Source organism: Nymphaea colorata, chromosome 8, assembly GCF_008831285.2.
Source record: "Nymphaea colorata isolate Beijing-Zhang1983 chromosome 8, ASM883128v2, whole genome shotgun sequence".
Lineage (NCBI taxonomy): Eukaryota > Viridiplantae > Streptophyta > Magnoliopsida > Nymphaeales > Nymphaeaceae > Nymphaea > Nymphaea colorata.
In genome coordinates, this window is record NC_045145.1 from 14369359 (window position 1) to 14509633 (window position 140275).

Consider the following 140275-nt stretch of genomic DNA (forward strand, 5'->3'; position numbering starts at 1 on the left):
GTCGAATTCAAGCTGGAAATTTAACGTAGAAAACTCGAGCTCGACTCCTTCATACAACAGGTTCGAGCTCGACTCATTTAACTCATTTCTGGTAAGTTTGTTTGGTTTCTTTTAACTCGTTTAGTTGTTCGTTTGTCTATCTTCTCATTATATTTCAACATTCATTATGCAGTTTGAGCTGAGTCAAGTTTAACCAAGTGGAGTCCTTGCAATTCGAACTTAACTCGTTTAACGTTTCAAGTATACATTTAAATTGGAGCTGATTCCATAGTCTCATCCTTTCACGTTTATGTTTGGATGACACTACAGAATTAGGTTTTGGAAGTGAAGCACGGTTTTTGTTCTGTAAAACCATGTTTTCAAAGTGTTTGAGAAACTCAGTTTTGATAAAATTTACTTTTGTTTTAAAAAAAAAAAAGAGTGAAAAACCTTACCTCCCTTCCTCATGTTTATATTCATTAAAAAAAAAAAACCAAGTTTTGGAGTTGCCGTCAAACAAGTAAACCAAATTTGAAAAACTTAGTTTCTAATTTCTTATTCATAAAACTAAAGCTTTGAGTGTCATCCAGACGCCTCCCCAATAACACTCATATATTTGAAATGGAACAAGGAGAGCCGTCATCAACTCTTCATTGAAAGAAAAATAAAAAACAAAAAAAAAATTATATAAGTTAATATTAAAATAATTGAAAAATCAATTACTTTATTTTCTCTCATAATTATGGGCTGTGTGGAGGATTTAGAAACTCGTTTGTCTTTCGCAATCTGCTCTTACGGCCTCGCCCAAACCAATTAACACCAAGCCTACGTGGCAAGTGGGTGCCTCGTGAATGGATAAGTACGGACACGTCACCAGCTCGAAACACGCAGAAGCGCGGCCTGAACGTTTTTGGAGACGCTTTTGGCAAAATGACGAAATTGCACCCGAAGCCGATTCGCTCGTTGACCACATGGATCCCCAAATCACCGAAATGAACGGGCAGTTTGTTTAGACCCAAACGGTGGGAAGCGAGTTTAAAAAAAGTATCTACAGTTGCTCCCAAGAGCGTAAAACTTTTTCATAATAAAGAAAATGTAAATAAACATCTTTGCAGATTTTGGTAGAAAAACCAAAGCATTGAGATCATCCACAGATTACTTTCATAAAAGAATGGCGGCCCAGTTTTCTGAAATAATCAAACCAAGGTAACTTGTTTGTTTGGACTCACTCAGAACCGAGCTAACCCTGGAACTTGGGAAAGCCAAGCTAGCTAAAAAAATCAAGAGAGTGCGATGGTAAATTATTCGAAAAAAGAGGGGTAAAGCTGCTCATGCTTTTACTAAAAAGGACAGTTGCGCGTGGGCCCCGCCTTCCCCCAATGTGGATAAGAAAGACAGTGCCCTCCCACAGAAAGGGCCCCATCCGCAGTCTCCTCGCGCAAACTTAGGTCTTTCGGCCCTGGCATAACCCGGCCGGCCATGTGCCGTCGTCGGCCATGATGAAAACGCCGGAATGGTCTAGAGCTTGAACCCAGTCGTCCTTTGTGATCTAACAAGCACCTCCTAGATCTAAGTGAAACAAGGTTCGAGCCGAGCCCCAATTTGGGTCTTACTCGACTCTCCAAGTCAAAGGGTGAAGTAGGATGGACTCCCCTGGCCTAACGCCCGTGCTTTGATGAATGATAATGCCCACACACACGAGTCTCCCACCGGAATGACACCAGACCTATGTCTCGGCCCACGGGCTAGACCGGCCGGCACGTCTCCAACCCATTCTTCCTCTCTCTTTAATTAGTGCTCTCATGACCATTCTTTAAGCAAGAAAGCCGTATCAAAAGAAACTGGCGGTGCAATGAAATAAATTATTATATTCATGCGCCCCAGAGAGAGAGAGAGAGAGAGGCCCATTGAATGGGGGAAAAGCGAGCCCCCGGGTTTGAAAATTCCGTTGATCCGTTAAAAGCCGGAAACCATCTCTGATCTTCTGCTCTCTCCCGCAAGAAAACGTATACGTGCATTTCTTCTCCCTCAATCTCTCCGTAGTTGAGAAATAGAGTGCGAGCAGATAGTCGTCGTGACTTTGAAGGCGAAGGAGAAGAGAGAGTGACAGCCATGGAGACGACCAAACTACAGCGTCTCTTCGACGCCTGCAACGAGGTTTTCACAGATGAGGAACCTCCTTCTTACAGGCAGATTCAGTGGCTGAGACACCTCCTAGGTGCATGAAAAGAAACTAAAACGCCCCCACGCCCCAAACTCTCTCTCTCTGTCTCTCTCCCTCTAACAGGCTCTTTCTGTATCGTTGTGCTGAGCAGATTCAATGGAAGCATTGGACGTTGGAATCAATGAGTTCGGGGAGGGAACACCAGACCACACTAATCGCTACAGAAAACTGGTAGATGGGCAATCCTTAACGAGCATCACATATATTCACATCTACGAGTCGGAGTATTTTTCGGTGAGTTTTTCATACGACATGCCGCCGCCGGCGACGTCTGTGCTACTCGATCTTTTAATGAGGAAGAAATACTGAAACGGAGAAGGTCTTGATGTTGTTTTTTTTTTTTTCTTTCTTTCAGATGGGGATCTTCTGTTTCCCGGCGGGAGCTAGCATACCTTTCCACGACCATCCAGGGATGACCGTTCTGAGCAAGCTACTCTATGGCTCCATGTATCACAAGGCATACGATTGGGTTCTCCCCACCAAGTTGGCTCATTTGAAGGATCGTCATACTAGAACAGGTCAGCCATTATTGCGCTACATGTGAACTAACTGCCATTGATTCTCTCTTTCTCTCTCTCTCTTTTGTAACTGAGAGAGATGATGAGTCTTTATAATAATTAAGAGAGATTGAGATTTATAATAATTAACAACGTGGATGGGTTGGAACGGATGCAGTAGGGCTGGCTGGGTTGGCCGTGGACGAAGTGCTGGAAGCGCCGTGCCAGCCGAGCGTGCTGTTCCCGAGAAGCGGCGGCAACATCCACTCCTTCACCGCTCTGACGCCCAGCGCCATCTTGGACGTCCTCTCCCCTCCTTACAACGACGAGTTGGGGCGGCCCTCCACCTACTTCTACGAGCTACCAATCCGAGCCTTACCAGGTAGCTATTACACTTGTGATGTTAAAGTTCCAGTCTGATTCTCTCATTTGTAAAAGCTCTAGCAGTTTCTTAGGTTTAATTTCAAAGTTCTCGCTTTGAGCTCTAGAATTGAGAAAAAGGAATTTTTTGGGGCACTTCGAGTCATTTCCGATCTCACATTTTCTCCTTTGCTTTTCATGAATTTCTCACTCAACCATTGTTGTTATGACTTATTTGTGACATGTTTTGCTGATTTGCTTCAAATTTTTTACTTTTATTGATAAACACCGAGCAATTTTTTTTTCGAAGAAGCAATGCAGTTTTCGAGTTACTATAGTTTTTTTTTTAAAAAAAAAAAATCGACATAAAATCAGTTCTTCTTTTGTGGCAATGCTCTCCACATATAAACATATGGGCAGCTGATTCATATAGATTGTGGGGTTTGATATGTTGTTTCAGGCTACGCGGTGTTGGAGGAGAGAGATTTGCCTGAAGATTTGACCGTTGAGGGAGCGCCATACCTTGGGCCTAAGCTCACCCTTGACGCCATCAATAATTAATTAGCACAAAAAACCGCAGAGTTGAGATCATATCTGTATATATCATCTTTTTGTTTCAAATTTTCCCCACGGATCATCGTGTATGTAGCTCATGAATTTTGCACAGAAAAAGCCTCTTGTTCGTCCCTTGCACTTTTCCCTTTTTTATTTACGCCCTCAGAGACAGAGCGAGTTGAATCTGTCCTCCTTCTAAATTAGTATAGTTTATATATATACATAATTGTTAAGTACCAATGTGATAAGATACAAACTTATTATTATGAGTTATGACGCTATTAGGGTTGAAGAATATACAGCAAACCTTCGCCATGACGTGTGGTTGGGGAGAAGTTTGCGTTTTATTTTACGTGATTTTGGTGATCGTGCTTCTTCATCACACCCGAAAAACCTTGTGCTGCGCGATTAATCAGCTGTTTAGGCCCTTCAACCTTTACTTGGAATTTGGATCCGGGTTAACTTGTGATCCAAGATTTTCCTGTCAATTCCTTGTGCTAGAGCCGGGGGAAATGCCAAGGTGCGGGATTTTATTTGAACCTAGCTTGGTCCAAAATTCACTCCGGTTAGTTTGGTTTGAAAAGAACAATCCAACCCGAGTAATTAATTGATTTCATTGCGATCATCTCTACAAGATGCTAGATCAGCACATCCTGTTTTGAATTAAACAAACAGAGGTCATTGCTTCTCCTTGGGTGTAAAGAAGGAAGCATTGTTGGTGAAATTATAATCTTGAAGAAGCAATTTAGAAGGTTTGTTTAAAAATTGGGTTTTCTTCTCCAAGTATGCTAAAAATAAAATAATGGATGAAGACAAAGGGTCAAGTGTTGCAGGGGGGACGGAAAAAGTGTTCATTCCCGACCTGTCAAACTGCATAAAAGTAGTTCTGATAAAGTGCATTAAAGAAAAGAAGTCTGACGGCGGAACCATGGAAGTGACACGAATCTATAGCATGCGTTTGGCAAGGCTTCTAATTGCTCATGAAGTGAACAAAACAAGAGCGGATCCCATCGGAGATATGCTTGCAGTTTCTGCATGTGATTTTGCACATAGATTCTAATTCAGATAAGGGCTGGCTGTAGTTCCAACCCCAGTCATATTTTTTCTGCTGCACCCACAATATGAGAATTTGTTGCACTTCCGGCGGCGTAAAAGCGTGTAATTATCATGCTTGTACAAAAAAAATGTTTTTAGCCGACTTAGAACCCTATCTAGTCGTTTAGTAAAAAGTAACGTTCGCGAGTGTTCTATGATTTGGGTATAGTCGAAAACATCTAAATTCATGATGAATTTATCTCAATTTTTGAAACAAGTTCATGGAAGTATATTACAGATTTGGTGACATCTTTAAATGTAAGGAGTAGAAACTGAATTTATAAAGCACCAAGTGCCACCAAAATGATGTTTTCAAGAGGGCATGAATAATATGGTCAAGGCACGAATCAGGTTTCACAAACTGATCATATTTTCACAAAACTTGCTTTTTAAAATAATGTTGGTTTAGGCAACTTAATTATTTTTGTAACAGTTAAGACAGAAGAATCTATTGCACCAACTTTTTATGATGGCGTTTGACAATAAGCATATGTAAACGCCGGCAGATAGCAATCGGAGTCCATGCATGAACCATAATCGATCGATTTGTTGGTAAAGTCTACAATCCATGTTCATTTCTAAGCACTTCCAGGGAATGGGATGGCTGAAAAGATTCAGCCACTTTTTCGCTGCATTCAGTAGGAGAAATTCAGTAGGAGTACACAGATTTCAAGCGGATGGGAAGTGGAAACATCACGAGAAAAGCAACTTATTCTACGAAGCCCTTTGGCGTAAACCGGTGGGAGATTGATTAAGTCACCTTTTTTTCTTTTCTTTTTTTTCTACCAGGCGTTGGTTTCATACACGATAAAGCACTCGTGTCTCGTAAATACGAAGCATCGGCTTGCAAGACTCGATTCATTCTCCTTTTTGGGTGATTGACACCCATTCCATTCCAGTATATGGTGCCTTAATTGAAGAAAATGAAATCCTCTCATATTCTTACGTATTATTCTATTCGTATTATAAGGCCGCTTGCTATTGCATTTCCGGATTGACATAATGCAATATATCGGCCGATAAGACGCGACTTTTACAATTGGCGTGAACGAAGGAAGGGCGTTCCCTCCAACATACTCGAGAACATGATGGCAAGGCTTCTTGTAAGTAAGTAAGTTGGGGCATTCTGGCACACTCGTTTCCCACGGAATCTGGAGAAACCGTGTCCGTCCTTGAAGAAAAAGATGTGCAGGCGGCCGTGGGAAGCAAAGGATATGAATCTGAGTACAGTACAGCTCACCTCCAAAAGCAATCGGTTTGGATGAATTCTGTGGCTCCGTTGTTGTCCTTGTATCCCGTTCAAACAATGGAAGCCACATGTTTGTGCTTCTGCAATTTCAGAGATCCCAAAACCTATAAAACTATTCCTGAAAAGCAATAACTTGTGGCTCATCTCCCTAGTTGGAAGACCGGCTACTCAGCAGTACGTAGACTCTTCTATTCATTAATGTTGATTCAAAGCCGTGCGTTAAGTTTGTCAAACTGACGTATAATGATATTTAAATAATATGATAAAAAATGTCAAGTATATAATATATACAAAAAAATAATGTCACAAAAAGTCAAGTTTAAAACGTAGTTGTCACTCCCATTTATTAATAGAGCAGAGACATGTATTAGGCGACACAAGTTAAGGGTGTAAACTAACAATGATGCAGCCTCAATTAGGATAGAATCAGAAATATCATTTTTAAAATATCATTTTTCAAAATTTTTATGTAAGACAAATGATTTTTTTTTAAATTTACATGTAAATTTATAAAGAAATTAGGAGGGGCCAGAGCCCTTGCGAGCCCCCCCTCGACTCAGCTCATGCCTTTCTCAGGTGAAGGGGAAGGGTGCGGGCCTCGGTTCTTGCTCAAGAAATATAGTCCTTCCATCTAGAAGACATTTAAAAGACTCTTGCCCTATGCATATGGCTTTTCTAGATGTATAATTACATATAGATCATCAGTTGTTACATCCATTATTATTCAAATATTAACTTCAAAAAATTTAAACTGTTGTTTTACTTAAAGTTTCTTTCACGAAGCCGTTATTTTTTAAGCTCTGCATGTAGGGACTCGGCTCAACCATGCTGGTGCCCATGCATCTGTAGGTTAATTGACTGCACATCACTCACTCACTGTATGATGCGTTCGTGGGTATGATGCTAACATTGCTCTTAATCATAGTTGGCAAATAATGGCTGACCCAACAATCGCTCGAGTCAGCTCGCATTGCTAAAAATGCCTGTCACACAAGTCAAGGTTTGCCCGACTTGCTCCTGATCACCCCTAATTCGAGCCTACTCACCCCTAACTGGCTCGATTCAGCTACAATGATTTACATTACAATTATTTTAAAACTTGACCGAGTCAACAAGTTAACACCTTGACTCAATGACCGGATCATTTGTCGATCCGAGTCCGAGTCACTGGTTTGCACCATGATCTTGCTTGGTTGTTGTATGAATGAGCTCAATTTAAAAAAGAAAAAAAGAAAACGGTTCTCAAATTTGAAAAATACTAATATGACCAGAAGAACTAGAAATGAATTCACATGCATAGAGGTGGGTGTTGGGCCAGGCCGCTGGTGGGGCCCAGTACCCGGCCCCTAAAGGGTCCAGCTCAAAAAACAGGGCCCAGTAATATTAAAAAAAATTATTATTATTTAAATTTAATAATATATATTTTATTATTTAAAATATAATTTATATTTAAAAATATTATTTTATAATTTAAAAATATTTTTGTATTATAATGAGGCCGAACCAACCTGACCCGGCCCGATGCCCACCCCTACAACATGCACGAAAAACACCCATACCAAACTCACGGGATGTATAACATATCCTAGAAATGTTCGGACACTACTTACGTCCCTATCGATGATTAAATGTCCCTACACTTGGTTCACAACTGGGCGCGTTTCCGCCGGTAAAGCTAGATGATCAGCTTCTATAGGAGGGAGCAAGGCTAAGCTGGTCCTTTCCTTGACCATGTAGACTATTATTCAAGGGGCCGGACTAAGTCAGTACTTAAATTGGCAACCATAAAAACTGTGGCTTCCATCGTGAGGTAGTTGTTAAGTAAACCTTTACTCAAGTAGTCATGGAAGGACCTAGAAATTTTCACAAAGGGGCACTAGCTATATGTGAATTCGAAAACAGCTATGAAATTCCTATATAAAAATAACCATCTTTTGTTGCACTCAATTCTCCAAGTAAAAAATTATTATTCGATCCAAAGTGGCATCTATGTATAGCCAGGTCTCTCCAGGTAGATCATCCCAAGTTCAATCCTCAACGTGCACCCTTCAGTCGGCGTGCAAAGCGATGCCCCGTATCAAAGCATATTCATCGGCTGATACTTTATTTTTTGGCTCGTTGTCCATAGGATATGGGACAGACACATGTTTTTTTTTTTTATTTAAAGCAATAAAACTTGTAAGATTGTTGTAAAATTATAAAAGAAGAGATCAATATAGGATATAAGAGTACTTTTGTTGGCTAATCTTATATGAGAGATACCCAAAGAGGTTGAAGGTGAGAAGCGGTACATGATACAATATTTGGAAAAGTAGACTTAGTTTTAAGGCAGGCCCCCACACACATAAAGCTTATTAGCTCAGCTAATGCACAAGCTTGCATGCATATAATACTTGTCGATAATTCAAAGTTGAATTATTCAGTGGACGGTTCAACGATTCAAGACTGCCACCCGTCCACTTCAAATATTTAGTAAGTTTTTTATTTTGATTTTGTTCGTATATTTTTAACTTATACACATCTCACGCATTGCGCACTGTTCGGAAGGGCGGGCGCTTCATGATTGGGTTGGGTCAGAACCTGAATCGGTTCAGGTCTGATACAGTACTTACTAGACAATGAAGAGAAGAACCCCAAAACTTCATCCGCTTAATACCAAAGTCTTTAACTCAAAATTGATGCATTTTAAACAACTTGATCTACGAACCAAAATTGAGAAAAACAATATTATCACAGGGAGTTGGCATGATTTGGGTGGAATATGGGGAACATATAAAGTCAAGATAATGTTTTTTTTTTTGTATTCTTATGAATGAACCATCGAGAGATCCAAAGAGCCCGAAAAGCAATTGGATAAAGTAAGATCTTTACGCGTGTCAGAAACATATTCACTTCAATTGCTTTTGTAAATTACCTGTAAAAATCAGTGAAAAAACTAGAAATTTAAATTTTTTAGAAAAACTCCAATGACCGGTATGGATAAAGCCGATTTTGCATCCGAAGTTAGTTTCGAATCCCTTTTTAACGTTAAAGTACGATTTTTTAAACGTGGTTTTTCTGTAATTTTCGTTAGATAGGAAAGCAGGGTCCTTCTGAGGAAAAACGGAACGGAAAGAAAATGTATGAGCGTCCTTCTCCGTGTCATGCCGCCCTCAAACTACGGGGTTGGCTCGCCCATGCCCCATTCTGTAACGATTCCCTTTCACGGGGAAGCGCGCACCCACAGTGCGTCGGCCCACGTGTAGGGCTGCTGCATAGATGCCCACTTCCCCTGGACCGACCTCATGCACCCCCTGACTCGGTTTGCCGACTAGGTTTAAAGCGGTACAATGTTGTACCGGTTCAATGGATGCCGTCGTATCGTCTCGTTAAGACCAGTGAAGCAGTCATTAGATGGATGGCTTTTTCGTCCTCCTTTTTAACCTTTTTTTTTTTTTTTGGCGGGATTTCTACTGGTACTATATCTTAATATTTTTTTATAAAGTATCTTATTTTAAAAGGATTTTGGTAACAGGGTCTGGGAACCCTGCTTTGAACCTTGAAAGATTAAACTCGTTACGTGGACCAGGTAAAACCGAATGATGTTTGCGATGGTAAAATCTCGGTCAAGAAGGAATAAAAAATCTCAAGTCAGTAAGAATCTCTTTCTCTCTCTCTCTCTCTCTCATCCTAATTCAGTGAGAAATGGTTGGCTCCTAAAATTTTTCACTAGTTTTATTGTTTTTATCACAAACATGAATGGAAGTGCAGAGCATACAAACAGAAAACGTCTTCTCCAGTTCTTTAATGCTGCTTTCTTTTGTTGGTTCAAGATGGACGCGTGTGTCCATCGGTTCACAGAGGACTCGGTTTGTGGGGATGCAAAGCAAACGGTCGGCCAGGTACGGGACGACGCGGTTGGACTCGGTGTCTTCCTTCTTCACGGCTCCATCTCAGAGGGCTTTTTGCGACAGAAATGAACTGTATTTGACGGTGGGACATGAACGGCGTGGCCCCCACCGCCTCATTGTAGAGCTCCCACAGTGGTGGTGAACTGTTGCCGTGTCTTTCATACAAGAGTTTTTGGCAATAATTGTCCCTTTTGTTTGGAACGTTATCGTCTTTCTTCTGCTATATTAAATACACCTCAACAGGGGTTGTGGGTATCATTGAGAATCAACAAGTTGGACCTCTTCCTTTGGTAGATATTCTTCAGAGCAGAGATGGAGCGGTATGAATTGGTGAAGGATATTGGTTCGGGGAATTTTGGGGTCGCCAAGCTGGTCAGAGATAAGAGAACAAGGGAGTTGTTTGCTGTAAAGTATATTGAGAGAGGGCAGAAGGTGAGGAATTATCTTTATTTTTTGTTGGTTTTGATCCGTAAGCAAAAAAACAGAAATTGTTTGTTGGTTACAGTTTAAAGAATTAGGTGTTGTGGGCAGCCTGGTTTCTGACGATTTTTCTTCTCTTATTCGTTTGTCTGTTTGCAGATTGATGAAAATGTTAAGAGAGAAATAATGAACCACAGGTCTTTGAAGCATCCTAATATAGTTCTGTTTAAGGAGGTAATGATGCTTAATGCTCCAGTGAATTTGAGCAAGTCATAGCACGTAGGGGAACAGGGGAAGTAGCCTGTTCACTTTCTGTTGAAGGCATTCTATTATGGTTTAGGACTGAGATATTTAGAGCACTTCTTTGTTTTTAATGGAGTTGCAAAGAGGAAAATTGCCAGTAAGATTGGTCGTTTCAGAATGTATTCCGTTCATTTCTTTCATTTCCTTTTCTATGCCTTTTGATTCTTCTAGAGCACGAATTTTTGGAAGTTCGTAGCCGTCATGTTCTAGGTGATGTATTTTTTCTGAAGAATTTCAGTCCGGCTTTGAGAATTCCGCTGTCTACCCTGCTGTGTCGATAGAAAGGGACAGGATATCTTTTCGTGCGTCAATGGATAGTTAGGCATTGGAGAAAAGATAAAATTGGCAGCGAAATAAGAACTGAAGCCATGGTTATCCTGCTGCACTGAAGCGGCTTATCATGAGTGCGTAACTGAGTTTCGTTTGGATCATTAATGTATTAGGTACTGGATGTGATGATCAAATCAGTAACTCTTTCATCTAAGGTTCTTTGCTTTGTTCAGGTTCTAAGAGTGTATAAGAGTTTGCCTGATTTGATACTTGTTTTTCTTTCAATTGCTTAAGCACATATTATCATCAGCATGCTGATCAGCTGTTGACATTACCGTGTTGATGATCTGAATGTCTTATGCAGGTACTGCTAACCCCGACTCATCTAGCCATAGTGATGGAATATGCTGCAGGCGGAGAGCTTTTCGAGAGAATATGCAATGCTGGGAGATTCAGTGAGGATGAGGTCCACTAGCAACTTCTTTACTAAATAATTAATATGTTCCTGTTCATTTGGTATAATCCGCTTTTGGGAGCTCAATATTTTGTATATTGATGTACTTGGAACAGGCAAGATTCTTTTTCCAACAGTTGATATCTGGTGTCAGCTATTGCCATTCCATGGTTCGCGACCATCTCCATCACAAGCATTGATTTTTGTGCTGTAATTCTTGTTGCCTTCCTTCACTTTTGTCTTTATCCCTTCGTTTCAGGAGGTTTGCCACAGAGATCTCAAACTTGAGAACACTCTCTTGGATGGAAGCACTGCTCCTCGCCTCAAAATTTGTGACTTTGGCTACTCAAAGGTAACCTAAGTGAAAGAAGTTTGTATTGCAGCTCTTATACTCATGTGATCTCTCTATTTGCAGTCATCTGTTTTGCATTCTCAACCAAAGACTGCAGTCGGAACGCCGGCTTACATAGCCCCGGAGGTGTTAGCTAGGCGTGAATATGATGGCAAAGTGAGTCTTACTGTGTTCAGAGGTTTCTGTGAATTATTTTGTTTATCCCGAGAGTTTTCATAGAGAATTTGGCATTCAATTCCTGGAATTTACAGGTTGCAGATGTTTGGTCTTGTGGAGTTACCCTCTATGTCATGCTTGTTGGTGCCTATCCTTTTGAGGATCCAGAAGATCCTAAAAACTTTAGGAAGACAATTACAGTATGTCCTTTAACTGTTTTCTTCTCCAACTATTTTCTTTCTTACCAACACTAGTAAATCTCCATGACCTTTGTACTTTTGACAGCGAATACTTGGTGTCCACTACTCTATTCCCAATTATGTTCGTGTTTCTGCCGAATGCAGGCATCTTCTCTCTCGAATATTCGTTGCTAATCCCGAGAAGGTAAACCATCCAAGCATTGTTTCAGTGGTAGTGATTAACAGCACCAGTTTGAGATTCGAATTATGCACCACCCATTTCCTTCTTGTATACTGTTGACGACAGAGAATTACCATTCCTGAGATAAAAAGCCACCCCTGGTTTCTAAAGAACTTGCCGCTGGAGCTGATGGAAGGAGGAGCAGGAAACTGCATGAACGATGATCCAGAGCATCCTCCTCAAAGCATCGAAGAAATAATGAGGATTGTACAGGAAGCGCAGAAGCCGGCTGAGGTGCCACAGCTTGGTGGGCATCTGCTCGGTGGTAGCATGGATTTTGACGACATGGATGCAGATGCGGATCTAGATATTGATAGCAGTGAAGATTTTGTTTGTTAAGCGTGGGAAGAACCTTTGATGAAATGCACATGGAAAGAAACTGGAAGATCTCACAGTAGCCTGCTCTGTTCACCTCAGGGAGAGAATTTTCCCATTAGTTGCTCATTGTCTGCTTGCGCATTGGTTGCCATGTCGCCCCGACTGTGATTTTCTGCTGTTTGGAGAACAAAATTGTGATTTTTTTACGCTTTTTTCAAGTGATAGGTGATGCAAGTCTGGTTCATACACCATGTAACATGGCCGTTTGTAAAGGGCCCTGCAGCGGCTTGCGACTATTGTGCTATCACCAGTGTCATGTCCGATCAATTTTCGTAATAGATTGCTCGTTTCTTTCTACCGTCAGTTTAACGGCATTAATGCGCATTAATCATATATATATATATATAATCTTTTTCCAGAATTGCTTGGCCACTATTCGTGAAAGGGAAAGAGTTGAACGCAATGTCTGTTTTGAAAGGTTGGGGAATCACTTGGTGTGGTAGCATAAATGTGAACTCGGTTGGTGCGTCTCAAAGGGAACCATTTCATTGAATGAATTGGAAATCGCGGACGGAAAGGGTAGGAAAACTTTTGGGTTGAAAGGGAGAGGGAAAAAAAGGTTCATGAACATGTCTCCCATGTATGTTTTGACAAAACAAACCAACCATATTCAATTACTTATCATGCCAAGCCCTATGATGTGAATATGTGGGTGCGTGTGTGTGTGTATAGGACAAGATTTTGAGTGTGTGTGAGGGAATAACAGGACAAGATTACAAGAGAATGAGAGAAACTTAACTGATTTTTAGAGAGAGCTGAAGTTCCTATCAAACCTAATATATATAATGTATATAAACCTCTTATCCATTAATATATATAATGAAATATACATTGGGGTGCCACCCTCATTGCACTTTCAGTGATTTAAAATTGAAACTAACTGCCTACCAACTTTTACCTAAGAAGGTTGAGATGAGTATAGTATAAGATTCCCCTTTTATCAAACTCTTATTTTTTGCAGAGTGACTTTTTACTCTCAAGAACGTCAATATCCTCACTTCCTTTTGTTCCATCTCTCATCTTGAATAATAGTCAGTATCGTATTATTTCTTCACATAGTTAATTATACATTTTCACGAGATTATTATAATCACAACTAACCATATTTTAGTGAGAAATACCATAACTTACGCATGTTCGAAAATGAGATATCGGTTTAGCCTACCAAGGTTTTGGATTTGCGTCCTTTGGCTCGCGGTTGAATATTGCGCGGACAGGGAGTTTCAAAAACTTAATTAATCTCGAGACATTCTGTCTCATAAATACAAGGTGCCCAACAAACACGAGTTAGCCTGGTCTGCTGCTCCAAGGACTAGTTTACCCTTTTGTTGACACCATTCACATTATCTTTTCATTGTTATCCTAATCAATATCGCATGCAAGATACGGAGAATCGTTTATTAGTTCGTACAGAGCTCGGCCTTTAAGTTGCGAATAACTTTCTAGGCTTAAAAAAGGTTGAAAGATGACGTCTTGTGATTGCTTTATTAAATAAAATCCTGCTCGAGATTGATTCTGCTGATTGCGCGGACTCAAACTGTTGTATTGGATGATATTTGAAGCTCCTACATGTAACGACTTAGAACACAGAAAAAGTTACAAGATAGTGGTATGCCTCCTTATGCATGTAACCAATCCTTTCACAATCTTAAATGTGATAAGTCACCTCCACTTGCACTTACATTATCCCCTTAAAGAACTTGCATTCTGGATGTCATCACGTCATGAAAGATTTTAAAGAATTGTTTAGTGAAATGCCCAGCAACTATAGTTTATATCGTTGTAAAGCCAACCTTGTTATTTCATTTTGGCTTTTTGTTTCGAGTGATATGATCGTTGCAGCACGAATGAGTGCAGAACTGTGGCTTAACATTTAACAAAAAGTAAGTCTTTTCTAATTACTTTTCATGAAAAATTGTTTCTAACATTAAAAAAAGTCATGAAACTCATATTTTCTCTTATAAATCAAACAATTTCTACAGCGCGGCTGTTTGCACCGAAGAAGAAAAAAAAGAAGAAATTTGTAGTCAAACTTGCATCGCCAGTCGTCCCATCCACGTATCCTCGTGACAAAGTTATGAAGCGATTGATTGAGGCCTTTGGGGCTTGTGCACCTTTCTAAATCAGAGCAGCATGGCCGGCCACGTAAATCTACAGTTTTGTTTTGTTGAAGATCAACCAACACTGAACACCGTTACGTCAAAGAAAGAGTTTTGAATGTTACTCGTGAAAAAGAAAGGTTCAATGCTGTGTCTGCCTGAAAGCTCAGTATAGCTGAGCTTAAAAACAAACGGCCTCTTGCTTGTTTGTTATAAATGGAAAAAAAGGTAATTGATGAAACCACTCGCTTTCGATCATTAAACTTTGTGTCTCTCAAATAAATGTCTTTGATTCCATTAACTTCTTCCCTTCTATTATCATCTGCGCTCCCTCCATCTAATTTGGGATCAGGTTGCACCTTGAATTCATTCTCGGTTCTATGTTCACTGAAAAGAAAAAGGAAGAAAAAATAGAGCACATTTACTTGCTAAGAAAACTCAATTGCCAGGTCCAGGGATGTACGCCCTTAAAAGTAACACGAACGTAAAAATGAATTTCAAGAAATAAACCATGCCAAAAGAGGGCATCTGATAAGAACACTGTATTTATGATGTATATTCTTAAAACTCATTATTTAAAAGCACCCATGTTTTTATTACAATCATGAACATTATTTTCATGGCATATTTTCATCCACATGCCCCCAAAACATCCTTTACATTTTTCTTAAGTGGGGTACTCAGGTGGAACAATGGCGAGACAACCGTCAGACCATTTTTTTCCGGCATCGTAAATCCGAATAAACTAACTCGTCTCTGGATTTGCCGGTTGCTGTGGTGGTGTGATACATGATAACAGATGGTACGTGACTTATGGGAACGAGAAGAAAAAGTAACATCTGATTTAGATCTACTATAAAAACATCCACGTCGAACACGACCCATGTGCAACATAGTACTCCATAACCGCGTTGTATCCTCTTTTGGTGAGTGACCTCATTGCTGACGCTTCTTCCTTCCGGCTTAAGAGTCTTTTAGTTTTAGGAAAAAAAAAAACATTTTTCTTAAGTTCGTCTATGATTTATAGACGGTTTACAAATTCACTTCTTCCTTATCCCTTAAGTGCTGCCAATAATAGAAGCAGTCTTAAGACGATATACAAAAGGTTGCATTGGTTATCAAGAAGTTCTCTGAAATCAATTGCTTAAACCCCTTCGTCTAGGCAGATTACCATCTCAAATGGGGTAGCCGCAGGCAATTTGGACTAAATTGTTCTTCAAGCATATTCTACCATGTTGTTTGACACTAGTAACTCTTCTAAAAGTGAAGTAGATTCATGAAACCCTATCAAATAACATGTTTCATAAATTTATTCCAAATTTTAAAGCAATGTTAAACCACTTCTATGGATTCAGTCTTGACCTGGTCAGACCTAAACCATCAAAGCGCCGGTGGGTTTGGACCTCGTCGGGAAACCTGGACAACACTATCAGCACTGGAAGGAACACTTTAAGCCATCGATGAAAGAAAATGGGACGGCCAGGATTGACCCGCATCTCTTCCTCATGGCAAAACTTTTCAAGACGGGCGAATCTCAGCCGTTGATGCTTAAAAGCTAACGTCTAAGATGGCATTTGTTTCGAAAGTCCATGCAGTCGCTTCGCACCTTACCGATACTCACAGGTTCCCGCTCGTCAAAAGCTGGTTCAGGCCCGTTGCTTCCCTCCGGTTTTCTACAACCGAAGACGGGGAAAAATGGCGGATGATCGTGAAGGAGCCTGCCATTGCGACAGCCAACAAGATCGTCTCCCTCCAGACGGAACCCTAGCCCGAGATTCCTGCTACTCGGAAATTCCACCTCCTCGCTCAGCCACCGACACCGGCAGTGACAGCGGCCTCTGTGCCTGCGGACGACCGTTGGCCTGGATGGCCCCTCCCCCGCCCCAGAACCAGTACAGGCCGATTCGAGCTCCGGCCATTCCCTCCACCCCGAATAGTGCTCAATCCATCATACTCGCCCCTGTCCCCCAGGCGCAGAAGGTTCCTGCCCTTTCCGCTCCGTTCCAGTTCCGGCCGCCCGCCAAACGAATCCAGTCTCCGGACGACATCCGCCGCTTCCACGACTCCGATTCCGGTAAGAACTTCCTCGGCTTCGTCGTTGCCTTGAGCGAGTCCATGCGCGGGCACAAGATCTCCGACCCCTGCCGCGACTCGCCCGTTGTCAGGGTGATAGTCGAGATTCTTGACTCCATGATCGGGTGGGTCGATGAGTTCCCTCCGGTGCAGCAGCCATCACGGTACGGGAACCTCGCGTACAGAGACTGGCATCAACGACTTTGCGATAGCGAGGGTTTGATGCTGCGGATCCTCCCCGAGGATCTCCAGTCGGCTGTGGTGGAGATCTTCCCCTATTTCACTGATAGTTTCGGGAACTCGACGAGGATCGATTACGGGACTGGCCACGAGACGAACTTTGCGGCGTGGCTCTACTGCCTGGCGAGGCTGGGCGTCCTCACGGAGGAGGATTATCAGGCCCTCGTCTCTAGGGTTTTCGTGAAGTACATCGAATTGATGAGGAAGCTGCAGACGGTTTACTGGCTAGAGCCTGCGGGTTCCCACGGGGTTTGGGGTCTCGACGACTACCATTTCCTTCCATTCATATTCGGTTCGTCGCAGTTAATCGATCACAAGTACATGAAACCGAAGTCTATCCACAATCAGGATATCTTGGATAATTTCTCCCATGAGTACATGTACCTTGCTTGCGTCGCGTTCGTGAAGAAGGTGAAGAAAGGGGTACTGGCAGAGCATTCGCCAATGCTGGACGATATTAGTGGAGTGCCGACCTGGAATAAGGTGAATAGTGGGATGCTCAAGATGTATAAGGCGGAGGTTCTGGAGAAGGTGCCGATCATGCAGCATTTTCTCTTCGGATGGATCATTAAATGGTAACCTTACCTAAATTGTTATTGTATGAAAGTTAATTGTTTCAGTTCCTTTTGCAACAGTCTCGTTGCTATTTACGAATTTTGAACGATGTGGAAACACCAGAGCTCAATGTTCTTGTTCTGTTTGGCTATGTAGTATATTCTTCGGATACTAAAATTGTTATTTGTGGATGATATACAGTTGGGAGTTAGACGTAAGCCTTTTTTTAACCTACATTCTTGTCTACTATGAGATTTTCTTCGGTTGTTAATGTGTTAATCCTACTTATTTATGGACATATGCTTCTAAGCAACATAGGCGTAGGAAAAGTAATTAATAAGCTATCAAATTCCTTGTCATTAACATTCTCTTTCTACTTATTTTGTATCTAACTTATGTTGTTGATCATTAACTCCTTTTGGTTAAGGGCTATTCTCAATGTTCATACGATGCAAAAGTGACTAGGTATTTGCTAGGATACTTCCTTGAAGACTCCAAATCAATTATTTTTACTTTCTGGGAGAAAGTAGGAAACAATATGCAGACTTGTGTGAGAATAACAAACAGAGTCTTTTGTAGGTAGATACTTTGTGATTTTTTAGTACGAACTCTGTTCCTAAGGGAATAGAAAATTATCAATCTTGTAAAAATTAAAACTTGTGATGGCAAGAACGTGGGAAACACATTTCCTCGGTAAATGAATCAGTATCACATGCTATTGCAGTCATGCGAATGGTTATTTTCATACCATTCTTGGAGAACATGATTTTCTGGTTTCACATCTTGGAAGAACATGACCTATTTCTGGCCCATTTCATTTGAAAGAGTTTATTTATTTCTATTTGTATCTATATCTTGTGTTGCCAGTATTGTATATCCTTCTTCACTCTCTATATTCTCCCTCATCTTTTCAACTTAGTTTGGTCTCTAATATGTGAAGAAACTTGAAACTTCTTTTGAGAGTGTTCAAGAACTTTCTTGTAATTACAGATTCCTGCCATTTTTTTCCCCATAGAAGAGTAAAGCCTGAAAATGCAATTTATTTTAAATCAGTTTTTGTTAGATTCAATAATCAACAAGAGGTTGTTGTCATGCAAATTGGAAAATAACATGAAATATATTCTTGAGCCCAAAATTGAACTAACACTATGGCAAAAGCATTAAGAGGGAAAAATGGTTTCTCAAGCTTACCTACTTGCAACTTCTACTGAAGTATGTCCTTTTGACAAAGATGACAAATATGATCTTTAGACCAATATAAATGAAACGCCAATGATCATCTGGATGGTACTTCTACTAGGTACTCATTCTACTGGGTACTTGCTACTTAGTTATTTGCCATTTCGAGTAGGATTCAACTCTATAGGTGCCATTGAAGGATAGTCTTTTCTTATCAAGTTTACTTTTACCTTTTGGGCTTGAGAAGCGCAGAATCTTTCTTGTGGCAAGTATATATTCATGAAAAGCATGTTTTCCTGCTTGGATTGTCTAGTTTTCTGATGCTCCCTTCACTAGTAACCTTCATGCTTTTCTTTTCTGATTCTGTCGTCTCTGCAATTCATGCCCTAGCTTGGTTATATGATTGTCTGCATAGTTTAAACAGTGACTTTGAATTTTGGATTTAACCCTAAGTAACGTGAACTCTTCCAAAAAAAAGTTGCTGTACCTAGTCAAAGCAACTTGCAGTGCAATGTGGGTGTGGATGCATGCAGGACCTGACGATCGACTTTCTTTCTTATTGAACCATTGGTAGATTCATGTATTTTGCATCCTAGTTCTTTGTTTCTAGTCTATCTATATATTTAGCCCATTTTTCTTTTCTTTTCTTTTTTCTTTTTTTTTTTCAAAAAATGCATTATCCACACTCCAGACCTCTGTGGCTAGAATCAATGCTATCATCTATCACATTAAGTTAGTCATAGATTCACATGGCCTTGGCTCATTGATGTGTTCTCAACTTCTCTTCACATTCTCAAGAGAAAATGTTGACTATTCAGGTGAATGTTGTCTAGGGGTTGTTAAACATTGTCGAGATGTTAATCTGTTAAGATTTGAAACCTTTGTAGGAAGCACTAACATTTCATAAGTCATAGCTTTATTGTTCCTGTGGTAGAGGCAATATTGCACAATGGAGAGGCATCTTTTTTACTCTGAGTAACCTTATACAAAAGCTCGATTTTTATGGTTCCAGACCTGCTATTATTTGCTAAAGCCCTGGGGCCAATAGCTTACATTTGAGCGAATGTTTGATAGAATATTTTCTTTCTGTTGATGGCCGATGAACTTTGTGGGATTTGGATAGGTTGTGGTCTGAATACATCGTGTAATTCTTTCTATTTCCATAGTAAGAGTTGTTTGCTTGCAACTATCATGGAGCTTCATCTTCCGCTGCCTTAGTTGTAAAGTTATTTATTCATCTGCACCTGGGTTTCTCTTGGTACTTGTTAAGGAAAATATTGTGATTGTGTTTTCCCATACCTTCTTTGTCCTAGCCGGGAGTAATCTCTCATTCTGCAGAGTGGCATGGGTTAAAGAAGTTTGGATATGACATGGTGTAGGTTTTCCTGTTGACATTGAGAAAAATTGAGGATATGACATGGTGTAGGTTTTTCTGCAGAGTGACCAATGCTACAGCAGGTAGTGGAAGCAGAAACTGGATGATGATTAACACATGAAAACAAAAGATGAGATGGATTTAAATAAGATGAGTAAGGGAAAAAAGATAAAAATGAAAATAAATGGGATAGGCGAAATACAGATATAAATAAATAGATAGTGGATATAAATTATTAAAGAAAAGTGGAAGCAAAACATGTGGGAGAAAATGTGGTGAAAAATCATGACCGGAGAGGGAGAACAAGAATGTTAAAAGGAAGAGAAGTGGAAACGACTGAACTAAAAAAAAATTAAACCTAACAATAAAAGAAGGATTACAGATTAAAACTGAGTGGTAATGAATGATATTTAACAGAAAAAGATACTGGTCCACAGCAGTCTCTACTCTCTAGCAACCTGGTTAGGCATCTCCGATGCTTCTCTCTGATGAAGAGCTTCACATTGAAACCTTGTAGACATAAATAAGGTTCCCAAATCATGAACATTTCCTTATCTGGAAAGTCTAAATTGAAGGTTGGTCATTCTCCAGGGAAAATTTTTTATACCTTTTGTGGTAAGGATGTCAATCTTGGAAGTGAATGAAGGGAGAGGATGTGGGGAAGAAATGACTGGAATGCAACTCTCTTTGGGTATGTAATAATTTCATTTTCAGGAGAAAGGAAGTAGGGAAGAACATTTTGAGGTGATGAAATATGATGAGAGGTGGTATTCACAATGATGACTGGGATCCCAGAGCTTGTCAGTAGTTCATACTGAGTGACTTGTTATGGGAGCTAGGGGCAGTCTTCTTTGAAGTCTTTTGAAAAAAGGCAGAATATGCAACTGTTCAGGATGTTTCTTAGGATTTAAACACAGCAACTGGACTGTAGTTGGAAGATGTTGGAGCAGTTCTCCTCTGTTGTTAAAACTAGTTGATGTAACTATTTCATCATGTAGGAAAATGCTTTTTTGCAAACGTCGAACAGCAGAGTTGTCTTGATCCTGGCTTCAACATACATAAAATACAAGCTGAACTTTTTGGCTTGAAAACCTTAATTTTCAAAAGCCTCATGGATTAGGGCCTTGGAGGCTTTTGTTAGTATATTATGCAAGTATCTGGCTTTTTGTTAGAAGTCATGGCCTGACAGTTCCTGGGACAAAGTCTCGTGTGCTGCATTTTAGCTCTATGTTGGCTGTTTGTGTTCTATATGTGCAATTTTCTTGGCAGGTTTTCCTGTAGTCTATTTTGCTGTCCTCTTGAAACCATGCTTTTAAAATGACAACCACACGCCATCTCGTGTTTGTTTTCTTTCAGGGACGAATGAACCTGTCTTGTCATTTTATCTCAATGGCAATCTTGGGCGGTGCATCATCCTCCGTTGAGAACTGCGTTAGTTTATCAAAGAATAACATTTTCCTTGCTTTCCACCGTTGGTCTGTCGTCTTGCTTTTTGGTATCACCTTCCTTCTTTTCTTGAGATTTTTGTATAGACTATAGATAGTGGTGCCTTCAAAAGGTGATGCTGCCTTGCTTTAAATTAGAATCTTTAGCCATTGAAGAGCGTTCCATGAAGCTGTGAAAAAAAATGGCGGTTCTGTGTGCCCCTAACTTTCAAGCTTTTATTGGTTTTGTCCTTTATTTGATGATTTGAATTCTATTCCATGCTCTCACGAGTTATAACTTATAATCATGGAATAAGGTGAAGTGAACCTGGCTGCCTCAATCATTTCATAAGGACTTGAACTTGAATTCTAAGGCATGTTAAACAGCTCTCATGAAAGCAATACAGATTACACGGAGACTCTTGATATCTCAGCTGCTCTTTCTTTTTGCAGCCGCTCTATAACAAAGCTACTTTTGAGAGACGGGTTTTGCAACTGTTTGTGATTCACAATTTCTGATATTTGGAGGCAGTGTTAAACAGTGAATTGTATTTTGTTGCTTTTCCAGTATTCAAAATAGAGAGAGAGAGAAAACAAACTCCTGGCCATGACGACTGTAGAGGGTATAATCGGGTAACTGAAAATAGCTCGTGATCTACATTAGTTGCTGATATGATCGGCCCTGTAGCGTGAGACGCTATGGTACTTGCACGTTCTTTGCTGTTTTGCGTTCCTTGCAAGGCTATATATATATATGTATATTAGAGAGTGTGTGTGTGTGTGTGTGTGGTTGGTTCGTGGATTCCCGAGCCACGGGCTTGCTAAGATCGTGGTGAACATTTCGAATGTTAATACGTTTGAACATCTTTAAGGTTTTGCTGTATAATTTTCCAAAAGTTTATGTTGTAATTCGTGACGCTGACACCTATTTTAACATTGGAGATATTGCATGAAGATCAAAAGTTTCTTCGTGAACCTGCATTATATTGAAGTAGATTGTTGGAAATGTGGGATCACGCCCAATCACGAAAGAGGCAAATATCTTCGAGCCCTTCGGTCTTCTTGTCGTTAGCAATTGCTGTTCACTCGTCAGCTATACCTCACGTGGCTGGTCTATTATTTTTCAGTTCAGGGTTATTGCATTTTGGCTTTTCTAGGGGGGGTCCCTCCCACCAAGGCTTATAATGAAGATATTGTGGGGCGAACAGAGCGACATGGACCACGTGTTGAAGCTTGAACCGTAGTCTTCACTTTTGTCACCTTTCGGATTCCCCCCCCCCCCCCACACCAACTCACCACCTGCAGTGGTATTGCAGAATTCTGCATTTTTTTAGCCATGATTAGGTGGTAACATTAGCCTAAGTCCTCGTATACCAGCCAATCCTTTCTCTTCGATTGGGAGGTCGGAGTTGGCCCACTCTCGGCCAGATACGCCGCTGGAGTTAAACCTCTCAACTCCAGAGACATTGCGTAGGGCGTGAGAGTTCTTGTCAGGAGTCCCAGTTCACCTTCCATAAAATTAACCAGCAATTTTAATTGCCTTGGTTAAAGTACACCTTTCATAAAATTAAAGCTAAATTCATAAAATTGAATCTAAAAGAGGAAATTTCCAGGCCAAATTCTTCAATATGGGCACGAGGACCCTTATTTGGTGGTTTCACTAAAAATAAGACCATATCAAAAGGACTAAAAACATGGAAGCCGTAACGACTATGCCCAGAAGGTAAGTCCCAACATTCACTCATATACTTTTTGTACAATAATAGAACGATAATACTAATAAGCTTTTCTTTTCGAGAAGAAAGGTACGCTAAACCGCTCATCATAGGCTTGAATAGATACGAATAATTATCTTAGGCTTGAATAGATGAATAATTAACACCGACACACTCTTCGCGATCCCCGCTGCTGCACGGGTGCTCTGAGTACCGACACGCCTGAAAGTCTTCTACGGAAGGACATGACGAGGAGTAGAGCCCAGAAGTGAAAGGCTTAAATCTCGCAGCGTCGCTTTATTAGAGAGCGAGAGAGAGAGAGGTATTGGTGCCTTCCCTTTTATATATATATATATATATATAATCCATGGATGGACGGTAAGATTGCGCAGACAGTGAGCAAAGAATCTGAAACTGAGATTACATTGTTCGGCCCCATGATTTGTCTTTTCGGGATACATGCACCACAGCCTGTCCAATACACGTTTCTTTCAAATCAATAGCTACCCATCAAAGGCAGCCCCTGCTGCACTACGCTTTTATCACCGTCGTCCCCCACTTCACTCCAATGACCGTCAGTTAATGGCCGGACACACCTACCCTTCCTGTGCCAACAAGTGGTGCCTCCGAATTCTTGGCCGAGTCGATGGAGAAATAAATTATTCAGAACACAACTAGTCATATGATGAATCACCTGAGGAAGTGATTTGGTTGGAAATGTACATCATTTTTGTTCAAAGTACCTATCAGAAACTGAAAAAGATGGGATGCTGGATCGCATTTGCAAGCGTGCTTTGCTAGGTAAAAATATTGTGCTGGTGATTGATAAAGCAGTTGAGCTCTATGATCGCTCATATGTAATATATGTCAAATTACCGAATCATTTGAACTCACTGTAGAAGCTGATGCCAAGAAGGATTCCCACCATATAAATTTGATTATAAACTGTCTCATCAACATGATCATAAGTTCGTAATGGAGCCCTACTTTTGAAAAAATGAATAATAATAACTCGAGATTAGTTTTGAAAAAAATCATTTTGTGGGTGAAACTTGGAGATATATCAATCGAGTCCACTCTCGACCATGTTTGGTTTTTGAAGTTTTTGAAACCAACTGTCAAAAATGACTCAAATCCGAAAGAATGTTTGTGCTACCTGTTCACTCTCTTATGTTCATACCACACCACTGTTCCAGCTCCCCATTGAAACGACGCGTGGACTATGACCAATACATCCTCCTTCAAATAGTGGCGTCATACGGAACTTTTATTATTATAAAAATTATTTGATTGAACCCTTTTCGTAAAGCGATTCACCTTTGGTTCTGATACTGACAATACTGAGCTCACTTATGAAAAAGTGCCATGACAGCACCACTCTGTTTGGAAAAGAAAACTTCGAGGCTTTGGTGTAAATTTAAGATTTCGAAGGTTGTGATAGCTGCTTTTTTTACGAGCCTTTGGTATTTTTTTTTTTTTTTTCTGAGACATGTTCAAAGCCAACCAACCAAACAAGCTCCATCCTCGCAGTATTTTTCTCACTATTGTCATAGTGGCCTAAATAGTAAACAGTCCATTGTTAGTTAGGATTAGTCCCAAATTCGCAACTGAACGATCAATTCATCGGATCCAAGTTTGCTCCTACTCAACAACGACTTTTTCTATTAGGTTCGATCCAGCTCCTCTTATTCGTATAGCTTTCCACAGATTCCATTTCTCAAAAAAAAAAAAAAAAAAAACACTTTCACTGACAAATATTTAAATCTGAAGATGACCAATGCGATAAAACGTTCATCTTTTGACCTCCCCACCGTTACCTTTTTGCAATTGGAAATATTCCCAGCAGAATGGCCACTTAGAGAGAGAGAGAGAGAGAAGAGCAGAAATGATTCTTCAACACCAAAACTAGGGGCTCCAAGGAGAGAAAGGTGTTAATTTGAGTGCGAGAGACGGGGGCTGAGAGTTCACGTGAGCCTGCCACAAATTCAGGGATCTTAATGGTTCGGACCTACCCTTTACTGAGTCCCTACTCACCAGATCCCATCGAGCCAGCATCTGTTTACAATTCACGTTTGGCTTTTCTTTCACAAAATCAAACAGTCTTACTAACATAACATAACTGTGCCGGGCACATGAATGCAAAACCTTAAGCAACGCTTACATCTCCTTAAAAAACTGATCTTACTTTCTGTTTCATATCCAATCCAAACTCAAATTAGTATTTCAGCAAACCCTAACCACCGCCATTACCTCCCACGGCCCAACGACACACTTAAGTTCCGGTACATTTGTCCAACGGAGACATTCCCCACCTCTAGTCAGATTCAAATAATTACGGGCCTGACATAGTCTTGTAGGAGTTCTCAGAGTTTGGAGTTTTCCCAGGCTGCCAGACTTGTCCACCACCACCAGACCGTCTCTGATGGGCCCGGTTAGTTAGCCAGCCATGACATTTATTGGGCGCTATCACTCAGGCTTAGATACAAAGCCTTGAGCTCTCAGGTATTTCTCTGTGGCACAAAATGCTTAACTAATTAATTTAACAACTCGGTCCACTTTCACATCAAACTCGGATCCTGTTCGTCGAATCTCAATATGCCCCTACCCGATTCTCTTTTTTCTTGAATATAATTAGGATTGAATATGATTAGGAATAGGACAACCAATCACTTAACAATTTTTTTTTTTTTTGTAAGTCTCCTAAAATTGTACATAGTTTTCAATAAATATTATACTTTTCAATATTAAATCCACATTCTCTTAAGCACACTTATATGCGTAAAGAACGTTGAATTGACTTTCTTTAATGCTACTGTAACAACTTGACCCACTTCTACACTCGATTCGAACCCTTTGTTCAACGGATACCAATTCACCCTCCTACCAATTTTGGTTCTTTGCATTAAAAAAAAAAAAAAACCAAATAAGTCTTTAAGATTCTTTATAATTTTAGTTATGAGACTAAACATTTCAAAAATACAGTGTTACGATTAATGGTTTTATAAAAACTGAGCAGAGTCTCGGAATGTACGGCTTGTTATCGGAGGCCGTGGCTGATATGGTCGAGACGCTTCTGGCATGTCAACGGAGAAGAGTGGAAACAAAATAGGTGACTACAATCAATCATATTGTCTCTACATGCATCTTTCCAAACTTCTCTTCCACTTCCACTCTCGAGGATGCCACAAAAAGTTTTGGCATATGCTGACGCCTTGTCCCAGACGGGCGTTATCAGATAAGGTGTCGTGGACATCTCGTTCACACCTCCTAAACAAACAAACCCTAGGTAGGTAAACCCCAACCACAATATATGGCTTGTAGAATGAACAGACGAGAAAGCCTTTTAACAGGAAAGACTCTTCATTGCTTCGTTAGTTTTAGAGCCGAGATGAATGCCCAACCATACCTTTTTTTAAACCGGACCACCCAAGAAGAGAACGCCTTGATGAGAAATCATGAGTCCAGAAACGAACATATAACTTCGGTAAGTACGTGAATCATTACTTTACCATCAAGATGAGACTGCAAGAAAGATTGCCTTTTCTTATATTTGTGTAACTTAGCTAAGAAAACCACCATGTTGATTTCTTTTAAAAAAATGCGATTTTCATGGATGGAAGCGAGTGAATCAAAGGGGACTCAAAAGCAGAGGGCCTTTTCTTTGGGATCCTCGATTTGAATGTTGCCGGAAAATTCGATGCTCTGTCACCTGAACGGCGTCAGGACAGAGGATGACAAACAAAAAGTCACATGAGAATCTGAAAAAGCGTTTGAAGTTCAAATGAGTAGCCATACCAAGCAAGTTGCAATAACACCCCTCTCTCTCTCTCTCTCTCTCTCTTTCTCAAAAGAAGGCAGTAAATGGTGGGCATGTGGCCAACGGCGCAGTTGCTATCCCTAGTTCCTCCCATCAGGACAGGTTCCTGCGATCCCGTCCATGTATACCTAAAGATGGACGGCAACCGACCGCCATGCACAGAGAGAGCTCGCTCCTCCTTCGCCGGAGGCCCATTAATTGTATTCCCTCAGTTGTACCATCTGTGGCGGTGAAAACTTTTGTACTGCAAAGATCATCGTGCATGATGCAATGAGCGTAGATGGGCTCGTTGTCAGCTTTAAGCGACCTCGGCAAATTCTATAAAATTTTGGGAGAAGATACTCAACTTTAGAGGAGTACTATCTATGTAAGTGCTTTAATTACTGGTATAAATGAGGTCAAATGAAAAAAAATCAAGTTCAGTGTGTTCTATAGAGTTTATATGAATTTTTCTTAATCCAATCTGGTGGCATTTATATAAAGTCCAGTTCTAAGTTGGAATCGACTTTTTTTGGATTTTGACTCTAACATGTACGAGTAATTGTTTTCCAGACTTGGGTCAGATTATTAAAGTTTTTGTCAATCCCAAGGAAGGTAGATAGATGATTTGAGTAGATAATTTGCTATTAAGACACTTATTCTCATATAACAATAGCGTGAGCAAACATTAGACTAAGTGTTCTTCACACCCAGTCTTAGACAACACTTTTTAGATGGAATGTCGGTGACACCTTATATATAACCTCCAAACAACCCCTTAAGTTTGTACTTGAATGCATAAATGTGATTTTTTTTTTTCATTTTTATTAAGGACTTCAAGACTTTTCTTCCATGCTATAAAGCGCCCCTTTGTTGAAATGAATGCCTTCCTGCAAAAAGTTTCAATTAAATCACTACTTAAGAAAAAGCAATCCCAGGTTAGGTACATAAATAAATTGCCCAATAATAAATCGATCCACATGATCCAATTTAATTAAAACCACACCATTATCATAATGCATCCCTTTCTTACCTCTAGGGTTTAGGGCTGCGTCTATGGGTGGAATAGGGATGGCGAAGTTCACGCCCTCCACATTGGCTCATAATTAAACCTATTGTTCGCTGAAATGAACTGATAATTCGACTCTTAGCCATTTGCTAGCTTGACGAGTTACGGTATATAATATATGGCCTTTGGATCTTTTTTTTTTTTTAATATTTCTTAAGGGGGTGTTTGATGGATGTGGATTCTTCTGGAGACGAGGGATACAGATCATAGTTTTTTCAGTTTTGTTCATGCTCCATTGCATGCTGTAAGAATGTGCAAGCTCTTGAGGGCGAGAGCGGAGAGCGAGAATTCTTGTATACCGAAACCTGTTAGATAAGTTGAGCTCCGACGTTTATATCTGCAGACGAAAATTTTGTCCGACAAGGCTTCATTTTCATTATGCTCTCAAAAGCAACAGCAACAGCAGCAGTAGGGACGACCACTGCCACGGTGCATGCAAGAGCTCCACCACTGCATCTCCAGCAGTGAAAGAGCTCCACCACCGCCATCTCCATCAGCCATGTCCCCTGCAAGGTGGCCTCTCTCTCTTTCTCTCGTTAGTCGATCAATGGCCTCTCAGACAAAGTACCTATGGTTTCTCTCAGTCAATAAAGAGCGGTTCCGGGAAATCTCCGGCCATCGACGGCGGCTGGTTTGTTCAGCCAGCAGCTACCGAAAAAGAGTCCCAAAACCCTCGCACCCCCCACCCATCTCCTCTTCTCCATTTGATTGATGTTTCAGTATATTACCTTTGCTTAACAATATTTTCAGTTTCAAACGTTGTAGGCTGTTTTATATCAATCTCCAGTGACTTGGACATTTGTGTATGCACATTCATCAGCATCCGATATTAATTATTTTTTTAAGTGCATGTTATGGTGTTGTAAATCTTAGCAGCTTTGTGATTTTATGTAATGGTGTAGGCGAACATTATTTGACAGTTTGGAGATTTGGTTTTACTGTAATGGGCTTAACAGTTTTAATGGCAGCCTTCCGATTCTTATTATCAAAAAATCATCATTGACTATTTCTTTGTAGTTTTCATCCATGAACAGAACCACTGTGTGAACATCAAACACCACCTAAACCATCGAACTTCATAACAGTTGGAACATGATGTGAATGTTTATTGAATCTACCTCAAACATTAACTTAACTGAATGTTTCTATACGAAAATAAAGAAATTTTGTGAATGTGGCGCTGCCACTGCATGCGACCATCACGCACGCACAGTGTGTGAATCAAACACGCATTCTTTTATACTGAGTTTAACAATTTTTTTCTTTTTAAATGAACCGCATGTTGAGTGGGCTCCACGTCTCGTGGACCAAGCATCTGGAGTTTTAAAGATAAGAATTTCGTTGCTCTCTCTCAAATTCAGGTAAGTCCAGACAGTGCATTCAATGGCGGTGGGGAGTGGGAAATCGGCACCACACCCTCGCTCAGGGAAGGCGGGTGGGCTCATTGCCACTCCTGCCTGTCAGATTCCTTTCCTTTTGACCGCAAGAGTTAAACCCCACCTTGGCGATTCACTCTACCCTATCAGACTCGGCTGAAGCGAATCGATTCGATTCCGTGGCCGATTCAACTTTTAATTATTAAGCTCTTTTTTAAATTTTAAATACTTCATATATGTTTTTCTATATATTTTTAAAAAACAAATCTTCGAATATTTTTTGCCCGACATCCGTGAACGAACGGACTGATTTACCGAATGAATTGGCAGATCTGCCAATTTGGTTCGCTTTTTCCAATCATGTACAAAAAATGTGATATTTTTTCGGTAACATATATCTATGTAAAGGCACCAAATTCCGTTGGCGCCGTTCACGTGATTTGGTTGTGGCCCGTATCACGTTCTTAAAATACATGTAATTTTTTTAACCTTTTCAAAGCAACCAAGTGGTCGGTTATCTATCTTGCGCAGTATTATTGCTTAATTCAATATTTTTTGAACAGTAAACTGAGAAATTTCTCAATTTGCGCAATGAGCGTCTTTCAGTGAAACTCGGAGTATGACCCGGTTCCCCTGTACCGGTTTCCAGCCTCTTCGGACTCGTGGTGGTTCCTGATAAAAAAAGGTTCCGGGCCCGTCAGGGGATTCGACTGACTCCGATTAATCCGGATCCCACCAAGAGAAGAGATGGAACACCCCACCAATCCATGGATGCCTCTTTGCAAAAGAGGAACATAAATTTCTCAATGAAAGAAGCGCGAAAGTGAAACACGAGACATTAAATAAGCATACCATCATCTTCGGACTAAGACAAAGAGAAAAGCAAAAGCCCTAAAACTCATCAATACGGAAGCTCTCCCTTTCGTTTTTTTGGAATTTCTGTCCGGCTCGTTCAGGCGTGACGAGAGAGAGGCGGTCACGTCACGCTTTGCCCAGCCGAGCCGTCCATCGCGGAAACCGACGGCTGGGATGGAAGGAAAGGGCAGGGCAACCGGTAAGACGCAGTAACAACGTAATAAGGAATCGTGGGAGGGGGAGAAAAAGGACGACCGAATCGGGTTAATGGGCCTGAGGACCGACTGACTCCTCACATGGCCTCCCGTACTGTCCCATGAAGGACACGTGTCGGTTCTCGAAAAGGACCAAAACAGCAAAACAAAATGATTTAACACAAGAAAAAAAAAACTTTGTCCCTGCCCTTGAGATGCTTCTTTTTTTCCCACCTCATTTGCTTTTAACCCACCACGTCTGTATGGGGTGAGCCCCGTGTACGTATTCCATGCGCTCTTCCCTTTTCACTTATACATAATAATATAAAGGTTTGCTTACCCCTGAAAGCATTATTACTTTCCACATTCGCTTTATTCTGCAGATTTGTATGATGCTGCTGTGTTCTATATGTTCATATATTTTGCAACCATTTCGCGTAATCATATGAGAAGTTTGTTGTTAGCGATCCGTTTTGTCCATAAGGCGGAGGGATCAGCAAGTACAAACAAGTCCGATCTCTGTAGATTTATCATCAGCTGGTCAGATGCACGTCGGCACATGCAAAGCTGAACTCGGCTTATCAGACAAAAATTTATTCCTGGCGCCCGAGAAAAAAAGGTGGGAGAAAATAATGTGAAACTGTTTGTTGGCACCTGTGGGGTTAAGATTCTGATAGTTAAGGGACATTATGAGCTGGTATCAGCTTTTTATTGTTTTTAATTTTCTTTTTCAAAACTTTATTCTTCTGGTTTTTTTTTGTATTTTTTAAATGTGTTTTAAAAAATACATATATTTTTAGTCCATTCACAATCCATTTAGCCGAATCACACTTGTTCATTCGTTTGAGAGAGCAATTTTTGCAAAAGCCAACTGCCACTGTATTAACAAAATCGACGGACATCAGGATTGAAACCCCATTCGATTAGCTGATGCAGATGGATTCCGGGTATCGTTTCCTACAATGATTCGCCTTCTATTCATCCATTAATAACATTGATTTGGAGGAGGACTGACTTCCTGCCATTGTTGGAGTTGGAGACTTGGAGGTGAGAAGCAAGGTGCGGATTGTCTTTTAAGGTTCGGTCGTTGAGGAGAGATGGGTAATTTTCTTATTCAGTTGCGAACACATCAAACTAAACTTTTAGTTTTGGGGATTCTGTTCTTCGCATGCTTTTCCCATGATTCTATCCCCCGGTTTTACTTTGAGATTTTCTGTTTCCACACACACGCACACACATGTGTGTCTGCGTGTGTTTGTGTGAACCAGTTTCATTATATATATACACTGGATACCTATTTACGTGTGTGTGTAGAAAAGAAAAATCTCAAAGTAAAACTGCGGATATATATATATATATGTGGCATTTTTTCGTGAAATTTCACCCCTTCTTCCGAGCCAGAGAACCCAGCTGTGTTCGGATTTTGTAATACCACAAAAGTATCTGTTTTTTTGTTGTTCCTTCCTCTCGCCCTATCCCCATTTCCCTTTGAGCAGTAGTTTCTTTTTTATCTCTTCCTCGTCAAATTCTTCGCATCCCTATCTGCTCTCTCTCTCTCTCTCTCTACTGAAGGAGATACACCTACTGATCAAAAGGAAGAAGGGAATAAATATCTTTGAATTTCCCTAGAGTGGAAGAAAATCCACCTTCTTTATCTTGCAATCTTCTTTTGTTTTTGTTGCTCCCTTTTCCTCCACCTTCTCCTTTCTGGGGTTTTTGGGTGTTGATCTGTTTCACATACACACACACACACACACACAGAGAGAGAGAGAGAAGGAAAGAGAGATGGATGGCGGTGGTGAACCAGGGGGGTTAGATGCTGGGAGGAGCTCCTTCCTGACGCGCTTGGGCTGATCTTCAGGAAGCTGCCTCTGCAGGAGACGCTGACGGTGGTGCCGCGGGTATGCAGATCATGGAGGAAGGTCGTTGCTGGTCCCTACTGTTGGCAGGAGATCGACATAGAAGAATGGTGCATGCACTGCAAACAGGACCAAATGCACAGGATGCTTCAATTGCTCCTCGGCCGGAGCTCCGGCTCGCTTCGGAAGCTCGCCGTCTATGCCGTCCCGGATGATGCTATCTTCTCTTTCATTGCAGACCAGTGAGTCCATCTCCGTCATCTTCCTCTCGCTGTTTCTTGTATACCTTTTGATGGGTTTGTGACAGCTTTGGTACGTAATGGCAGTGATTCTTTTGGGGGTTTCTCAAACTTTTGTTCCTTATTTTCCTTCTGATTTTGTAGGGTTAATTTGGTGTGATCCAATTTTTCCTTCTTTCCTCAATTGATCTTCTTCCAGGTTGTGCTTTTGCTCTATTTTTGCTGTGGAGCTTATTCAGATTCACTCCTCTTCTTGTTCTGGGCGATTCATGCCCGGGGTGTGTCCTTTCTCTCTTTTGCTTTCGGCCCTTGTTCAGCTTTGGCCTGTTCACAGTTCTTTTCTCGAACCGCCTTTTTCGTGCATCTTTCCTTTTCTTGCAGCTGGCAACTTTTGCCATGTTTTAGGGAAGCCTTCTTGATCACCGGAGTTTCGTCAAGTTTCTGTCCATCCTCTTGATTTTTGTCCCCTTGTTATCTTTGATCTTCTCTTCTCCAGTAAGACAGACCCCTGTATCTTTGTTGGCACCTCCCCTACATTTTCTATGCTTATGCTAGGTATTATTTATGCTATTCTTCAATTTATATTGTTTCCTTTGATGCTCATTTCTGCCCTCAAAGATTTATTGGTTCTGTTGGGTTTGCTAGCGGTGCTTCCTTGGACAGCCTCCGAGTCCCAAAAAGCCGTCTGAGTGATGCCATTTTTGATCAAGTTGCAGAGAAGTTCCAGAAATTGACCTCCTTGGACATCAGTTACTGCGAGAACATGGGAGCTCGAGCACTAGAGGCCATCGGCAGGCACTGCAAGTCTTTAGTGTCTCTTAAAAGGGCAATGCACCCACTGGGGGTACTCGATAGAAGCTGCCAGGACGATGAAGCCATGGCTATTGCGAAAACCATGCCTCAACTCAAACATTTGGAAATGGCATATGTTCTGCTGACGACTAGTGGAGTTCGAACAATAGTTACAGCTTGCCGGGAACTTGAGTTCCTCGATGTGAGAGGCTGTTGGGATGTGAAATTGGAGGGGGAGGAGTGGCTGGCCAAGAGACAACTGGAGAAGGGCTTGAAGGTTTTGGGTCCAGAGGTGGTTGATCGCTATGATCTCCATTATCTGGAAAGCTGCAGTGATGATGAAGACGATGAGTGGGGCTCGATAGGGGATGAAGATTATCATCTGGATTGGGACCTTTATGATGATGCGGATATAATGCTGGAGAATTTCGATGGAAGCTCGGATGGTATGTGGGATGAGGATCAAGACCTGGACGGTCTGGAATTAAGGCTGTATGTTGCCTCAGACGATTCAGACCATGGAATTGGTTGGGGACCTGGTTCGCCATGAACAGTCTATTTTTCCCTCCCCCTCTTTCTTTTGTGTTCCGTTGTGGAAGCTACTCTTGGCTATAAATATGAGTATGTAGAATATCTGTCTGTTATGATGTTTGTATACATTTGCTGTAATGGAAAAACTGTTTTAACCTTTTGCAATTTTTTCTTTCATTGTAATGGGCAAAGTGCTTCTCTTGCTCTTCCATTTTAGTTCAAACCATGTTGGTTTCGCTAACAAAGAGTCAACTGTCAAAACGGCTTTCTTTGGATCCAACTGCTGCATTTACCCAAATCCTCCATATGTTTATGCAAGATCCTCAGCATAGACAGAATTTCCTCCATACTTGAATGAGCCTTGCTGCCTGCAGTGAATTTGTGTGCTTGACCGCTAATTTCTATCCAACTGCATCCCGGTTCCTTTTTTATGCAGCGATAATCCATCATTTTCCTGACTGTTGTTGAATCGGCAAAGCGACCAGCACTAGACAGAATGTTGGCTAGTGCAATATATGAACCAGAGCTTTGTGATTCGAGCTCAAATAGTTCTTGAGCTGCTATTCCTCCGATCTTTGTGCGACCCCATACGCTACAAGCACCCAGCAGAGCCCCCCAGACTGTAGGCCCTGCCATTAATGGTGTCTCAAGTATGAACTTGTGTGCTTGCTCCACTAATCCTGAACGGCCCAAAAGATCGACCATGCAACTGTAGTGCTCATTCTCAGGTTCCAATGCATAAACCTGAACCATAGATTTGAACAGTTCAAGTCCTTCTCTTATCAAACCGGAGTGGCTACATGCGGAAAGTAAGCAAACAAATGTAACACAATCTGGTTTTATTTGTGCTTTCCTCATAGCATGAAAGAGCTCAAGGGCTTCCTTTCCTTGGCCATGCTTGCCATAGCCATTGATCATAGAATTCCATGTGACTCTACTTTTCTCAGCTGCTTGAGCAAAAACATTACGAGCATCTGACAGACTGCCACATTTTGCATACATGTCGATGATGGCACCATTAATTACTGCATCGTCTCCACGCCCATTAACGAATATATGAGCATGGAGCTGCCTGGCTAAGCAGATTGATCCCAGGTTTGCACATCCACTAAGAATGGCAACATAGGTGGACGCAGTGGGTTTCAATCCAAACGATACCATGTCCAGGAATATGGCAAGAGCTTTTTTGCCATCCCCATGTCTTCCATAACCTGATATCATGGTATTGAAGGAAACAGCATCTTTTTCAGACACTGCATCAAATAGCAATCTTGCACTTTCAGGATCCCAATTTTTCATATACATATCCATAAGACCGCTACCAACATACATTCCCAAGTCTCGTTGTTGTTTAACAGCGATTCCATGTATCTGTTTTCCTGCATCTAGAGAAGCACACTTCAGAACAGCGGTGCAAGTGTGCTGGTTAGGTTGAACGCCACTATCGCACATTTCAATAAAGAGACGTAGTGCTTCTTTCCCATAATTATGTTTCAAATAACCATTAATCATTATGGTCCACGCTACCACATCCCTTCTAGCCATCTTATCAAATATCTCCCTAGCTTCATCTAGAGACCCGCACCTTGCATAGAAATCAACGAGAGCGCTCCCCAAGCAAGCGTCCTCCTCCCCAACATTCCTAATTGCATATGCATGTATTTGTTTTCCATAGCTCACTTCTTCCAAAGCTACAGCCAGATTCAAAACAATAGCCAGCGAATAACAATTGGGTCTCAAACCTGCACGCTGCATCTGTCTGAACAAGTCCAATGACTCCAAGAAACGGCCGCTGCGGGCATAGGCTCCAATCAGGATAGTCCATGCAACTAGCCCCGGGTCAGACATTTCGTCAAACAAGTAGCGCGCGCGAGATAGAAAACCGAATTTTGCATAGAAAAGCACCACCTTGGTACTCATGTACCTGTCTTCCTTGGACATCGATTTGATCGCAAGGGCATGAATTGCCTTGCCCGTCAACCACATGCCTCTATCGATACATGTTTGGAGAGCAGAAGCTAGGCCTCCGGCCGCCTCCTCCCCATGAGAAGGCAAAATTGATGGAATGAACCGTGCGGGTGAAGCTGCAAACATAGTTTCGAGTGGTCGAAGACTAGATGGTATATGATCTAGTCTAGCTATTGGAGATGGCTGTATTGGCTACAGTACCCAAAACAACTAGGTGCTTCTACAGCTCCTGTGAAAAAGATACCAAGAGTCAAGGACTGGTAGAACAATTTTCTTAGCAAAAGTATGACGGGCATGTGGAAGAGAAGTAATGTCTAGGAGCCAAGAATGTCTGAAGGATGAGCATCGATGGTGACTGTGGATATAGGTAGGGCCTACTGGAGGATTCTTTGTTGAAAGTTTGAACCATCTGATCCGGTGCATAATTGATATTCAGCGGCAATCACTGCTTGGGTGGAGTTTAACCATAGAAAAGAACAAAAGAACAGAGAAAATGGACAAAGGGAACCGTGGCAGATGAGGGTGGTGCAACTTGAACCTAAATGTATTTCAATTTTTCTAGTACATCTAAAAATATTTAAATAAAAACAGCGAGTGGAAAAATACTAATAAGGGGCTGATACCACTAGGAGAGTCAGAAATTTTTACCTATAATTTTTTGAGGCACCTTACATGTATAACAATCCAATGTATCAACACATTAACATATACATTAAACTAATTTTACTGCTCACCAGTCACCACTGGCTGATACACACCCATATGTACTTGATTATGCAGAGGAGCTTCGCTTCACTTACTGTGATGGTGGTTTCCTGGACTGGAAAGATCTATGCTAAACCTCCTAGCAGGGTGGACCGTGTGGCCTTTGCTTAGTTCAATTCAAAGGCAAGTTCATAATTTCAAAGGAGAGTTTATCGATTGGTCTTAGAACTACTAAATAGCTGAAAGGACAGACTCTAGAATCGAAGACAGAGCGACGGACTAGAAAGTGATTGGGACCAAGGAGACCGGAAAGGCTATTGTTTCCTTGGAGTTCGTAACACTAAGAAAGGGAGTGAACTACTTAACTAGGCTCTTGTCTCTTCCTAAAGAGCAAAGGTATGTTTGAATTGTGAAATATGTACGAGGAACCGAATCCAAATATGAACGCCGGACATTCTGCTCATATTGACACGTTAAAAAGTAAAATATAGGTCTCATACATACTTTACCTTATTACCTAGCAGAGTATAGTAAGAAATGAGTAAAAAAATATTGGGGCTTGAAAGCATTAATTAGGTGGAGGGTCCGGACTTGCTTTTTGAAACTTGGACACAAATGGACAATCCTTCTAAAGTTCAAACTTCAAGCCCCAGTCTTAGAATCCTTCTTGTTCTAATTGTAGGTTGAAGCTTTACACCTAATTATGAGAAAGTTTAGTCACATGTTAAATAGTCTTGAAAATCTTTTCAAATTTATAAAAGAGTTGGTTAAATAATTTATTTAGCTTGTTGCTAATCTTTTCGGAGTAAAAACCAAACTTAACTAAGAGGCAGGACCAAAATAAGAGCCCGAACTGGTCACATGAGTGGCTCGGTTCGGTTTGTCAAAAACTTGGTCCATCTTTCAAAACTTACGCTTCAAGCTCGCAAGATTTTGTTCAATGGACCCTCCCTTCATGTATGTGAAGTGCATCGCATTGAAAATTTGAGACTATGGGCTTACGTGGTATTGGTCGACCTTGCTGCACACATTTGACCAAGAATGTCTACGTCCATAATTAATCATTAACTAGTTTTGGCTTCCAAAGAAACGCGAATTAAGGTTCTAGCATTGTATTGTTTCTTTAAGAGGAACCCTTCAAAGACCAGATGACTTAATGAAAGTGGTCTTAGCGCTGCTGTTAAAAACGTCGATCCCATTCATGAATTCCTCCTCTATGGGTATACGGCCAACCTGTGCATGCAAAAATCAATAAAGAAAGTCGTAAGAAAAGGTGCTTCAATGGAGATCCGACCAATCTTATTTGGCTGTTCACTTAAACTTTAACCATACGCGCCTCGTCTGACAAAGTCTTGCTACAGTGTCCGGGGCCCTCTGATCAAGGCAGGGAAGCATCTGCTCCTCGCTCGTTCACTGGTCTGGGACGTACACAGCATGAGCCGACCTGATAATATTAAGAAAGCGATTCATACAAGTTCCAATGAAACGTGGTGAGTGATACAAATTAAAATATGGAGATCTTATTATTTTATGTCTTATCACATTAACTTGACTATTCTCTCAGATCCTGTCAGTCTCGATCATTTATGTGAGAGAGAGAAAGAGAGGGGGAGGTGCTTGGTTGTTGGGCAGAGAATTGAGAAATATGTTCTGTTTCAGTAGAAAACGTGGAATCATAACATGGTATGAAAATTTGAAATGCTGACAGGATGAAGACACTGACGTATCAAGCATTTAAAGAAGCCAACCAGCATTTGAAGTGGGTTGAAGGCTTAGTTTGTGGTGGGCTTTAACTCTGAAAGACCAAACCACCTGACGTGCAATTCATTGTACTACTGCTGCACTCTGTCTTGGGATCTTGGGCTGCCAAGAAGAAGATCTTTTAGGATCCACGGCACCAACATGAAACTATTGAGCTTTTAATCAAACATGAAATCTCGACCATGGCTCCTAGTTTTAGAACCACGACGCTGGATCGAGTTTCTAGTTGGTCAAAGCCTTGGTTGGTGTGTCCTGAACACGAAAATGAGAAAAGCCCTGGGCAACTAAAGGAAGACGCTGCGGATTACTTCTTAGTATTAATAGTTTTCTTCCTTCATTCAAGTTTTCCCCAGGATCGTATAAAAACGTCACCGAGCATCAAAATGGTATCAGCTTGTGCAGATTGTATTTGTGCCACCGCTACAGGCTTTTATTTTCTTTTTATCTGTTGAATCCTTTAAAATAATTTATATATCATTTTTAAAATGTTGAATACTGACAAATAAAGGATACGGCCCACGGCAAAGGCGTCGAGGCCAGTGCGGTGCCGTGGCGAAACGATATGGCGCTCATACTGATATTTGTAACACTGGTTTTTCTTCGTCTCAAATGCCTTGGTGCATTGGGCAAATCATGGGTGGCAGATTTCATTCTTGAACGATTGAAAGCTTCAAAATTCGGACCTAAATATACCAGCAAACTTTCTTCCCCTTGGCTCCTAATGAGCTCGTTTCAAGTAATAAAATATCAACAGATCGAAAACTGAAAACTTGTTCAGTTCATACACGTTCAGCTAAATATATGTTTTAAGTGTAAGTTTAAGCATTTGGCTTGTGCTGAAATGTATTCTGTTCGTCTTTTTCGCAAGAGTAAACTGTTCGCAGCGTATAGTAAATCCTAAGGCCCACTATTGCAAGACTTTCCTTTATTAAGTTAACACCCAAAATGAAAAAAAAAATTGGCGTGGAGTAGGTATGGCCACATGCAACCAAGGATCTTGAGCAGGACCAAACGAAGACCTAACCGATCTCTAGTCACAAGTAGGCATAGCTTCTTATTGCTAAAAAAATGCATTTTCAGCCAACATTTTATTACTTTTGGTTGTCAAGACCTATATTTTTTAGTAAATAAGCCAGGTGAAAACTTGGATCATTTGTTTTATGCTTATCGTCAGCTTGATCTCTCCTACAAAATGAGCCAATATTTCTCATTGGTTAAAACCAATGCATTCGATACATATTTACCACCTCTGGTTCTGATCGTTTTACTTCCATGTAAAACTTTCATCATATCTTGTCCACCAAGAAAATCTTATTGGTACAGCAAAGAACATAAACAACAAATGAAGAAAAGGATACTTCAACCTCGCGTAAAGTTTACAAGATAAAGAGCTAAGCCTAAACCTCAGAGGGTCGGCTGCTTTCCGAGGCATTTTCAAAGGCGGGTAAGAAAGGTTTCGAACACTAGTATGTCTAAAAGAACTCGATCAGGTTTTTTTCTTTTCCAAAGAACCAAGAACTTTAACAAGAATGAGCACTGCGCGTCCTCCAATAACCACCAAGTATGAACATTGATGAAGAATTTAAGTTACGTCACAAGAGAATATAATTATTTGCCTTTAGTCGTCTACAATCATGTCACTATCCCAAACAAATCTTACAGCTATAGTACGACCCACCCGCATCTCGTGAGTTTGACACCTAGCTTGTAGTCCTTCCATATGCTAGATGCTTATCAACCCTAGTACATTCTGGAGCTCCAGTGAAACGAAAGTCGCTGTTGCCAGACCCATGACTAATTCTGTCTCAGAAAGTCCTCTACAGTTGCCCATCAGAAGGGTACACTGGTTCACGATTCCTTATCTTTTAGACTGAATTCAGTTGTTTTCTTACGTGAAGATTGAATCTGCTAACCTGAACATCGTGGTTGTGAGCATCATCTGATCAATGTAATGGTTTTGAACACATTTCACTTTTATGAAATACATATTAAATCAAGTATTTTGTCACAAAAAAATGTGAATTCCCCACTCCAATAGTTTGGTGGACCGCTTTAAATAACTTTTTTTTATTCTCAAAATTTCGCAAACATAAACAACTCAAACGACCCCATCGTATTTGCAACTAATCCTTTTTAAAAGATCAGTACCCATAACATTTGCATGACCAAAAGGTTCAAATGATGAAGTCGATTTCAACTACAGTACTGTGCAGCCACAAGCACACGCATTCTGTAGTCTGGTCGCGCAGTCTCAGGCAATGCTTCATTGGGAATAGAGGTTCTTTAATGCATGGAGCAGCTTCTGACACGTCACAATACTAACGTCATAAATTCAAGATGAATTGACCGCCTCTTTCGTCTTTAAAATATTTCTGCGAAATGATTCTTCATCTGAAATCACCCTTGGTATGTTCCATGTTCCTAAACTAGGTCCAAAAGTCCTTCCACCTGCAAAAAGAGAGCCTTTCATTAACATGAAAGCTCCATACACATCAAAGGTTCCAAGTGCAGGAGAAGAATCACACTTCAATATTTATGGCTGCAGAAAGCAACCTTCTTTCGTAGCATCCTCGCATCGTTTCTGGTAATTTGTGGCCAGATCAGGATCTAATTTCTTCAACAGGGTCTCATAACGTTCTTCAGCATCTGCTATGCATTTTGCCTGGTCAACTGTTGACATATTAATCAACTATTCTAGAAAAACATAAAGAGATAAAAAAAAATAAGAGTCTATGCAGAAGCTGTTATGTTGATATTAGTAAGGCTGGTGAAACTGTCTAAGCCAAAGCATGGTTAAGTTAGCTCAAAAAAGGTTGAGCCCCCCAAGTGGACAGCACTTCTTAGGTCCCAAAAGAATGTTAATGACAGTATCCTGGCTGTTGATGGTAACTTTTTCATAGTAGGTATGGACATCAGCAGATATTCTAAGACTCTTCACTTCTTTGAAGTAGCCCTCAAGGTTACTGCAATAGTGTGCCCTACATGGTATTGTGGCAGGTCTCCACAAGCTTCCTGAGCATCCCCATGACTGGACCCACTTTCCAGAATCTAAAGAACTTGAAAAGGCTGCAGAACCCATCCTCCTTGTCATTCAGAAATTCAGGATCAGTGATTTAAGGTCTAATGTTGAGCACTTACCAGCAACCTCGACTTTGACTCTAGCTATGATTGTCTAGAAACCAATCACACTTCATACCCAACATTATCTGCTCATCTAAAGCACTTACAGGGATCAGTATGCACCAGCAAAGTGCAACCTCAAAATAACCTGGTAAAAGGCAGCCCGTCAACAACAAGCAGGACCCCTCATGTCCAAAATCAAATAAATATATATATATGTGTGTGTTATAAACTCAAGGCCACACCGGGCCAAAAGCAAGTGAATCATAAGATTCAACTATATTTTGCATCTACAATGAATACTTCTTCAGCTTTTGCTCCACGTTGACCTTCAACAGTAATTTTCTTTGAACACCTTGAAATATGATTCATTCTCTGTTTGCTTCCTTTAAAGCTTGCAACATTGTATAGACCATCCTGCTTCTGTTTACATTTCTGTGCCGTTCTGAGAAAATTACATTTGTTCTACTGTTTATTATTCTATAGACGATTTGGAATGATATGACCATATCAGCCATCACATAGGTGGAGATATAGTGCACACATCGATGCAGTTTAGCACATACGTGCATGGCTGCATTCTTTTGAATGTCCATGACACACAGAAAATAAATCGAAAACACAGTTCCAATGCCATTCGATGACATTTTTTAGAAGGTTCTTGAAACTTGGTGTCCAGATTTATAATAATGAATTCCACACAAGTGGTTGTTTGATAGGTTTACTTAAACTCACCAATATGCTTGGGGCAACTGCAGCTCCATACACTCTGGTCAACATACGCAATATATTGAAGTTATTCCCCACTATATCATCCTGTAGGAGCATGAAGACCAACACCAAAAGATTATCTAGAAAATTATATGCAAAAATAAATATGGAACATGCAGTCAAACAGACTAGGCCATTTGTAGTACGGAGGTGCTTATGAAAGACATTGGACTTACCTCATAATCAAACCTGAACAATCAACTAGCCGTTAAATGATGATTGATTTACTTGCCAAGAAAACAGTACAAGTGAATCACTAATAAGTACAGATCAATAAAGGGAAAGAACAAGAAAACTACAAACTGCTGTCTCTTTAAGAAAGCCTGCTTATCTTCATGCTCCAAATGAATTTAGGAAAACAGATCATATTAACATAAAAAAAAAATTGCAGAATGAACAATTTAGAAATGGAGATCATCTCAACATACAAAAATTTTTACAGTTATGATATAGAAATCCAGGACAAGAACCACTTGGTTACCAGTGCCTATCTTCAAGTTAGAAGCAGTTTTATCTGATTAACATGGACCATATTAGCCAACAGAAATACAACCAAATATTAAGAAAACCAACAAGATACCCACAGGGCCATAACCTCTTAGAACAGAAGCACATCTACCCCAACCTATTGTCCAGTGCAAATATTTTTTGCAAGCCAAACTTGTATGATGCATATGTTCGACAGTTATAAGTTATCATTAAGAGAAGAAAAAGGTTAATTTGGCATCAAATAGCAAAACTCTTACAAGTCATCTGCCACTTCAACCAAAAATTCTGAAACTGAGAGGAACTCCATATGGCTTTCATTGACCTTAAAAGAAAGACAACAAGGTAACAGTATTAAATGCAAAAAAAAATAGGAAGAGAATGCTCAAGCATGTATGTCTTGCAACTTGTTGGCCTTGCATTGTAAAATGACTACCTCAGGTTGTATGTTTTTCCACCCTGCTGGTTAAATCCAGCTCAACAGCAAAAGTTATTTTTCACCTTAAACCAATTTATCAGGAAGGCCTAAATCTTGTGAACAAAGACACCATTATGATTGCTGAATTGTGGTGCAAATATGCAGTCTCTATATGTAGATGAGGAAGTAGACTGGTAGCCTAAAGAAGCTAAAAAAATGTCCAAGAATTTCAAGTGTCACTATTATAACTTCAATTGGACAATAGGGGAAGGGGAAGTACAACCTGTAGTAAGTAAAAAAAACATGCTTAAATTAAGAACATGGAAGCCAGAATGAACTATTCAACACCTTTCCATGAGTTGAAAATACTGATAAAGAGAAATAGAGGGGAAAAAGAAAAACTTATGAAGTTACACACCTCTTGTCCCCGTAATTTATATAAAAGAAAGCTTAATATCCTGTAGTCAAATGATTTCAGATGAATGGCTCTCATCACGTCTTGACATAGTATCTAAGTAACAAGACCATGAGATAAATTAATGAAAGAATCAAAGAAGAAGAAAAAAATCACAAAAAACAGGGCATGCAACACCTAAATCAAAACCGAACTTGGAGGCTAGATAGGAACTATTACAGTATCATCTTCTCCTACATGGTTGGAGTCTTGTAAATACTAAATATAGTCACTAACAGGTGAATAACATCGCTGAGTCTTGTAAATATAGTGACTAACAGGTGAATAATATCGCTTAGTCATCTATATGAATTGAAGACACTGACGACTAAATGAAATGAAACTAGAAACCTTATACAAACTTAACTCACGAGATAGACTGATAGAGACCTTCATCTTACATTCTTTTTCAATGTGAGGGAGTTGCAGAGATGCCTCTCCAGAGCCCAATATTCAACACCAAATCCAAGCTCCTTGCTTATTCTGATCCAAACAAGAAACACCAAAACAAATTTGAACTTTTTCCTTCACCAAGAACATCCTATTTGAAATACAGCATGCCTGACCTCTCTGTCATTAATCCGTGTTGCTCCAAAACACGACAAAGTGGCCTAAATGGATCCGTCTCAAACAACTCCATAAGTCGACTTACTTTCCATTGAGAACTTAATTTCACCTTGTTCAAAATAAATCAGATTGATGACCAACAAAATTACATGATGTCTAGTCATAATTGACAAGATGGATGAACCTACTTCTTTAGAAGAAACTCGGCTTGATTGGTTTGAGATGATCTCGTTGATGTTATCTAGCTGCAGTCCAAAAGTGGTTCATAATTACGAATCACTTACGACAGGGAAAAACAAGTGAACCAGAGCTGGCATATTTGCATAATACCTGGTAAATGTAGCTCTCAGTGAAGTATAAGATGGGGAGGAACCTAAATACGGTCCCAGGATTATTTGCATCCATCCCATGGAACATGAAGTAAGACCTGACCTGATCATTAGAAGAGCATAGATGCATATGAGTCAAAAACTTCTACAAGCAGGAGAACCCCCACGTAGCCGCGTTCATGAAGTTTTCAGGAGAATCGTTTCACATATTCTCAAGAGAACTTCCACCACAATCACCTGAGATACATCATATTTCACCAGGTTCTTTATGCATATTCAACTATTTTCCATATCAATACATCACATATAATTCAGGTTTTAGTTTCTCTACCTATTAGACTTCTTTTAAAATACTTTATTCCCACTGCTCTCACCAAGATTAACAAAGTCTATATTTGTTATGATAACGCCAAGCCCAAAAAAATAAAGACGAATATATATTCCAAAATCAAGCACTTAACTTATGAACAGCTTCTGCACATCAAAACACATAAATAGAATTTGATGTCTCTTCGGAGACATCCGATAAAATTGGAACGATAACAGCAGTAGTCCTACTCGACTAATTTCAACTACTAAATACAATTTCATGTCCTAAATGGATACATGATCGCTTGACTGTTCGAATGCTGACTGAGAATTGAAAAACAGCAATTGCTAAAAACTCACAAAATCCTCCACTGTGGAATTCGCTCGCCGCATCGCGTCCAGCCCTATCACCGCGAATTCCTCCTCGACGTTTTCCACCGAACTCAAAGCAGCAGATCGGATACCTTCGGCATCCTTATCTCCGCCAGATTCTGAAAGAAACGCATGCAAATCACATCCATAAAAAGCCGAACACCTGAAGAGAGAGACTCACCCTCACCAGCAAAGCGCGTCTGGGCTTCCTGAAGAATCCCTGCAGACAACTGCAAAACCGAAGAAGAAGCTACCAAACTCAATCATTTCGATCCCCACAAGTTGAAGAAGCACGAAAAAGCTCTCTCTCAGCGTACCTTCGGAAGACACTCGGCAATCAAATCCATTCTTTTTGCCGGACCCATCTCCGTGCTCCTAGATCGAGCCTACGGCAACGAGGGACGGGTCAGTGGATAAACAAGTGAGGAATCGCTAGGGCGCGGGATTCGCTTCCTTCTTTTTCCTGTCTTAACTCACCATGAAAAGGAGGAAGGAAGCGAGGAATCGGTCTGAGGAAGCATCGCCGGAGGAGATCCCCCGGTCACCGATGAAGGAGAGCATCGCCTGGACATCCTGAAGCTCTCGGAGTGCCTCCATCAGAAGAGACCGAGAATCGCACCTGCCGCCTTGTGAAGCAGCCCGCGCGCTGCCCAGACAAGGGCTATGTATGGTAGAATGACATAATTGCCCTCCATGGTCCTCGATTTGGTTGGTGACATAGACATCTTATGGGTATTTTCGGAACATTGTAATAAGAAAAGCGGGAGACGTTGCCGACTTGCCTCTGTTTAAAAGCGCCTGTTACTTATCGGGAAGCAAAAGGATTGGGTTTGGATTTGGCAAGCAAATGAAGCTCCAGATCCAGATTATCGAGATCCGAATCAGCTACAAATTGCAAAGCCCCAACAGGATCCAGATGATCGAGAGAACACGTACCAACCAGGCTTGTTTAAATCGGCTAAAACTGTCTACAACTTCCTCCCTCTTAGAAATGTCCTGGGACAGCTGAGTACAGATCTATAAAAAATGAAACAACTTTCAGACCAGATCGAACCATTTGCGACATAAGAGAGAGAGAGAGTAGCCGGAGTTTTCGGCAATCACATTATCTATTTTTTATCCTAAAAATAACTACAACACAAATTGATTTTCATGTTTAAAAAAAAAATTACGAAAAGCTGCCCCACTTTTGAGCGATTTACTATTAGCCTGTTAATTTTTAAAAGGTCACAAATCAGTGCTTAACTCCAGTTAGCAGTTAGCATACTTGCAGCGGTCACAAGGCAGTGGACTGTTCAAGAGAGAACTTCACCTTCCTCTTTTAGCTTGTTAACCAGGAGGTGGTGCATTTAGGTACCCCTAACATTCGTGTTTCGTATTTTGATTTCACACCAAAAATGATAAGAGAGAGAAGCATGCAGAAAATCTGGTGATGCCGACTAGTAACATGCCATCTATTCTAGTGCAGAAGGGATTTACAAGAGAGCTAGTTGTATATTTTTCGTTTTTAATTTGTCAAATGCCTGATTCTCGCCAGTAGGAATCGTTGGACAACCTCTACATTGGAAAGGAGACCGCATAAAGAAAGGGGAAAATATTTTGGTTCCTCCAAAATGGGAAAAAAAAAACTTGCCATTGTTCATCCCCTGCTATTGTTCGAGGCGATTGTTTTAGAATTATCTTGCGTCTAAACACAATTTTTCAAAAGTTAAGCAGTCTTTTGTAAATTGTCCATTGGAGGAGCAGCTACTTGTAATTTGTTAGAAAACAAAAATTAACAACTCTGAATCAGGTATGCATTTGGAGTGCAAATTGGAACTCACATGAACTTAAAAGTCAACTAGATTATTTCTTTTTGGCGTACATATTTTCATCCATGCAGTACAAGCAAAAGATTTATAACTGATCTAGGTTTTACAAATATGGAAATTACATCCATGCAGTTGGTTTCTTGATCATTGTGAATGTACAGCTTCGGACAGACATGTTGCACACACTTCAGAGAAAAAGTTCGTGTCGAGGATCAAAATACTAGGAGGCCTTTAATGACTGCTAATCTTATATCATTTCCTCACAAATAACAACATTTTCTATTCTACACAGCCAAAAAATAAAACAGCACATTCATATGGGTCCCCTCCTTCTAAGGTCATCAAAGTGACGATAAGTCACGAGATCTTGCACAGTGATCAGAAGATCATTTTCTCGTTTGGCTTGTGAATGACAGTCAATCACAATTACAAATATTCTGTGACCATATTTTGTAGCTGTTCCTGTTATAAACTCTAACTCCAATCCAATAATATCAAGTAGTCAGGAGCAAAATTCTTATTTGGTTGATATTTTATAAGGATTAGTCAGATGTAAGCTACCGCAGACAGATGTTAGTGCAATCTTACCAGGTTTACTTGAAGCCAATCCCAAATTAACCCCGCATCACTAATAGGGCTCAAAATAGTCCATGTCAGACCGAAGCTGACAACCCAAGGTCACCACTGCAGAGAGGTGACCCAATAATCATAAAGGGTGATCACAGGAGAAAAGCACATGGACGCACAGATTGTAAGCAGAAGTACAGGCTTTGGGCTGGGGCAAATAATTCACTATACCTTATGAAATTCAAAGACTGGAATAAATTCAAACACTAATCCCTTGTCAAAACTACTTATTGCTCAAAATTCCCAGTCAAAATTATAGTTGAGTCTCCATTTCTTCAATCGCCGTACTCTCCTGAACAGACTTTGATGTGGCTATGGTTCGGCCTTTTGAAACAGTATCTTGGTTGTTCTCTTTTAATCTACCAGCTTTTGCAATTGCAAGGATGAGCTCAAGTTGCTTCTGCTGCTGTTCCTGGTAAGCACTCAGTTGGAGCAGTCAAACAAAAATTCAGGGAACAGTAAAATCGGAGCAGCAGCGAGCATGTTACATCAGATTGAAACACTGAACAACGGAAGACCTACTATATGTTGCAACAAATTAACAAATAATACAAGTTGAACTATCTTGCTGCAAGTACGAAAAGCTTGGACTTTGATTCAGAAGGTTGTACAAGCCACGCTACATGCAATAAACAGTTCAATCTCTCTCTCACACACACAGATATGCGGGCCCTTACAATGTAGAAATGGCGCACCCTTTTCCTTAATAATTGTAAGCATTAAGCATGAACATGCATGCAATCAGAAATAGATTAGTTTACAGAACAAAAAAAAAAGGAAAGACAAGTATTTTCTTACTGATAGTCCGTGTTGTCATTATGACCGTAAATGTACAGAACTTGTTATTAAAATGCAGATACCCCATGTTTTCAGGAACTACTCGGAACATAAGGTCTTCATGAAAATGAACGTGAACTGATCCTGCAGAACACTAAAAAAAAACATACTACTTTCCGTAGTCCTAACCTCAAAAATTTCAAGAACATCGCCTTCATAATCATTTCCACCTTCGTTTACATTTAAAAAAAAATAAATCGTTAAATTAGTAATTAAAAGCATCCAGGTTGTGCCATCGAGGAGGCTGGGACTTCCAATTATATTTCCACAGCTTCCAAAGCCGGCCACATCATATCATCTTGAAGTGAGGAATTGTCTATGTTATTTCTTGCTGATACAAATACCTCGAGTCCTGAAATGGAAGGATTTATTGATTTCTTTTAATAACAGTCAGCTTTTCATCCAGCACGGTAGGGGATGTTCCTTCACCTTAGAACCTTCATTCGGCAGCAGAAATCCCCACTCAGAATCCAAGCAGTTCAATCAATGACCCGAGTTTGAAAGCCACTTGTAATTAAACAATGTGACTATGGACAATTTAGAGCCAACTGTCTGGCATCATACAAGTGGGAAACGTATTTGTGCACTTTTTGGGATCACGTTTCGAAAATGCCATGGAATTATGGAGGGTAAAATATGGGAACTGAGAAAATAATCAAGCAGAGGATGGCCAACATCCCCTTCAGATGTTTGCACATGAAGGGAATGAGTGAAATAGTCTCACAACAAACTATTCAAACTTACTGAACTTTGGCTTCAGAATGAGTTTACTGAACGTTCTCAGCACAACTCAAAAAAAAACAGAAAGCTAAGAGAACGCAAGAAGAAAAGTAGAAAGGCAGGAGAAGGTTTTTTTGACATGGTTCAGCCTTGGCCTACGTCCACGATGCTTTCATACTCTCTTGCTTAGAGATGCATGGAGCTTTTCTTTATATTGATGAGCCTATTGAGATAAGCTTTATTGGCAAAGATAGGATTTGTTATTTTCTTCTGCCTTAGCCATTATCAATAATTACAACTTCTTCCTAAGCTGGATTGATACTTTTGCTATCAATATCCTCCTTGATATAGTCTCCTTTAATAAAAACAACCACCAGGCAAGTATTACCTCAATTTAGACATTACCAAATGTCCAAATCTAAAGTGATACTTTGGTCAAAAGCTCCAGGTCAGAAAGAGAAGTTCAATTTCTATGATGCTTCCTTAAGGCCAGGATGTAACATGCTTCCTCAAAATTGGGAAGCAGGAGGGAGGTTATACATTTGAAAAGGATTATAACAAACCAAAGATGAGTTTTTTCCTTCCTTTTCTTCATGAAGGAAGGACCACTTATTAATAAGAAATTAAAAAAGAAGCTTACAAGTTATCAGCTAATGTTGGTGTTTCGGTGGATGATAGATCTAACAGCATTTTCAATCAGTCTCCCTCAATGTGACCATTATTTCCCACTACAATGGGACATGCTTTTCACTCTCAAGTTTGACAATTCCACCAGTAATGATCTCCTAGCAATTTACAAGAATGTTTCAGAAAGAAAATTACATGGGACTTCCAACATAGCACGATTAAGAGAGCGCATTCCAGTTGTACCTCAAAAAATATATATATGTTGCTACATGCAGTGTAGGCTGCATAAATGAAAACATGTGAAAAAGAGAGATTTGAAAATAAAATAAAAGCCAAAGAACATTAAGCCAACCTGCATCGCTAGCAGAACCTTTTGAACCTCACCCAGCTCCTTCTCAAGAATATCTTCTTGAATTGTAAGTGCACGTGTAACTTCCGAATTTTTCTGGGCCAGTGCTGCTGTCTGCATCATAAGCAAATTTCCAAGAGTAATCCATTACTTTTTATTATAAAAGAATATGATAATAAACAGATGAAACAAATTTTCACTAAAAAATAACATTAACTCATTTTGGATCTTCAAACCAGCAACTAGAAGATTGCACAACTCTATAAACAGTTTCAGAGAGATTGCCAATATTTGTTGTAACCAGAGTGCCGTTTATTTGTTCTGCAGCTTGGCAAACTCAAGCAAAAGTACTACCACTCTACCACATTGAAATGAAATCAACTATCCGGTGTCTCTTGATGGCAATGGATTGTCCTGCCCAGTTTTATCACTATCAGTTTCCACATCGTGCTGGTTCGCTGACCGATATGGCTTTCCGAGCAACAATATTGGCCTGCATCCAGCTGTTCCCCATTTTTTCCATTTAAACAAAATAATAGATATTTTCAAATATTTAATAGAACAGAAAATACTTTAATATTCCAAATCCTACATCAGCCAGCAACGTTTCATTTTGTAGCCGATACAATGGACATTGGCTGATATGCAAGACCAATATTGACAACATTGTTGTGTCCTTCAACGGGCAAGAAATTATAAACTTTTGGCAACAACCTGCTTTTCTAATAGGGAAAAGGAAATTTTGGTTTTTCAAAACTCTTGGTGTTGTCAGAACAACCTTGTCTGGAAGTGTCAATATCCATTTACCTACCATGACGAGTTCAAGCACGGTATTTTCTCTAAATTTTCTTGTAATGTCTGAGATGCTCGGAACATAAACCAAGTTAAAAAGAAATGTAGGATAAGCTTAAACTATAGCAAAAGTGTTTTTCTGCAAAACTGCAAGCATCACATAGCAAATGTAAATGAAGGCAACAAACAAAAACTAGAGCACATAAGCTTACGGAGAACTCCATAAGAGAAAGGTTTTTACGCGTAAAACAGCAAAGATCATCTGTTTAAAATCAAAACCTCAACAAAGAAAGGCACATGAAGTCGTGGTTAAGCATAAGATGAATGATCTTAGATTCCAGAAGAAGATGAAACACCATTCCAAGCGTTTGATCAACGGGGTCATTCTTTGTCTGATGACACTTGACATGCTAAACTTTGCAATGATTATTTACTTTCAACTCTTCGGAGAAGAAAATTCAAAGAACAAGAAGAAGCAGAGACCACTTAAACCATGTACCTCAGCAATGGGCCCTTTCAAAGACTTTCTTGTTACTCTAAATCGAATCCCTAACTTCTCAAGCTGCCTTGATAAAACACGTATAATGGTCACGGAGCTCCGCACTTCTTCCTCCAACTTCTCAATTCTCTCAATAACCGTGGAGTCCTGACGATCAGCATTTCTCCTGCTGATCCTACTCCACCGCCTAGTTCGAATCAAACTTCCGATTCCTAGTGCACCCACCAACAGAACCAACTGCCACGCAACAAGTCGACCAGCCAAACAACTCCAATTCATCCCAGGAGAACCCGAAATGGAAACCTACACAAACTCCCGATTAAACTTCCAAAACAGAAGTTCCGCACCAATAAAAGCCAGCAACGTCTCATCAAAAAAAGAGCAGCAAAAGAAGAAAAAAGATAATCTGGAACTCACTGTATGAGCATTTGATATAGTCGAATACACTGCAACCCCGACTGTGAAGATCGCAGAAGAGGCGATGCACAAAACCTCCGCTATCTCTAGAAACGAATCGATTCGCTCTTTTCTGTCATCTCCCGCACTGCCATCAATATCAGCACCTAAAAACTCGAAAAATAAAAGATGGGTAAATGGGAAAACTAGCAGAAACCTAGTGAATGAGATGTGGAAGCGCAACGGAGCTCACTTATTTGGTAAACTCGCGCAGAATAGAGACATCTTTTCGAAACGAGAATCAACTTGAAATGGGGAGTCGAGATTTCGCGCGAAATTACTCCGAGCAAGGGTTGCTTTTGCAGTCGTTGTCTCGTTGAGATGGCGAAATGCCGGCAATTGAGTACACAGTGAGAAGGTTGCTGGGTAGTGAGAAAACTCAGAGAAAAGGACATCTTTACCGTCTCTCTCTTTTCTCTCTCGGTTTCAACTACAAGAAGCTTTTCAAGCGATTGAATTCTCCGGAAAGAGGTGATGAATCCGCATCGTCGGGAACGCCAAGAAATTGGATGAGCTTTGGCGGTTCGCTGGCTGGTGCCTGGCCGGTGGATTTCTCTCAGGACCTCAAGTGGCCCTGTGGCGACATTTGGTTTTGGTTCTCTTGATTTCCTGGGGAGCAACTGGGTCGAATTTGGGTTTAGGTTTGGGGGAACCCGAGTGCGGACCAGGGGCCAACTGAACCTGAATCACATGACTTGGACACGAGATCAGGTCAATATGCAGTCTACCATCCAAATTCGGGTAGGAATAAATCGGGGCCGGCCATATGGCTCTCGGAACTTTGGTTTGCCATTTATCTAATTCACTAGGTCACAATTTACGCTACATGAATTGTAAGAAACCTAATTTCAAAATCCAAAATGTTAGTTGGAGAAACTAAAGTCATTGGGATCCAATAACCCTTGTTATGAGAGTTATATATTGTTGGACATGTGACCATAGTCTGGGTTTAAACCAATGCAGCCGAGTCTCTCACACTGTCTTTTAAAAAAATGCCACTCAAAGGCTACTAAGCTAGAGATATAAACGCATAAAGTATATCTACTTACAGATTCGATTTCAAAATTTTTCAGCTAAAAATTTGGTAAACAATTTTGGTGCAATTTGATATCTGCATCTAAGTTCGAGTCTGAAATCAACGGGATTACATATATTTTGTCAAGGATGGTGTTAGACGGGTTTAGATTCAATTTTTTTTAAAGAAAATGAAATCCAGCAAGAAACCGACTAAGTTGAATTTCATAAGTGCTGGACCCGACCCAAATAAGAACCGTTTACATCCCTGTAAAACTAAAACCAAGTCTCTTGGATTCGAACCGCACCAACCTCCTCAAATCTCTAAATTCATTTGGAAACTAGGTCAGCCAAGGAAGGATCAGCCGTAGCTGCTTATGCATACATGCTTAGGAGACAAGCCAAGGCATCTTTTTCCAGTGACTCATGATCATGAACTAAGCCATTGAGGTTTTTTCTCTTTCATTGCTCTATCTCAGACTTTTAACATTGAATCTATTGACGAAAAAGAAAACGTTGAAGATTAGAAGTAATGATCATCTTAAGTGTCGCATGAGCCTATCGTATCATAAATATATATATGTTTGTCACCTGCTCCAGGTATCGCCAAGGTGGGGCTGCAGATTGGTCGACCAGACCAAGAACGGCTAGGGTCAGAGGTCCTGACTTGAGGCCAGCATGAAGGGTCAGAGCAGCATGCTTCCTGCAGCAACCCAGGCCCTATTACAATAACATCAAAGACCAACTATAGCTGAGCTTTGTGGCAATGGCACTCTTTATCTTCATGGTAATAGCATTGGAGACAGGATGCCAGCCATTTAACGAGTGAAGCAACGTCAAGAAGAGTGTGTGAGGCAGTGGCAGGTCTTGTGACATCAATTTCTGCACACCATACAGCCCACCAGCTTGAGAATAGCCATATCATCCATAGCATGTGGCATGCAGCCACCCTTAGAAGACCAGCGAAAAATGGACCCAATGTAAAGTCCCGGACAACTGACTTACTTGTAACAAACAGTTTCCCCGAAGCAAGGGACTGTTATATTTGTGCATAACTGAACAATACCAAAATAGATTATCAATGGTTTCTTCAGCACCACCACGCGGGTCGCAACGGCTAGGAAATTAGAAGCTCCACCTTTGCAAAACATCATTTGTATGTACCTAACCCTGCATGATCAGCCAAGCTAAGAACTTATCTCTAAACAACCTTTGTTGTGGGTTAGAGAGAAAGAGAGAACTATTTTTGTATGCATTAACATTACTTACTTTATAATCAAGTTATATAAGCACAATTTTATTCCTTTGAGCCAAAGACGAGGACAAGGGAAGCCACCCAGAAACGCCCTGATACTAAATCCTATCGAGCAAAAACACAGATTGACAGATACCAACCAAACTCCAAAGCAAAAGGTGAATTAGTGGGACAATTCGGTCAAACCCTTACATCTGCGGGTTAACAAGGCCACAAATCTGACACACCAAAATTTCAAAACCTACTACTGAAAAGGAAGCACACGTAATCATGAATTCATCAGACCAAGAATCACATTCTCATAGTTTCTGTGCCTCCATAATATTGCATCGCCAGTCGGTTTTGAATTAGAAGTGGAATGGGCATGAGAAGCGAGAAGTTAATTGTTTAGTGAATTGCCATCACATATACTACATAAAAGGAATAGACTTCATGCTCAAGGATGCTTGCGAAAGCACATCTGATGCTGACGGCTAGCTAATGGAAAACAATTACCAGTGTTAGATCACCCCAAAATTCACTCACTCCTCTTGAGAAGGGATTAAAGATCTGGAATTTGGAGTTTCAGCAAACAGAAAAGAATAGCATCCTCTTCCACAAACAGAGGCCGGACGCAGGCAACAGCATGTTGAACTCATCCGCCTGAGTACCAAGAATCACATCACCGACCAGGTCATGAACTTGGAAAATGGCATGAGACAGGTCATGACCAACCAAATAAACTTGGAAAATAGCGAACTCATGAAGATAGATGAAAATGATGAAATCCAGCTTCAGAGTAACTTCTGTGTGCACTTCCAGAAACAATCCATCAACGAAGGATTCAATAGTGAAAGCAGCAAGGAACATCCACAGACAGAGACACGATGACCCATGTTTGTTGCAATCTGACTTTTATCAATGACAATTACAAGCCAATTGTAAAGCCCAAACCCAATTCGAAAGCATTAGGTAGTACCTACATAGAGCATTCATCATTACAGATAACAATTTTGGCACCATATTTCACTGTAGACTTTGAAAATAAAACTCAAACGAAAAATTGCACTTTAAAAACTAGGCAGGAACCCTCCATGAGTCATTTGTATTCTCGAAAAGGAGAAAAAATTGAAGATTCATATTCAGAGAATAGTGAGTGCGAAAGAAAGAAAGAGAGCTCCGCATATAACATTTCGTCCTGACAGCCCACAGAGCAGAAAATGATAATGAAATAAGAAAGGATTAAAAATCAGCATTCATTTGAAGAAGACCGAAATTCAACTTACATCGACCCTGATCACCACAACGATCATTCAGAACTTGACAAATTCGAAACGGTTCCAATCAGAACTAAGAGGAGAGGAGAAACATATTCTCGAGTGAAGGTAACAAAGGAAAAAGAAAGACACAAAGCGAGGGAACTCCATCGAAAGTTCAATAGTTCAGTACCAAAAAAAAAAGATGCTTAGATCCCTCACGAGTCCGGCGAGCTCAGCCTCTTGTACTTCTTCTTGGAGCAGTAAGCCTTGGCGATAACCTCCGCGATCTCCCGCTGCGATTCAAGGATCATTTCTGTTCGCTTCATCTCCATATCCATCCTTGACCGCTCCATGTCCCGCATCATCTCCATCTTCAGATTCTCGACGCGCATCAACCCGTCGCCGATCGACCTAACCGCCGAGGCGAGCTCCAGGAGCGCCTCCTGCTCCTCCAACGCCGGGGCGGCGGCCGGACTCGCCGTCCGTTTCCGTTTCGGGAAACTAGGGTTAGGATTAGGGTTCAGGCTAGGGCCGGGGCTGCAAGGGCCACGTGCGCCAGCAACGCCACCGGCGGCGCTAGGCTTCCGACCAACGGAACCGAACCTCGGAACGGCCTCCGCTTCAGCGTGACGATACGAGATCGGCGAGGGGGACTCCAAGGGCGGAAGGGAGCGCGGAGGGTGGACAGCCCGGAGGATGGAAGACGGCCCTTTCTCGAGAAGATCCATCCGAGGGTAGAGGATCCAACGAGACTCGCAGGAGCCGGAGGCCTCCTTCTGTAACTCGGCGCGGTAGCGCTTGCGAAGCTTCTCGATCTTGTGGCGGCACTGCGTGGAGGTTTTGGCCGGACGGTGGAGGCCGCATCGGGCGGCAAGGGAGGAGGCGACCTCCTCCCAGTGGCGGGCGCGGAGCTGGCCGCGGCCGAGGGCGTACCATCGCTCCTGGTAGGCGTCGATCAGGTGGATGGACTCCTGGTGAGACCAGGGGCCAGGAGGGGGTTTCTTCGGGGTGGGGGAAGAGGAGGGAGGGTCGCCCGTGGGAGGAGGAGAAGAGGAACGAGAGGGGGAAGGAGAAGGGGAAGGGGAGGAGGCGTCGGCAGCCATCTTTGGGATGGAGGAGGAGGCGGTGGTGGGTGGGTGATTTTGGGCAGTGGGGGGTTAGGGTGGCGGTTGACGCGGCTGGCAGGGGCGGACACGAGGGCGGTCCGCCGCCCGGCGCTCGTCGTCATCCTTCGGGTTTGGGAAGGGAGGAGGGGGGCGGGGGCGGGGACGGGTGGCGGGTGGTGGGGTCCGAGAGCGGGGTGGTGGGCGGGGGAGTTGGGATGGTCTCTTCTCTCTTGACCCGTCCGGGTTCGGTCGGAGGTCCGCCTCCCTTCGGCCCCTCCGTCTCCTTCGCTAACACCACCCCGCACGCCAGCGGCCCGTCCACCATCATCACCGCATTTCATTTCACCCCCACGCCTCTCTCTCTCTCTTGGTTCCTTTTAAAAAAGCCGCTCATCATGTTGACTAAAGTACCCTCGACATTGGTTTGTTGGACGGACGGTCAATTTATCATCAGGGTCGAACTCGTCCGACTCTCGACCGAACGCGGAACCCACTGATCGGAACCTGGTTTCAAATCCAGCTTTGGTTTGGTAGCGCCACCGCCACTTGACCCGAGAGAGATCACGGATGCATTGGTTGGTGGTCCAAACCCCAATTCGTGAACATTGTGTCCACATACATACATCGCATGGATCGTGGTGATACTAAGGGGAGGCTTGGCCGTTTATCTAAATATCAAGGCAATTTTATGGAACGCAGTTGTAAGAAAAGCATGTAATTATTTTCATTGCTAAATCAGTGCAGTGCAGAGCTAAATTGCTACTTGCAAGAGACTGACGCCTATCCCAATCCCATCTGGATCGAGAGACATTGATGGAAAACAAAAGAAAGAAAAGAGTTTACTGTGTTTTCATGTTAAATTTTATAAATGAAGGAAACTGAGATTATTAAAGGGATGTGTTTCAAAAAAAAAAAAAAGTTTATGTAAAGCCCTCTATTTTATAAAGCGACCTATGTTATGCATGGTAGCTAAGAGTGGCGTTGGCAATACAACATCTCAGTCCTTTTCCTACATCCATGTAGAGGAACTTAGAAGCCCCTCACTAGTTTGAATAGCATCTAATGAAATTATAACAATGTTCTAGCTGGCATACATTTCAAGAATTCCACGATAGTGTTTGGCTACAAACTGGATATGGATGTACAAGGCTGGTTATAATACATCGATTAACTGTAGAAATTCACTTCCCTGCTTTACATGGCAAAATATCTATATGTAGGGGACACGTGATTTGTGCGGTGGGGAAAATTAGCATATGACCTTCAACTGCTTAAACCTACATGGAGTGAATCCGTAGGACTGCATGTGTACAAATTAATTTTCGAAACACGTAACAATAAGATATTATGTTATGGTCCCCAATATTATATATATATATATATAAGAAATGAGTAAACGAAATTATTGGTAGCTGGGTCCCCCTCTTGTGCAGATGGTCCCTGGCTGATTCAGTGGGGTGGGTTCACGTGTTGCAGGCCGTCTGGGAAACCTACCATTAACTGCACTAGCAAAATGGTCGTTGCTCAAGAACCGAGGCCCGAGCCAGCTTGAACTCAGATAGACATACCAGGCCCAGCTCAATCTCTCTGTGGCTAACCTCGTGTTGGCTAGAAAACTCACTCTCAAACGTACAAAAATGTTCGTGCATCCATGACCTTTGAATCTGAAACTTTTTTTTTTCTTTTTTGAAAAACAAAAAATCAACCTAACATTTAACGAGCTTAATTGAACTCAAATGATAGTTGTGCCTATCTAACTCGAGCTTGACTCGATTAACTAGATGAGTTTAGTTTTCTGCTCAAACTCGGGCTTATATTATATGAAGGGAATATTCCAGATAAGGGAGAGGGACATGAAGGAAAAAACAATATAACTCTTTCTTCCAATTTCCATGACAAATTAGGTGGTAGTTTGTGGCTCCATGTGAGGTTTCATATCCGAAAGTCTCTTGCCAAATATTTGTATGTTAATAAGCTTCAGACATGGTTTTTATGAAAGAAACAAAAAAAATCACAAACCCCCATTTTTCAAAAGTTTATATATTGGTTCTTGAGCATAATTTATTTTGTTATGTATTTGTATCCTTGAAGCCCTAACATTTCTTATACGGGTGAGCCCTTAACCACAAGTTTTCTTGAGGCCTCACAATTTGTTTATGTCCATAACGTCATAATCGATAACCGAAAGGTCCAACCCGTTTGGCATCCTTATTTTAATTTTGGAAGTTTGGCCACCACAATCACGTGACGTAAAGTCTTTAGTTGGACTTTTTGCTAGGAAAATCAATATTGATCGGATTTGAATTGGATAGAGTTTTAAATAAAAATCTCGTAGTCTTTAGCTGGGCTTGCTCATGAATTCTAAGAACCGGGCCCAGCTCGAGCTCAGCCTAAGCCTTGACTGAACAGGCTTGACCCAGCATGCCTTTTGTTAAGCGTTGACTTGTAGGAGCCTTGTCTTGGCCCAGCTAAAAATCCAGTCCAATCCAATGAAATGAAATGGTCAGGAACGCTACGTGGGCCACCCCACCCGGCCGTGGCAAGATAAAACACCATCTTTCCCACCAAAAGTCCACCTAAAACGAAAGATATTGTTGAAATTAAATAAAGTAGGAAGGTTCTTACCCGAAACCCTTCAGTAACCAACGTGCCCTAACCGCCAGTGAAATTTTACCTAGGTAAGTTTTAGCCAGGATGACCTCAAGAAAAAAAAAAAAAAAAAGGGAAAACTTTTGACGGGTTTGATAGAGGAGAGGAAATCCATACCATTTAATTGCACCGGTGCAATCAAACGCTACCTAAAAGTAAAAGAGACAGAAAGGACCTAAAAGTAAAAGAGACAGGAAGTTGGTGGGTGAGGAAAGGGAGACCGGAAGAGGGGGGAGGACCGTGGTTCGAACCCTACTGTCTGACCCTGACTTTGAAAGTGAGGTAGGTACTGACTCCTGTCGACCCTTTACACGCGGCGCTGCCTGGTTGGACCCAACCCACCTGCCATCGTGTCTTCTTCATTATTCCACCTTCCCATGAGAGAAGACCGAAAGGTCCATTGTATCCATTTTTCAAGCAAATACGACGTCCACGCAAATTGTTAAAACTTAAATCTGGGAGAAGGGACGGCCGACGGGAGAGCATCTCTCTAAAGATATTTTCCTGCTTCATAATGCATTTTTGTTTTTTATTTTTCCTCCGACTTCTTCTTTTTTGTTTTGTAGTGAGATCATCGCCATATCGCACATGCAGGGGCTGAGATGCATGCGGGCATGTGTGGGCAGTTGCCCACACAGTTCAATAAAATTCTCTTGTTTACCTTAAGTTGTTGCATGTTCATATATATATAATACTTCTTAAATATATGGTGAATGCTCCTCAACTAAAGCGCCATAAGGAGAAATTCGGTCCTTAGACAGCAACTGACTCGCCTGATCTGGTGATGGAACTATGCTGGACTTATGGCATCCACACCTTGCGTTAGCTATAACTGAAGCTGGATTTTACTTAACCCTGTCTAGGCTCTAGTTCATGTCATTCACAACTTGCAGTACTGAACAAACGAGCATGACAATTGCAATGCTTTGCCAACATGATTAGAGCTGCAACCAGATCAGCTAAATGCATCAGAAGCCAGCCAAATCAAATACAAAACAACCAAAGAATTTTAATCTGTCGTTCTAGATCTGTTCCTTTCAGTCCTGAATCCATGCAGCCAAGTTAGATCTTGGAACCTAATATCACCTACAGGTCATCACCACCCATCGCATTGAACGGATGGTAAACTGTATTCGATCAACGGGCAGCACCTTATCTCAGTTCTCCGATGGTTGAAGGAAAAATTTTACCTTGTTTGATCAATGGGCAGCATACGATCTTATAGAACGTGTCGGCCCAATATGAGTAGAAATTTGCACCTTGAAATCATGTCTCTTTTAGCACAATTCGGTTCAGGGTAAGCAATTATGAAGAGGATTAGCGAGTGACGATGGGGTAATCCTTCTCAATTAACCCCAAAAGCGACCAAAGTCACCTCGACAAAAAGGAATTGCTAGAATATGCCCAGAATCAACAGCCAGATGATCACAAGAAGAAGGCGTATCCGGGTGCACCAGTTGGTCATAGAGGTGGGGCGGGAGTAGGTGGGGTTTGCATCTCTCACTCTCTTGATTCTCTAAAATGTTGCAAGTTACTGTACCCTGAAACCAATATTTGTCCCTTCTACCTCGCTGATCTTTCCTCCTCAACAACCACCATCCCGTCTTTGAGTCCAAGACCACAAACACCTCCTCTCCTGTCTTTATAAGCAAACGCCGTCCCATTCTGTGCTCGGGAAGCCGAGAAACTACCCAGCCACCATTGCAGCAATGGCCGCTCTCTCTGGTTCTTCTCTCCCCACTAGCCCCATCCTCCAGAAGCAGGCCGATCATCAGTCCCCTTCCTCCCAATTTTTCGCCACCATCAAGAGCATACCCACCACCACCACCAGCAGGAGGAGCATCAAGGTCTCGGCGGTACACGCAGCCGAGCCTCTGAAAGCCCCAGAGAAGGAAAAGAAGACCTCCCCACCATCCTCTGGCAAATGGACGCTCGATGGATGGAAGAGCAAGAAGGCGCTCCAGCTCCCTGAGTACCCCAACCAGGAGGCCCTCCAGACCGTGCTTAAAACCCTGGAGTCGTTTCCTCCCCTTGTGTTTGCAGGAGAGGCCAGGCACCTGGAGGAGAAGCTTGCTGACGCTGCCATGGGAAAGGCTTTCCTTCTCCAAGGTGGGGATTGTGCAGAGAGCTTCAAGGAGTTCAATGCCAACAATATAAGGGATACCTTCAGGATCCTTCTTCAGATGGGAGCTGTCCTCATGTTTGGAGGCCAGATGCCTGTCGTCAAGGTATAATCTCTTACTATGTAAATTTTCACATTGTGTTATTTGCTAATCTGTTGGCTAGAATCGCTGTGAAGATGTTAAATTCATTCATGAAGTAGCACCGGTTACCATGTCAAAGCATTTATCCCACCTTCGATGTGGATTACTGGATGGTGAATGAATCCCAATGATATTGTAGATTTGGCTAGATTTTCTATTGCAGAATGTTTTATTTCTACTCTATCATGTTTCTGAGTCGACTACGCATTTTGCGTTCTGCATTTACTATACCAATTGTCTTCAGACAGATGGGTATGATGGTGTAGCTTTTTGGTATAGAATTGATAGTATAACTGATCGTCTTGCAAGCTCTAACTCTTTCTAGTTGAAGTTCCATGCGGTTCGGACTTTGGGAAAAATAATATGCAAATAATGAGATCTGTCATCATTTTTCTTCGACAGATGAATCAAGAGGCTGAATAGTTCCACCAAAACTCACCAGCTCCTTATCCTCCAAAACCCGCTAATCAAAAACAAAAATCGATCAGCTGGCATCTTTGTTTTAGTTCCATACGTGTCTACCATGTGGTTGATGTGGTTTTTGTGGATGAGAAGCAAGACGGTAGCCACTGCTGTTTAAAGTTGGAAATAGAACAATTGGTAGGTTTAATTTCCTATGTGACAGTTTCTTTTACCCATGACCGTGGAGACTGGCGGTAAAGCTGGGCACTTGATAGCATAGATGCCTTTACTTTGTTCTTGGTAATTAAGCAATTACACATTATTTTGACAAGTTCCTTCTGTTATCTGCAACCATACTCAGAGGAGGCTCTGGATGCACAAAAGGAACTCGGATTTTTTCAGAATTGTGGGTTATATTTCTAATGAGTGCAAAATTTTTCAAATTTTGTAATCTCTATAGCGTCAAGGGGTCTTGCTGTAGGTTTTATGTTCCTAAACTAAGCAAATGGAAAAGGGTAAAAATAGAAAGCATGTTTCTAGGCTGCACCTAACTGTAATAGTGAATGCCACTATGGATTACTCTTCCTATACTCAGAAGTTCAAAAACAATACAGTTCTACAATTTGAAAGTATTGATATAAGATGCACTGTCGATGAACCTTTAAATTAATAGACGATTCATTTCCATCGGGTGAGCAGTAAAGGTGATTGTTAGTTTTTTACTGTCAACCTCATACATGGTTCATACACGTATTTAGGTGGGAAGAATGGCTGGTCAATTTGCAAAACCAAGATCTGACCCATTCGAGGAGAAGAACGGAGTGAAGCTTCCAAGCTACAGAGGCGACAATGTGAATGGAGATGCATTTGATGAGAAATCACGGGTCCCAGATCCTGAGAGGATGATTAGAGCTTACTGCCAATCTGCCGCAACTCTCAACCTTCTAAGGGCATTTGCTACTGGTGGTTATGCTGCAATGCAGAGGGTGACTCAATGGAACCTTGACTTCACTGAGCACAGTGAGCAAGGCGACAGGTAAATAGTAGCTTGAGCTTGTTCTACACTTTTTACAATTGCTTGATTGACATCTATTTCAAAAGCAAAGACAACGTTAAAGAAGATGGTCAAAGTTAAAAATAGCTAAGGATAAAGTAGCTTAGCTCTTTAAGTTTCCTTTTGTGAAAGAAAAGTAGTGGTTGGGTTGATGGGGTTGTTGAGCCTTGAGAGAAGAAGACACTTTTGGATGTGTGTGGGCGTGTTTTTATGCACATACATTTTTGAAGCTGCAAGAGTACCTTGCGATAAAATTTTGTGCCTGGGCAGACGTTGATGCCCAAGAGCTCGATTTTGTTATAAATATCGGAACCCAGTTAGAGAACATTAATCTTGAATAAGTCTTTCGTTTTTGGAGGAATATAAAGGTTTTCTCTCCGCACTAAGTGATGGCATCGACTAGTTTTATGAAAATTTGACACGGGGCCAATTCTTTGGAATGTCTTGGCATATTTTGGAAAATTTGTCTAAAAATTATCATAAGTATCTAAATATTTTCAAAACTCCACCCATTTATGTATTTTGCAGTTTGGTCACTTGGTTGAGTTTTAATTACAGTCAATGAGTTGAGCTTTGTTAGGTAGATGTCGCGGTCACATGTGGTTAAGCATTGTATTTACAACTATTACCACAGTCAAGTAGCTAAGCATGCCAGAACTCCTTGATTTTTAGTACTTGCTTGTAGGTATCTGACTTACAGTTAAGAAAAAAGTTTGTTGTAAGAAGTATTCATTCATAATGATTGGCTAGTGCTAATCTAGTTGTAAGAAGTATTCATTCATTATGATTGGCCAGTGCTAATCTTTAGTCGAACATTACAGGTACATTGAGCTAGCCCACAGGGTCGATGAGGCATTGGGTTTCATGTCAGCGGCAGGATTGACAGTTGACCATCCGATCATGACTACCACTGAATTCTGGACCTCACATGAGTGCCTGTTATTGCCTTACGAGCAAGCCCTGACAAGGGAGGACTCGACTTCTGGCCTCTACTATGACTGCTCGGCTCACATGCTCTGGGTTGGTGAACGGACACGCCAACTCGATGGTGCCCATGTTGAATTTTTGCGTGGGGTTGCTAATCCTCTTGGAATCAAGGTAAGCACATGAACAAGTAGAAGTAACTGCTTCATGGTTATGTTAATTAGTGAAGTCGTAATCACTTAAGACCTTTGATTTTGTATTGATTTTCTAGGTGAGCGATAAGATGGATCCCAACGACCTTGTTAAGCTCATTGAGATTTTGAACCCACAAAACAAACCTGGAAGAATCACTATAATCTGTAGAATGGGTGCTGAGAACATGAGGGTGAAGCTTCCACATCTCGTAAGGGCAGTTCGCAGAGCAGGTCAAATCGTCACATGGGTGAGCGACCCCATGCATGGGAATACCATCAAAGCTCCATGCGGTCTGAAAACGAGGCCTTTTGATGCAATTTTGGTGAGAAGCTTGGCTGAAAAATGATCTCTTCATCACTCTAATGGCAGCAATTCTTTGAGATTCTAAATTTTGAACCTCTTTTGCAGGCCGAGGTACGTGCATTCTTTGATGTTCATGAGCAAGAAGGAAGCCACCCGGGAGGTATTCATCTTGAGATGACCGGACAGAATGTCACTGAGTGCATTGGTGGATCGAGGACTGTGACATACGATGACTTGAGCTCCCGATACCACACACACTGTGATCCTAGGCTCAACGCTTCGCAGTCTCTTGAGCTTGCATTCATCATTGCTGAGCGCCTTCGGAAAAGGAGGATTGCATCAAACCCACTAAGCCCTCCTATTCCTGCTGCAATTTGAGTTATTTTATTGCTTGTACTGCTGTTGTCCTTTAAGTTTGGCTAGTAAGTAGTAACCGTTCCTTGAGTTAAATCATGAGAGTTCTCTTTCGTAATTTATAAGAGAATAAATAACGAAGCAGGAGATGTTGAGTTATTGTGTCTGTCAATGTCAATCTGATTAAGTCTTTTAAGTCTCTATTTGTAAGTAGTGCCATGCATGAAACTGAAAAGAAAATGTGGCAGTCTCTTTTGCTGCGTAAGTATGCCCATCCACCAAACACCGGCCACACACCAGCTCCCATCAGCCAACCCCACCTCCCATCAACCTAAGAAACGAGCTAACCAACTAAAAGAGTTTCTGTACTTACTCGACGGCGTACATTGTTGACATCTTTGAGAGCATATTCTTTTTCGAATGATTGAGGGCATATTCTTTTTGTTTTCTCGACTGGTGGATTTGAAAGGATTGGATCTTGGCACAGGTCTGGCCTGGGATTGCTGGCTTGGTGGTGCGAACCAGGAACTGCACCAGAAAGTTTATTCCTTGAGGGTCGGCTTTATAGAAAGTCCAGCCCTCAGGAGGAGGTCGTCATGCCTTCATCGCTCACAAATGGTGCCTTACAGAGGGAATCCAGATCATCAAATTTTTTAAACATTTTGAAAGGGGCGAGGCTTTGGGAACCTCAAAAACGGTCAAAGAAATGAAGTTTTGCAATTTATTTTCATGGGACAGATCTATTAGGACATGTTTAATCAATGCGTCGAACTTCCTAAAACAAGCTTTGAGATAGAGTAGAACGCCTTTTCAAACACGAGACTGAACAATTCGCTTGATTTGGCATTGATTTCTTCTGGCCAGTCCCTCGAACACAATCTTAATCTAACAAATGTTTTAGGAGGACCATGTTTCTAAACATTTTGAAGGGGACCATTGCGTTGCACAAAAACGTTAACACTTTAAAAGGATCCATTGCAACAAAGAAGTCTGCACCTAAACCGATCCATGGAACTGTATGATTCCTTCTTTTCGTGTGCACGTATCTGCCAGCTGAGCTACCTGAACCACTTCGGAGTCACTTTTCAGAACTAAATATATGGATATGATATGTGCCTCAATCTATAATAGATAATATGAAATCACGTTTTGTGGCATAGGCCAGATCTTTTAATCATAAAAACGCTTATTATTCATTTAAAACCTTCATATAACGTGATTTTTAAGTAACGACTTTGTTTTAAGATTGGTTCTCAAATTTTTTGACCGTAGATTTAGTTCACACCGATATAATTTATTTTTGGACGATGATGCGCATTTACACATCTGTTGATCTGCCATGAAATGTTTGATTGAGCCGTGTAGACATGTAATTACCCTCGACCGTATAAAATTCTGTAAATGTTGAAAAATGTCTGGTGGGAGTTTAGTTTGGTGACACTTCTCCTTTCCAGATGTCCTATAGCCAATTTGTCCTCAGAGTATATCTCTGTGAGACGCACCCATTTTATATTATTGAATATCATAAAAGGTGCTTCAGGTGAATGAACTCGTGTTTCGTCCAACTAAACAAAGAGTTTCTGAGCCCTGTTCCTCATGCTGTAGCTTGCACAGAGTTAATGCCCCATAAAGTTCTAATCATGATGACAACTATGGAACGACGTCTCTAGGCCAAACCCCCTTGTGGCAACTTCAAACCATTAAAATGCGAATCCCCTGTATAGCAACCTTCTCTGCAAGCAAGGAACCAATTTTAAGCAGCTGAGAATACTCAAAAGGGTGAAATTGTTAGAAATGAATCAGAGAGATATCCATATTTATTCACTGGAAAAAAAAGGCAACCCATATTCATTTCCTAGGAAATGGGAGGAAAACTTGTTGGATATGCCTCTTTCAGACCAAGCTGTAGAGTGCTTCTACTCTCAGGAAATGAATCCCATGGACAGCCCTTTCTTTATCTGCTACAATCACCATCTTCGTATAGCCAATTTTCCATGTCAAGCTCCCTCTGACCGTTTCACCAAGCAGTCGGGACCCAACTCAGATGCAAACCTGGCATTTAAGCCAGTCCGACAATAGACCATCCCCCTTCCTGAAGAAAATAATTAAACGGAAAACCTCTTTCAAAAAGAACTCAGACGTTTTTCTTACATTATCTTTTTTCATATGATTTTTGCCAAGACAAGTCTAAAAAACAAAATAAGACTGGAAAAATCCCACGAGTAACTGAAGATCTAAATCGTTTAAACCAATGCTTCATAGCTGGAACAAATTTGCCAAAAATGTGAAAATGCCGGTTTGCAACCCTAGAAGTGAAAATACGGAACATTTTAGACACGTGTCAAAATTGAAAAAAGAAGAGCATGAGCACGAGAAGACATGCACACACATACATCTCTGTTAAACCCCACCAAAATCTTCATAATAAACATTCAACAAAATAAACATATGTGGCAACCACGTCGATGACAAGGACGGGACCAGATTCCCGATTTTGCGGTACCGGATCTCTACCCACGTTTCATCATTCAAAGAGCGGACACATTCAAGTCTCTATTATAAACGTTATATATCCAATTCGTACATGACCGTCCATAGGCGGACCTCGCTCGGCAGCTATGAACCGAACTGTCCTTAAGCGTGACCACAAAACAAGTTATTCCTTGAACTCGAGGTTTGCTAAATCAGGCCCAAATATGTCTTTAGCAGGCAGTAGAAGCCATAAAAACTAGTAAAAAAGCAAGCCCTAAGAAATTGCCATTACATATCCCGCCTCCCTCGTATCTCGGCTTCAGTAGTACGGCCTGTAACGCATCGGCCTCCTGTATCTGGGAAACTTTCTGTAAGGAAAAAAAAAAACCCTTAGATACAAAACAGCAGAAGCACATAGACGCATATAAGTATATTTACACATCAAAGAGTGCTTATGCACACACATATACACATAAAGATCATAACTTTCACTAGCGTGAGATACCACTGCATGAACTTACCCATATCCATAAGGTGAATAGAAATATGGGGGTGGCATGAAGGGCCGCCTGTATCGAGTAAGATAAGGGTTGAACCGACGACCACGATATGCCTTCATCCCAGGAACGTTGGTTCTTTTAGCCAAGACCTGCATGTTTAAGCTTCTGGTGTGAGGGGAATTAACGTCCATAAGTTTGTAGGTCAGGAAACTCAAAAAAGTTATGCACCTTTAGTTGACGGCCATGTAGCTCTGATTCATTGAGGAGAAGGGCATTCTGAACAGCTTCTATTTCCAGAAATTCCACATATGCAAACCCTTTTGGCTGGCCAAACTTGTCAGTTAAAATTGTAACCCTGTTAACAGTTCCACAAGATTGGAAATGCTGTTGAACTTCCTCAGGGGTGCACGAGTAATCCACCTGAAAACCATCAAATTTGCATGACGTGGTAACAGCAAAACTGATTAGGCAGTCACTGCAAAATGGCAGTCAAATTATCCCTTGCTCAAGAATAAATTTAACTATTGAAAACACAAAACATCTTTTGGAAGCCCGTCATTGAGAAGCAAAACAATTTAAGGTCGCGATCAGGGCTAAAAAAGGGTTAACGAGCACTGATAATCACAATATGCTCATAATTTTAACATACAATGTGAGAACCCTATGTAATGATAATAGTACACTAATGCATTACCATATCAAACACGATGAGCATGATCAGCAACCATAAAAACAACCAATAATATAACTTTTTCATTCTTCAAAAATTTGCTATTAATAAGCAATTCATAAATCAAAGTGCATAGATTAACATCTTACAAAATTAAAGATGGACAAGCACACAAAACAGGTTCAAAATAGAAACTTTTGCTAAAAGCATAAAACTGAAATGACTTAAGCAGTTCAAAAGATTTTTAGCTTATTCAAGTTCCTGATGCATCGCAGGCACAAAGAGATGGATGACCAATTTGCGCTTCATATATCGCAGTATGCCAGGAAGGGCATCCACAGAATGCCATGGTTACAGGAATTGGTCCTTATGGGGGAGGGGCTACAGCAGCTTCACACTTGACTTGATTCAGTCCAAGACATATAAGTTTGAGAAAACCTTCTTGATTTAGGTCAGGAAAACTGTATGTGAGAGAGTACTAGTCATTTTCATCTGAGAAACAATACTCTCCAACAGAATCAGGCAGACAGGCTATGTATTCTAGATCTGACTCATCCATGAATTTTATTTGTGTAAATTTAATTGAAGTCAAGAATTTCATATTGCCGAACTTCCTTTCAGCTAGGAATGCAAATGGGCCTGCCAGGGACCTGATTTATAGCTCAGCCAGATCTAGATCTAGTATAAAATAGGGAAACTTTAACACCTGATCCACCACCACATTTGCACCCTTCTTGTAACCATACATCAATCACTCTGGACATGAAAAAACAATCAATTTCTCAACTCATTTAGCCGCATTTACATCATTTCTTATTCAGAATTCGTCCACTTTGACAATCCTTCAAGCCTCATTTACACTGCTTCACAAAAACTTAACTTGTTAATCACCTCAGAGAAAAATAAGACCATTTTCTTCTTGAGGAATGACCCTTACAAACCTCTACCATACCACTCAAATATGCTCGCCCAGAACCAGATAGCAAACTGTCATTCTTGCAACAATGGCTAGTGCTATGCAGGACTAGGCAGCAGACTCCAAAAGCTCAGGCAGGGGCTTTAGCAATGACCGCTTAGACTTATTTGACAGAGAATATGGGGAAAAAGAGAAATAAGTAAGAAGAAAAGGAAAGAAAAACGAAAAAAGTGAGGGTCTTGAAATTCCAAAACCTCAAAAAATATACTAGTAGATAGAACAAATGAAAAGAACTAGATTTTTCGTGTTAAGATTTAGAAATTTTTTTTCTTCTTGTCGGTTAAAGGTGACTAGGTGCCTCAGCCTAGGCATTCAGAGAGTGCTGCCCATGGTTTATGTGGTGCCTAGGTGAGATTTTGGCTATAAAAAGAGAAAAAAAAAGTAAGTTGGAAAAGCATGTACAAGCAACAGACTATGAGAAGTAACGCGCAAGATGAAATATATATATATATAGCGTGACAATCTTAATGAAAACATCTACTCCAGTAAAGTTTGTAATGTCAATCATACATCAATCACTCTGGACATGAAAAAACAATCAATTTCTCAACTCATTTAGCCGCATTTACATCATTTCTTATTCAGAATTCGTCCACTTTGACAATCCTTCAAGCCTCATTTACACTGCTTCACAAAAACTTAACTTGTTAATCACCTCAGAGAAAAATAAGACCATTTTCTTCTTGAGGAATGACCCTTACAAACCTCTACCATACCACTCAAATATGCTCGCCCAGAACCAGATAGCAAACTGTCATTCTTGCAACAATGGCTAGTGCTATGCAGGACTAGGCAGCAGACTCCAAAAGCTCAGGCAGGGGCTTTAGCAATGACCGCTTAGACTTATTTGACAGAGAATATGGGGAAAAGAGAAATAAGTAAGAAGAAAAGGAAAGAAAAACGAAAAAAGTGAGGGTCTTGAAATTCCAAAACCTCAAAAAATATACTAGTAGATAGAACAAATGAAAAGAACTAGATTTTTCGTGTTAAGATTTAGAAATTTTTTTTCTTCTTGTCGGTTAAAGGTGACTAGGTGCCTCAGCCTAGGCATTCAGAGAGTGCTGCCCATGGTTTATGTGGTGCCTAGGTGAGATTTTGGCTATAAAAAGAGAAAAAAAAAGTAAGTTGGAAAAGCATGTACAAGCAACAGACTATGAGAAGTAACGCGCAAGATGAAATATATATATATATAGCGTGACAATCTTAATGAAAACATCTACTCCAGTAAAGTTTGTAATGTCAATCACCACCAATGATCCCTATGAAGCAGCAAACATTTCTCTATGCAAGTGTTGATGCGTGAAAGAAACCTGAAGACATTCTCATCTGAAAGTAAAAAATTATTTAGGAGTTGACTCGACGCCAATTACATTTGATAGACTTCTCACATGAAGCAGTTTACTGACACAAAATCCATAAAGGTTTGTTACTCCCCTGGGCACCAACTAAAACTCCATGATTTGAAAGTTGAAACAACAATTCCTCTTCTTGTTAAAAATTTACCCTAAGAATGATTTATGTTCCAAGAAACTCTTTCTTCATGCACCAAGAACAAAAATATTTGTCTGTCAAGAACATAAAAGATACAGGGACGTAAGAAAGTCAGACCACCCAGTCTGGCATCCATTACATGATATAATATATTTCCAAACTGACAGGTAAGATGTTGCCCAGTATGCTCTAGGGAACACCTGACGAAGATTCAAAAAACAAGAGATCAAGGAATTCACATGGGACAAATTAGGATGAAATTCATTTTAGCATTTTTGGCTAGTCGAAATTTTCAAAAATTATTTTAAAATTCTGCAGAAGGAATCTGGTATTTCTAATTGGCCTAAAAATTAAAAATATGCACATAAAAATATATATCTTTAATATATATAAATGAACAAAAATATTCATCTGAGAAGAATATAGAACATAAGTGGAACCTAAGAAAGTGAGAACAATATCCAATACATGGAGTAACATATTTTGAAACTGAGTTAAAAGTCATCCAGTACACTCTAGAGTCTAGAGAATATCTCAGAAAAATTCAATAACAAGAGATGAAGGATCCCTATATATGTCAATCAGGGACTGTACCTTTGATGAAGACCAATGGATTTTGATAATTGCTGCATGCAATTGATCAAAGACAACAAGCTTCCGCTTATAGCTATCACATGCATAATCCACTTCATAGAGAGCCAGGTACGTACTCCATGCTCTGTCTTCTCACTACCATCAACTTGCTGAACTCTTACATGTTTCCTTTTCAACCCAACCCCCTTTTCTTTCAGTTCTCTTGGATCTTTTTGCTCTTTCTTTTTTGGCCACCACATATATCATTTTCCCATAGTACACAATTTATTTCAAATTCATGACTCTTTCTGTTTCTTTTGGGGCCATCTCAAATGTGTTTTTCTCTTTTAATATTTTTTTTCTTTCATTTACCCTTTTTCTCGCCCAACAACTCTTGGAAATAGTTTTCTTTTTTTTTCAAACTAATTTCAATAATATGCCATAATTTCATCCTCAACACATGGTAAAAAAAGTGATTTCTCAACAACCATGGAGTATCAAAATTGAAGATTGAGCCTGCTGCATTATTTCAACATGGCTGCAAAACCTGGAAAGTGTGCATATTCCAAAGAAAATAAGTTCTACAAACAACTAATAGACAATATTCCTTCAAATAAACTATAAACGGATGTGTCCACATGGAAACATGCTTTTCCGAAACGACTGCATATATTAATACTCATATACGGAAGTGAAACAATAATCAACATATCATGAAAGCCAACATGGATCCTCCAGATGCCCATGTTAATCATGTTCAAGCAGACAAATAAAACACACTCAGGGCAATGCCTAGGAGATCAAGCAATCCAGACAGGCAAGCAGTGGACATTTCTTTGCACTTCCAAGTTCTATTAGCAGAAAGCAGAGCTCCTCAGCAGCAAGATCTTCACAGTTATGTCACACGGACTCTTCAAAAAAGGGCAGTACCGCATCGGGGGAGCAGGAGCAGGTGCGGACGCAGCTCTGACACGCACCCCAAACCACTTTCAAAAATTTTCCCCTTTTTCTTTTTCTTCTCTCTCTCTCTCTCTCCCTCTCTTATTATATTTACAGTAATAGAAACTTTTAAAAAAACGGACAGATTAAGCTAAGAAACAACCATATAATTGTATATATATTATGAATACATATATTTATATATATATATATGCTCGCAGCACCCCCGCACCCAAGTTTTTTGAGATATGCTGCACTGGCACGTGCATCCACACCCACACCCCGCACCCATGTGACATAGCTCCACATCTCTCAAAATCAATTTTAGTCATCAACTGCCTCCAAAAGGTAAGACAGACCATGACATTTCTTGCAATGAACTTTTAATAAATGTCACAAAAGAAGTGTTTTGGCAACAGAAGGCAAAAACACATAAATGTGCATAGAATAGATGCAATACTGCAAGGAAAAGAACGAGGAGGCAATAGTTCCACAAAAACAAATAAATGAAATAACATATAGGAAACACATATGAAACCAACTGATCAAGTCAACGCAAGTAGAATCAGTTCAAAACTTGCATGCACAGTGATACTGTAGAAAGAGAATATGACAATTGACAAGGTGATTGTTTACATTTTTAAATAAACTAAAAAATAGCATGTGCTAGTGAAACCTTACATTGCCAACAAACACTGAACGAGAATCAGCTTCTTCCTTGCCTGCCTGTGCGGCAGCAGCACTGGCTGGGTCTGAATTTTATACCCACACCGAAAGAGAAGAATGTCATTACAAATAAAAAAGTAACTATTGAAAGCAAAAGTGCAACACAAAGCCGTCCTGAGACAGACAACATAATGTGCAATGATTATGATTCCTTTCCCTTTTAGATGTGCAAATTCTAACTTCTCTATATAGCTACAAATTCTAGGCAGCCATCAAGCACCGTCTCTCTCTCTCTCTACAAATCAATATGATGTAAATCATGATAACAGATGTCCATAGTTCAAAATGTTTCGTATCACATTAAGTAAACTAATAAAAACTAAATATATTACCAACCCCACATACATGCTTTGCATCCACTAAGAGATCGATAATATTTGCAGTAGAATCTGACAGTTTCATCGAACATGATGCAATTCTTACCAAAGTTTTCTTAGTTTGTAGGCGTGATTAAAGAACTAAGGATAGGTCATAGCTGGTAGACTATGATATTTAGTGGAATCTAACAGCGTTAGAGAATATGAAGTGATCTTATGAAGCGATCTTCTAATGGACTTCAAGTTCAGGGTCATTCTCAGATTGTGTACTGAAGACATCCATGAACAGCAAAAAGGAAAAACAAACAGCGGAATGAGTTTACCTAAAAAGGAATTAAAAAGACAGCAAATTAAAAAAAGGGAGGCGGCGAAGTTTGTACAGTTTATTCATTCATTAGGATCGGACCAGCACAAATCGAACAAGAAACTCTCAAAAGTCAAACGTAACGAAATTCCAAGACCGTAAAGGGACGGTTTTCCAATCGCATGTACATCATGGTGGTGCATCCTTGAAAAGACAAGAACAGGAATACCAGAAGACGAAACAGGATGTAATCCAATCCTACGTACAATATTAAAACAAAAGAAGGAATGTTGGGCCACAAGGACGGGACGGAACAGAAAAATAAGAGGGAACGGAAACAAATTCCGAACCTTGAACAGCACCCATTTCCTTCTCAACCTTTGCCTGCATCTCCCGGAGAGCCGCGGCCTCCTCCTCCATCTCCTTCAGTCTCTTCTTCATCTCGTCAAGCTCCTTTTGTTTCAAATAAAAAACGAAAAAGAAGCTATCAAACAGGAGAAGAAAGTAGGGGCAAAAGAAACCCTAAAAATCGAAGCTCGCCTCTCCAGAAGAAGAAACAAAGAAAAGTGATGAGGAAGCGGAAACCCTAAGCTTCATTTTGATAGGGCCAAGATCGAATGGAGAAACAGTGGATTGATACTACCTTAGCCGCGGCGTCGTCGTCATCGGGACGGGCCATGTCGACGTCGGGCTGGTGAACCTCCATGTCTCCCTCCATGTCGGGGATGTCTCCCCCGTACACCTCGTGCTCGTCTTCATCCATGCCTTCTTTCTCTCCAACGCTCTCCCTCACTCTCTGTCTCTCTCTCCCTCTCTGTGGCGTTACTCGCCCATCACAGGGCGCGAGCGGCAGAAAAAATGGCGTCCCCGCCCCTTTCCATCCAACGAGGGCAAGAAGTGATCACAAGTGAAGCGAAGGTTTAAATGGATCGGGTCCGCCTCGCAGTTAATCCGAAATGCGACTCGGGGGGAAAGGTTTTGCCTTTTCAATCGGGCATTTCGACGGAATCGCGAAAACGACTTCACATTTTCAAATTTCTCCATAACGAGCTCCGCCGTTTTCCAGCAACCATGAAATATAAAACCTCTCGTTGTGAAATTTTGCATTTTTCTGTGTTATCCTTCTATACTATAAAGCATACGTCCCTCGAATAAAAATAAACGGTATTAATATTGTTTTCTTACTCTGACCGACTGAATTTTGAATTTGAACTGGTTGGCAATTGTAGAAGTAAGCTCTTTATTTCACATATCAAATTTTCGTACTTTCTAACTTCATTCAATTCCCTTCACCCAAACGCATTACTAATATAAAAATAAAATTGGTCAAGACCTCCCCATTTGTAGCTCTTACCGCGCTGTGATTGATTTAGCTCTTGGACATGTGCTGCTATATATGCATGTCTTTTTCTAAAGATAACTTCTTAGAGATGTAACATGATCAATTAGCTTCTTTACTTTGGTAAATGGCTAAAACTTCATTTGGTTGTGATTCGAGAATAATACTGAAAGGCTCACTAGAGAAGAGATCGCAGACTTGAAAAAAACAATAAACCCTTTCCCGTAAATACAAGTGACTGAAAGAAAAGGAACGAGGCTCTTTCACTGCCTTCAGAGTTGAGACAGAAAACAGTCTACTTGCCTTGAATTCCGATCCAAAACGTGATATACTTCACGAAGTTAAGTCCTGTCCCTGATCTGAATCCAGTGACAGGAGAATGGGCCCTAGATAGACTAGAATCATGGCTCTGTGGATCTACCATTACCTCACCGCCACAAGTGAGTACATGGGCACGTACCCTCTTTGCCATTCAAATGCTGGGTCCAGTGGCGGAGTCAAATATAGGCTGGTGTGGTCAGTTGCCCACACCTTCTTAATTTTCTTTCATTTTTACATTATGATTGTTTGATATTTACTTTTTTACATAGGTAATTGCCTCTTTAGATATGAAAACCTGCTCCAGCTCGGCCACTAGCTGGGTCCTTTGGAGGCCTGCAGTGCATTAGCTAGACAATGTATTGCTCATCGAATCGGCCAGTGCTTCCAGTTGATAGCATTTGATGTTCATCTGAAAACAGTGATATTCATCTAGATTTTGAGCACTTGGGTATCGAGACATCACCCAAAGTTCAAGTTCCAAAAGGAGTTCATGGTGCTCGAACATACACAAACATTAGACACGTACGACAGGGCGGTTGGACGCAAGGCAAATGATTTTTAAGAAGAAAACTTGAAGAAACTAAGTTTTTAAAAATGGTTGTATTTCTTGATTTTTTTAATCACGAATGATATATCTTTTATATATTACTATACATAATTGGAAACTTCCAAAACCACCTTCAACTGTTAGATAGCTATATATATAACAAGGACATGTTTTACTTTTTCTTTTTTCATTTAGTAGCACATTTATGTTCTACGTTTTCTTACTGCTGACTCTATTACAAATCTGAACTCTTGTCCGAGGTTTCTAATAGTGTCATTCTACGTGAGTCGTCGCCCATTGGACTCGAAAAGAGCTTGCTCAATCTGTTAAAGTGTGCCGATCTCACCAGCACACTTTTAACAGCCCGAAGAATCGAATGAACCATCTTAGTTTACCAGCTTACGAGAGAAAAGGATAGAAGAAAGGCGAAGCAAAGCCAGCCATAGATTATCATCGACGCAGAGAGACACGTGGGTGTTTCCCCTTTTCCTTGACATGCTTCGGGGCTAGCCCACAAGAATTCATGAAGTCGGCAGAAGAGAGAGGTGGAGGGAGAGGCACATGAGATGCCAGATCAGAATCAACCAATCTGTATGGTGTAACCTTCGCCCCTGCTACCCCATTCTCACATCTTCTTCTTCGTCTTCTTCTCTGCCACTCTGTTCCTCAAAACCGCAAGAAGCCAGAAGCCAGGGGTACCAACTTCATGTACTTTTGCAGCTTCTTATCTCTGAAAGACATCACCTGCCGATTTCATACTGCAGGCCATCAGAAGGATGGCCTGCGTGTGCAGGAGGAGGAGTAGTGCCACGGCGTCATGCTTGGCGTGCAAGACAGTGCAGAGGAGCGAACGGAGTGATGGTGGCGTGTGCAGGAAGCAGTGCGTTCAGGTAGTGGGGTGCTGCTGGAGGAAGAGAAGGACCAGACACAGGCAAGAGGATGAGGAACCAAGTGAACAGCCGCAAGAGGACGAGAAGAGACCGACGGCCGGTGGAGGGATCGTGCTTGAGGAAGCGCAGCCACCACCCATGGAACCTCGTTTGATGCGGTGCAGGGCGGTTCGCCGGAATTGGAACTTTGACGACCTCTTGGCGCCGGCTAGTGTCTGATGGAAAGGAAAATCCGAGTAGTTGGAAAAATATGACTTGCACTAAGTCTCTCCTTCCCCCTCTCGTGTTATGGCCTACTTGTCATTGTGTAGATATTTGTTTTATTTCATATTTTTTCGAAATCTGTATATTGGAAAATTCACCGACCGACCCTATGACTTGCATCGGAATAAAAAAGTCGTTCCTTCTTCCTTTTCGTCTCTCTCTTTTCTTTTGTTTTCTGGTTTGCTTGATATGGAAGAATAACGATCATAGAATCCTAGAAGAGCTTAAATAGCTCATTTTTTGTTTTTTGCGTTGTTTTCCGTTCGCTTCACCCCAAATTTGATGTCAAGAAGATTCGTGGGGGAAAAAGAAATTAAATTTGAAGCCAAACGGCAACGCTATGGGAAAACGGGATTAAATTTTGATAGCAAAGAGCAATCCTGTCGGTGGACTTGGGATTGGATTTGCCATGAACTGGTAAGATACCATTTGAATAATAGGGGATCCACTTAATTTTTTTCACTCATTTGTTACACTCAGGCCAAGAGAATTGCTATTTTTCTAGCAGATTCGCGTATTTTTCCGTCTCTTAGTCGACGAATTATTCCTCTCTCTCTAGTTACATGATTAAGGGGAATGAGAACTTGTATATCTGTAGATCGAGTGAATAATTCTTCAACTAAGGAACGCAATTTTAAGGTGAAAATTCATGCTTACGCTCGAATTAAATAGAAAATACTTTTCAAAAAGGTCACTAAAATTTTATCGTCTTCCTTTTTAACATTCGATGTGCCTGCAAATAAATTGGATTCATGGCAAGGCTATTACAACTTCTGGCTGTTGGGAACCCAAACGACATTCAGTTTCTCAGTACTTAGATCATCAGATCCAACCCGATCCTTTAGCAACCATAAGATTAAGGGCAATACTGAATCAAAATTTCAACTATCATGAACAGAAAGTTCTAACGAAATCTTGCTGGGAGAAGGCATCCCGCCCTCTATTGTCTTCAGAAGGCAACCAATATTATTTTAGCTTCTTTCAATTACTTCATATACGCATGTATACGTTTATTTATTTTTCACAAGAGGCTACGCTTTCAAAAATCTTGAAAAAAAAAAAACCTTGCGCAGTGTGGATTTTTTGTACTTTTTTCACTGGTCATCTTTATGAAAAGAAATCTATCAACAATTTTAGAAAGAGTCATGATATTATTATACAAAATTTTGGATGGGGGACGCTATTATGTCGTGCAAAAAAGGTTTGTGGAGATCCTAAGATTCCTTTTTCCCCGAAGGCCAGAGGGCCTCTCTCTCTCTCTCTCTCTCTGTTTTTTTTTTCTCAGGAGTCGTGCAGTTGCGCTGCATCATACGAACAGTGAAATTAGTTGCTTGTGATTTGTGAACTAGTATCCCAGCATATGCGACAGAACTTATCATGCTTCAAAAGAAGGAAAGAGGAAAAATAAAGCAGTACACGCATCGTGGCAAGCATGGCGCGAGCTAAATTTCTCTGGTTCTGCAATGGAAATATAATAATGAAAAGCCAGGAAACTTGTGCCTAGGTAATCGATTTTGATTCTTCCATTTGGTCCGTCCAACCTGGTTACCGTGTATTGCTTCTTTCTTTCTTTCTGACCAAGTCAAGATGATTCTGTTCTCCCTGACAGTGGAAATCTTAGTAGCAAAATTCTCAGAAGTTCATTAGCCAACTCCCCAACAGGCTTTGTCATGATACCAGTTCTAGTGAAAGAGAAAAGCAAAATATTCCTAGTTCACACTCTTAAGCAACAGAATAAAAAAGATTCAGAGCACCATTGTACATAAATCTGAAACATCACTTCTGCTGCTTCTGTCATCGTAAATCACTCACCATTTTCGGTCCTCTTCAGATTCAAAACAATGCCTGTAAAAGATGGGCCTGGTCTCGGCATCGAAGTCGAACATGTGGCAAATGCGGCACACGTGTTTGGTGTTATAGCAGCAATCCTAATGCTTGTTTGGTGTCTCCACTATCGTGGGGGCCTTAACCTGAATTCATCAGATGCCGACCACATTTTCAATGTAAGCTTCCAACTTCGGCCAAATCGGTGTTGATTCAGACAAGCTGCTCTAAGATCTTGGTCAAATTTCACAGCTGGCTTGACGCACAAGTGCACGATCACGGTCTTTCTTCAGATGAACTACCAAGCCTCCTAATTAATCTCCTTGACCCAAAAGAAAAAAAAAATCTCAGCATGTTTTTGGCTTAAGTTACATGAATCGCTGTTGTCTGTCTTTATTATGCATAATTGCTCACTGTGAGTTTATTTTTGTGAGCCCATCAGGTACACCCGGTTCTAATGTTCGTTGGTTTCATTCTGTTTTCTGGAGAAGGTGAAGTATCTCTCTTTCTCTCTCTCTTTCTCTCTGTGCAAAAATATTTGCATCATAAAACTTTAATTTTTGCTGATCATCAGTTTTTAACTCATTATAAACCACCGAGTTTTGAAGTCTCTAAAAGATGTGGTCCTACAGCTCAACGCCATAACAAAGTTTTTGGCCAGAAGCCATGGATGATTATATCCATAGAGCTTCTCCTGATGAAAACCCAGAGAATCAAAACGAATGTGTGATCTCTACTACAGGGTTTTACACAAATAAACCGTGCATTTGAGTATGTGCTCGCTATAATGATGCTGGTATCATGTCCACAGCAATAATGGCCTACAAAACAGTGAGGGAAGAGAGGCGCAAAAGGAAGCTTGTCCATTTAGCCCTGCATCTGATTGCTGGCCTGATGGGCTTAATTGGTGTTATTGCGGCATTCAAGTATCACGGAGAGTCTGAGCTCCCTAACATGTACAGTTTGCATTCATGGCTAGGCATGGCCACCATTTGCCTCTTTGGTCTGCAGGTATGCTACCCATGCTCCATGTCAACAGTTGCTGCCATTGCTTTCGATTTTCAGACCAATGGAAGGTACAAAATTTTAATATAGAACACCAAGAGCTGTGCAACTGATTTTGGTTCTTAATTGCAGTGGTTGATCGGCTTTATAACCTTCTGGTATCCTGGTGCTGCGATTTTGACAAGGACTAGATTTCGTCCTTGGCATATTTTTTCGGGCTTAACAATCTTCATCATGGCAATCTGCACTGCAGAGACTGGACTGGTGTCAAAAGCACAGTTTCTGAGCCTTACACTTGGGGATGAAGCTCTCATGATAAAGATGATAGGACTCACCGTTCTCTTGTTCGGAATTTCTGTGGGCCTTTGTGTGTCTTCGAATGATAACGATGGACCACTGTAGTCCTTTCGTGTGCCAGTACAGCCCAGCTTTGATGGGGAGTTTTTTTTTTTCACTGTCTTTTTTTTCAATTTTTCTGCCAGCAAAATATGTAAAGCAATACTTCGAGATGGAAAAAGTTGAAAGGATCTAGTTCTCCAAACTGATGAAAATGAATAAAAATAAAAAAAGGCACAAAATAACCTTCATCACCAGTTATCGGAGATTGGTGAAGTGGCCTAGCAAGTAGGGACCATAGACAAATGGAGCAGCTTAAGCTTTTCTGGTTTTGAGCCGTAAGATAAAGTTGATAATAAGAACAAATCTCGCCTATGAGGTGCTTGGTAGTTGGCCTTGCTACTGCTTCGTAGACAGATTTCAGGCATCCGTAGGATCTGTTATGGAGGCATTGTTTGCCTCAGAACTAAATCTGCTCATTAGAAAACCTCCAAGAGACTAACGTTCTAGCCATCAATCTTTTTGGTTCGGCAGTAGCATTAGCAAACTGACAGGTGGATCGACGGTGTTTTCATAAGAACACTAAATCTATCACAAATTTTGGTGTATCAAGCCCCAAGCGTGCGATAATGCAATGTATCCGCTACTTTTTGGGTACAGTCTTCGATTTAGATATTGCAAGCTAGAGTTCTAATGATATGAACTGTTCTTGGTAGTAGGCAGGTGATACTTTGGACTTACCACAACAGAGAAGTAATCTCAATGTTGTCCAAGGATGCAAGGTATCAAACAGCATTCACACATACAAGCAAAAACAGACGCGGTTCCGCAAGACCAGGCTACATGCACAGCCACCTCTTCCTTTCTTTTCTCCACAATCTTCATTTATAGCATTGGTTGCTCTTCTGGAGATTTATTAGATCTCCCAAAATCTTGCAGCATTTCGTTTTGATGAGGAACATGCCTGTTGCAACTTTGATCGGCATTATTTTGTTGAGTGAGATCCTCCTTTGATGTTGCAATCTGAGCTCATCTTCTCCTTTTGATTTGGACCGACACCATTTGCCGCTGCCTTCAGCAAAACTCACATTAAGGGCCAGGCAAACCCGATACTTTCAAACGATAAGGCTCTTCTGCATGCGTTATTTGTCAATTTCCTTATGCTCTGCCCTTTGATTCTCTTCAATTGTCAGTCTCGTCTTTTTAAGAACACGACGATGGTGGCTGCCGCCATAAATATGGCTCTCTCATTTCGGATGCCATGGCCATAACCATGATCATTAGAAAATGCAAGCTTTTCAAAAATCTTACGGGTTTTTAATGGTTCTGTGGGTGCAGTTAGTTACTCAGATGTTCTGATCTACCATAGTTGACTACCCTTGCACCATCCACCTTCCCGCACTGTGGTTGTGGTACCAAGGCTTACGCCTATGGCAAGGATGACTCTAGATGTAATTTAAAGAATAAATTAATGAAAACAAATTGCTCACATCAGCATCAACTTCAGCAGGAACATATCTGAAAGAGGAGTGGGATCTGTTGTTCTGATGCATGGTTTGTCCTGCTAAACGCTGTAAAATAGACAATCCAATAATCTCTTCTGTTCACAAACACCATTCCAGGCCATAGTGCTACGTACCGATCTTTAAACAGTTATGACAAACTTGAAATGCATTCAATAAATCAGGCTGTTAAATGTAAAACTGGATGTTAGCCATTAGCTGGCTATAGAAGATCATCCGATGCTGAAAATATAAGATTTATTTGAGAACTTGGTTGGGCAAGTGACGGGGTCAGGTTACTGCTGAAGGATAGATCAGTCATTTTGCACAGGTCTCTTTGTATTTCGTAAGCAACCAAATGTTGTAATGTTAAAACGTAATTGGAAAAATAGCAGGGGAAAACTATAAGGCGTTTCTTAAACAAGGGAAACTCTTGACCGTTAACTGATTAATTAATATTTGGACCACTTTACAAGAAATCTTCTGAAAGGGAAGGGCCTGAGTGAAATTTACCAAGAACAAGCGCTATGGCTTCACCGCACCGGTCTCGTGTGCGAGGAACGATGCTTATATAAGGGGAGAAACGGGCCTTCCAAACACCGTTGACGAGATCCAGACGCTTCGCCATGGAGGCGTTCAGGGAGCCCTCGCCAGGAGGCACCGACAGAGAGCCCGCTGCCTCTTCTTCTCCGATCGACCTCGTTCTCAATTTCTGGAGAGGTACGCCCCTGATCTCCGATTGCTTTTTCCTTTTCTCTAAACCGATCCATCGGCTGAAATTTTCCTGTGCCTCACCGTATTTGCGTATAATCTAAGCGTTTTCGTTGGACGAACAATGCGTACGATTGGTTAATTTAGGCATAGGAGATCGAGCTTGCTTTCTGCTGCTCTGTCTGGGTTGCAGGGACAAAGTTATGAAAGACATGGAATTCATTCGAAAGCTTTTGCAAAATCAGCATAATCGGCAGGGCCGATCAATGCGTGATATCCTTCTGCATTTTAGAGTTTTAATTATGTAGTAAGGCAATGGAGTTGGGACCGCTCGTTCATGTGCTAATTTGTCGTGAACTTTAACTTGTTTACCGAGCGTCTTCTTGATTTGATTTGATCAGATCACCTGATTGATTAGTATACTCAATGTTTTCGGTGAATTCATTTGGTTGACTGTCACCTCGTTCGTCCCGATACACTGAATAATGTAGTTGATACCTGAGCCTTGGAAGAACGTATCTCAGACGTACAGAGTTTTAAGTGGCTATAATTAGTTAGAATGCATGGAAGTTCATGATTTGAGCGCTTTATGAACACTCGGTTCATGTGACTAGTCTGCCACTATGATTATGCATAAAGTCCACAGAAAATCTTTGAATCGAACCACCAATTAGTAAGAGAAGTTGACTGTCAGATTGGACTTTGAAGATGCAGGCGTGTAAATTTGGAAAACTTTAGATATGTCGTTATCTTTGTTGGAAGTCAATGATCAACAGTCTGCACGTTGTAATTGAGTATGCCATTCGATTAGGTGATATGTAAAAGCAGCTTACATAGATAATATATCTCTTCTCGATTCATGGGTGATGCCTGAATACGGTTGATTTCTTTGTGAATAGTTGCAACATGTTTGAGGCAATGCTCTTGAATATGTGCATTATTAACAGCTTATGAGCCTTTTTTTATCGGGAAGATCATGGAAATCCATGAAATCAACTGACAAGACCATATTCTCTGTTCCTTCTGTTACTTGACATGCTTGTTTTTGGGTCAGATTAGAAGTAAATGCAAAAGCTGAAGCTTTTCTTATTTTTTGTTTTGTCACATATTTCCTCCCTTTGATGGCAGATTTTGACTTGGAGAAGGAGAGGAGTGGTCTTGATGAACAAGGAATGAAGATAGCTGAGAATCAGGAAACCAGCCAGAAAAATCGGCGGAAACTTGCTGAGAGCACTCGTGGTATTTCTTATGTTCCTTCACTTTGTTTGCTTTAGCTTTCCACCAAAAAATGCATTAAGGTGAACAATGAATATGACATAGAATTGAAACTTTGGGTATTAGACATTTAGCTTCTGTCTATAAATGTTGCTTTCAAGCTTTGAAAGTTCTTATAGTTACTTGTGATGATTTTTCATTGTCTGCATGCTACAACACCACTGGATCTCGTGTTTATCTAATGTAGCATTTCAGGCATTCCCAAACCTTTAGTTCAATAGATGCCTGTCAAACACTGGACTGAATTTAAACAGCAACTTCTTGCATATTCTCCTGATTCTTGACTTCAAGCAACTTCTTGCATATTCTCCTGATTCTTGACTTCGAGCAACTTCTTGCATATTCTCCTTAATTCAAGTACTAAATGAATTTTTGTTTTACTGACAGACTTCAGGAAAGCTTCTCCAGATGAAAAGTTGAATTTATTCAATTCATTGCTCAAGGGGTATCAAGAAGAAGTTGATAATCTCACAAAACGTGCAAAATTTGGGGAAAATGCTTTTCTCAACATTTACCAGAAACTCTATGAAGCACCTGATCCCTATCCATCTCTTGCTTCAATATCTGTGAGTATCTGGTGGCTTTGTTAAACGATGTCATGCCTCATTACCACTTTATGTTTGACTTTGAATCTTGCTTGTCTCTTTTGTTTGTATTTTGATCATTGTTTTTCCTGCATGAATCATCCTCTATGCGATTCTGGGTCCAACTTGGCATCTCCTTTTTAGCATTTCTCCTTGTTAGAAAACCATACTGTTTTTAACAATTTAGGAATAACTATGGTGACACCAAAAGGTTTGTCACCATTTCAACTTTTTGTGGTACTCTGCACTGCATGATTTTGTGTTTGTGAGCTATGACTAGCAGCATTATCAAAGTGTTGAAGCTTTTTCTAGTCACCATGTAGGACCTTGAAGCAAAGTTGGTTGAGTTTGAAGCTGAGAACCGTAAGATGAGTCATGAGCTTGAGGAGTTCAGAACCGAAGCTGCTCATCTAAGAAACCAGCAGGCTACAGTAAGAAGGCTTGAAGAGCGCAATCGTCAACTAGAATTGCAGGTTGGCATTGTTAGTTAATGTTTTAAACTTTTGTTATTCCATGCATGTACCTTATATGTTATACATGTTTGCACATTAAGTTTTAATTAATGCTTCTTCCTCAAACACAATTCACAGCCTCATGAGTGAGAATGCTAAATTTTCATCTTTTTTGCTATCCATCTTCACAATATGCATATGTAAGAGTAAGATTGTTAAACAGTAAGTACTGAAAATTGATGCTACTGTGTTGTTCAGAGACGGACTTTTCATTGGAATTTAATCACAGACTTAGAATGCAATACCTTGGATAGATAGCTGCATTACAAAATGTTAAATTTTTGGAAAGCTTCCCTGTTTCTAATCATCCAAGATAATATACTTTCCTACAGTGAGAGAGTTTCTGTTGTCTTTCTTTCTTTCTTTCTTTCTTTCTTTCTTCTTCTTCTTCTTCTTTTTTTTTTTTTAAAGCAAGGATGGTTTCTCACCAAGATCAAGTTGAAGCTGGAAAGGTGTTTTTCCTTCATTGACAGGATTCAGATCTAGCTTAACTTGATGGATGATTTGCTCTTCTGAAAAGGTTTTCTTTCTAAATATGAAAAGTGTAACAATCTTGAATCTGAAGAAAAATAAGCAGCAAAAAACATATGAAGAAAGCTGGACAGTATATCCACTTATGGTATTTGAAGCTAAAATTGCACAAGAATGCACCAATTCATTTCTTGTGCAATCATCAAAGAGGAAAGAAAACAATCTTTTGGATAGTATCTGGGTCATTTCAAAGGGCTGAAAAGCAGGTGGGTCATCCTGGCATGTTCTGGTTTATTTTTGACTGATTACCCATCCTGTTGACATGGTCAATTTGCTCAAAGTGTCGTGTCTGATGGCCTAACCCTTTCTCATTTTCATTTGGATATTATCTTTTAGGTATGAAACATAATCATCACATCTAAATGGAATATGTGAAATGTTCCTTTCGTGTTCATTTTGGCCTTCCTTTAATTAATCCAGATGGAGGAGAAAATTAAGGAGCTTGTAGAAATTAAACAACGAAGCTTGGCAGAAGAAAACCAGAAGACACTGGAGGTCTTAAAAGACCGGTAATTTCACTTAATGTAATTTTTGTTGTCAGAAAGTTATCATTTTGTGGGACAGGTTATATATGATGAAAACTTTCAACTTTATTGAGCTCAACAAGGTGACATTTACTTCATTGTGCTATTTTTTTGGATGGAGGGCAGGGAAATATTATTGCAGGAGCAGTTACGTCAGGCTAGAGAAAGTGTGTCAAATATGCAGAAATTGCATGAATATGGACAAAGCCAACTCTTTGAGTTTCGTGCCAGATCAGGTATGCGTATCGGAACTCATGACATCATCCTCCTTTGCATTTTTCCAATTTTTGCTGCAGTCTGTCAATGTGTTACTAGATGAAGATGATCCTCTGATTTGGTTTTGATTTACAGAGACAAGTAGTTACTAACTGGTTTTCCTTCTAGTGCAGATGAAGAAAGGGCAGCTAAACAGTCTGAAGTAAATCTTCTAATGGATGAGGTTGAGCGTGCTCAGACAAGGCTGCTTAGCCTTGAAAGAGAAAAGGTGCTTCTTGTTGCTATTGGAGTCTTTCAAATGTGTAGAACCTGAATCATATATCTATCTATGACTTTCTAACTCTAGTGACTGATAAATGAATAGTTTCTCCATGTGGACAATTTCTTGTGAAGTGAAGTAATTCGTGTTGGTTCTTGAGACTTTTCCACTTTTGACATAATGGTTGTCAAACTGGTTTGCTTCTCCTTAATGAAGTTAATTTCCGAGTTACACACTTTCTGACATAGAGGGGATGTGATGAAATTTGTTGTTTCAACTTTCTCTCTGGTATAGAAGCCTGATTAATATTTTGGCCTTGTCATAGCACACATTATAGTTTTAGCATGCAGAAGTGCTCTAACATGTTGGGTTTTTAATTCAGTAGACACAATACTAATTTTGTCTTTATCAAGAAATTCCATGTTGGATGAGGTGAACAATAACTTTTATGAGTCATGACCCTCTTCACTTGCAAGCTACATAATTTGATCACAAATTGAATCCCTATAATTGTAACTGTGGCAACTTACACCTTGTTTGCTCTCAAATAAGTTTCAGTTGGTTGACCTCTTATGTTGTCATATCATATCAGTTGACTTGCTTGACTGTGATAGTTTTTCTTTGTATCATGCCATTCCTATGAAAAGATGACCTTCTGAGAAATTTGTGCTATTGGTACAAGATTCAAAGGAAATATAGGTCTTCACATGGTTATCTTATACAGATTGGTGACTATTCAAGTCAATCTTTTCTCTCTAAAGATTTTCATATGAAATCTTCAATAAAATTTATATATGTTTCAGTCATTGAAGCTGATATGTGAATGGCATGACTGCTACGACAACAAAATAATTCAATCATTTGCTAGATGCACATATTGACTTCTTGATATTATTTGCAGGAAGCTTTGAGAACTCAATTGCATGCAACAAGTGTAGAAAATGTGAATAAAACAAGGTACATGATTTCCTGTTTCATTTTCTGCCAATCTTGTTCCTTGATTAATGAAGAGAAGGTGGAGATCCAAATAGATATATAAACCCATGAAAGGATAATATTAGTAATCTTCTCCTTCCAAATAAACGTTCCCCTCCTCAAAACATGCAACTAAATAATTTGTGTTCATGTTCAATCTCGAATGGCTTATCAACCCCTAAAATTTGAAGCTGAAAGTGCCTAATTTCTTGAGTGCAAATCCACCCTAGAATCACCTGTTTGCCTAGGTCATCACTTAGCTTCCCTTTTTTCATGATCCCTAGAATCACCTCCTTGCCTAGGTCACCTCTTAGCTTCCCCTTTTTTCATTGTTTAATGGTCTAACACTTATATAACATGCAAGCATTGAGCCTTTTGGAGGCCTGGTGGTGGGATCAACTAGTGCCTTTTTATCTTTCTTGGGGTTCAAACTTCAAAGAGCCTTTACCTCAGACTTTTACAATATTGGACTTAGTTTTCAAACTAGTGACTAGCTATAGATACGGGTATGGGTGCAGTGCACTTTCAAGAAATTCAAGTAGAGAGACACGGCCATATATATATATATATATATATATATATATATATATATAAATAACAAAAAAAGTTAAACAAACAAAACAATATAGAAAGTTTAGTTAAAGAATAAGAAAACTAAGTCACTGAAAAAATTGCCGGTTGCTGACAAATTGTGTGAGAAAGTCCTGCTGAACAGGTGCAGTCAGAGCATAGAGAACATGAAAAGCCCTTTAGTTTCTGTCGTGGTCTCTTCATTTCCATTGTATATAGACAATGATTTAAAAAAAAAAAAAAACCTAATTAGTGGACAAAAATGGACTTAGTCAACTTTGAGCAAGTCTAAAGAAGAATGTAGTCATGGGTGCGTTGAGTCGTTGACTGCACCTAACACAGGTCTGACCATGTCCAGGGCCTACGTCACACGGATACGGCAGATTGGGTTGAGTACCGGTGTCGACACGCCGACACGGGAATCCCGACACGGCGATACGGCCGGATACGTTTTGGATCGGGTCTGGGTCAGACCCGATCCGAACCACTTTTATAATCCGTTTTATAGCTTTCATTTGAACAAATTTCAAAATGGCCCTAAATTTTGTGTTATTTAAACAAAAACGGTTATAATTTTAAATTGTTTGCAAACTCACCGTAACCTCATTTTCTATCAACATTATTTTATATATATATTTAAAATTTAAATTGTTTTAATATTTTAAAATAAAAGTGGGTTTTTCTTTGGCTGTGTCTATGAGGACAGACAAAGTATGGACAAAGAAAGAGGGACGTTAGTCTTTTTATTATAAATTTCATGTTTTTTTATTTCATTATCATTTTTAATTTTTTTAAAATATAATATTCGCCGTGTCCGTGTATCCTAAAATTTTGAAATTACCGTGTCCGCGTACCCGTACCCGTATCCGTAGGATACCCGTACCCGTATCCGTGTGACATAGTCCAGGGCATATCTATACCTATATTACATGGGTGTGGGTACGGTTGCGGACCAAATTCAAAATCATGGGTACGCGGGTACGGCTAGTCGTGTATATATATATATATGAAATAATATAGAAAAGCACATTCATTAAGATTTTAAACAAACTAAAAGTGTATCATTCACCATTTCAATCATGATTCATCAATTCAAGTCAAGTTTGATCTCAAAATTGGATACAAGTAGGTATGGGCACCGGCGCTGGGATGGAGGATGATGGTTGGGTGTAGTCAGCTGAATGAAACCGAGCACAGGGAACTGAAGGCGGAAAGGAGGAGTGTAAGGAGTAGGTATGGGCGAAAGCTGGGAAGAGGTTTGGCAGGTTACCTCACGCCGAAAGTGTGTCATGCTGCTGGCGAGGGGGAGCACAGCAGGGAACAAGAGGCCGGTTGAGGACGCTGGAAGGGGAAGCGCAGCAGGGAAACAGGAAGTCGGAAGGAAGGGAAGGCGATGGTAGGACGCGGGTAAGAAAAACAAAAGGAAGGAAAAAAAAAAATCCTAGAAAGTGGATGGAAATGGAGTCCGTCAGCGCTGACCGTGTCATAAAACAGACGGATACGCCCTTGGACTCGGTCAAAGAATTGGATGTGGCAGACCAACGTGTCCATCGCATGTCCATACCCAAACCCGGTCAGGCTGAGTCGAGACCGACACACTAGTCTCTGAGCCGCACCCGTGTTTCATAGATCTGTACCCATGCCGCACCTGTGTCAACATAGGTACCTCACCCAAATAGAGGTACCCCTGTGACATAGTCCACTATTAGGTCCGACTGGCCACCAATCGGCCAAATATTCTCCACCTCCAAGTCAACTGGGCCTGTTTGAGGGACTATTCAAATTTCAAACTAGTCAATGTCTTTCGTTCAAGTTGGCCCTTCTAAAATATTTGTGTTTATGTACTGTATTTCTATATATTGTCTGTCCTATATGTTCTTTCCCTCTCTCTCTCTCTCTATAAAATGTGAAGCTCTTTTATAGTGTATTTATATTTTCCGTTCTCTTAAACATCAGGCTCTAAATCTGTATATATTTAGGTTTATGTTGCTCCTGATTAATTTTTTTAGTCAACTGAGTTGAACTAACCCTGCATCTCAGACTCTCAACGTCTTCTTAGGGCCTTGACTGACTTGAGCCTGACTTTAAAGTTTGACTACTAAGCTGTTGGAGAGGTGACTATATGGCAGGTTAAGCCAGCACTGCCAGGTTCTTCACCCCAAGAGTGGTTTCCCCACTTGAAAAGAAAAACTTAATACTCAGTAATTGCACTATCTTAATCAAAGCTTAAGTTAAACTTACCTTGTTGAATATATTTATAGCTCCAGAAAGTGAAAAGATAAGGTAACAAAAAACATTGTAACAGGCTATTGTATGTTATTTTTTTAAGGAATCAAAACTCTATGCATCTTGGAAAGGCTGAATATGTCAAATGGACTCTCAGTCTTATGACCAGGCGCCATGAAGTAATCTTGATTGAGCTTGCAAGAATTGCTTGAGAGATTATTTTCTTGAATTCAGAAAATTGAACCTGTTATTTCTACTTTCTGAATGTGCTTCTACTAGTTATTTGTGAATCCCCAGATTATGTTATGAAAATTGTTTACCTTTTCAACCGTTTCCAATGAATTTAAAGTATTTCATAGCTAATTTTTCTTCCAACAGTGAGAATGCAGAAACAAGCATTAGCCTTGAGAATTCGTTGAACGCAAAGGAGAAAATAATTTCTGAGTTGCACATGGAACTTCATAATCTGGAGGCTACATTATCGAATGAAAGGGAGCAACACATGAATGAGATGAAGGCGCTTAAGGCGATTGTGAATGATAAGGTTTCATGCCAAATTGTCTTTTCTGGTTATGTACTGACATGTTTTTACAACCAACCTTCTAAAAAACTTCAGTGGACTGCAAATCATATGCTTATTGATAGTTAAATTTGCACTTGTAAGTTTCAAACATAAATTGGCCATACCATGAGTAGTTTCTAACCTTTCCTTCATCTTAGTCAAGATCAGAACTTATGATGCACATGGGACCTAGCAGCCCAATGTGTGTCTTGTATCAGTCAGTGTCTTGTATCTTGTCAATACCAATATGCACGCCAAATTTGAGTGCTGAATTAGCTAGGTTATGACCTAGCTTATATTGGTTTTAACCTAGGTCAAAACATAGGATACTGGAAGCCCTGAGTTTCACCAAATAGCTCTGTATATATGCATGCATAGGATAGACTATTAACGGATGTGAACCTCATTAATGCTGGAATGGTTTGTTATGTTGTTGTTATTAACCTTCTGTATGTATGTAATTAAGATCCAGCAACAAGTATCTTTAGAAATGCTGATTATGGTATAGGTCTTTCAAATATTTTTTCTTCCTCAAAGATTAGAATAACATAGATATATTTTTGTTTGAAGTGATCCTTAAGATCCATGTGCAAGCCAATGGCAACTTAAACTTGATATAAGGGGACAATCCGAACCGAGTAAACTACTTATCAAATTTTTCTCCTTGTTGTACTCTGGCTTATAGTACACAGAAAAAAAACATCAAGAAGGTAAGAATGATGATGCCTACAATGGCAGTGATCAAAATAATATGCAAATATGATAAGACAAATTACTAGGACTGGTAAATGAGAAAAATCCTATAAACATATTCTTTTATCTTCTCATCTAGGTGTTAAATAAATTATAAATTTTGTTGTAAGTGGGCAAGAATTTTATTAGTCTTCTGAACTGTTGAAAATATCAAATTCTTTTGTGCATGTCCAAAAAGTTGGCCAGCTATGCTAGAGAGAAGCACTATGTTTTAATCTTTTCTTAAATCATTCATAAAATGGCAACAATGAGTTTGCAAATGCACACGAACTAAGATAGCAACAGCAGTAATTAGGTACCTCTTATTATATTTGCTAGATCAAATGGCATTTAGTTATCCTTCTGCATAACCAAAGTCTCATTGGGTACAGTGCTAATCTGATCACAACAAGGCAGTGGGGCTAACTAGAGGTGGGCATCGGGCCTGGGTACCCGGTATGCGGCCCGATAGATTTTAAATATTATTTTTAATTAATAATATATATTTTAATTATTAAAAATGTATTTTATATTCAAAAAAATTATTTTATATATATATATATATATTTTATTGTAACTGGTCTGGGCCGGGGCTCAGGTTTCAGGCATTGGGCCATGGCCTGGGCTTGGGTTTTGGACATCGGGCCGGCCTTGACACGGCTCTTATCGGGCTGTCCGGGCCGGCCCAATGTCCAGGCATAGGGCTAATAGTATTTAAGGTTGCTTAAATGTAAAATCATGAATACTGATGCGAAGATTTGCTTGGATGTGTGGATAGTAGGAACAAGACAAAAAAAAATGCTTGACATACAAAGGATGTGTCTGCAATTAATTGGACTGGACAGGCCATCAGTCTAAGAAGTCTTTTTTTTTTGTTTTTTAGGTGGAGGGAAGAGGTTGGGGTCTTAGACTCTTGGGTACCAGATCCTCTATTCACGTCTCTTTCATTTTGCTATAAGATTTGTCCATACTACTCATGGTTGTTCCAATAGGAGCAGGTGTTTTTGCGCTTCCAAGTTACAATTTCATCCAGGTTGGCCTTGTTTAGATCTTTGTTTCATGTAGACTATAAATATCTGTTCATCCATTTTGTGATTTTTCCAAACATGATTATCATTAAGAGAAAGTAGTATGTCCGTAAAAAGGGGGGAAGCAACCACCTGATACATCTCTCACCATTATGACACAGTCCTTTTGGTTCTCACCTCAGATTGAAATGATCTTTAGAACCAAAACTAAGGCATTGCTGCCACTTGGCATTCTGAAACAAGACCCTGCACCTTTTTTTTTTCAGGTAGTTCTGAAAATTATATCTTAACTTCTTCTGTTAAACTGTGTATTTGTGTGTTCAGTGATTGAGTATTTCTTCTGCTTTGGTGATTGGGTTCTTTACATTTATTCAATTGATCTTCATGTAGTCATCTAGTGTTTCCATGTTGTTTCATTAATAGGAAAATGCTATTGAGGAGATAAAAAAGGAGCTTCAGGCAAGGCCAACTGTCAAGCAAATTGATGATCTCCGGAAAAAAGTTAAAATTTTGCAGGTATTTAAATTTTTTATTGGTGATTTTTGAGGTTGATTTCTTTAATTTTCTGCTGATTTTTCCAATATTTTTGAGTCAATTGAAAGCTAAATCCTAATTAATTTTGTCAATCCTTTTAACATTTTGTTTTCTTTGACAAAGTACCTTATTGCAGTTATTTTTCTTATCATTTTGTTGAGGACTATTGTTCTTTCATTTGTCATATCTCAGTAATTTTCCAAGAAAATTTTCTTCTGACTGAAAGATTGATGATTAACATACTAGAGTTCCTCCATGTTACTTTTTCTCATTTGTCATGAATTGTAATGTATATTGGTCAGTTCGCTTGCTTAGATGCACTGTATAGGTCCTATATGGTAAACCAAAATCAGCTTTAAACCTAGTTTCCTGTGTAAAACATGCTTCGAAGTGGTTCTTGCACACATTTTAGGTATCAAAAAATGGCATGGAAACTACTTGCTTCAGATGCATTGTGCAGGTCCTCCATGGGAAACTAAAGCCAGCTTTTGACCTAGTTTCCAGTGAAAACATGCTTGGAAGAAAATACATGGTTCTTGCTCACAGTCTGGGTAGCACCAAATGGGCACAGAATGCACTTAACGCGAATTTTGTTTTTATTGAAAACATGAACTGTTGAGGCACAACACGACCAAAATGTTTTCGTTTCTTCTTTTTAGAATCATTTTCAGCTCATATATGCATTTCAAAGATTCTTGGTCTTAGATCATGAAACTGTGTTTCTACTTTCAATTACCAAATAGTTTCTTGGTCGAGTTAAAGCTTTTGAGTGCTGTCTACGTAGGCTGTAGGTTATAATTCAATCGAAGCTGAAGATTGGGAAATAGCGACCAGTGGTGAGGAGATGAGCAAGTTAGAATCCCTGTTGCTTGACAAGAACAAGAAGATGGAGCACGAGCTCACACAGTTGAAGGTAAAATTATTTGGTTGCTGTTTCAGCATGATATTTGTTTTATTGCTTGAACCTACTTGGGCGTGCTCACACACACATCTGCTCACATATTTTTCTCAGTTCAGTTTGGTTGATAAGTTCTTTGTTTTCTTGGCAAGGTAAAACTTTCTGAGAAGGAAAAAGCATTAAATGCTGCTGAAGCTAAAGCAGCAGAGCTGACAATTACGTTGAATGAACAGCAGAAGTTAATCACTAAGTTGGAGGATGACATTTTAAAGGTATGTAGTTACATCAATTCTTGTTGATCGTACAACTATTCTTGCAGAGAATGGTCACTGTAAAATTCAGTTGCATTCTTCGTTAATGTTCCCTGCTTTGGGGCAAAATTATTAAAGGAAACATGGCACCAAGTGAAAACATTTCTATCATTGATTATAAATGTTATTTTCAGGTATATTTGTTTTGCCTGCTTCCGTTATGCATTTGGCTGTTTGAAATATTATAATTTCTTTATTCATATTAAATATTGAAAATAAGTTAGTTACGTAATAATCTGGTCCTGACCTAATACAATGGCATGATTTATTGTCAAATGACTCAGTTAGTAACATGGATATGAAGAATATTTCAGGCATGGCCTATAGAAAATTATCTTCTGTTGTTCCTTTGGACGTTGGGGCTTTGAACTGTCGTTTTTTTGTTTTTGTATTATTTTGTTGCTAAAGAGTCAGTTACATGATAATGCAGGGATATAATTCTGTAGAAAGAAGAACTAACCGATTTGACGATTGGGAGTTGCCAGAAATGGGGGTCCATGATATTCTTGAGGTACTTTATTTGCATCTGTCAAAAACCACAAGTTGTCTGATCAATGCATGAGGTGTGAATGTTTTCTTAAGTTAAAAGTATGTACTTAATCAATTACCAATATACAAGACTTACCACCACCTTTGTTCTCTAATCCTTGGAGATGCTCGAGTTGTTGAGGTACACTATCACACACTATGATTATCACATCTATGACAAGATGCTAAGAGTGACATATGTTAGTTGCTGAACTTTTAGCTAGTTTCAAATCCATCAGTATCCACCAAATAACATTGACTCCATGTAATTAATATGAAAAAAAATTGAGAATATGTCACCACATGAAAATAGTGAATGATATGTTACTAGTGTTCAAGCTTTTTTTGAAATTCAATTATGCCTTATTTAGTAGATCATGTTCAAAGCCCATTGAATTAGTTTCCCATTCAGCAGATGGAGGCATGCCATAGTGTTGTCATTACCTTCACTTAACAAATGTTAGCTTAACACATCTGGATAAGCATTTTCCACTGAGTAATATCTGTGCTATCTACCTTTCGTTTTCCATAAAATTAGTTTTGCCGGTGATGAAGGGTTCTTGACTAATTTTTGTTGCTAAATAAAGAATTCAGGTTCAAGATCTGCTTTGCCAGATCAGGATCAAAATTCAATGCTTCAGGTGATCTGTAGTCAAAGAGATCGATTCAGAAAAAGATTACAAGAGTCTGAAGAGGTAAGTTGTGGACCCTGAGTGAGCAGCGTTTGATTTTTTTCTTTTTTTTCAGTTGTGTGGTTTCTCAGTTCTTTTGCATTTACTTTTTCATGACTATATCTGTTGCCTATTTCCGCTTCCCTTTCCTTTTGACTGAATATTTTCATGGGTCTGTTTATTCAGATGAGAATTTCCAGAAATTCTAGTGACATGGTTTTCTAAATTATGACAGGAAGTGAGACAGTTGAAGGAGAAAATAAGATCCTTGAATGCAGAGCTTGAGAAGACTAAATCTGATAATGTAAAGCTCTATGGGAAGATTCGTTATGTTCAAGATTACACTCAGGAAAAACCGGTATCTAGGGGTTCCAAGAAGGTGATTGTTATGAGCTTGACATTCAAAGTTCTACTTCTATCTCATATTTTATGCTGACATTGTGCTATTTTTTTCAGCGTGGAGAGGATATAGAAAGTGGGTTCAGTTCTGATGTAGAAGTGAAATACAAGAAAATGTATGAGGAGGATATAAATCCTTTTGTAGCTTTCTCAAAGAAGGTATTCTACTTTTTCCTATTGTCAGTATAATACCTGATAACAATTTATCTTAATGGCTCTTTGAGAGATGCTAAAGGGTGTCTTATAAATGAGGTTAGTAAAAAAAATATGTGTATTTTTACTAGCTCATCTACTGTAGCTCAATTGGGAATAGATATTAACCTTTGAAAGGAAGAAAGAAGACAAAATTCTTATGTGAGTGGTTGAAGCAACAGCAAAAATCTTCATTGTGCATATAGAGATTGGCAATGAAATTGTTACGCGCAGCTTGGTAGTATGATATTGAAGGGAGATTAGTGGGCCATGTGACACATAGTTCCCTTTGCATGGGTTGTGAACTGGTGATAGTTGATTAAAATGGTTCGTCTCTGAACCAGTTTGTTAAAACCTTAATACGCTTGGTCCAACATTTGCAGCTCCTTTACTTGAAAGGCTATTTTTTTAAAAGGGTAAAAATTTTTGGGGTGAGTTTTCCAATTTGAGTAATTGATAATTTATATAACTGAACACTAGAGGATAGCATTACTTAGCCATATGGTCATGCTTCAGATAAATGCTTGCAACATGAGTTTCAGCCATACATGTGAATTGTTTGCATCTTCTCATAGCACAAATCTTAAGAAGTTTCTATTACTGCTGCAACCTTTTGTCTTTCCTGATTTTATAGATGAACTTAATTAATAAATATTCCCATTGTCATAGTTTCAGTCAATCTATACTCAGAATATTTCAGGGAGACAAAACTTTTATATAGGCATGTTAATTATGTTTTATAAGCTATCTCTAACAGAATGTTCACAAATCGCCGTGGTATAAAAGCTAATGTGATGATTCTGGATTCAAGTTCCTTTTTTTTTTGTTAATGTAATGCTTTAAATTCTCTTATTTGAATAATGAAATACTGTACTTTTTTTATGTGCTTTAGATGCTTGAGAAAGAATTTCAAGCATATTTTTCTTTGGCACTTTTTGGACTTGAGTGATTTTGAGAGCTAATACATTGTTATTAGGCACGTTGGTATGTTTCACAATACTTCATCAGATTCAACTCTACTTTTCTTAGTCCTTGTTTTGACTGCATCTTTGCTGGATTAGACTGTAGGACTATCTCATATGAAATGTGTTGTCATCTACCCTCTTGGTTGACTGATTTATCCTCTGAATTTTCTTTGCCATGCATTCTGCCTTTGTACGGGCATTGTAACATTTTTCTTATAAAATGATTTGAATCAGGAAAAGGAGCAAAGGTACAGGGAGCTTGGAATAAGAGATAAGATCACCCTTAGCAGTGGACGCTTTCTTCTGGGCAACAAGTATTCCTTTCCTTTCCTTATATTCCATAAAACGATGTTCTGTAGCCTCTCTAGATTTGTAGTTGAATTCTGTTGTTTACATTGCTGCCGTCTCCTATGTTTTGAGTTGCCTACACCGAACAAGTTCTTCCAATATTAGTACAATATCTTTTATGTGCAAACTCTTTGAACCATCTAGCTATATGATCAGGACACAAAAGCTTTGCTGGTATGCTTGTATTGTCCAATACCGTTTGTGGCATTCAACTAATTTCCTTGGTGAAAAGTATCCATCAGTTCATGGAAAAGGAAAAAGTGCTCATGCTAGTCTGGAGGCTTGATGTTTTCATTAGCCCACTGTTCGCCCATATCTCTTCTCGGGCCGTTTTATTCTGTGAAAATGTTTATGTTTCTTTCTTTGAAGATTTGTTTTTCCCATACCCTGGTGAGATGGTAGAATTGAAGAGTCTAATAATAAATCCAAACAATTGCTTTTGGCAACTGAAATGCTTGCCAAGCGTTTCAGCTCATGATGAATAAGTCTAAAAAATGGATACACGGTCATTTATCAGAGGATCTCGAACTGAGCAGTACACTTAACAAAATTGTTAAACTGTTCATTCTCATTTATTGTCTGTCCTGCTTAGATTTTTATATATATGGATTAAGTTACATTCTCATTTTTATATATTCACTTGTCTAATAGTGATATGATTCACTTTTCTAATAATGATATGATAAAATAGTCAACTGATTAGCCTACGAGACTCAGCACAAGTAATATGTACGGTTGTTGTTCAATAATGGCATCGTGCCTTACTGAGCATTTGACCAAGAGTTTGAATCTTGCATTCAAGTCAGCTCCCCCTCTACTCAGCTTCAACTCTATCTTCAGTGAGGCTTTAGTCAGCAACATATTTTTTGTCCCGATTCCTCATGAGGTAATGAACAGGATCTTGTGTACAAAATGCCAGCTTGTCCACTCAGAAACTCCAGTAGACTTTTATTTTTACTTGTGATGTCGCCATTTTCAGTGGATTGATAGATGCTCCGTCAATGTTTATATGAAAGGAAGGCAGCTATGTAGATCGTATGAACATCTGCATGCTCCCTGTTGTGCTTATGCACGTGCCTTCTAGTTAAATAACTAGTACCATTTGGTAACAATTCTTCATTTGCAGATATGCTCGAACTTTCATATTTTTCTACTCCATTGGGCTTCATCTGCTTGTGTTCACCAGCCTATATAGGATGTCAGCGCTAAGCTATCTCGGGTAACTGAAATATATAATTCTTTGGGATGATTTCTCTGTTTCTTATGTTGAAGCTGACTGATACCTTCTTTTGCAGAACCACTCCTGCAGCAAAGGATGTTACAGTTCTGGGAACTGCCAAGAGCCTCACAATGCATTGATTTTATATGCCAATTTTGTATACATCTGGGACCTTTTTAGTTGCTTCTGTATCATAAATTTTCTTCTTAAGGATCTAAAGTTATGATGTCTATAAAATCACCCTAGATGTGTTCAACTTCCAAGTAACTATACCTCTGATAAGTTCCTATCCAGTACGAAAAATACGAGTTATTGAGTGGCTGATCCATTTCTACAGCGGGGGGATCGCCTGAGGCTAGACTGCACGCATCAAACGATTGAATATTCAGCAACAAAGGTTTTTGCTGTTGCATTTTGTGACCTAACAGCAAAGAAAAGAAATTGCACAAAGTTGACACTTCTAAGTGTCCCATGTGCTGCTGTTAGGAATCCCATTAACCATTAAATTCTAAGGGTACTCTTATGAGCGTCATTCTCTGCAGTTCCAGCAAGCTTATTTGCGTTTTGCACATACAGTCGCTAGACGGTTAGATTGTGATTTTCAAGTGGGAGGCCAAGAGTTCAATACCATGGGATACGTTTTTCCACATAATTTAACAATGGCTTGTCAGGATCTTAGCTTGGAGACAAAATTAGATAGCTATCAATCTGTACAAATAAGATTAAGCAAAGAAAGCGATTATTCTTTTACGTTGTGTATTCTTTTACTTTTCACACGGAACAGGAATGCAAGCGGCAATGCAAATATGACATCATGAGTTCGACTTTTTGGTGGTCTGTCCCTTACAGAATCCAAAACTGAAAGCTGAGGATAAAACAAGATTAAGCATGAAAAGGCAACACAACCCATACCTCTCATGGGATTTAGACTCAGTTTTGAACATTCACTTTTTTTTTTTTTTTGAATCTAGATCTAAACGTTTACATTTAATTTTCTTCAGATACCCATTCCTGCACTTCATTTTAGTTCGGTTGGATAGCCTGTATAGGTTAGTATCAGATATCCAATAACATTTGAATAAATGATGTATCTACTTCATGACGCCGCACCTTCGCGAGCAAGCCACTTACACCCACCATTCCCCTGACCGTTCTTTTCTCCCTTGGTGGTGGCTTTTCCTATTTCTAGCAGAGCCAATACAAATCCGAGGGCTAGGGTGTCAAGCCCTCGGGCCAAATACATAAATCATCAACCAAATAATGACATCTGAAATACTTAAGAGTGGAGCCCGCATTTTGTGACTGAGACTACGTCATTTGTACATTGACACCTGTTCCCGCTGCTCGCCTGTTTAGCAACTCCTTCACACCTTGATCAAGATGCGTAAGCATCCCTTCTTACGTTTATACAAATGGATATACCAAGGCCAGGAACTTGCTTACTTGCTCCATCTGTTGAGATCTCTGATTACACCAGCCAGACACATCACGGCCTCACGTTACAAAACCATGAAGCAAAATCAGTTAACGCATCAAGTTGGATCAACCTTCACAATGGATTTCGGGTCTCTTTTCTTGTAGCAGGCATGCTGATCTAACATAAGGACATCTTCGGCAGACATTGAAAAGGGACCTGTCCTCAAGTAATGACGGGAACCTCTAAACCTGCAAACAACACGGTATCAAATCAAAGCATTGTGTATTTTATCATGTCTGTCACGTATTGGCTCGGGAAGGCACGTAGTACCTGCCACATTTTCGGGACTTGCCTTCTTGGGCAAGACGAGTAGATTCTCCTTTGGATATTTGGCTCAAAAATGACAAGTATTCGTGGAAGGCAGCACCCCTCGACGCCAAATATGACCGTATAGGGACGACCGTCAACAGTGCATCGGAAAGCATCGAATCATCCTCAAGTCTGAAGAGCAAAGCAGGAACAGTTACAAGAAACTCAAAATTGCACAACGCCTTCAAATGATGACCTAGCTTAATGAACAATGTCGTATGACATGATTAAAACAAAGCTGCTTATGAATATGATAACGTTGTACCTAGAGGGTACAAATAGCGCAAGTGGAAAGTTATGAAAGCTTGATGCCGATGCTCGTATCATGAACATGAGAAAAGAATAACCTTATCATCATAGACAACCTTTCATCAGGTATCAAACGTAAAATCTCTCCGAGCCAGAGCTATCAATTCCAGAAAAATATTGGATCGCTTTAAGTGTATGAAGAATTCTCGTTTAATTTTGGGTTTGAAATATGGACACGACGAAATCAAGATTGATCAAGAAAATAAAATTATTAATCCTTCAAAATGATCGTGTTCTCAGAAAATATTGAATTCCTTTTAAAAATTAGACAACCGGGAGACAAAAAATCAAGACATCAGTGAGAGGAAAGGCTTATAACAGTAGGGCGTGTTCGATAGCATAAAAATTGTCAAGTAAAATTTTTCAGAAAATATTGGATCGCTTTAAGCGTATCGAGAATTTTCGTTTGATTTTGTATTTGGTATATGGACACGACCAAATCAAGGTTGATGAAGAAAACAAAATTATTAATCCTTCAAACGATCGTGTTCTCAGAAAATATTGATTTTTTTTTTTCAAATTAAACCCGGAGACAACAAATCAAGACGGCAAAGGGAGGAAAGGCTATAACAGTAAGGCGTGTTCGATAAGAATTTCAACAAGTAAAATTTTCAGAAAATATTGGATCGCTTTAAGCGTATGAAGAATTATCATTTGATTTTTGGTTTGACATACCGACACGACCAAATCAAGGTTAATCAAGAAAACAAAAATTATTAGTCATTCAAAATGATCCTGTTCTCAGAAAAAATTAAATTTCTTTTAAAAATGAGACAACTCGGAGACAACAAATCAAAAACATCAGTGAGAGGAAAGGCTATAACAGTAGGGCGTGATTCGATAGCATAAAACTTTTCAACAAGTAAAATTTTCAGAAAATATTGGATCGCATTAAGCATACTAAGTATTCTCGTTTAATTTTGTGTTTGATATATATGGACACGACCAAATCAAGATTGATCAAGAAAGCAAAATTATTAATCCTTCAAAATGATCATGTTCGTAGAAAAAAATTGAATTTCTTTTAAAAATTAAACCCGGAGACAACAAATCAATACATCAGTGGGAGGAAGCGGTATAACAGTAGGGCGTGTTCGGTAGCATAAAAATTTTCAGAAAATATTGGATCGCTTTAAGCGTATCAAGAATTCTCGTTTAATTTTGTGTTTGATATATGGACAGGACCAAATCAAGGTTGATCAAGAAAACAAGATTATTAATCCTTCAAAATGATCGTGTTCTCAGAAAATATTGAATTTCTTTTAAAAATTACACAACCCGGAGACAACAAATCAAGACATCCCTGCGAGGAAAGGCTATAACAGTAGGGCATGTTCGGTAGCATAAAATTTTCAACAAGTAAAATTTTCAGAAAATATTGGATCGCATTAACCGTAGCAAGAACTCTCGTTTATTTTATGTTTGATATATATAGACACGACCAATTTAAGATTTATCAAGGAAACATAATTATTAGCCTTCAAAATGATCGTGTTCTCAGAAAATATCGAATTTCTTGGAAAAATTAGACACCCCCCCCCAGACAACGAGAGAAGACATCAGTGGGAGGAAAGGCTATAACAGTAGGGCGTGTTCGATAGCATAAAAATTTTCAACAAGTAAATTTTTCTGGCTGTACCACGTGGAAATTGTTTAGCAAACAGTTGGACCCCTGTAAGGCTGATTTTTTTCTTTCCCTAAAATTTTTTCATTTCGAATGTCAGACGAGAGATTTTTCTGAAAAATTTACCCGTGTGTATGGACAGGTGGATTTTCATCCGTCCATTACACAAATTCGTTTAGGCTAATTAAACGTTCCTTATGAAAATAAAACTAACCTGTCAGGCAGCATGCCTTCTTCCATCAATTCCTCAAAAATCTTTAGTTGGATTGAGGAGCCATGACCACTCTCCTGAGCAACCAGCGTCCCTATTGTTAGACCATCCATGCTGGAGACCAGAATCTCCGACGCCAAGTCCAACTCGATGGCGGGGTCCAGGTGTCTCCTTATTGGAGCACTCTTCTTTGCGTAGAAGCAAAGGCCATGCTCAGCAAATGTGGACATTAAGTCAACATGTCGATCGCCCTCATCAAATATTGATGCCTGCGCAGGATACTGCAGATATACTTGATAAGATTCGCGAGCTCAAAGGGAAGCTCTGCTGGTGTTTTCCGCTCACCGAAAGCAACTTAGTTATAAACACTCACCTTGAAAAGCACACAGCCAGCGGTACGCATCACATCGGCATCAGAAATAAGTTGAGTCAGCCCACTGGCTATCTTTAACGAAGAAGATGCGCTTTGTTCTGTTTCAATACAAAACCTGATTTCCGAGCCCTGGCTTCGCAGCTTCTTCCACGTCTCTTGAACTAAATCAGCTACAACTAGTCGTTTCGGTTTCGTTTTATTCATGAAACTGCTACTGAAATCCGCACGGCTGCATTCATCAATCAAAGGACACGTTCTAAAAATAGCCAGGGGGGGCTCAAAATGACAATCATTACAGCCAGGAACTGATTCTGCAGCCGTGTCACAGGCATCCCAGCATAGAGTTTCAGAAACCCTGTCCGGTTCTCCATCGGTTTGTGCTAAGTTAATTATCTCCATTCCAAGTTCTTTAAGCATATCTGAACTGCCCAAGCAAGTGTTTTGCGCAAGATCAGGAAAACAAGCCACTGATGATATTTGCTCCAAATATCCGTTGTCTATTTCTGTTTCAGGAACAAAAGATAGTCCTGGGATGCAAGAAATTTCAGGAGATCCATTCAAGTAATGAGTGCAACCGACTCCATTTGTTTTGGGACCTCCCAGAAGATTCTCGTGTAACGTCGCATCTAGATGGTTCGCCTCAGGATGTTCTTGCATGGAAAAAGAATTATTTGGCACATCTAGCAAGGACTCTTCACCAAGATGCTGAGGCAGCCGCTCTGACAGATATACTTTGTCAATGTAAGGCTCATCTTCGGAATCTGAAACTACGACACGTCTTTTTTGCCTCGACTGCTTGGTGGTTTCCACAGTCTTGCAAGGACTAATATCGGATAGAATCGATGACTCTAAAGCAAAATCATGCATAGCCAACTTCCATTTTGATAAGCCATCCTCGTTGTTACTCATGTCTTCATTCTTATGACCTAACCGATCCTCCAAATTTTCCGCAGTACTCAGCTCTTCTGTTATTGTCTCATCCAGAGCAATGGCTTTCGTCTTGGCCAACGATTTAGAGACCTCCTGTTCTATATACTCCGACAGCTGGGATGGAAGGCCCCATGGAATCACCTTCTTTATCACATAGTGTCCAGCATCAATGTTGAAAGGTACTGGCCCATAAGCACATAATGACTTATTGCCTGAAAGCCATCGGAAACCATCATAGTTCACCCACAAAGAAAAAGAAGGGAAGGGAGAAGGCATAAATGATTAGCTATGACAAGGAGAAACAACTTGTTATATAAGTTCGTTCGTGTCATGCACTTGAAATTAGAGAGAACTTAAGCACCTTCAGCAGGCAACTTACATTATCTACACATGGAAGAATATTCAGTCCTACAATTCAAAAAAAAAATACAACGGATATAAAAACGTAGAAGGGACATACAAACTGCATTTATCCATCATGCAGAGAACAGACTCTGCTTTATAATCTTCAGCAGATAATTTGACGACTTGCAACTCACCATTTTGGGTAAGACAACACATACACATATAAGGAAAACATGCACAAACCTGCAAAAGATACAAAAAATGCAGCCAAGGGCATGCCCGTGCGTGCTGTAGACAATCAAAGCGAATACTGCAAATCAAGTACCGATGACGAGCATACCATCTATGATATACCACAGTTCCATTAGCTCTGTTTAAAAAGCCAAACCCACCATGGTATCATTGAAGGTCATGATTTCCAGCTTCATTGTCGCTTAGGAGTAAACATTGCAGAATAATGAACCATATAGAATAACTATCTGATAAAGTTGCTTCCTATTTCTTGACAATGGTACATGTTCATCATTCTTGAAGTTTTTCCAAGGTGATCCAACACATGAAGCCATGCAATACTAGCACAATGTAATAAAATTTCTCATCCATAATTTTTCCAGAGGCTTACCTCCTTGATCTGTTCGACCCTGACACCAGAACTGAAGGAACATGAGGGTCTTTCGTATATCACGTTGACAAAATCTAACCACAAGCTCTATTAACTGCAGTGAAATGTTGATAGCTTCGGAAACACAAACCTACAAAAAGATATTCAGTTAATTGTAACTTTTTTGGACATCCAAAAGAAATTTTAATAGATAGATGAAACAATATACCATATACACATGGGAAACCAACTCATCTACTGAAGGAAGAGTGAAATTGATCGTGACCCTATCCACAAGCGGAGGCAGAATAGGGTCCTCACCTGTAAAGTTGCAGATGTTCAACTTTAAGAATGGAAACAAGATAAATGCATAAGAACCATAAAGTTATATTTCATTGCAAGCCGGACAACGCCCTTACTATTGCTTGTCAGAATAATAGGCCGCTTGGTTGTTTCAGCAAGTTCAACTATAGTTGCAATCAACCCACGATCTTCATCAAGTGTTGCATCGAAATCCTCAAACAGGATCAAAGTCTTACTAGCAACTTGATTACCTAAACCCCTACACTCCATAAAATTGCAAGAAACTTCCATTTCCAAAGCATTCTCTTGTTCTAGGCAAGAAACAGATTCAAAATTCACTTTTCTGAGGTCTCCTGAATTTCCACACTCCAGGCTTTTATTTTCAATTGGGAAGGTTCCTATACCATGTTGATTCTGTGAACCAACAGGGTCTTCATGAGACCTGCAATGGTAATGAAATTAAAGTATTAGAACTTGTCAACAGCTCAAAGGTATCAAAGACTGTTAAAGAGTTCATCGTCTATGCGCTTGTAGTGCTTCCCTGCTAGTGATGCACATGAGGGAGAAAACAAGAAATTTACATGTGCTTTCCTGTTTTCTGAAAGATACCTTTGCAGCATTCTAGTTGTTATTTGAAAAGCTACAGGTTCATCAACATAGGTTCGTTCTAATCAATAACTTGGTGGTGCTGCTTGAAGCTTCCCATGCATTTTTGCCTTTCTCTCTCCCTCTCAGGTGCTAGAGATTTGTTCAAAATGCAACTATGGTTATTGAACCATCCAAAAAGTTCCTTGTACAAGGTTGGCATTATTAGTCAATGACATAGTTGATTACCAAGAAACTCTATCATCAAAAGTCAGTAGGATGATCAAGGAAGTACTTGTATGTGTGGTGCAAGGTTAGAATTATAATATGATAACAGAATTGGGACTTCTTTCACCATTGCCACTTCTGCTAGCTCAGGTGGCCATCATGATTTTGTTATGCACCAGGACCACAAAAGTAACAGAAGCAATACCTCCATCCAGAAATCCACAAGGTGTAGAAAAGAAACATTAAACAAAGAGACATTACAAACCACTTTTTCAGGCATTGTGATTCCATAGCTTCCCGAAACTTTTGCTTCACAACTGTTCCACTCCGCCAATCAGATGCACTGACCTACAAAACAAAAATAGAGGATAAACTTCTTAAACAATTGATTCGCTAGATTGATAGTTTCACTAAAAGAATGCACATATGCTCCTTTAAAATTTTCAGATAACAGTCAATGCACAACTGACTGTTAGGCACCCTTGTTTGGTTGGTTGCATTCCAAGGAACTGCTAAAATATAATAGGAAGCTAGCTTCAGTCACAATTTGAAAAAGAAAGAAAAGAGCATTGATAGCTTGGACAGTCAGACTACGGTTACCACATGCAGAAAACAGAAGAAGCGTGTTGAGATAAAGCTATTGGATCAGGTACCCTACCTGCCATTCTGCATCCTGAGCTTTCCCATGGTGATCAGTGCTCACCACAGGTTTCCTTGCATGATCAAATTAAAGAAGAAAAAACATCAGAATCATAGATACCTCAATTATTTGAAAACCTTGCTCTTTGGCACACGCATAAATTGCTGCAGATTTCCCACTCTACATAAAAACAAAAAGAGAGTGAAAGATGAAATGGTTGCCTCATCATTTACTGTTGCAGTACATGAAAAGAACATCCAGTTACATGAACATAGTTACATACCCCGATAGGTCCAGTTAGCAATAGAATATTTTTTAGTGCAATCCCATACATGTCATTTACAGCATCATCATCTTCAATCCATTCATGGTCGTCATTATGAGAAGAAATTTTATCATTCGCAGGGTTCTGAATATACCAGGAATGCATCCACTCATTTATAAACTTAACTGAGTCAAGGTTGCCACATACCTGCAAAAAAGGTCCGGTAAATGGCTACTTCAAGTGAAGATTTATGAATCCAAATGATCACGAGTTATGTACATCATAAAATTTAAGTTTCTGTGAACAATGCATGCAAGAGCATAACCTCTGACGCCCTGTCTGGTTGGTATTTGTCAACCCACAAGTTGGCAACAGGTTGAAGGCTGCTACACCGAAGATAGTATGGCTTCATCCTGGAGATGCAGACATATGATGTGAAAGCTACGCAAATCAAGCTCAAAGCTAACCAATATTATCTTCTGAAGGAAATGGAGACATCATCAAAATACACAGGCAACCAACAGTTTGATATCCAGACAACAGCATGGTGTCTTATGATACAACTTCTTAGCTGTTCCCAACTTGTCTCTGTGTTGACATAATCTATGTTCCACTGCAGACAAGCTAGTATGATCCTATCAAAGACGAATAATTTAGCATGGCAGCAGTAGATTGACAAGTTTAAAATTGCACTTATGAGTGGCAGATTTAGTTAAAAAAAAAAAAGTTCTTGAAAACACCTCCAAAAAATGTCCTGTGTTCTCCCCTTAAATGTCACATATTTTCATTCAGTACCAGACATAGTCAAGAATCAAATGAAAGTGCACCGACAGCAACAGAACTCTTCAGAAATTTAGGCAAGAAAAGAGAACACCCTCATACAACAAATGCAGATTTTGTGGATGTCAAATTCCATACAATGAGTCAACAAGGATTGCCAAGCCAGAAACAGTTTTGCTGAATTCTCTTACTTCACCTTCTTACTTCACCCATATGGGAGGTTACAACTTACAAGTATCATAAAGGTCAGGATTCATGGCAATTTCTTGAAAGGAAAGGTGATGGACAGGACTAATTTCTTGAAAGGTGCCCACGAGCGGATTTGATTTGATGTAGACACCAGGGCGTCGGCTTTCATCCTATTCGCTATGGGCACTGTACTCTTTCCTTCTATCAGCGGGGACAAGATGAATGTGGTCTTGGCGGAGTTCGTCCAGAATGACAACAGGAACCAGAATTGCAATTGTATGCCATTAGTGCTGACCATACCAAAAAGCTCATACTTTGAAGAAGCACTCGCAAAGCGTAGGGCTTTGCTCGTGACGCTGGGGGCTTTGCTAATTTCCGTCACTCAGGTTACCTTTTGAATCAAAGTAGCGACGAAAGAAAGGATTGGGATAGATTTGTCCAGCCGTCCGATCCTCCCATGTCCGAAGCGGAAATAAGAATCATGGTTGATTTTAGTGAAGGCCATCAAGATTTGGCTGATTCAGAGGCATTGAAAAGCTGGCTCGCTTCTCACGACTGGTAAAATGAATGAGTCTTGTCTTGAGTTCATACCAAGTACCAACAAGCTGAGATTGACCTTGCTCGACAGTTGTTCCACTAACGGGCCATTTGGTAACAGTAACATGTTCCATTTACCCTAAAAATTAGGGCAGGTTCATGGAACACTTTAAAACCTGTTCCATGAACCTACTTCAACTTTTTAGGATAAATACACAGAACAGTAACATACTGTTACTGTTGCCATACCCCTAAACGACTCTGGAGTTGACAGATATTAAAAAAATTATCTAAGTTTCACCTGTCTTTGACAAGATTGAAATTAATAGATAAGAAAACTACAGAATTAACCAAAAGGATCTCCTCAATCAACTACGAAGTTAACAATCTCTGAAGTTTAATCAAAATGATGTACCCAAGAAGACAACGCAAGTAAGGCACCCAAAATGGCATGCCCATGTAAAATATCCAAAACATGGTGCTTGCCTCATGAACCTTGTTTTGAATAATCTATAGCAAGCAACAATATTTGGCTTTATTATTATGTACTTTCTCATAAGGATTAGTTTGCCAGTTATTGATATCTAGTACATTGAATTGTTCTCGCAAATGAGATTTGTCCATGAACCAAAATATGGACAAGCGACAGAATACAAAAATATTTTCAGTTGCTAAACATATCAATGGCTAAAACTCATTTACTAATTGTTCATGCACCTCAAACAAAATTTGAGAATCACTAAAGAATTATAGACAAGCCATTCAAAGAAAGCCAAATACAAAGAAGATAAGATAGAAAATTTTCCAACCTTTCGTCATGTAGTTCTCCACATACATGATTCCTTGTTATGTCAACAGGGGCACGGTCCTGCTAATATACATGTTCATATGGTGAGTACCCATACATATCATTGAATATCCAGCTTCATAAAAGGATATGAATAACCATGGCATCTGTCTATATTTGTCTAACTAAAAGAAATAAACAAAATCCTATTGTAACAGAAAAAGTTATACATACGTATGCTTAAAAGAACAGATATGTATGTAACTATGTATATATATATACATGTGTGTGTGTGTGTGTGTGTGTGAAATTACAACTGAAAACCAGTCATTTTTTGTCAAACACAAGATGTTGAGATAGAAAGTTTTCACATTGAATGCAGAATTCCATGCTTCTCATGCATTTTTAGTAAAAATTGTACATTGAATTGTAAAAACATATGAAATTATAGTTAATATGTTGCTTATACAACAGTTATATTGAAGCAGAAATTGAACAACAGCATTTGAAATAGTATCTGGTGTAGAAATAGTTATATTACATGTTAACATGATATAAATGCAGTCAAATACAGGCCGCTATGCTGCTCATACATCTACAGGGGCCTCCTGTCAAATTGTATCTGGCCTTTAAACATGAGAGTGCATGGTTTTCATACACAAAAACACACACATATACTTTTAAAATTAGTAGTATTATCCTATAATAAATAGTCAGGTATGAAATGTACAGCATGACTGATGACCCACATAAATTGGCAAAAGTAGAACTGAGCTTCCAATAAAGAGTATCTTTTACAGGAACTAAAGAAAAGTGGCTCCAAATGCGGCTTTAACCATGGTCCCATCAGAAAATCGCTATACCACCTTCAAATTCTAGTCACTGAATATTAGATATTTTTATACGTCTATAGCAACTAAATATAAAGCCATTTTGTGCTAATGAAAGCACATGCATAATAAGCTATTGCACTTCCACCAAAGCAACCCCCACCAGCACACATTCACACACACACAGACAGGAAGAAACAGAGAGAGAGAGAGACTTTCTTACACGTGCTTCCATCTCAACTTCACAATTCTGCTCACCAATCAACAAAGAAGAACATGAGGTCGAGGCTGTCGACCCACTTTCTCTTCTCTCAAGCTGCTGTTCCAGAAATGTTGATTCTGCCAAATTTGGAATATTCACAAAGCTATCAATTTTTAGAGGCTTGGATCCATGAAGCCATGCCAAAGTCATATCCTCTACAATAATAGGATCAGCACGTTTAAGTACGTTTCCCTCAAAAACCACCCAATCTTGCCAATTCAATAATACCTCATCCTCCTGAAAGAGGAAAAAAATAAATAAACAAATACTTTAATGACTGCCAAGACTTTCTGAGGAACACTAAGGAAAATTAACTAATGGTCATGAAATGGGAATGAAGAAGAAATATACCTGACTTGTCTGCAGCACATGTAATGGAGCATATGGCATGGTCATATCCTCTTGCAAGACAGAGTCACAACGATTTCCCCAGTGACATACCTCTGACAATCTTTTTGATGTTTGACATGAAACAAAAAATGGATGTATTTGTTTTCCAGCAAAGAGGCGAGCATTTTCCTAAAAGATTAAATGATTGTGATCATAGGCAACAAAATTCATAGTAGCAGAAACTGGTTTCTGTAATTCAGCATTCATGACAATACCAATACGTTAATTATAGTTGCATAGTTTCCTATGCTAAACCCACAACGTGGCATTTGGTGAGGGGGATTCCAACAGTGCAAATGAAATAAGCATCACATTTTTCAAAAAAAGCCCTCTTGAATCAAATGCAGGAAAAAACATAAAGGGAAATAATCAAACGCAGGAAATGCATAAAGTGGAGCTGTTTGTATGGTAATATAGTTTCCAATGTTGCTGGTAACAAAAAGCGGGCTAATCGAACAGCGATAAAACAAAGTATCTCACAAAATCAGCAGTATGCACTCCAAATGACAAACTATATTATTTTTATGTTAGCCAAGCTTCACAAAAGGATAATGTTGCTGATCACTACGGGAGTTACTAAAGATCTGCTCACCAGCCATTTATGAACAAAGAACAATGAGAATTCATTCTCTCCTCAAAGCAGAAAGAAACACATATTCAAGCACTATTACATTAAGCAGACAATATAGCTGGTTGTGGTGTTGCAGACAAGGACATAAGAGGAATAAATATGCAGTAAAAAATTATTTTAAGAAATTGATCAGAATTCCTTGTAAACTTAGGAGCAAAAATCTCTTTGCCTAAGATGTACAAGATCCATCTAGAACTTCAAAATTCTCAATTGAAATATTCAAATGAAACTCATGCTCATTCTCCCTATGCAATTGACAGAATATACACCATAAAACGTGTAGGAGATTTAGAAGAATGGCCCTACAACACAAGAGCACGTTCTTGCAAAAAATTTCCTTCCCAACCAATGATAGTCCAGATCAAGCAACAGTTAATCCACCCAGAACTGTTACAAACAGGAAGCATTTGTATGTGCAAGATAAAATTGCATGCATATCAAGCTATCAACACAAACAAGACTTGGAGAGTAGAGGCAAGAAGCTTGCACATGCGCATCATACCAATATGCAAAACTGCACACATGTCAGTTAAGGGCTCAAGCATTTTGAGATAAAACAACAAAATAGGCCTGTGCTTTTTCATTTCATTGGTTGTTTGAATGGAAAACAATTTGTTGCCTATCGGGAGAACATTTATCTGTGAAATACACACATTCATTCTGGATTTGTCTCTTTCGACCATAACCCTTCTTTGTGCAATTTTAGTGCTTCACTTGATACAGTAACATTTAAGGGATCAAGAGCTGCACTCTTTCTAGCAATTTCATTTTGCATGCACGGATTGGGTGCCTAGTTCATACTTCATAGACATCTGCTACCCTTATCTGTACCAAACCAAAATGCAGTAAAGGCATCACATTGAGAATCCATCGACAAGTGTCCAATTATCAGATGCTGCAAATGTACAATCAGTATTAAACCGTCATCTTCAGCAACTTTCTTTGTCTATTTCAAATACCAGCTTATGCATGCCACTTCCATTTCTGGTTTAAGTGTTTAACCCGTTTGGTTCATCATGTCATTGAAAGATAAAAAACTGGTTTCAATGACCAACAGACACGTTGCTATGAGTTGTTTAATCTTTATTTCAAGAACGGATCTAAAACCTGATCTAAGGTTGCAATTGCAACCAAAAGCATCTTAGTACATCTTGTATGGAACCTACGGACTTTCAGGACAAGTAAAAACTTGTGAAGACCCTAGAAAAAAGCACAATGTCATCAAACTGAAAATCATGGCTCCAGATGTGAATCCTATTTCTCAAATCCCAGGTAGAATGACTTCATAATATTTCCAAGGAGTCTTCTTATTATAAAAAGAGAATCTAACCATCAGATGCAAGAACTTTATGACTAGCATATACCAGAAAAATTAACTATAAATCCATAACCCATTGCCATCCCTTTTGCACCAATGACAAAAGGAAACAAACGTTCACTTACTTCTGCCGCCCTTTTTGCTTCCAATCTGAGATCGATAGCTTTAGCGGGTGAACCATTGTTACTACGGTCAGATCGGTTACTAGCAGCAAAGTGGTTGCCTTCAAGCATTCGAATCTGGCCTCGCAATCCATTCTCCTCGCCAGAGGATAAATTGTCTTTCAACATCCTCAACTGTTGATGCATTTCATCTGCATCAGTACAGACAACAGTAAAACGTTATGCATTCTTCATTTGGCAGTCTTATTGGATATAAATTCACTCTGATTATTAGTATTACTAAATGTGCTAAACTGAACATAAGTTATATGGCATAAATCTGAATTTGAAATCAGACAGCGATGTCTTTTAATTTGTTTAGCTGTCCAGTGTTTGTTAACCACAAAGTTTGAAATTCATATGCTATCGAATTCATACTTCTACTTTGGACTTGAATCCAATCATCCTAGTTTACGTGGATTCCATACTGATAAATGGCTCAGTTGATCCAATGTCGTGGACACATGGTCAGCCCTAATCATGTGGAAACTATGCTAACACTGCTCCAAGAAATTGTTATGTAGAAAAAAAGGCATGTTTAGAGCTTTGAAACCTGCAATTGTGGTGTCTCCGGGAACGTGCTCTCCTTTCTCCTGCTGGAGACTTTTACGCCGCTTTCTCCTTTCAGATAATTTTACAAAGAAATCTGATCCTGAAACATACAAGTTGAGGGTATTAAAATACATGTCGAGAATTTTCCACATGGATTTATCGCCAAACGATCCAATGCCGGTCGGAATTATAAAAGGAAATCGAAATTGCCTTTCTTACCCGAGCTCAGCGCAGAACATTCCTCGTTTTGGGAACCGATTGGCCCCTTAGAATTATCGATTTCGTTATTCGACGCATTGTTCCGCTTAGCCTGTGGTTTTAACCAACAACGAAGTCAGAAACAAGTTCGTAAACACAATTTACGAAAGCGAAGGGACGAACAAAAAAGAGACGCGGATAGAGAAAAGTTCAGGTTCTGCAGAAAAAGCAGCCGAGTACCCTTATCAAAGACCTCGGCGTGGTCTTCCCCTTAGTTTTCGTTAGCTTCCGTCCACCCGAACCACCTTCTCCATCAGCCACACCTTCATACTCCCCTTCGCCCTCGATTCCATCCCTCTCGAGATCAAGCGGAAGCTTTCGGACACACTGCCTAGCCGGCCGGCGATGCTTGCTTCCAGACCCCTGCGATCCATAAGCGCCAGACGTGCCGGTTTCTTCACCCTTCTCGTCGGGCTGATCCGGCATCGGTTGGCTCGGGGTCTTCGGCGACCTTCTGCCGAAGAATTCCATCAGGTTCTTGCGAGGTGCCATGGATCGGGCCAACCAGCCCTGAATTGGGACGGAGAATAACCCTTCCGGAGCGATCGCCGGCACGCGGAGGCGATTTCGCCGGAGTTAGGGCATGTAGTGACCGAGACGACTGGTATGGTATGAGGAGAAGGGGAGAGCGTCGTTAGGGCGGGGTATGTAAATTGGAGGGAAAATTGTCCCCTTTTCCGAATGCGTGGAAGCATCTTTCCCGCCATTCTTACCTCTGTTGACCATAATTTGACCTCCGGAATGGGCTCAGCGGGTTGAACCTTCTTGACCCGACTACTCCCCGACCGGATCCCGTAGTCGTCGTTCGCCTCTCTTGGAGCTTGTTTGGTTGCCCAACAAGAAATGCCCAAGTTCATGACTTTAAATACCTTATCCAGATTTGACGTGAATTAGACTTCGTATGTCTTGTCATTTATATAATAGTAAGTCACATATATTATCACCCACATGTAACTTTCTAGATGCTATAAAATCACTTATGCATATCAAATTTATGAATATCACAATTGTACCTTTTCAATAACAATATATCATTACCATTTAAACCAAAATATCATTACCATTTCCTCTATCGCAACATAACCGATGTTTTAATTGGAGTGAAGTGGTTCGCACTTGTAAAATTAGAAATGCGTATCTTGAATTGAGACAAAAACATGCATCTCAGTGGGTTTTTTGCATGCTGTAGAGGCAAAAGCTCGATTAATTCTAACAGTCTCCAACGACTGTGCACAACCTCTAGCAAACCACAGGCAGTTTGACTCATGATTAATCATATTTGAGTTAAGGCCTGCCGTGGTTATGTTTGCTATTGGGTCAAGCAACTGTTCCACATGGTTTAGACATCCAAAATTGAAAAGGGACCAGCTTTAATGATCAAACTTGGGTTCAATATGAGTTTGTTTATAGAACTGGTTATAATAATTTAAATCCCCAAAATCTCAATAATTAGAAACTGCTTAAAGTCAGGTTCAATCCATCATTAATGAGGTTGGCAACTAGCCCTTTTTATAGAGTTTAGAGCTACGTTGGAACCAGATGAACTTATAGTTACTCCATTCAGCTTGGAAGAAGCGTTTGTCACCATCAATCATCCAGCTAATGCCTATAAGAATCGAGCCGACGACCAGACTCTCACTCACCTGCCAGCTTTACCAGCTATGCTATTTAATTTAATATGCGACTAAAAGCAACCCAAAACAACATTTCACATAATTCCGTTTATTTGGATTCTTATGCTTCAGCAGCCGGCATGAACGCATACACAAATTACAACATACCAAACGAAACATATATCTTATTTAGCCTATGACTAAACCAATCACCGTAGTATTTATTGCCTTTTCGTTCCTTTTGAATCGACGAATTAAAACCGCTACGACGTATGCCCTAAAGATAGATGAAAAGTAATTCTGCTCCATAGAATCATAATTCTAAAATTCTGGTTCAAGAATGATGCTACAATTTTGAAATCAATTTTTTTTTTGTTTGATATACCAATCATCATTTCATTGAAAACTGAGATTTTTAGTGATAAAATTTCACAATTCAGGCCTCATCAAACACCCGCTAACGGACTTGATGAACATTGAAGCCGGACCAGGTCCAAAGATTTGGAACTGTTTTCATCCTAAGTTGTATCGTGCTGCATCAACAGTTTCAAATAAAACTACTTGTAGTATTAATTGAGTTCCGGGATGGGACCCGAACACAGGCTACCATGTTGGGGGTTTGAAGAAAAAGATATAGGGACAGGTCCGTTGTAAAAGGGTAGCCCCTAATTTCCAATAAGAACAGGAGATCCAATTGAGGATATCGTAGTATCAAGAACCCTGGAAGAAGACTTTGGACTCCATCTTTTCTGATAGCGCGGTGAAGGACAAAGGACAAGTGGGTCTGGTGGTGTTGACGCATAAGAGACGGGGAATCCACGAAAAAAAAAGGCATCACCCCACAAGCGAGAGAAGCGTGGGGCCGGGAGCCAGGCAGGCCACCGAAGGGCAGAGGATGCTCGCGCCGGCCAGTGTGGGCCTTTCTCCGGTCGGCCCAACGTGCATGGCCCCCGCGGCAGAACAGTGCTCACCTGTGGCGCCCCGCATTCCTCGCTTCGCCGCCTGCCTCCTGTGCCGTGCCGTTCCTGCAGCTGCCGGTGGTTCCTCTCTTTCTGTGGGTGCTGATTTACTCATCTGGATCGGCCGGTGCCCGGCGGTAGGCGCAGAAATGATGAGTTCTTCAATACGGTACCGGTGCCATGCCGTGCTAAATGGCAGTGACATGATGTATATCGTTAGCAAGATACATATATAGTACGTGCGTCTGAGTACGTAGTGAAAATACATATATTCTGATCATACAAGTTGGCAATCATGAAGGGTTTCACTGGATGTTACCTTGGTGTCAAGGATCCAGCGCTCTATAGAGTTCCGGTCTCCAAAAAGAGAGTGGGGGAGAAAGATTTCATGGAAGACTTGTGGGCAGAGGATGTATAATCATAATTTGCACATCTCTTCGCTGGTTGCTGTACAAACAGTAATTGCCAAACGTACAAATAAATGCTCGGCGATCTTCACAAGTTGGTTAACTATTTTAACGCATTTAAATGCTCGGATCCAATCATATGTTTAAATATAAAACAGATTTCTATAAGCTCAGCATGCTAAAAGGCCTCAAAACATTGAAACCACATTTGCATAGTTTCCCTCACGAAGAATACCGGCTAAGATATTTAGGAAAAGTGTGCTGAGTCCGCACACATAAGCGCGTGCCGACACACACATAATTTGTTTCTTATCTGTGTGTCTGTTTGCAAGTACATTGGATTAAATCGAAATTTATATGACTTAGGCTAAGTACAACGTGACAATATATATGCAGGAATAACACTAAAATCTTTGAGATTCACACTACATCCTTGATAATTCAATTTTTTATTATCAATTTTTTATTTTTAACGCTCACAGTAGAATATAACGCATGATAGACGATTTAGGGGTTGTTTGGAAGCAGTGACACTATGTGAGTACTCCATGAATATGGCCGAAAGAGATAAATCTATCATAAACTTTGAGCAGTTTCATGTGACACTCACATAAAATCCTTACAACCAGATAACCTTTTAAGGAGTATTTTGTACTTGCCGACTGTACTCCTACTTTGGGCAATTGAAGATACAATATGGAAGCAAATTGATATGCAATAAAGGTCACAATATTAATTAGATACATATAATTGTATGATCCTTCTTCTATGGCTTTTTGAATGAAAGAATATTCTTATTGTCATCTCGTTGATCAGTTTTTAGAGATTTATTTCATTGTTGGGATAAACAATTTTTCAATATTCTGCCTGTATAAAAACTTAAAGGAGGTCGAAAACTTAGTACGGGATTAACTTGTTTATCTCACATTTGAAGTGGTCAAAGCTTTAAAAAGTGTGTTTTTCTTTGTTTTTTTTTCGCAGTGAAGTTTTTTGAGAAAGTGCAAACCGCAAAGCTTATTTCCACTCGATCGCCAAGGTTGGCATGTAGCAAATAAAGAGATAACAAACGTGTTGGATATATAAACGCATTGGGAATTAATGTTAAAGACTATTAGGGTTATTTAAATATGAGATCACAACTCTTGCAGAATATCATTTAGTCCATTTGCTGTGTCGAGTGGGATTCCGTTCCTATATTCCCGCTTTTCACTCCTAGCTCTTTTGTTGAGGAAGGGCTTGCCTTTTCGTGTCATTTTGTCCTTCTTATTAGCGATCAGTTTGTGATATTAAATGGCATGAATGGAAAGACGGATGCGCCGATGAACTTCAAATTGGAAAACGAAGCATAAAACGGAGACTGTTGAGAAGAAACTCAAAGAGAAACGTCAGAATTCTTTCCTTTACACGATCAGGAAGACAGTTGATTACATAGTTTAATTTCACTTAATACTCCTCACAATAAGGCCACCAATTAACAGGTGCACCACACAACCTTCTCCATTCTCCCCGTATTAAGCTACTATAGCAAACTTTAGTTGTACGACGTCCAAGTAATACATAAAGAAGTTAGTAGAATCCGCTACTTGATTAATTAACCACAAAGAGGTCAGAAGCAAAAAGTTCAGCTACTAAACTCACGATCCTCGTTGTGGTAAAAACTCAAGAGCTCCTCCACCATCTCCTGATTCTGGACCATGGGGTCCTTCTTCTTGAGCAGCCAAAGGATGTGCTCGAAGAGAAAGGATTCGCATGGAAGCCTGATTCCTCCGTTGCTGGAGAAGCCGAATTCTTCCTCTGCCTCCTTCAGCAGGGCCTTGAAGATGGCTTGGCTCAGGTAACTGAGGGGGATCACGAATCTCCTCATTGTCCCTTCCTTGCCAACGTAGACCGCAAAGCAGCCCTTGGGCACGTGCGAGCAGCAGCGGCCATCGTTGGCTTCATCAGGGGAGCTGACGGCGCCGTCCTTGAAGGAGAAGACGCATCTGGGGGAGAGAGGCGCGGACTCGAACTTTGGCAGTCGGAAGACACTGCCTGATGGCTTCAAGCAGTACTTGCTCAGACTCTCAGGCAACCGGGCTCTCTGCAACAGCATGTTTGCTTTCCACCTTCTTACTTAGCGAGCGAGAGAAACAAAGCGAGAGGGAGAGAAAGAGATGATGTTACGATAGGAACAGTTGAGGTGGCAATTTATAGAGAAACGAACTTACTCTTATGCCACATAATATAGTATTCAGTATATAGTAGATTTCATCTGCAGAAGCTTTTGAACCCAAGGTTGAATTTGAAGCTCTAACTTCACAGATTTTAATTTGCACTACCATGATCCATATAAAATGGAAAGACGCTGAAATGGATCGACCAAATTCAGTTCGATCTTTTGCCAATATCATGGCACCTTTGGAATATTATTGGGCATCCTTGGAAGTGTAAGCATTTTGCTTCTTTTGGACTCCAGGTTCCCTATTTTATTAACCTCCAATTGAAATCCTCAACATACATAATCCTCAAATTCGGTGAGAAGTTGGTTTGTTAATATCGTGTATCATTTCACCTTTAGTTTAGATCTGCAGTTGCTTTGCCTTTTCAAATGTGGAGTTTTGGATGGAAGCAATGACACTGGCCTGTCTCTTTCTTTGTGCACATCTTCATGGCGACAACTTTTGTCGTCATATTTATGAAGCTCTCTCTCTCTCTCTCACTCAAGAGTTATTTGCCGACTATTTCTGTATATCTGGTGACGGCTTGTCACCATGCTGTTTAATGAGTCTTCCCTCTTGATCGGCTTTTTCTCTCCCAACAACTTTTTCTCAAAGGGGAAACCCTTAATTCAGATAGCCTGTTGGCAGCTCTTGTTTGGGTTGGTTTCAGATGCGGAGTGGCTGAGCTACTCACTCACTGTATATTTGAAGGGCATTTGATATATAAATATTCATAGCCAATATGTAAATCATAAGCTAATCTAGCCTTGAGCTCTCCAGGTTCGGTTTGCCGGGCTGTTATAAACAAAGCGGATCAATACAACGGCGACCAAACCAACCCCACAGAGTGATCATTTTAATGTGACATTAATAAAATGACGCATTTTGGAAAAGTGTTGTTGGATTGACGAATTTAATTTAGACTATGGATCAGAGTATCAACACGGTTCGAATTTAATGAACAGTAAAAAATTTGATTTCGTTCGCCAACTGGAATATCTTGGCTGTTCTCTCTTCATACTACAGCATGCTGCATCTAGATATTAAGTCTCGAGACGTCGCCGAGCAATCTGGGCCACTCAAATATTTCGGATGCGAACTAGATATTTCTTTGTTAATGCTGTGACTTAATATTATTTTCAAGCACAAATCACATGCTTTAATTTTTATCCTCTTTATCCGCATCCACATCCAGAATCTCTCCAACGCATTAAGTTTGTTCCTAATTTTGTCATTTTCAACTACTCCAAATATCCATGTTATTATGTCTGGTTCTAATTCTGTCATTTTCGATAAATACTCCAAGTTGATGCTATTATGGTTCGTGTAGGAAATTAAACAAGCAAAAACCCCTTGATCATTTATTTTAAAAATTTATGTTCAATACTTTTTTTTTTGCTCTTGCATTAATCATCTCTATTAGGGGTGAACAATGAGTCGAGCTACTCGAGCTCGACTTGTTAAAGCTCGGCTCGTGAACGAGTTCGAGCCGCGAGTCATTTGCTTAACAAGTCGAGATCGAGTTTATGAGTCGCGGGTTTTAGCTCAACACGTAACTGTCGGGTCGAGCTCGAGCCGTACTCAAGTCAATATATTCAAACGAGTTTACGAGTTTGTCGAGCCTTAATTGAGTCGAGCTCGAACTCAACACATAACGATGAACATCAATTCTATTCAAACGAGTTTGTCGAGCTTTAATTGAGTTGAGCTCGAGCTCAACACGTAACGATGAATATCAATTCTACTCAAACGAGTTTGTCCAGCCTTAATTGAGTTGAACTCGAGCTCAACACGTAACTGCCGAGTCGAGCTCGAGCTACTTCTGTCGAGCTATTCTCGAGCTCGAAGTTTCAATAGTCAAGCCGAGTTCGAGCTACTTCTCATCCAGACACGCTCATGGTTGGTCCAATATGGAGCGGGGCCTAAGATCAGATCCCCAAACGAATTGGATTGTCAAGTAAATGAGTTTTTGGATTGTTATGGTATTTACAGAATTGGCCCACAGCATGAAGCAAGCTGACGTGGGAGCATGTGACTAGTGCTGACTAGGCTATAAAAATCTTTATCTTGGAGGAGAGGATATGGCGATTGCAAGTTGCAACCGAGGTGGAGCCCACGCAAGTCCAACGCAAATGAGTATGATAAATTTCTCGTCATGCTGTCCAGAATCCATAGAGACCAGGGCGAGCTGTAAAATGGAAAGCGGGCCCAATAATTGGCTTTAGAAGAAGTGGGTCCGGACCCAGTTGTCCGACTGCGACCAGACCGGCTCGGGCTAATATGTGGCGCTCGTTTTTTGAGTCATAAATCCGCCGAGGCAACATGACCTTTTCACAAATGCACATCGACTAGTTTGGCTCAGACGTGCTTTGAAAATGTTGTCTATGTAATCCGAAACTAAAAGAAAAAAGAGGAGCACCGGTAGGCCCTATTGGCGACGAGTATCACCATCTTAGAAGAAAAAATCATGCCAAATTTAAGTTCTCCTATGATGATATTGATCACTTATCTATGAAAGTTCCTTCATATATTGATTACGCTTTTTGTATAAAAAATCAAAGGAGGCCCTCGTCTCTTATAGTCATGAGTTTATGGGTATTCGTATTCGTGTTCACGAGAATATAAAGGGGAGGAGGCCTGAGTTGGAGGGAAGGCCCACACAGGATGTAGCTGTAGTGGGCGGGGAAGGTGCAGGCCATATGGGCTTGCTCGCCGTCATCCCAACAGCCACGGCTCCACCCCTAGCAGGATGCAGCCACATGTGCTTGTGTGGCGCTCCGCATTTCGCGCTTTTCCGCTGCCTTTGACGCCGTTGCGGCCAAACACGTCATGCATGCTTAACTACACACAATCTTTTCCTTTCACCACCAGAGTCGATCGATTAAATGATGTGCCATATCACACTACCAACGAAATGACCCATCAACCCCTCACTCTCTATTCCTCTTTTATCCAACAATCACCATCTAAGCAATGGTTGGGCTCAAAAGAAAAAAGTTAATAATAATAACACTAGAAAACCTTCCTAAATTCAAGCTCAGAATGAATGAAATGCACATGCATTATCATGCAGGTTTGATTATGCAAGAATACCAAATAAAGATGCTAAGTGATATGCATTATAAAAGAAATCACAGAAGGAGGCGGCAATGGCATGGCATTAGCTCCTTTTATTGTAACCATGTTTCTTGAGAAAACACCGAAAACGATAGGGGACGTTTGAAATGTGGTTTATAAAATTGTATATAAACCCTTTGCCAAACCCGATTCGGCGATCGCCCATTTCATTTTCCGTCGACTTCCCTCTTTCTCTGTCCCTCTCGTGCCTTCTCCAACCGAAGCTGTATGGCTGACTCCGGCCCTCTCCAGCCTCCGGCAGTCCTCCCGGCCACCAGCGACGCAACAGTACTCGACAACCAGGGTAAAGATAGTATTTTTTATTTGATCTATTGGTAGGACGCAAGCTGCGGGCACTGAAGCTGTCCAGAAAACCCAGATTGCGCTGCCGTCCTGACCTCCCAAGATCTCTTCGGGAATGCTTTCGGTTCCGGAGATACCAAGATTACAATTCAGTTTCTACCCCCACTGGGGACAAACCCAGTGAATCCCCCAGGGTAAGGTACAAGAAGGGCTTTTCCCGCCTATTCTAGGTCTGAACCTACTACACAGATGGGTTCAAGGCCTTACAACCGTTGCGTACAAGAATGCCCTCAGCCTCACTCAACAAACCATACAATCATGCCTACGCGGACAAACCATTCCCCAACCCATAGGTAGGTTCACAGTTATGGCTGAAAGCGAGTAACCCACCCCGTTCTATAGGGAGAAAGTGAGGATATACAAATTTTTCCATTTCATTTCTCTCGGTGGACCCCGACGGCTGCAGCAGCCCGCTCTGACGAGAACCGGCTCCAACCCGCACATAGTGTAAATCTACTGCAACAAGACGCCATCTTAAGCCAACCTTGGGTTCAGTCTTCCATTGACCTAAGAAGTCTCGTATCTAAAAACCCCTTTTTCTTAAACAAAAAAGTCTTTTCAATATCTTTTAAAAACGAAAAAACTGCATGAAGCGCATGGTTAATTAGGGTGCCATTGTTTCATTCAACCACTTTTTTAAAAAGACATACTTTACTTTTTTAATAATCATGTATATTTCATATTTTTAGTCAATTTACAGCCGCGTTACCCGATCGACGATTCTCGCTGCTGAATAAATGACATTTAAAATCAGTTTAGACTGATGCGTGATGTCAAATTGTTATCCGGTCCGGTGCAGTGCTCTAATAAATAACTTGTTTTGAGAAGAGGGCAGGTGCGAATAGAAATAGTGGGAAAAGTGAAGAAAAAGAGAGCTCACCTTAAACCCACATAACAAGGAAAACTTAGAAAATGAGGGGAGAATGCTCTCTCAGCAGCGCAGCATAGCTGGTTGGTTTCAGAGACGCATGTCTCTCACCTTGATTTTTATAGGTGCTATTCAATTGTAATATAAATAGTGACATAGATGACATTCGAGTTGAACAGTGTCTGTGTCTTGTAAAACCACTCATGTCCCACGTTGATTAACAATGCATCCTCAATTCTATTTTCACATGTGTTACTGTACACATGGTGACATACATGATATTCGAGTTGAACAGTGTCTCATAAAACCTCTATGACTTCACCCTCACCCTTCAACCTTTAAGGTGGACCGACAGATCCACCTACCATAATCAAACTTGAGATGCACAGTTCACGTGCCATAAGTTCGACCAGCTATACTACTCAACCGTTGGATATTGAGAGACAGACAGACAAACATCAAGAAGCAAGGCTGCTAGGGGGGAAAGAACAATGAAAAACTTTAAAGAAATTCTTCTTTAGGAAGCCTATCTATCCTCGAGTGGACCGGTTTCGAAAATTTCTAAAGAGATTACTTTTGGAGGAGATTTTTCAAAACTTGGTTTCATTTGATTTGATCGAGTGAACCACCAAATTGAATTGGGAATGATGTGAACGGAGCTTTTCTAAGCATTGGATTATGGTTAATCTCAAATGCAAATGAATGATCAGGCCGTTATTGCAACATATATGAATGATTAATTTTGTTTCTCCAACACCATACCATCCACCTCATGCATTATGATCAACAGTCACAAATCATAACGTAACAAAATTGGAGATTCGGTCAGGTGGACAATTATATCCAACCATTTTAATAAAAAGATTTGCCTAAAAGGCTTATGTATCGCTGTGGTTTAAGCTGCTGAAAGCAAATTATTTGAACGCGAACCTGCTCTAAATTTTGTCATTTCCTTCACCACGTGTTTATGTAAAACATTTTATTTAATGTCTATCTCCGGAAGCAGTGGATACTTCTCAGAAATGCATGATGAGAAAAGAAAGATTGACAAGTGACCAGAAAGAACAAAAAACAAATGATGCTGAGAGATCTGGCTCGTCTCGTATAGCCCAACTTGGAGCCTGAAGTACCCTACTAAAGCTAATAAAATATTAATTTAGTTCTTGCGTTTCTTACGGAGAATGTGACCTGCTACCTCCACCTGTCTGCAACAATGGGAATAACAAATTAATAAATCTCATTTTTTTGTTTTTTTCTGTCCTTAATTTCAGCTCCAAACTTAATTATAATCTCGTGAGTCGTTGTCACAGATATTTTATACGTTATCTTGCACAAGCAATGGATGCCTCGCTCAAATTTTTGAAAAAAATTAATGAGTAAATTTTAATTTTTCAAAATGTGACGAGGGGCCATGGGCCGATGAGGGAAGCGAAGTTGGATCGGTAAGAGAAGATGTTGCTAGCTGGAGAACCAATAAAAAAAAATATATATTTTTTTGGTCTGTCCAAATCAACAAAGTATTAACCCTAAAGAGTGTTATTGCTTACAATAAATATAAATAATCAATGAAGGCATTACCTATAGGAGTGAAGTTGTACGCATGTATTAATTATGGGTCGCTGCCCAGTAGCAAGAAATGCAAGTGGGGCTGATATTTTTCCGATGGTAAAAACAAGTGAGGCCTGCAATTTTCTCCTTCTAAGTAGACGGATATTTGATGTCTAGTGGACGAAGTCTCAATTGCTCAACCATGTCTTTTGGGGCAAGCATGAAGATATTTAAATCCCATGAAAAATTTGAGAAATTGTTGTGCTTTTTGCTTTCGTTATGAGCAGACATACAAATTAGATTATTTTTTTTTAAAATTAGTTTGTCCATAAGGTAAAAATAACCTCCTACCATGAACGTTACTGTGTTCAAATTGATTTTGTTCTTCGGCTACTCTATCTCATTATATAAGTTAGTTCACAAAAAACAAGCTGTCACATAATATACCCCATTAACTTTTAATATGGTGAAATCAGTTCTTAGAGAGTTTATGGTGAGAAGAGAAGAAAGGAAAAGATATTTTAATATCTCTACTGCCAAACTTAGAAAGATTATCCTCCGGCGAATCCTGCCTAAACATGAGCAATCAATTACACTGGACGTTGATAGCTAAGAAAATAAAATTGGCAAGTAAACTAAAACGAGAAACAACGAAATAATAAATATGATGATTCACATGGTTCAAACAGTGTTGTAGTGACATACTGACATTGGATGCATTCTCAATAGTAAAGAAGGCATCAAATAGTAAAGTTGGCTGCAAAATTTATAACGAAAGTTAGCACCCGACCCAAAAATTAGCGACTTAATCTTTTTAATAAACCAAGACAAGGAAAAATATATATGTCACCAATCCCTACTGCTACTTTAAAAATTTAACTCTAACACAACATAAATAGTAGAACAGCTTGCGATCAGTTAGATCAATCTCACTCAAAGAAAGAGAAATCACAGCAAACTCAATATAAACCACACTTAAGAAGTAGAATCAACACATAGCAATGAAAACCAAATTCTAGGACTTGTCACAATCAAGGTACAGGATAATCAGCTCCAAAAACCATTTGTACATTGATATAGTAAAAAAACATGCATAGGAGGAACATGCTACTAAAATATCTCACAACCAATCTATCAATCAATCGGACAATTATGATATGGCATTTAGTATCTTCAGCAACAAGGAAGCTCAAAATAGAAGAAATTATTCATGTTTAAAATTACTGCAAATTATAGATTTTTAAAGAGAGAGATAGAAAGAGAGGTAGACTAATGACAATGAATTATTTAGACATCTTGTAAAACTTTGCGGCGGCCTCCTTCTGGACTCACGTGAAGCAGTCGTTCGGAGTCGAATTGAGGGTCGCAGGAGACTGTGTCTTGAGAAACATCCGATAAAATTGGAACGATACAGAGGGTCGGAGAGCACAGCCTTTGCTATTCGAGTGACAATCTTGAGCCTTCATCAATTTCCAGTTAAATTCTCTGTCTCAACAGTTGAGTCCATTGATTTATCTGTCTCATTCTAACCACGTCAGTTACAGGGGAATGCCAATTAAGTAATTCCCTAGCTTGCAGTAACTATTCTTTTGAATCAAAATTTTTCAAGAGGGCGCGCCATTATTGGATTTTTGTCCATTCACTTACAGGTGAACCAGACGAGTCTGTTTTGGAGAGGAGCAAAGGAGGATAAGACAGGCAGAAAAAGGAGCCCGCGGAGGACAAGAAGGTACGTCCATGCAGGAGACCAAGAAGGAAAAGAGGGGTCGTCTCGTCGTTGATATGCGACGGCAAATGGGAGAAAGGAAAATGATATCGCATGAGAGGTGCGTGTAGTAATCTGCGACATCCATGGCCCCAATACTCCTCTCCCTTTCAACACAGCCACATGCATTTGTGGTCTCCCGCATTTCTCGCTTCTGCTCTCTGATCTTTCTCCTTCTCTCTCTATTGACTGATCAGTTAGGGCTGCGATGCAGGCGGCCTCAACTACTATATTACTTAATTCTAAAACGGCAACAGATAAATCTATAAACTAGAGTTTGTAGGTGTTCTTCCCTCTTTGAGTCTAGGAGGTCTTCCTTTTGCAGGTTTGTCTTTCCTGCAAAAGTTCCTGAGATCTTATTTTCAGGAAGCTGAATGCAATTAAGGGTGTTGAAGTTATACTGTTGTGATAAATGTCTCTGATTCTTACTCTGGAATTAATATATACTTTTCGATTATATGCATCAAATTTTCAGTACTTTTTGTTATTGAAACTTACAAGGTGTTGATGACACATTTGCTTGTATCGTGTTTGTATGCTCCCCTACTCCACAATGCGAAAACAAAGATGATCCCAACCTGAGGTAAACAAAATCTCGCAGTTCTTGTTGGTATTTGATAGAGCTGCATGCAGACTCTTGAGAGTCCACGCCAGCTAAATACATTTATATCCATGTCGGTAAGAATCGGATCCATGCATTAAATGGAAAATGGCAATAACCCTCAAATGGGATCCAATCAATTCGCAACTCTGATTCAGAAGCCGCAGAAGCACTTCGGATACTTTTCACCATAATTCTCATTCCAAATTAACTGTGCAAACAAGAAACCGATATATCTCCATGAACCTTCAGCTACACATACTTATATATAATTAGCCGCATTAATTCGCCGTCGTGGCTAAATGTCTCAACAAATGCGTGTAAAGAAACCGTCGGCGTAAATCTTTTTTAGCGCCTTATGAACGAACAAAAAAAAAAAAAGTAAATCAAAGAGCTGATCCAGGCAAAAAAGAAAAGGGATATTCTAAAAATCTCTTGGTCGGGATGGGCCCAACTTCTCAAACTGGACTCACTCAACAGTGGGCCTGGGCTTGCTGCATTGTTCCCAAGCAGATCATTCTATAAGAGATGCGTCTGTCTGTTTCATGGGTGAGACAAGGCGCATAAACGAGGTCAAGGGCTTGAACTGATTAAATGGCCTTACTACTAACGCCAGTTCCATGACCTTTCGAGCTTGGGTTTCTCTTTCAATTAATTAATTAATTAATTTCACGCAAGCACAAAAATCAATTCTACCATTCTCGAGTTGAATCTTCCACTTTTTTATTTCAGGGTCTAGAGACAATAAGATCCGCTTTTTTATTTCAGGGTCTAGAGCTACGTTAGTATCATACAATAAGATCTCCATGTGCTTCAATTTACACGTAAGACTCACCTCCTTTTCTAACACATGAGTATAACATCCTAACTGAAAACACTCCAAACAATGCATCTCAACCCACATATTTTAGCTATGGCCCTCAAGGCCTCTAATTAATTAATTTGAAAAAAAAAACAAGCTTGCATTAGCTTTAGAAGTTATAATTAGCCACTTTGCTCGTGAAAAGATACAACCAAACCAAGGTCATGAAATGAACTTCAACAGTCATATTATACAAAACTCGTTTCTCCCTAAATTCTTGCCATAGACGGAAAAATAAACCAATATACAAAAGGAAAAACGGAAAAAAATCAAATCAAAGAAACCGACTCATGGGCTGATGGGCCGCAATCTTCGTCGCCGTAAAAGTTCATGAGGTCGTCCAGCTTGAGATTCTTGATCATGGGGTCGTCATTCTCGAGCATCCACAGGATGTGCTCGAAGAGAAGGGATCCACAGGGAAGTCTGATCCCTCCGCTGCTGGAGAAACCGAATTCTTCCTCTGCTTTCTTCAGCAAGTCCTGGAAGATGGCGTGGTTCAGGTAGCTGAGGGGGATCACGAATCTCCTCATCCCGCCCTCCTTGCCAACGTACACGGCGAAGCAACCCTTGGGCACAACGTGGAATAAGTCACGGTCGCCAGCTTCATCGCCGGAGTCCATGTCTTCGCCCAAGAGGACGGACTTCGGCGAACAAAAGGACGATTCAAGATTGGCAACTCGGAAGAGAGCAGGCTTCAATTTCAACTTGCTCAAGCTCATCTTAGCCAGTCTCCCTCTTTGCAGCAGCATGGCTGTAATTTTTTTCCTTCCCTTGTCGCTAGAGAGAGAGAGAGAGAACGGCAGATGAGTTTGAAACGTGAGAGAGAGGACGACGCTGAGTTTGAACCAGTGGAACAGTCTATATATAGAGACAGGCCGGAAGAAGGCAATAATGGAAATGAATGCTACAGATCCCCTCTTCTTCCTTTGCTTTCATTCACTTTTTTGGTGTTTAACAATTTTTTTATGGAAACCAAAGCATGCAAACTGAGGATACAACATCATATCAAGAAGTCGATGGAAGGAGTCTGGAAAAGCTCACGCGGTCAGTTTCTCTATAAGTAAATCACGAAGTCGATGGAAGGAGTCTGGAAAATCTCACGCGGTGAGTTTCTCTATTAGTAAGTCACGAAGTCGATGGAAGGAGTCTGGAAAAGCTCACGCGGTGAGTTTCTCTATTAGTAATTCAGTATAATGATCTGCATGGGACCAAGGTCGGTCTAACTCCAATTTACGTATCAAAAACAAGAAACAGAAAAATGGTTTTTTCCCTATGCGTTTATAATTAATTGCATATATAATCATGTTTATGAGTCAATAGATGGTTTTCCCTTTTTCAATGCGAAAGATGTGGCCTTCACGATGCATGCATAAAATTAAAGTTGTCACCGTATCGGAGTGAAACATCAATTTGGATTTCAGATCATTATCAAACATTGCCAAACATTTTTTTTTTAGCTGTTATCCTCATGATAGGTGGACCAAAGGATATTTTTACAAGTGGATTACTTCAAGCTAAAAAATAATGGTAGTACATTGTCTGAATCCTTGTGTGCCGTATCATATTTCAATCCAATAACTTCTTTTGTGCATGGCTCGTGGGAAGTGCCATTTCATCATAGACACGTACTCCCTCTCCTTCTCATGGCTACACATAACAATAAGAGTTCAGGCACATTGCCAAAGGATCTCTCTCTCTCTCTCTCCCTCTCTCTCTCTCTCTCTCTATATATATATATATATATATAATATTCCACTTAATTTCTTTTTATCCGTACATCTTCAGATATCTTACCAATTCAGTGTGGTTGGAATTTCCTAGAAAAGCCAAAGAGATGAATGACCATGGTTGTTACTAAAAAAAATTTAAAGAATAAGCAGGCAAACGGCACTTAAAGGACCAGTGTTTAATTTGTACTTCTATGTGCTTATATTTGGCGACTCTCTCATTATAGTAAACGTTTAGTACATAAGCTAATTCGTTGGATCCACGCTGTTCACTTTGGTGAAGAATGAGTTTAATGCATGACCAGCAATAATGATGTTACCGAAGCAGGGCCGACAGTTTCTAGTGAAGTTGGAAACCGCGGGCCGTGAAGACGTAAGAAAACCTTGGGCGCTACAGTGCTGGCTTGGTTGATAATGGGCCTTGTCAAAAATGCATGTTGCAATATATATGTATATACACATGTATATCGGTGGATATGCATCTCTCTTGAGTCCATGCACTACAATCTGATCATTCTTTTTAGTGTGAATTTCAAATTTTTGGTTCATTACTCCTTATGTTCTTGGTACCAGTCACTGCACTATGCATTTTATTCTCAAGATTCCGGGTACCAGTCGCTGCATTACGCCTTTTATTCTTAACATTCTTTGTATCACTCACTGCACCTAACCAGCTTGTATAAAATACACGTATGTATGTGTGCGTGGGCACATGTGGTAAACTAATATGGTAACTTCAGTGGCTTTGCTAGGTCGTGAAGTCGATGAAATAAGTTATAGAACAGACACACACACATGTCCTGCCCAGGCACACACACATATATATATCTTGCCTATATGTGGACAAGCAATGTAGTAGTTTCCGTGGCTTTGGTAGCATGTGAAGTTGATAAGAAAAGTGAGAGGCAGAGAAAGAGAGAGAGAGAGGTTCTGATTACTAGACTAAAATACATAAAAAAGTGAAACACATGACAGACGATCACGCGGATTCATGGCAGACGATCACGCAGATTAATCGATCCTATGCTTATACGGTCTCCTACTCCTAGCAAGATCCTATATACAATTCACAAATGAAAAAAGAAATGAAATCATTGACTAAGTTGTTGCAACTGTGGGGGCAAAACATTCTGGAATTACGATAAAGTTCGTAAGACCACGGGTGCATGCCCTTCGGTCCAGTTTTACTTCCAACTCCAATGACAGCTTAGATTTTGTGACAATCATAGATAGACGACAAACCAGGATCACCATAGTAACTGTATACCCGCAAGATAAGAAGATGTCATTCAATAATTTGGAGGATGCAGCTTTCATGGCACGCAGCAAAGGCAGCTGAATCTTCTCTTGATGAACAGTGCACGGTGGCATGGACCCCTTAAATGACAGATATCAGAGAACTCAACTTAAGCAAAAGCTAAGGACACTCAACCATGGGAAACGGACTGCTCATTCTGACATTTAAGGAAAATCAGAAGGCCCAGGGCCTGGGCCCGGTTACTTGATGTTGGCCCCTCCGACTAAACCTAATTCCTCTCAAATTGGCCTTTTCTGAGGGGTGCTTTCTTTTATATAGGGAAAAAAAAGAGAACTTATTGCATGGATAATTTAACAATGTTGAAACAATTAAAAGGTTGGCAGTCCTTAGCACGAAAGCAACATGACATAAGGGGTGAGGGCCACCTTAGCTCTGAATGGTAGCCGTGATATTGAGCATCGCCATGATATAACAGAAGGACTAGCTTTTGTACCATAATCTTTAGGGAAGGACCAGCTCATATAAGTACTAATTCGATTGCCCACTTCCGCCGGCCGATTAAGTAACTAGTCGGACATTTTGTAGGGTTTCCCGACTGATTATGCACATTTACAAACAAAATAATAATGAACAAAAAAACAAATTCAAGCCCACTAATTTATATTTAGAGAGAGACAGTAACAATTACTTTGTGCAACTAGCTAGATAGAATGTGAGAGCATGTTGTTGGTTTCTCCTACCTACAATGCAAGCAACAGGATTACTATGACCTCCATATATATATACATATATATATATATTTATAACCATGTGCCCATACTGTAATGTATACGTTGTTTGGCGTTGATCGGTCCCGCGGAGGAGGAAGGAACGACCGCAGCCCACCAGTGGTGCCCCGCGTTTCTCGCCTCCTTTCTTTCTCCGGTCGGTACGTCTTGTCTGTCCGTTAGTTTTACGACTCTAGCCCTTCCCATGATAATGTAATCTGTAGGTGGACGGGATCATGTAATTCAAATTTATTATGAATTCGGATACGTCATAGATATTTTTTTTTTCATTCACTTCCAAATCCAAATTCCAACAAACCTGAAAATATCCAAGGTATACCCCTAATCTAATATTGGTGTTTCTTTTGCCACAGTTTGAAGGGGTGAATGATTCGTGAGACCCATCAAACAAAATTTCTTAAATGTTTTTACTGAGGTCAACTTGTATCTTTTAAAAATCCTAGCAGGGACTAAACTGATTTAAAAAAAAAATTTTAAATTTTTTAGTAAATGTATTGGATTTTGGTCCGCACAGCCAGCAAGAAATAGGATGTCCAAATAATACATGTAGGTCTAATAATTAGTTACGCAAAATCTAGGAAAACGCACCAAGAATAAAGATATAACATGTAAACGTACGATAATTTAATTATTGCATTTAGCCGGCTAACTTTATAAGGATTTGTTCCAACGCCCCGCTTTCCGTCTCGAACTTCAACTGTGGTTTGACATGAGCTAGAGAAAACCAAAGAAACTAAGTCTAGTGAGAACAATTGGACAATCCCAATTTCTAGAACCAAACTTCCCAGGAAAATATGAAGACAGTGCAGAATGAGCAAAGGTAAATAAAATTAGGATTCGATTGAAGTGAATGCGATGGAATTCCACCAGAAAATGAAGACAAGATGCTAAGCTCCAAACAAAAAAAAGGTAAAGAAGGAGAAGAGGAAATTTAGGTTGCAATTTCTTATAGATACCAAATATTGTCAACATAGCTAGGAGAGAGAGAGAGAGAGAGAGAGAGGTTTCACCAGGACAATGCATGCCATTCTGATGCCACTACCGTCATAGCGACAAGGAACATGAAAATGATCAATCATGTGTTAATTAATGAATCCAATTCAAATCGGGCATACTCTTAACTATATCTGTTTTTTTTTTTTTTCATGTTACATATATGGATTTAAATTAGACTTCATGTACAAATGAAGAAAAAACTAAATTATATTTGAATCTGAATCCGAAACCACAATTTGACCGTAATCTGAATCCGATTTTTAAATTGACATCCAATTAATTCACCACGGATATTTACATAAAACTAGATGTTAAGAACTGATTTTCAAGATGTATGAATATTGATGAAGCTGGATATTTGTGAATATAATTCTAATCGGTATTTATTTAAATTCAAATCTGAAACTAAATCCATTCAGATGTCACTTATTAAATCTGTAATCGAGCCAATTTCGTCATCGAATGTTAAAATTTTCCATTTCTAATTTCCCGGAATCATTTTGGTGGGATATCAGATCCAAATCGGATTGACTGAAATCCTTAAAAACGATCAGGGTAAGACAGTAATTTCTCGTAAAACTTAATGACGACCCTCGAAGACTCAAAAAGCCGATTTTCGCAAATTGTTTTTTAACCCAGGCAGTTAAATGAAATGTGGTACATGTCGATTCAAATTCTTGCTTTTAACTATATATACCTCATGAATATGAAACTAATCAGCCTTAACTTTTTATTTTCAATCTACAAACTTAACAAATTTACAATAGTTTTAAATCTTTATGTTGAAATAGGTTAGCTAGAAGATTCACGTCTGAAATTAGGTAAATCTTAAACCCGCAATCTCCTTGTTGATTATAAAACACAATGTATATCACCATATATATTGCATTGACTAAAACAAGTTTCAAACCAAGTCAACCAATTTTGGGCGAGCCAAATCAAGTAGAACGAATCTCCCACAGGGTCGCGCACTTAGCAGCAGTAGCGGGGCTACGTTAAAGCTCCCATTGCACATGCAACTCAAACTCCATGCTGACCCGGAAGAAGGCTTTTTGTGAGATTATTTTCTTTATTATTAGATATGAAGGCCCCTGCCAGCCTCCCTTGCACTATCCCCTAATCGTTAAGTTGGTATATATATATATATATATATATGATTGGACTTCCCTGCATAAATATTACAATCTAGCAATAATAATATCATCAACATGTGAAAATCACACTATTCGGATGCCGTGGCAATCAGACATGTTAATTAATTAGCACAAGGCTACCTGAACCAATATTGGTGCATCAAATCTCTCAAATCAAGCTCCTGGTGCTTGCTTTGGTTCATAAATGGCTTGTTTACACTCAACTCATAATGTGGTAAATCTTGGGGAGTTGAGTGTCGAAAACTTCTTCTTTCAAGCAGCCATGAAGAAATTGTTAGTATTGTCTAACCAATGCCATGCCTGCAGTTTAGGAAGAGATGAATTTTTGGTACCAAGTGTTCAGTGCCTTCATAGGTGTTACCATTCTGGTTCTCAGATCTCCTCTCCCTAGAAGTGACATTTTAATCGAATGGTCGTCCGGCCAAGGAGTTGGAGTTGCAGGAATTGGGTTATAAGATTCATTCCCTCCTTCCGTGAAAATATAGGTCGGATTCCGTATGGAAATTAAACATGAAGCAGGACATCCGTTTCTTTTGTTATTGCACGATTTATAGAATGTCGAATCAGATATACTTTTATTGTTTTATCGGATTCAAATACGAACTAGGGAAAATCATATCCAAACCTAAAATTCAATTTCACAGTCCGAATCCAATACAAAACCAAATTTTCCACTCATCTCTGAATTCGAATTTTGAACTATAGGATATTTATTTTAAACCAAGTCTGATCTAAATCTGCATCCGAATCTGATCAGATAATCTGAATCCGATTCTGATGGATACCATTTTTTAAAAATCTGAATCCAATCCAATTTCTTAATCACATATTAAATTTTCTTAGTTCTGATTTTTTCAAAATGATTGAGTCAAATATCTGATCCAAATTCGGATGTATTGCGTATTCCTGAAACCCGGTTCATTGAACGGAATTAGTAAGAAAATTAAACGATGCGCGCATCAATTGTATTTGTCCCGACCAAGAAGTTGATATCCCTACACTGGAACTTGGTTTTTGTGTCAGGATTAAATGCAAAATTTTCCCACAAGTGCACCTTGACGTGAAGAAGGCTTTGTGTAGTCCCGAGGGCATGAAATGGTTGGGTAGGTGGTCACATGAAGGTTTCATCATCGATTTGATTCCTGTGTATGCTATTCTCCTTCCCTATAAGTAATGGGATTACAACACTGTAGGTGACTGGTGTATTGTCCTTTACTTAGGTTTCAATGCAGCTCTCAACCTCTTAGTTTTTTCTTCCATGCAGCGATAATTTAGAGGATGAAGCTTCCATGGCAGCATGTGACAGCCGAATCTTCATCTTGATGAACATTCATGAACAGTGCATGGTTTGCAAATCGCATGGAACCCTAAAATGACAGATATCAAGAGCTCGACTTAGGCAAAGTTGAGGGAAAGGGACTAGGCTCATCGTGTCATCAAGGAAAATCAGGAGGAATAATGAGCCCAGGTCTTGGGCCTTTCCAATCAAATTTAGTAGGTCCTCTCAAAGTGGCCTTTTTGCGCGGCAGTCTTTTATAAGGAAAAAAAGAAAAACTTATTATTGCATGGATAATTTAATAATATAGAAACAATTAAAAGGTTGGCAATTCTTAGTGCCAAAGGAACAAGACATAAGAGGTGAGCGTAGGGATGCCAATAATATTCCCTTAATCATATCCATTTTCTCAGATATTCACATATTCAAATTCGATACCAATAAGAAAAAGTCATATTTGAATCTGAACTCGAAATTTAATTAGAATCCAATTTTTATATTCATATCTGAATCCAAATCCAAAATTTTGCACCATATTTTGCCAATTTTCAAAATGTAATAGCATTAGATACAAGATCTTTGCCTAAAAAAGAATCCAATCCAAATTCAATCGGATATTTATGTATATTTGAATCTAAATCAATTCCAATTGGATGTCATTTATTAAATACTAATCTGATCCAATTTCTTAATTATATATTAATTTTTTTTCCATATTTGATTTTTTGAGATTGGTCGATAGATATATGATATATTGACATTCTTAGGCGAGGGTCACCAGAGCTCTAAATGGTAGCCAGCTCTTGTACCATAACCTTTAGGGAAGGACCAACTCATGTAATTAGTCCTCAATATATCCGATTTGAAACGGATATCCGACCGATCCGATCCGAAAAAATCGGATATGGATAAAAAATTAATATTCGATTAAGAAATCGGATCGGATTCAGATTTAATAAATGACATCCGATCGGATTCGGATTCGGATATACATAAATATCGAATCGGATTCGGATCAGATTCATTTTTAGACAAATATCCTCTATCTAATACTTGAAAAATGGCAAAATCCAGTTCAAAATTCGGATTCAAATATAAATATAAAAATTAGATTCAGATCATATTCAGATTGTAAAATCGAATTTCGGATTCGGATATGACTTTGCTTTATTCGAATTCGAATCTGAATCCGAATATATGAATATCCGAAAAAACGGATATAGTTAAAGATGTATCCGATCCAAATCCAATCAGTTGGCATCCCTAATCTCACTTTCCCAACTGATTATACATATATAGAAATAAAATAATAATAGACAAAAAACAAATTCAAAGCCCACAAATTCATATTTGGAGAGAGTGACGCTTACTTTTGGCAACTAGCTAGATAGATTGAGAGAGCATGTTGTTCTTGGTTTCTCCTAGCTAGAGTGCATGCAACAGAGATTACGGTGACTTTTATCTTCCATTTAGGAGCTTATATACCTAAACCATGTGCCCTAGCAGTACACCGTACACGTTGTTGGGCGTTGATCGGTCCCGCGGAGGCGGAAGCAACCGACGAAGCCACCGCACTTTTCGCCTCCTTTCTTTCTCCGGTCGGTTCGTCTTGTCTGCCCATAAGTTTCACGACTCTAGCTCTTCATATTATCATGTAAACTGTAGGTGGACGGGACCCGCCCCGTTTCCACTTCATTAGGTACCACACGGGTATGACATGCATGTCAATGAAACCAATTCCTTTAATGAGTTTGAAAACCTGGTTTTGGTGACCAGGTTGTCAAGAATGAAAAACTTGGTTTTTATTTCAAAAATGGGTTTTTGAGGTGTTGAGTAACACCAATGTTTCACAGACGATGAACTTTGTTGAACACCAATGGGTTTTTGAGGTCATCATATAAGTGCTTTGATGATGGACGATTTACAGGTTTTACTAAGCACAAAACATGCGTGAGTTGTTTGTTTTCAGCCCATGAAACTGCTTTATGCTTTTATACTTGGTTGATGCTTCTTTGAGAACACATGAGATGATGAAGAGATTGTAGATTGGTTACATAAATCAAGGTCTGAATGAGATAAAGCAAGCCTGCACGAGTCTGAATGAGATAAACCAAGGTTTTAATGCTGATTATGCAAACTATGTAGGTGATGGAATGTCCAGCCTGTGTGGAGGCTTCCAACACTATGAAGTGGCTTCCCTATTTTCTATCATTGCATTGCAATTAAGGAATCATATTTTTGAAAACTAAATATGCAACAAGAGACTGAAACCCCTCCTGGGAACCCTCTCAAACATTCCCCCCCACCAACTCTATCGCACCATTCTAAGCATATTCCAATATCCGAGCTTCTCCTAGGCATTTCGTCGAACAGTTGCCGCTCGGAATCACACCTCCCGCTACCCATGTGAATTCATTTCATCTGAACCTCATCTCGTTGTTAACGCATTAAAACAAGATTGAATCAAACTATTCATCACAAACCATTAAAAAAAAAAAAAAACTCAAAGAAATTGGTACCCAGAAGAAGAAATGCATCAATTGAATCCGAAGAGGGATTGGAATCCCCTTGGACTCCCCGCAGTAGACGCAATTGAAGGGAGGCGGAAGATGGTCCGCTGGATTGGAATCCCGTTGGGGTCACCCTAGATCGCGTGCGTTGGAGGGGACGGTCCCAGCCTCATGGGCATTGCAGACCGTGCAGAAATACTGCTGCTGAGATGGTGGTTGGTTCGTCGGGGCTGGATAGGCGTACGGGAACCCGACAGCTGATTCCTCCTCTGCTCTCTTGCCTCCCCTTCCACATCACAAACAAAAGAGAAGACGACTCCCCAACACACCAAAAATACCAGAAAGAAGAAGAATCGAAAGAAAGGGAAAGGACAACACCAGATTAATGAGAGAGGGTAGAAAGAGAGAAGGGGGAGAGGAAACTGGGTGTCTATCGCTGAACAGATTCTTAATTATATATGTTTTTTCCTGTATGATGTTACATACGTGGATTCAAATTCGAATTCATCTACAAATGTAGGAAAAAAAACTAATCATATCAATATCTGAAATCGAATCTGATTTTTAAAGTTTACATCCAAATTCGAATCCATACTGAATCTGAATTACGTTATGATATGTTAACGATCGATTTTCAAAACATAAGAATATTGGAGAAGGATATCTATATAAAGCTAAATCTGATATGAATCTAAGTTTCGTCAGATATTTAAATTCAAATCTAAATCTGAATCCAAGCAGATGTCATTGAATAAATCCATATTGGATCCAATTTCTTAATTGAATGTTAAAATTATTTTAATTTTCTTGAGTCAATATGGTGGGACGTCAGATCCAAATCAGATTTCTTGAAATTCTTAAAAATGATCTGGGGAAGACAGCAGTTCCTCTTAAAACTTAATAACGACCCTCGGAGACTCAAAAAGCAGATTTGCATAAATTGTTCGTTTTAACCCTGGTAGTTGGATGAAAAATTATTGTGGTGCTTCTGTCATATGCCTATCTTTGGGGCGTGTTTTCATGATTTTTTGATCTATATATCTTTTTAGCCTTAACTGAAAAAAAAACAAAACAAAGATCAACAGGTTGGCCAGATCTATAAGTGGGTGCATAAAGTTTTGATCGATCAGAAAAGTATACCGGCCTGGTAGATCAGAATACTGCAGAAGATTGTCGTAGGTTGAACATAATATATTTCGCTTAGTATTCAATTTAGATTTTCAATTATATTGTCAAAAGATATAAAAAATGGGGTAGCTTTGATTTCTATGAAATCTAGCCTAGAGTGCAACATAAATTATTTCCATGCAATTAGTAAATAATTAGTTAGTTTTGTCAACATTGGTTCTTCTTTTAGTCGCCGTTCGAGTTGCTGCTGGTTTATGGAATTTTAGAATTATTATTCTCATTTTTTTTTTAAAATGAGAACTGCACGCATTATCGAATAAAAAAATTTATGTACAAAATTATAAGCTATTTTTGGAATCAAAATTCCGGAATTACAGCTCTACCTTGTCCCTGTGGGACTGATTATGGAATTTTGAATTTTCTTTATGCATGGCACAAGGCATGAAGACTTCGATTCATGAATTTTAAAACTTTAATTCTTTTTCATTAAAAAAAAAATCATTTTCAATTTTGATTCAATGGAAGTTCGATGTGAAATTTTGGTTCCCAAGTTTGATTCCAAAGTCAAAATTCCGAGACATCAACTGCACTGCACCCCCTTAAGGTAGTAGTGTAGTGTTTGACGGCGGCTTGGAGAATCGTGGATAGGGGGATTGGTGACCCATTTTGTTTCACTTAATATGGAAAACGAAACGCAAGAAAGTGCATTGCAGAGTAGAGGACAAACAGTGAAGTCAATGAGGGAACAAGCCACCTCCATTTATTAAATGGCAAAACTACAAAACTAGTGGAAGTTACCCCGACCCCCTGATGAAGCAATATCGCATACAAATTTCGATTCCATTTAAAAATGTATTTTTTAATTCAATAAAACAAAAAACTACAAGGACAAAAGAATGCTGAAAACGATGCCGTCCTTAAAAATAAATAAATCAAAAATATGATAGAGAACTACAAAGACAACTGAAAAATATGATCTCAATCACCAAAAAAGCAGCTTACGATAAGACGAGTGCATTATTTCTTTTTGTTTCTCCGGTTCATTAATATATATATATATGTATATATATATACACCACACACTTTGACCGAGCGTAGCGGACCATGTTCAGCTGGTCCACATACTGATCTAAGCCAAGAGGGGCTTGGCACAAGTCAGTTCTACTTCGAGGTCGACCTACACATATAACTAAGAACTACTCGATCTAACTCAGTTTCCACGTCAATTAAGAGAGACGGAGGTTTCCTTTATCAAAATTTTTATTTAACAAACATAGCACAAGCTTAAGTGCATCGAAACTTTTGATTGCCCCTGCCACGTACAAAAAGATGGTGCAAGGCTTCCTCATGCATGCATCTCTGCTGCACCGAGGAGCTTTGTGATTTTCGTGTCTTTCACCACATTTCTATGTTTGAAGAACAAAAAAAGGTTGGCAACAAGCAGAACTGAAGAACAGCCTCTTCTACTTCTTAATTTTCACCAAATACTGCCACTAAAAATGAAGAAAAAGAAGGACAAATGCAACACTACTCAATCACGCAACCTATCACAAAGCAGGAAAACGGTCCTCCTGTTCTCCCTCAAACATTCTAATACCCTAAACCAAGTAACTGACAAGGACCAGAGAAACCTCTTCTCCTTAGCTAAAGTTATGTACCGATCTCTTAAAAAGGAAAGCAAGAGAATAATCATGAGCTCTTCCATTCGTCGCCAACTTCGTGGTAAAGCTCTAAGATCTCTTCCAGTTGTAGATTCTGAACAATCGG

At 39.8% G+C, this 140275-nt stretch overlaps 16 protein-coding genes across 23 annotated transcripts in view; 7 read left to right on the top strand and 9 right to left on the bottom strand.

Moving 5' to 3' along the window:
• Positions 1-1983: 1983 nt before the first annotated feature.
• Positions 1984-3653, top strand: LOC116259425 (plant cysteine oxidase 1-like). Of its 2 annotated transcripts, none has more exons than XM_031637236.1 (5): positions 1984-2197; positions 2295-2437; positions 2559-2721; positions 2879-3082; positions 3521-3653. In XM_031637236.1, exons 1-5 carry the CDS (start codon positions 2092-2094, stop codon positions 3619-3621), a joined length of 717 nt encoding a protein of 238 aa, XP_031493096.1. In that variant the 5' UTR covers positions 1984-2091; the 3' UTR covers positions 3622-3653. The 2 variants fall into 2 exon arrangements, with proteins under 2 accessions (XP_031493096.1, XP_031493097.1); XM_031637237.1 differs by having other exon boundaries at positions 2882-3082.
• A 6210-nt stretch (positions 3654-9863) lies between these two features.
• LOC116259443 (serine/threonine-protein kinase SAPK2-like) lies at positions 9864-12899 on the top strand. The gene is made up of 9 exons (XM_031637268.2): positions 9864-10281; positions 10429-10503; positions 11207-11308; positions 11413-11466; positions 11556-11648; positions 11712-11804; positions 11900-12004; positions 12090-12188; positions 12291-12899. Exons 1-9 carry the CDS (start codon positions 10162-10164, stop codon positions 12561-12563), a joined length of 1014 nt encoding a protein of 337 aa, XP_031493128.1. The 5' UTR covers positions 9864-10161; the 3' UTR covers positions 12564-12899.
• Positions 12900-16340: 3441 nt separating this feature from the next.
• On the top strand, positions 16341-21825 carry LOC116259337 (uncharacterized). Of its 2 annotated transcripts, XM_031637087.2 has the most exons (2): positions 16343-17589; positions 21480-21825. In XM_031637087.2, exons 1-2 carry the CDS (start codon positions 16397-16399, stop codon positions 21487-21489), a joined length of 1203 nt encoding a protein of 400 aa, XP_031492947.1. In that variant the 5' UTR covers positions 16343-16396; the 3' UTR covers positions 21490-21825. The 2 variants fall into 2 exon arrangements, with proteins under 2 accessions (XP_031492948.1, XP_031492947.1); XM_031637088.2 differs by lacking the exon at positions 21480-21825 and having other exon boundaries at positions 16341-17593.
• Positions 21826-23259: 1434 nt separating this feature from the next.
• Positions 23260-34150, top strand: LOC116259537 (F-box protein FBW2). Its single transcript, XM_031637397.2, has 3 exons — positions 23260-23270; positions 32360-32653; positions 33296-34150. The coding sequence occupies exons 1-3, from the start codon at positions 23260-23262 to the stop codon at positions 33990-33992; spliced, it is 1002 nt and encodes a 333-aa protein (XP_031493257.2). The 3' UTR covers positions 33993-34150.
• A 62-nt stretch (positions 34151-34212) lies between these two features.
• Positions 34213-36392, bottom strand: LOC116259401 (pentatricopeptide repeat-containing protein At1g11290, chloroplastic-like). The gene has a single exon (XM_031637198.2). It carries the CDS (start codon positions 36065-36067, stop codon positions 34229-34231), a length of 1839 nt encoding a protein of 612 aa, XP_031493058.1. The 5' UTR covers positions 36068-36392; the 3' UTR covers positions 34213-34228.
• A 4066-nt stretch (positions 36393-40458) lies between these two features.
• Positions 40459-45877, bottom strand: LOC116259085 (uncharacterized). Of its 6 annotated transcripts, none has more exons than XM_031636704.2 (14): positions 45711-45876; positions 45551-45619; positions 45421-45463; positions 45222-45352; positions 44554-44655; positions 44412-44468; positions 44223-44332; positions 44058-44139; positions 43621-43713; positions 43045-43109; positions 42475-42487; positions 42263-42343; positions 40961-41069; positions 40459-40855 (listed from the first exon to the last, which is right to left on the bottom strand). In XM_031636704.2, exons 1-14 carry the CDS (start codon positions 45828-45830, stop codon positions 40740-40742), a joined length of 1191 nt encoding a protein of 396 aa, XP_031492564.1. In that variant the 5' UTR covers positions 45831-45876; the 3' UTR covers positions 40459-40739. The 6 variants fall into 6 exon arrangements, 4 of the variants coding, with proteins under 4 accessions (XP_031492564.1, XP_031492563.1, XP_031492565.1 ...); XM_031636703.2 differs by having other exon boundaries at positions 45415-45463; XR_004173863.2 differs by having other exon boundaries at positions 40717-40855; positions 40961-41077; positions 45415-45463; positions 45711-45877.
• A 1936-nt stretch (positions 45878-47813) lies between these two features.
• LOC116258822 (uncharacterized) lies at positions 47814-52781 on the bottom strand. The gene is made up of 5 exons (XM_031636236.2): positions 52145-52781; positions 51913-52058; positions 51496-51798; positions 50208-50318; positions 47814-48083 (listed from the first exon to the last, which is right to left on the bottom strand). The coding sequence occupies exons 1-5, from the start codon at positions 52344-52346 to the stop codon at positions 47925-47927; spliced, it is 921 nt and encodes a 306-aa protein (XP_031492096.1). The 5' UTR covers positions 52347-52781; the 3' UTR covers positions 47814-47924.
• Positions 52782-55426: 2645 nt separating this feature from the next.
• Positions 55427-56926, bottom strand: LOC116258823 (trihelix transcription factor ENAP2-like). The gene has a single exon (XM_031636237.2). The coding sequence runs from the start codon at positions 56559-56561 to the stop codon at positions 55674-55676; it is 888 nt and encodes a 295-aa protein (XP_031492097.1). The 5' UTR covers positions 56562-56926; the 3' UTR covers positions 55427-55673.
• A 3880-nt stretch (positions 56927-60806) lies between these two features.
• Positions 60807-64868, top strand: LOC116259462 (phospho-2-dehydro-3-deoxyheptonate aldolase 2, chloroplastic-like). The gene is made up of 5 exons (XM_031637296.2): positions 60807-61441; positions 62638-62915; positions 63755-64031; positions 64129-64374; positions 64461-64868. The coding sequence occupies exons 1-5, from the start codon at positions 60923-60925 to the stop codon at positions 64731-64733; spliced, it is 1593 nt and encodes a 530-aa protein (XP_031493156.1). The 5' UTR covers positions 60807-60922; the 3' UTR covers positions 64734-64868.
• A 2360-nt stretch (positions 64869-67228) lies between these two features.
• On the bottom strand, positions 67229-74570 carry LOC116259463 (polyadenylate-binding protein 2). Its single transcript, XM_031637297.2, has 6 exons — positions 74321-74570; positions 74028-74130; positions 73012-73082; positions 67910-68101; positions 67703-67830; positions 67229-67549 (listed from the first exon to the last, which is right to left on the bottom strand). The coding sequence occupies exons 1-6, from the start codon at positions 74438-74440 to the stop codon at positions 67501-67503; spliced, it is 663 nt and encodes a 220-aa protein (XP_031493157.1). The 5' UTR covers positions 74441-74570; the 3' UTR covers positions 67229-67500.
• A 4275-nt stretch (positions 74571-78845) lies between these two features.
• On the top strand, positions 78846-80284 carry LOC116259360 (transmembrane ascorbate ferrireductase 2-like). The gene is made up of 4 exons (XM_031637134.2): positions 78846-79041; positions 79305-79353; positions 79674-79873; positions 80000-80284. The coding sequence occupies exons 1-4, from the start codon at positions 78880-78882 to the stop codon at positions 80267-80269; spliced, it is 681 nt and encodes a 226-aa protein (XP_031492994.1). The 5' UTR covers positions 78846-78879; the 3' UTR covers positions 80270-80284.
• Positions 80285-82272: 1988 nt separating this feature from the next.
• On the top strand, positions 82273-98738 carry LOC116259077 (protein CASP). Its single transcript, XM_031636693.2, has 19 exons — positions 82273-82425; positions 83545-83655; positions 84079-84257; positions 84599-84748; positions 85739-85827; positions 85969-86078; positions 86232-86326; positions 87219-87274; positions 90467-90632; positions 92834-92926; positions 93729-93857; positions 93995-94114; positions 94584-94664; positions 95269-95376; positions 95588-95731; positions 95809-95910; positions 97143-97222; positions 98383-98475; positions 98552-98738. The coding sequence occupies exons 1-19, from the start codon at positions 82332-82334 to the stop codon at positions 98613-98615; spliced, it is 2064 nt and encodes a 687-aa protein (XP_031492553.1). The 5' UTR covers positions 82273-82331; the 3' UTR covers positions 98616-98738.
• Positions 98739-99538: 800 nt separating this feature from the next.
• LOC116259478 (uncharacterized) lies at positions 99539-114024 on the bottom strand. The gene is made up of 18 exons (XM_031637320.2): positions 113551-114024; positions 113332-113422; positions 113114-113212; positions 112525-112712; positions 110412-110579; positions 110022-110297; positions 108991-109049; positions 107001-107088; positions 106694-106882; positions 106531-106590; positions 106036-106118; positions 105074-105399; positions 104884-104975; positions 104676-104805; positions 102779-103920; positions 102409-102686; positions 100223-100393; positions 99539-100140 (listed from the first exon to the last, which is right to left on the bottom strand). Exons 1-18 carry the CDS (start codon positions 113860-113862, stop codon positions 100008-100010), a joined length of 3885 nt encoding a protein of 1294 aa, XP_031493180.1. The 5' UTR covers positions 113863-114024; the 3' UTR covers positions 99539-100007.
• A 3783-nt stretch (positions 114025-117807) lies between these two features.
• Positions 117808-118504, bottom strand: LOC116259392 (protein SMALL AUXIN UP-REGULATED RNA 9-like). Its single transcript, XM_031637187.2, has one exon. The coding sequence runs from the start codon at positions 118439-118441 to the stop codon at positions 117971-117973; it is 471 nt and encodes a 156-aa protein (XP_031493047.1). The 5' UTR covers positions 118442-118504; the 3' UTR covers positions 117808-117970.
• Positions 118505-127827: 9323 nt separating this feature from the next.
• Positions 127828-128544, bottom strand: LOC116259434 (protein SMALL AUXIN UP-REGULATED RNA 51-like). The gene has a single exon (XM_031637255.2). It carries the CDS (start codon positions 128418-128420, stop codon positions 127941-127943), a length of 480 nt encoding a protein of 159 aa, XP_031493115.1. The 5' UTR covers positions 128421-128544; the 3' UTR covers positions 127828-127940.
• An 11653-nt stretch (positions 128545-140197) lies between these two features.
• Positions 140198-140275, bottom strand: part of LOC116259539 (auxin-induced protein 6B-like) — a 465-nt gene continuing 387 nt past the window's right edge. Inside the window, exon 1 of the mRNA XM_031637398.1 lies at positions 140198-140275. This exon is cut by the window's right edge and continues 387 nt beyond it. Coding sequence (XP_031493258.1) covers positions 140198-140275 — 78 coding nt within the window.

Coding starts and splice junctions, on each gene's coding strand:
- LOC116259077 (XM_031636693.2), top strand. CDS start 82,332: ATGGAGGCGTTCAGGGAGCCCTCGCCAGGAGGCACCGACAGAGAGCCC. Junction 83,656..84,078: donor ACTTGCTGAGAGCACTCGTG/GTATTTCTTATG, acceptor TTTTACTGACAG/ACTTCAGGAAAGCTTCTCCA. Junction 84,258..84,598: donor CATCTCTTGCTTCAATATCT/GTGAGTATCTGG, acceptor GTCACCATGTAG/GACCTTGAAGCAAAGTTGGT.
- LOC116259392 (XM_031637187.2), bottom strand. CDS start 118,441: ATGCTGTTGCAGAGAGCCCGGTTGCCTGAGAGTCTGAGCAAGTACTGC.
- LOC116259462 (XM_031637296.2), top strand. CDS start 60,923: ATGGCCGCTCTCTCTGGTTCTTCTCTCCCCACTAGCCCCATCCTCCAG. Junction 61,442..62,637: donor GCCAGATGCCTGTCGTCAAG/GTATAATCTCTT, acceptor ACACGTATTTAG/GTGGGAAGAATGGCTGGTCA. Junction 64,375..64,460: donor GGCCTTTTGATGCAATTTTG/GTGAGAAGCTTG, acceptor CCTCTTTTGCAG/GCCGAGGTACGTGCATTCTT.
- LOC116259425 (XM_031637236.1), top strand. CDS start 2,092: ATGGAGACGACCAAACTACAGCGTCTCTTCGACGCCTGCAACGAGGTT. Junction 2,198..2,294: donor GTGGCTGAGACACCTCCTAG/GTGCATGAAAAG, acceptor TGTGCTGAGCAG/ATTCAATGGAAGCATTGGAC. Junction 2,438..2,558: donor ACGAGTCGGAGTATTTTTCG/GTGAGTTTTTCA, acceptor TCTTTCTTTCAG/ATGGGGATCTTCTGTTTCCC.
- LOC116258822 (XM_031636236.2), bottom strand. CDS start 52,346: ATGTCCTTTTCTCTGAGTTTTCTCACTACCCAGCAACCTTCTCACTGT. Junction 52,059..52,144: donor TGCGCGAGTTTACCAAATAA/GTGAGCTCCGTT, acceptor TCGAGTTTTTAG/GTGCTGATATTGATGGCAGT. Junction 50,319..51,495: donor TGAAAGGGCCCATTGCTGAG/GTACATGGTTTA, acceptor CTTATGATGCAG/ACAGCAGCACTGGCCCAGAA.
- LOC116259478 (XM_031637320.2), bottom strand. CDS start 113,862: ATGGCACCTCGCAAGAACCTGATGGAATTCTTCGGCAGAAGGTCGCCG. Junction 113,423..113,550: donor CGCCGAGGTCTTTGATAAGG/GTACTCGGCTGC, acceptor TTAAAACCACAG/GCTAAGCGGAACAATGCGTC. Junction 104,806..104,883: donor TGGTTTCCCATGTGTATATG/GTATATTGTTTC, acceptor ATCTTTTTGTAG/GTTTGTGTTTCCGAAGCTAT.
- LOC116259537 (XM_031637397.2), top strand. Junction 32,654..33,295: donor TTCTCTTTCATTGCAGACCA/GTGAGTCCATCT, acceptor TGGGTTTGCTAG/CGGTGCTTCCTTGGACAGCC.
- LOC116259434 (XM_031637255.2), bottom strand. CDS start 128,420: ATGCTGCTGCAAAGAGGGAGACTGGCTAAGATGAGCTTGAGCAAGTTG.
- LOC116259443 (XM_031637268.2), top strand. CDS start 10,162: ATGGAGCGGTATGAATTGGTGAAGGATATTGGTTCGGGGAATTTTGGG. Junction 11,309..11,412: donor GGAGATTCAGTGAGGATGAG/GTCCACTAGCAA, acceptor TACTTGGAACAG/GCAAGATTCTTTTTCCAACA. Junction 12,189..12,290: donor TCGTTGCTAATCCCGAGAAG/GTAAACCATCCA, acceptor TGTTGACGACAG/AGAATTACCATTCCTGAGAT.
- LOC116259085 (XM_031636703.2), bottom strand. CDS start 45,830: ATGGAGGCACTCCGAGAGCTTCAGGATGTCCAGGCGATGCTCTCCTTC. Junction 45,464..45,550: donor TTGCCGAGTGTCTTCCGAAG/GTACGCTGAGAG, acceptor TCGGTTTTGCAG/TTGTCTGCAGGGATTCTTCA. Junction 44,140..44,222: donor CACGGATTAATGACAGAGAG/GTCAGGCATGCT, acceptor TGTTTGGATCAG/AATAAGCAAGGAGCTTGGAT.
- LOC116259401 (XM_031637198.2), bottom strand. CDS start 36,067: ATGTTTGCAGCTTCACCCGCACGGTTCATTCCATCAATTTTGCCTTCT.
- LOC116259360 (XM_031637134.2), top strand. CDS start 78,880: ATGCCTGTAAAAGATGGGCCTGGTCTCGGCATCGAAGTCGAACATGTG. Junction 79,354..79,673: donor CATTCTGTTTTCTGGAGAAG/GTGAAGTATCTC, acceptor TCATGTCCACAG/CAATAATGGCCTACAAAACA. Junction 79,874..79,999: donor TTTGCCTCTTTGGTCTGCAG/GTATGCTACCCA, acceptor TCTTAATTGCAG/TGGTTGATCGGCTTTATAAC.
- LOC116258823 (XM_031636237.2), bottom strand. CDS start 56,561: ATGGCTGCCGACGCCTCCTCCCCTTCCCCTTCTCCTTCCCCCTCTCGT.
- LOC116259337 (XM_031637087.2), top strand. CDS start 16,397: ATGGCGGATGATCGTGAAGGAGCCTGCCATTGCGACAGCCAACAAGAT.
- LOC116259463 (XM_031637297.2), bottom strand. CDS start 74,440: ATGGATGAAGACGAGCACGAGGTGTACGGGGGAGACATCCCCGACATG. Junction 73,083..74,027: donor GGAAATGGGTGCTGTTCAAG/GTTCGGAATTTG, acceptor TATAAAATTCAG/ACCCAGCCAGTGCTGCTGCC. Junction 67,831..67,909: donor TACATGGCCGTCAACTAAAG/GTGCATAACTTT, acceptor TTAAACATGCAG/GTCTTGGCTAAAAGAACCAA.